Raw genomic sequence first — 144,179 nt, 5'->3', positions numbered from 1 at the left:
CAGACTGGCCATCTGGCAAGTCTGGCAAATGCCAGAAGGGCCTGTCTGGTTGTGGGCTGCCTTGTTTGCAACGTTGTTAATAGAATCGGTGTTCTCAAGACACCCATACTGAAGAGAGATGTGACTGAGCACAAAGTCGCTGACTCAGTCACATACCTCACCAGGCCACCGGTATCATTAAAAATATTGGTCTTGTAGTAAATCTTGCTTTCCTATATCCAGGGTACTATTAATAATCTCATCTAGTGATTGGGGACAGGGACAGAATGGGCCTGTGTGATTTCAAATGCCAGTGCTGAATTTCAGCCCCAGTCTGTACCTGAGTACATGAATACATCAACAGATCCACCACGTCATCAGAACCACCATTAGTAAATTAACACAGCACAAGAACCTCCATCAGTAAATGAATGCTTCACAAGAACCACCAAAAGTACACGAATCCATGACGAGAACCAAGAGAACTTGAATACAATAACCAAGCTTAGTAAAACAATCAATTGTAATATCAAGTCAGCCCCATAATCAATTGTGTTACATGAACCTACAACTCCCAGTATGTCCTTAACAATGGTAAGGAGATACTGGGATATGTTATTAACAGCCATCATCAGACTGTGGACCCTACTGGAACCACAGTACTGATGAGCCTTAGTATCACAAGTAAACATTTACATCCAGGTACCTTATAGATTACATCTCCTCTGGAGTTGTCTCATTCTTTTCATCTCCATATTGTCTAGAAGCCATGATGACTTTTCATATCCACAGTAGTTCTTCTCCGGTCTTTTGCAGCACATTCCAACACAATGCCCTTTAAAATAACAGTGTCATTAAAATGCCATCTGCATAAAAATATATTTTCATATTATTATAACCTAAATAAGTCTCCTTTGGTATTTGGCCTCCACAGTGTGTACCATTAACACCTATAACTGCCACACCATCTGCCCTTATGAACCACTGCCTATACTTTGGCTGTCCCCTCTCTAATCATCCATTACACTTTCTATATCTTCACACTATTCCCCCCCACCATGCTAACCCCTCTCCATTTTGTGCCTCCATTTCACGCTGCCCCCTCTCCATATCAATTCTGTGCCCCCTCTTCACACTATACCCTCATATTGCCCACCACGTTTGTCTCTTCAAACTGTAACCACTCCTCAAACTGTCCCACTATACAGTATGATGGTCACCACAGCCGCCCATATGTTATGATTTCCACAACAATCCCCCAATATATAGCATGGTCACCACCAGAGCCCCCATATATAGTATGATGTCCACCACAGACCCCATAAATAGTATGATGTCCAAAACAGCCCCCAGGTATACTATAATGGCCCCCACAGCACCCCATACAGTGTTATGGCCGACAAACAACACCCCAAACAGTAAAACAGTATGATATTTACAACAGGCCCTATCCAGTATGGTCACCACAGCCCCCAGTATAGTGACCTCCATAGCCCTACATCCACTATGGTCGCCACAGCTCCTCATATACTTTGCTGTCCTACCTTCATGCATGGAGAGCCCAACAAACAGGCTCTCCGTGTATGGGTCGTGACTGTAACACAGCAGCAACACAAACAGCTGCGTAGCCGAACAGCTGATCAGCCGATGCGATCCAGGAAGCCGGGTTCCCTCTGCAGCTTATTCGGCAAGCACTATAGCTTGCTGTATAAGCCCTGACCCAATCAAATTCGCTCAACTCTATTTATGAAGCGTACTTGGGTTATGCAGCAGGACAATGATCCAAAATACACAGCAAGTCAACCTTTGAATTACTTAAAAAACAAAATTAGGACTTTGGAGTGGCCTAACCAACGTGAACCTAGCCTAAAATCAATATGTAATTTATTGCATGCTGCCTGGGAAAAGTATAAGAGGAATTATTATCTAGAGCAGTGGTCCCCAACTCCAGGCCTCGAGGGCCGCCAACAGTGCAGGTTTTCAGGATTTCCTTAGTATTGCACAGGGGTTGGAATCATCACCTGTGCAGATGATCACATTATCACTTATGCAATACTAAAGAAATCCTGAAAACCTGCACTGTTGGCGGCCCTCGAGGCCTGGAGTTGGGGACCCCTGATCTAGAGTCAGGTATCAAAGTAGATAGATAGATGCATGAGGAGAAAAAAAGCCTGCAGCATGAAATAGGTAGAAGCGGAGAGTGAACAACAACAGAAAGGTCAATATTAATGATATTGGAAAAGCCATAAAACAATGGTAAGGCGAAACATAAATAGCCCTGGTAGTATGATGGCGTGCTATCACATTGTCATGAGTACAGCGAGAAATGTAACGTGTAAAGGGTGGATGGGTCGGCTTATACTTGGGTCGGCTTATACTCGAGTATATACGGTATGTTCTTTATCTGTGGTTTCTGTCTTCCCTAATAGACTTTGTAATTTTGCTATTTAATTATAGTTTGGGAGTGCGTTCTATATTTATGCATATCCTTTTTTTCTTGTTTGTTTTACTTAAAGGGAACTTGTAAACCCATTTTTTCAGTACGAGATAAAAATACTGTTAAATAGGGCCTGAGCTGTGCGTTACTATAGTGTATTTTGTGTACCCTGATTCCCCACCTCGTATGCTGCCGAAATACCTTACCAAAGTCGCCGTTTTCGCCTGTCAATCAGGCTGGTCAGGTCATATGGGCACGGCGACATCGCTGTTTCTTCCCCCAGATCTTGCATATATTTCCGTTGGTGACGTGGTGGTTTGCGCATGCCCATCTTCTGAATCCACTGGGCAGGAGAAGAAAAAACGCGCGACCGGCACTATTTCCCTGGTGATCTGTGGGGGCGGCCATCTTCCTGAGGCCGCGCGTGCGCATATGGAGTCCTCTGCAGCCCGGGGCTTCAGTAAAATGGCCGCGGGATGCTGTGCGTGCGCAGATGGAGATCGCGGTGGCTATTTTCCTGATACCGAGTTCGCATCTCGGCTTCAGGAAAATGGGCGCCGCGATCTCCATCTGCGCACGCGCGGCATCCCGCGGCCATTTTCCTGAAGCCCCGGGCAGCAGAGGACTCCATATGCGCACACGCGGCTTCAGGAAGATGGCCGCCCCCACAGATTACCAGGGAAATAGCGCCGATCGCGCGTTTTTTCTTCTCCTGCCCAGTGGATTCAGAAGATGGGCATGCGCAAACCACCACGTCACCAACGGAAATATATGCAAGATCTGGGGGAAGAAACAGCGATGTCGCCACGCCCATATGACCTGACCAGCCTGATTGACAGGCGAAAACGGCGACTTTGGTAAGGTATTTCGGCAGCATAGGTGGGGAATCAGGGTACACAAAATACACTATAGTAACGCGCAGCTCGGGCCCTATTTAACAGTATTTTTATCTCGTACTGAAAAAACAGGGTGACAGGTTCCCTTTAAGACATGAAAGAGGCTGAAGTCATACGTGAAAGTCAAAGCCCTTGGCGTGCACCGTAGGTCCTTGTGAAAAAGGTCTAGTGTGAAGTATCCACAATCAGTGATGGTTTGGGGAGCCATGCCATCTGCTGATGTATGTCTACTGTGTTTTATCCAGACCAAAGTCAGTGCTGCCATCTAGCAGGAAATTTTAGAGCACTTCATGCCTCCCTCTGCCGACAAGCTTTTTGGAGATGGAAATGTCATTCTCCAGCAGGAATTTGCACCTGTCCACACTGCCAAAAGTTTCAATTCCTGGTTTAAAACCAACAGTATCACTGTGCTTGATTGGCAGCAAACTCGCCTGACCTTAACCCCATAGAGAATCTATGGGGAATTGTCAAGAAGATGAGAGACACCAGACCCAACGATACAGACAAGCTGAAGGCTGCTATCAAAGCAACCTGGGCTTCCAAAACACCTCAGCAGTGCCACAGTCTGATCGCCTCCATGCCATGCCACATTAATGCAGTAATTGATGCCAAAGAAGCCCCGACCAAGTATTTAGTGTGTTTACTTAACATACATTTCCGTACACCAACATTTCAGATTTTAAAATAATTTTTTCAAGCTAGTGTTATAAAGTATTCCAATTTATTGAGATAATGACTTTTGGGTTTTCATTGGCTGTAAACATTGCTTCTTATAAAACAAATAGTGCTTTATTGGATTATCTCCCAAAAAGAATCATTGCATCAAAACATAAAATGGGTGAAATAGCTGCAAAGAGATTGTCCATATCAAAGTTTGTTCCCCATCTTTCCTGGGATCCTGAATGGTAGGTTGCTTCTGCCTGTGGGTGGAGTGAATGAAGAAGCACGTGTTTAACTTACATATCAGCCGTTCAGCGTCGAAAACCTCTGCCTGATGTCAGTATAAAGTAAAAAGCCCCCTTCATCTGGTGTCATGTGGTTATATACGGGCACCTGTTCTCTATATATGATTTTAACATCTACCCTGAGCTAAATGTACAGAAATAACATATGTAATGTCAGCTAAACCTTCCATGAAGTTGAAGCAATATACTTAGTACAGAATTAAGAATGAATACCCAAAATTAATATTTAACACCAATCATGTGTATCATCACACCAAGTTTCAGTGATGCCAATGACTGTTATGGACCTGGTGGTTAGGAGCACCCGGAACGACCTGATGGTTAAACTAACACGGGACAAGCTCTGGGAAGTGGGAGCTCTGCTGACCGCAACCCCTAATCCTATCACACACACTAGAAATAGCCGTGGAGCGTACCTAACTCTGCCTAGACGCCTCTTCACAGCCTAAGAGCTAACTAGCCCTAGAGACAGAAAATAAAGCTTACCTTGCCTCAGAGAAATTCCCCAAAGGAAAAGGCAGCCCCCCACATATATTGACTGTGAGTTAAGATGAAAGTCACAAACACAGAAATGAAACAAGTTTCAGCAAAGGAGGCCAGACTAACTAAACAGACTGAGGATAGGAAAGGTATCTTTGCGGTCAGCACAAAAAACTACAAAAAGACCACGCAGAGTGTGCAAAAAGACCTCCGCACCGACTCACGGTGCGGAGGTGCCACTCTGCATCCCAGAGCTTCCAGCTAGCAAGGCAAAATCATGATAGCAAGCTGGACAAGAAAACAATGAACAAATAATTAACTAGCAGGGACTTAGCTTCTGCTGGAGTAGACAGGTCACCAGAAAGATCCAAGAGCGAACTGAACCAGTACAAGAACATTGACAGCTGGCATGGAGTAACGATCTGAGTGGAGTTAAATAGAGCAGCCAGCCAAAGAATAAACTAAGTCACCTGTGGAAGGAACCTCAGAAGCAGCAGCTCCACTGACAGCCACCAGAGGGAATCCATGGACAGAACTCGCCGAAGTACCATTCATGACCACAGGAGGGAGTTCGATAACAGAATTCACAACAGTACCCCCCCTTGAGGAGGGATCACCAAACCCTCACCAGAGCCCCCAGGCCGATTAGGACGAGCCAAATGAAAGGCACGAACTAGATCGGCAGCATGAACATCAGAGGCAAAAACCCAGGAATTATCTTCCTGAGGAAAGGGGACAATACAAATATCTCGCTGAGGATCTGTTTATACCAAGGAAGGTGACGGGCATAAGGGGGCATTCTTTGCGTCTGGAGGAGAGAAGGTTTTTCCACCAACATAGAAGAGGATTCTTTACTGTTAGGGCAGTGAGAATCTGGAATTGCTTGCCTGAGGAGGTGGTGATGGCGAACTCAGTCGAGGGGTTCAAGAGAGGCCTGGATGTCTTCCTGGAGCAGAACAATATTGTATCATACAATTATTAGGTTCTGTAGAAGGACGTAGATCTGGGGATTTATTATGATGGAATATAGGCTGAACTGGATGGACAAATGTCTTTTTTCGGCCTTACTAACTATGCTACTATGTTACTATGACCATAACCCTTCCACTTGACCAGGTACTGGAGTTTCCGTCTCGAAATACGAGAATCCAAAATCTCCTCCACCACATACTCCAACTCCCCCTCGACCAACACCGGGGCAGGAGGATCAACGGAGGGAACCATAGGCGCCATGTATCTCCGCAATAACGACCTATGGAACACATTATGGATGGCAAAAGAAGCTGGAAGGGCCAAACGAAATGACACAGGATTGAGAACTTCAGAAATCTTATACGGACCAATGAAACGAGGCTTAAACTTAGGAGAGGAAACCTTCATAGGAACATAACAAGACGACAACCAAACCAAATCCCCAACACGAAGTCGGGGACCAACACAGCGCCGGCGGTTAGCGAAACGTTGAGCCTTCTCCTGGGACAATGTCAAATTGTCCACCACATGAGTCCAAATCTGCTGCAACCTGTCCACCACAGTATCCACACCAGGACAGTCCGAAGGCTCAACCTGCCCTGAAGAGAAATGAGGATGAAAACCAGAATTACAGAAAAAAGGCGAAACCAAAGTAGCCGAGCTGGCCCGATTATTAAGGGCGAACTCAGCCAAAGGCAAGAAGGACACCCAATCATCCTGATCAGCAGAAACAAAGCATCTCAGATATGTTTCCAAAGTCTGATTAGTTCGTTCGGTTTGGCCATTTGTCTGAGGATGGAAAGCCGAAGAAAAAGACAAATCAATGCCCATCTTAGCACAAAAGGGCCGCCAAAACCTCGAAACAAACTGGGAACCTCTGTCCGAGACAATGTTCTCCGGAATGCCATGCAAACGAACCACATGCTGGAAAAACAATGGCACCAAATCAGAGGAGGAAGGCAATTTAGACAAGGGTACCAAATGGACCATCTTAGAGAAGCGATCACAAACCACCCAAATGACCGACATCCTTTGAGAGACAGGGAGATCTGAAATAAAATCCATGGAAATATGCGTCCAGGGCCTCTTCGGGACCGGCAAGGGCAAAAGCAACCCACTGGCACGAGAACAGCAGGGCTTAGCCCGAGCACAAGTCCCACAGGACTGCACAAAAGAACGCACATCCCGTGACAAAGAAGGCCACCAAAAGGATCTAGCCACCAAATCTCTGGTACCAAAGATTCCAGGATGACCAACTGTGACAATCTGACTGCACTCTGATGTAATTTTAGCGCAGTCCTATAGTGACCGTGAGGACGGAAGACTGTGACAATCTGACTGCACTCTGATGAAATCTGAGCGCAGTCCTATAGCGACCGTGAGGACGGAAGAACCGGACAGAGAGTGGACCCTCTGGGTCACGGTACTGATACACCCAGGGGCGAGCGAACCCGAGATGACAACCCCTATACAGGGATAGTTGGGGAGCAGGCCCGAGGGGAACAATACCGCAACAGCTGGCACCAAGAGGGACGGCTCTGGAAAGGACAGAAGGGAAGGACGGAAGTGGAGGAGAAATCCTGGGAATGAAAGTAAAAGGGAAAGGAGAGGAAGGGACGAACCAAGGGAGACAGGCTGGGAAAACTGAGGGAAGACAGGAGGAGAATGAGCCTGAGAAAACGGACCAGACCGGAGCAGAAAAGGATCTGAACCAGACAGGGCAAAACGAAGGTACAAACTGCACACAACAATCAGGCACCTCCATTATGAAGGCGAGGCCTGATATAGCCCAAAGAAGTACCTGATTGGAGGAGACAGGAGCAGGGAGGGTCCGAAATGGTTAACTGGAGGAAGAAGTGCACGCCCGCGTCCTAAGGCGCATGTGTGGAGCAGGTACAGGACGGGAGGGAAGAGGAGCGCGCACCCCACGCCAAAATCCCCGAGCAGCAGGAAGAGGACGCGGGGAACCGGTGCGACACTGAGAGCGGCGAGGAGAAATGGAGAGAGCGGGACTGATAGGAGAAGCGGCCGCAGCGTCAGAGGAGGCCGGTATGACAGTACCCCCCCTCCTAAGACTCCCCCCTCCGAGACTGGCTGTGAATCTTCTCAGAATCCGTGGAGCATTAACGTTCTCCCTAGGCTCCCACGACCTCTCCTCAGGACCAAACCCCTTCCAATCAATAAGATAGAAGACCCTTCCTCTAACCCTCTTCATGGCCAGAATATCCTTTACTTCAAAATCATTGTCAATGCTAAAGGGCTGAGGGGAGTCCATGGGTGCAGGAGAGAATCGATTAAGAATGAGAGGTTTCAAGAGCGAGACATGGAAGACGTTAGGGACTCGGAGAGAAGTCGGCAATCTCAATCTATAGGCCACCTTGTTAATACGTCCCAAAATCTCGAAGGGACCGATGTATCGAGGACCCAACTTGTAGGAAGGAATCTTCAAGCGAATGTGTTTAGTCGAAAGCCAGACCTTGTCACCAGGATGATACGGTGGAAGATCCCTCCTCCTTTTGTCGGCGTGTCTCTTCATCTGGGCTGCAGTCCGAACGAGAGCTTCCTTGGTCTCTCTCCAAATTTGGGAAAATTCAGAAGAAAAAGCGTCTGCTGCAGGCACTCCAGAAGGGGAAGACATAGGAAGAGGTATTCCCGGGTTCAGACCAGAAACCACAAAGAATGGAGATTTAGAAGTTGCCCCACTAGGATGATTATTATGGGCAAACTCAGCCCAAGGAAGAAGAGTTACCCAGTCATCATGATGAGCGTTGGTAAAATTGCGGAGGTAGGAGGTCAAGATATGATTTATCCGTTCCACTTGCCCGTTGGTCTGAGGATGATAGGCGGAGGAGAAATCCAGCGAAATGCCCAAGAGCTTACAAAGTGCTCTCCAGAACTTGGAGGTAAATTGGACCCCTCGATCCGACACAATTCGCTGAGGAAGTCCATGTAATCTGAAGATCTGATGGATGAAAATTCTTGCCAATTCTGGAGCCGAGGGTAATCCAGGCAATGGAACAAAATGGGCCATCTTGGAGAACCGATCCACCACCACCAGGATGGTTGTGCATCCAGAGGAACGAGGCAAATCTGTAACGAAATCCATAGCTATTTGTTGCCAAGGGGCCTCGGGAACGGGTAACGGATGCAGGAGACCAGAAGGTAGCTCTCTAGGTAACATAGTAACATAGTAACATAGTTAGTAAGGCCGAAAAAAGACATTTGTCCATCCAGTTCAGCCTATATTCCATTATAATAAATACCCAGATCTACGTCCTTCTACAGAACCTAATAATTGTATGATACAATATTGTTCTGCTCCAGGAAGACATCCAGGCCTCTCTTGAACCCCTCGACTGAGTTCGCCATCACCACCTCCTCAGGCAAGCAATTCCAGATTCTCACTGCCCTAACAGTAAAGAATCCTCTTCTATGTTGGTGGAAAAACCTTCTCTCCTCCAGACGCAAAGAATGCCCCCTTGTGCCCGTCACCTTCCTTGGTATAAACAGATCCTCAGCGAGATATTTGTATTGTCCCCTTATATACTTATACATGGTTATTAGATCGCCCCTCAGTCGTCTTTTTTCTAGACTAAATAATCCTAATTTCGCTAATCTATCTGGGTATTGTAGTTCTCCCATCCCCTTTATTAATTTTGTTGCCCTCCTTTGTACTCTCTCTAGTTCCATTATATCCTTCCTGAGCACCGGTGCCCAAAACTGGACACAGTACTCCATGTGCGGTCTAACTAGGGATTTGTACAGAGGCAGTATAATGCTCTCATCATGTGTATCCAGACCTCTTTTAATGCACCCCATGATCCTGTTTGCCTTGGCAGCTGCTGCCTGGCACTGGCTGCTCCAGGTAAGTTTATCATTAACTAGGATCCCCAAGTCCTTCTCCCTGTCAGATTTACCCAGTGGTTTCCCGTTCAGTGTGTAATGGTGATATTGATTCCCTCTTCCCATGTGTATAACCTTACATTTATCATTGTTAAACCTCATCTGCCACCTTTCAGCCCAAGTTTCCAACTTATCCAGATCCATCTGTAGCAGAATACTATCTTCTCTTGTATTAACTGCTTTACATAGTTTTGTATCATCTGCAAATATCGATATTTTACTGTGTAAACCTTCTACCAGATCATTAATGAATATGTTGAAGAGAACAGGTCCCAATACTGACCCCTGCGGTACCCCACTGGTCACAGCGACCCAGTTAGAGACTATACCATTTATAACCACCCTCTGCTTTCTATCACTAAGCCAGTTACTAACCCATTTACACACATTTTCCCCCAGACCAAGCATTCTCATTTTGTGTACCAACCTCTTGTGCGGCACGGTATCAAACGCTTTGGAAAAATCGAGATATACCACGTCCAATGACTCACCGTGGTCCAGCCTATAGCTTACCTCTTCATAAAAACTGATTAGATTGGTTTGACAGGAGCGATTTATCATAAACCCATGCTGATATGGAGTTAAACAGTTATTCTCATTGAGATAATCCAGAATAACATCCCTCAGAAACCCTTCAAATATTTTACCAACAATAGAGGTTAGACTTACTGGCCTATAATTTCCATGTTCACTTTTAGAGCCCTTTTTGAATATTGTCACCACATTTGCTATGCGCCAGTCCAGCGGAACAGACCCTGTCGCTATAGAGTCCCTAAAAATAAGAAATAATGGTTTATCTATTACATTACTTAGTTCTCTTAGTACTCGTGAGTGTATGCCATCCGGACCCGGAGATTTATCTATTTTAATCTTATTTAGCCGGTTTCGCACCTCTTCTTGGGTTAGATTGGTGACCCTTAATATAGGGTTTTCATTGTTTCTTGGGATTTCACCTAGCATTTCATTTTCCACCGTGAATACGTACTTTGCTTTTAGCACAAGTCGTGCAGGAGGCCACAAAATCCGAAGTATCTTGTCGGAGAGACGGCCACCAATAGTACCGGGAGAGAAGAGCGAGAGTCTTCTTGGTGCCGACATGTCCAGCAACTTTGGAAGAATGTCCCCAATGCAATACCTCTGTTCTCTTGTCACACGGGACAAAAGTTCTGCCAGGGGGAACAGAGAGGAGGTTAGAGGGAGCCACCATGATGATTTTGGCAGGATCAATAATATGTGAAGGACCTTCTTCTGTCTCGGGAGATTGCAAGGATCGGGAAAGTGCATCCGCTTTAGAATTCTTGTCTCCGGGTCGAAAATGAAGCTTAAAATCAAAACGAGAAAAGAACAAAGACCATCTGGCCTGTCTGGAATTAAGTCTTTGGGCGGATTGAATGTAAGCCAAGTTTTTGTGGTCTGTGAAAATTTTAAAGGGATGAATGGCCCCTTCCAAGAGATAACGCCACTCCTGTAGAGCCATCTTTATAGCTAGTAATTCTCGATCTCCAATTGAATGATTGCATTCCGCGGGCGAAAATGACTTCGAGAAGAACCCACAAGGAACCAGACGACTGGAGAGAGATCTTTGGGAGAGAGTTGCCCCAGCACCCGAAGAGGAGGCATCCACTTCAAGGATGAAAGGCCTGCTGGCCACAGACCGATGAAGAACAGGAGGAGATGTGAAGGCCCTTTTTAGGGAGAGAAAGGCGTCTTCTGCCTCCGGAGGCCAAACATTGTGAACCGCTCCTTTCCGGGTAAGAGCGGCGAGAGGCTTGGTCACAGAAGAGAAATGCGGAATGAATTGTCTATAGTAGTTAGCGAAGCCCAAAAATCGTTGGATGGCCTTCACACCAATAGGACGAGGCCACTTAAGTACAGCAGATAGTTTCTCAGGATCCATCTCCAACCCCATGTCAGAAATAATATATCCCAAGAAAGGCAAAGAAGTCTGTTCAAACAAACACTTCTCGATCTTTGCGTAGAGGCGATTCTCCCGAAGACGCTGTAGAACCAGACGAACACTTCTTCTGTGAGAGGACAAGTCGGGTGGAAAAAATAAGGATGTCGTCAAGATACACCACCACACAAGAATACAGTAGATCACGGAAGATCTCATTCACAAATTCCTGGAAGACCGCTGGAGCGTTACAGAGACCAAAGGGCATGACCAGGTATTCATAGTGGCCATCCCGGGTGTTGAAGGCAGTCTTCCACTCGTCTCCAGCGCGAATTCGGATCAAATTATAGGCTCCGCGTAAATCTAGTTTGGAGAAAATTCGGGCTCCTCTCAGTCGGTCGAAGAGTTCAGGAATCAGCGGTAGGGGATACCTATTCTTGACTGTGATGGCATTCAGACCTCGGTAGTCTATACATGGCCGAAGGGATCCATCTTTCTTCCGAATGAAGAAAAAACCGGCTCCAGCTGGAGAAGAGGACTTCCGGATGAAACCCTTCGCTAAATTCTCTCGGATGTATTCTGACATGGCTAAGGTCTCTGCCGGAGATAACGGATAGGTTCTTCCCTTGGGAAGGGTAGATCCAGGAATTAACTTGATAGGGCAGTCATAGGCTCGGTGTGGAGGAAGAGACTCCGCCTCCTTTTTATCAAAGACATCGGCAAACGAGAGATAGGCAGAGGGAAGACTAGGAAGATTGACGGGTGCTTGGAAAAGACCTGGACGGGAGACGGACAGCAGACAACGTTCATGACAACCATGACCCCAGCAGAGTATCTCTCCAGAGCGCCAATCAAGAACTGGCTCGTGCGACCTGAGCCAGGGTAGACCCAAGAGCAGAGCGTGAGAAAGATTAGGCAGAACATAAAATGCTATCCTCTCCTGGTGTAGAGCTCCAATCTGCATGTCCAACTCGAGAGTGACCATCTTGATGGAAACAGGTAGGGGTCTGCCATCCACTGCAGAAATAAAACGCGGAGTCTCAAGAGTAACCACAGGTATCCGAAAATTTGTTCACCTCCTCCTGCCGAATGAAATTACCAGCGGCACCCGAGTCCACATACGCCTCCACAGACCTACGCTCAAGACCTACAGAAATCAAAGCTGAAATAGTTAGGGGTAGAGAGGAATTTGAATCACCTAGGAAGGCCTCTCTTACCTGGCCTAGGTGGAGGAGTTTCCCGGCCTCTCTGGACAGGAACGCAGGAAATGATTTACCCCTCCGCAATAAAGACACAAGCCCTGCGCCAACCTCTCCCTGCGACGCTGCTCCGACAACCTAACTCGATCCACCTGCATAGGTTCAGGAGCGGAAGAAGCAGAGGACTTGACCGAGGAGGAACCAGGCACCCAATTAGTCCTAAAGGATCTCCTCTCCCTGACTAATTCTCGAGAGCGCTCCTGGAAACGTAAATCAATACGTGTGGCCAGGGATATAAGGTCCTCCAGGATAGTAGGGGTATCCCGACCTGCGAGCTCATCCTTAATCTTGGACGAGAGCCCTCTCCAAAAAGCCCCTACCAGTGCCTCGTTATTCCACCCAAGCTCAGAAGAAAGTGTCCGGAAGCGGATGGCGTATTGTCCAACAGTAAGGTTCCCCTGTTGAAAATTAAAGAGGGATTCAGTGGTAGATGCCACCCGACCTGGCTCATCAAAGACCTTACGAAATGTGTCCAGAAAAATCTGTATACTGGCAACTACCGGGTCATCCCGCTCCCATAAGGGGTTAACCCAGGACAGAGCTTCTCCCTCGAGATGGGACACAATAAAGGCCACCTTAGCACGATCAGAGGGATATTGCTGGGGTAGGAGCTCGAAGTGTAGACGGCACTGGTTCAAAAAACCCCGACACAATTTGGGATCGCCGCTGTATCGAGGGGGCTTTCCCAAACGAGGAGGAGGAAGGGGTACAGGATCTCGATGAGAGGCAGAAGCAGCGGCGGCAGACTGAAGAGAGTGAAGGCGGTCGTCGACCAATGCCATGTAAGTAAGAATATGGGACTGGGTATCTCGCTGCTGTGCAAGCTCCTGCTGGAGTCCCACCAGCAGAGGGGCGTTACCAGGATCCGAAGTCTGTAGGGCGGTTAAACGAGAGTCCATAGACTTCATAACAGACATAATACGAGTCTGATTCTCCCGTAAGAACAACAACTCCTTCTGGGTTGCTGCGGAGGCACCAGCGGGGTCCATGGCCTGATTGTACTGTGACAATCTGACTGCACTCTGATGTAATCTGAGCGCAGTCCTATAGTGACCGTGAGGACGGAAGACTGAGACAATCTGACTGCACTCTGATGAAATCTGAGCGCAGTCCTATAGTGACCGTGAGGACGGAAGACTGTGACAATCTGACTGCACTCTGATGAAATCTGAGCGCAGTCCTATAGTGACCGTGAGGACGGAAGAACCGGACAGAGAGTGGACCCTCTGGGTCACGGTACTGATACACCCAGGGGCGAGCGAACCCGAGATGATAACCCCTATACAGGGATAGTTGGGGAGCAGGCCCGAGGGGAACAATACCGCAACAGCTGGCACCAAGAGGGACGGCTCTGGAAAGGACAGAAGGGAAGGACGGAAGTGGAGGAGAAATCCTGGGAATGAAAGTAAAAGGGAAAGGGGAGGAAGGGACGAACCAAGGGAGACAGGCTGGGAAAACTGAGGGAAGACAGGAGGAGAATCAGCCTGAGAAAACGGACCAGACCGGAGCAGAAAAGGATCTGAACCAGACAGGGCCAATCGAAGGTACAAACTGTACACAACAATCAGGCACCTCCATTATGAAGGCGAGGCCTGATATAGCCCAAAGAAGTACCTGATTGGAGGAGACAGGAGCAGGGAGGGTCTGAAATGGTTAACTGGAGGAAGAAGTGCACGCCCGCGTCCTAAGGCGCATGTGTGGAGCAGGTACAGGACGGGAGGGAAGAGGAGCGCGCACCCCACGCCGAAATCCCCGAGCAGCAGGAAGAGGACGCGGGGAACCGGCGCGACACTGAGAGCGGCGAGGAGAAATAGAGAGAGCGGGACTGATAGGAGAAGCGGCCGCAGCGTCAGAGGAGGCTGGTATGACACCAGTCAACACCGAACAATGAACCTCAGAGATAACTCTACTAGTCCATCTATCAGGGACAAACAGTTTCTCTGCTGGACAACGGTCAGGTCTATCAGCCTGAAACTTCTGCAGCACCCGCCACAAACCAGGGGAGATGGCAGACAAAATTACCCCCTCTTTGAGAATACCCGCCGGCTCAGGAACACCCGGATAGTCAGGCACAAAACTCCTTGACAGGGCATCAGCCTTCACATTCTTAGAGCCCGGAAGGTACGAAACCACAAAATCAAAACGGGAGAAAAACAGTGACCATCGAGCCTGTCTAGGATTCAACCGTTTGGCAGACTCGAGATAAGTCAAATTCTTGTGATCCGTCAAAACCACCACGCGATGCTTGGCTCCTTCGAGCCAATGTCGCCACTCCTCGAATGCCCACTTCATGGCCAACAACTCTCGATTGCCAACATCATAATTGCACTCAGCAGGCGAGAACTTTCTAGAAAAGAAGGCACATGGTTTCATCACCGAGCCATCAGAACTTCTTTGCGACAAAACAGCCCCTGCTCCAATCTCAGAAGCATCAACCTCGACCTGAAACGGGAGCGAAACATCTGGCTGGCACAACACAGGGGCAGAAGAAAAACGATCCTTTAACTCCTGAAAAGCCTCTACAGCCGCAGAGGACCAATTAACCACATCAGCACCTTTCTTGGTCAAATCAGTCAACGGTTTAGCAACACTAGAAAAATTAGCGATGAAGCGACGGTAAAAATTAGCAAAGCCCAGGAACTACTGCAGGCTCTTCACAGATGTCGGCTGAGTCCAATCATAAATGGCCTGAACTTTAACAGGGTCCATCTCGATAGTAGAAGGGGAAAAAATGAAACCCAAAAATGAAACCTTCTGAACTCCAAAGAGACATTTTGACCCCTTCACAAACAAGGAATTCGCACGAAGGACCTGGAACACCATTCTGACTTGCTTCACATGAGACTCCCAATCATCCGAAAAGACCAAAATATCATCCAAATATACAATCATGAATCTATCCAGGTACTTTCGGAAGATGTGATGCATAAAGGACTGAAATACAGATGGAGCATTAGAAAGCCCGAATGGCATAACCAGGTACTCAAAATGGCCCTCGGGCGTATTAAATGCTGTTTTCCATTCATCGCCCTGTTTAATACGCACAAGATTATACGCCCCTCGAAGATCTATCTTGGTGAACCAACTAGCCCCCTTAATCCGAGCAAACAAATCAGACAGCAGCGGCAAAGGGTACTGAAATTGGACTGTGATCTTATTAAGAAGGCGGTAATCAATACAAGGTCTCACAGAACCATCCTTCTTGGCCACAAAAAAGAACCCTGCTCCCAACGATGATGACGACGGGCGAATATGACCTTTCTCCAAGGATTCCTTTATATAACTCCGCATAGCGGCGTGCTCTGGCACAGATAAATTGAACAGTCGGCCTTTAGGAAACTTACTACCAGGAATCAAATTAATAGCACAATCGCAATCCCTATGAGGAGGCAGGGCACTGGATTTGGTCTTATCAAATACATCCCGGTAATCCGACAAAAATTCAGGGACTTCAGAAGGAGTGGAAGGCGAAATTGACAGCAATGGAACATCACCATGTACCCCTTGACAACCCCAGCTGGACACAGACATAGATTTCCAATCCAATACTGGATTATGGACCTGTAGTCATGGCAACCCCAAAACGACCACATCATGCAGATTATGCAACACCAAAAAGCGAATATCCTCCTGATGTGCAGGAGCCATGCACATGGTCAATTGAGTCCAGTACTGAGGCTTATTCTTGGCCAAAGGCGTAGCATCAATTCCTCTCAATGGAATAGGATACTGCAAGGGCTCCAAGAAAAAACCACAGCGCCTGGCAAACTCCAAGTCCATCAAATTCAGGGCAGCGCCTGAATCCACAAATGCCATAACAGAATAGGACGACAAAGAGCAAATCAGAATAACGGACAAAAGAAATTTAGACTGTACCGTATTAATGGTGGCAGACCTAGCGAACCGCTTAGTGCGCTTAGGACAATCGGAGATAGCATAAGTGGAATCACCACAGTAAAAACACAGCCCATTCCGACGTCTGTGTTCTTGCCGTTCAGCTCTGGTCAACGTCCTATCACATTGCATAGGCTCAGGCCCATGCTCAGAGAATACCGCCAAATGGTGCACAGCTTTGCGCTCACGCAAGCGCCGAGCGATCTGAATGGCCAAGGACATAGACTCATTCAGACCAGCAGGCGTGGGAAATCCCACCATGACATTCTTAAGGGTTTCAGAAAGACCCTTTCTGAAAATTGCCACCAGGGCACACTCATTCCACTGAGTAAGCACAGACCACTTTCTAAACTTCTGACAATATACCTCCGCTTCATCCTGACCCTGACACAAAGCCAGCAAGATTTTCTCTGCCTGATCCACTGAATTTGGTTCATCATAAAGCAATCCAAGCACCAGAAAAAACGCATCTACATCACGCAATGCAGGATCTCCTGGCGCAAGGGAAAATGCCCAGTCTTGAGGGTCACCACGCAACAAAGAAATAACGATTTTGACTTGTTGAACGGGGTCACCAGAGGAGCGGGGTTTCAAAGCAAGAAACACTTTACAATTATTTTTGAAATTCAGGAACTTAGATCTATCCCCAGAAAACAAATCAGGAATTGGAATTCTAGGCTCTAACATCGGATTCTGAACCACAAAATCTTGAATGTTTTGTACCCTTGCAGTGAGATGATCCACACAAGAGGACAGACCTTGAATGTCCATATCTACACCTGTGTCCTGAACCACCCAGAGGTTAAGGGGAAAAGAAAGACAAAACACAGTGGAAAGAAAAAAAAATGGTCTCAGAACTTCTCTTATCCCTCTATTGAGATGCATTAACACTTTGGGCCAGCTGTACTGTTATGGACCTGGTGGTTAGGAGCACCCGGAACGACCTGATGGTTAAACTAACACAGGACAAGCTCTGGGAAGTGGGAGCTCTGCTGACCGCAACCCCTAATCCTATCACACACACTAGAAATAGCCGTGGAGCGTACCTAACTCTGCCTATACGCCTCTTCACAGCCTAAGAGCTAACTAGTCCTAGAGACAGAAAATAAAGCCTACCTTGCCTCAGAGAAATTCCCCAAAGGAAAAGGCAGCCCCCCACATATATTGACTGTGAGTTAAGATGAAAGTCACAAACACAGAAATGAAACAAGTTTCAGCAAAGGAGGTCAGACTAACTAAACAGACTGAGGATAGGAAAGGTATCTTTGCGGTCAGCACAAAAAACTACAAAAAGACCACGCAGAGTGTGCAAAAAGACCTCCGCACCGACTCACGGTGCGGAGGTGCCACTCTGCATCCCAGAGCTTCCAGCTAGCAAGGCAAAATCATGATAGCAAGCTGGACAAGAAAACAATGAACAAATAATTAACTAGCAGGGACTTAGCTTCTGCTGGAGTAGACAGGTCACCAGAAAGATCCAAGAGCGAACTGAACCAGTACAAGAACATTGACAGCTGGCATGGAGTAACGATCTGAGTGGAGTTAAATAGAGCAGCCAGCCAAAGAATAAACTAAGTCACCTGTGGAAGGAACCTCAGAAGCAGCAGCTCCACTGACAGCCACCAGAGGGAGTCCATGGACAGAACTCGCCGAAGTACCATTCATGACCACAGGAGGGAGTTCGATAACAGAATTCACAACAGTACCCCCCCTTGAAGAGGGATCACCAAACCCTCACCAGAGCCCCCAGGCCGATTAGGACGAGCCAAATGAAAGGCACGAACTAGATCGGCAGCATGAACATCAGAGGCAAAAACCCAGGAATTATCTTCCTGAGGAAAGGGGACAATACAAATATCTCGCTGAGGGTCACCTGTGGAAGGAACTTCAGAAGCAGCAGCTCCACTCACAGCCACCAGAGGGAGTCCATGGACAGAACTGACCGAAGTACCATTCATGACCACAGGAGGGAGTTCGATAACAGAATTCACAACAAATGACATCATATCTCTCTTTGTGTTAGCAGCTCCTATTTTCTTTGTCTCCCATGCTCTCTGCATTTGTACAGACACATTTTAGTTTGCAGTTCGCTTCTCTTTCTCCTCTGTTTTCATTCAGAATTTGTTGTTTGTGTTCTTTATTTTCACTTCTAATAGCAGGGTTCTCAAAACAACTCATTAGCTGTATATATTTTTTTGGACGAATATTTCCCATATACATACACATTCGTATATATTCTATGGTACAAAAATAAACTAGCTGTAAAATAATGAAATGATGTACAAGATGTAATTTAATTATGAATAATCTAATTTATACATCAACCTATGCTAAGCACCTAACCTATCCAATCCTATATAACTAATAAACGGATGGGACTAACTGGGAAAGCGGGGATGGGGGTGGGGTTGAGTTGTGTGTGTTTTACAATATGACAAGATTGCTCACTCACAAACCTATTGTCAGAAGTGCTTGTCACAAGGTCTATAATCGGATCCCTCACTGACTGTTATATATGAAGCAAATCAGCCGGGAAAAGTTAATACAATAAACTTTCTCAGCGATTGCGTCTGTAACGGGGGCCAGGGTGGTAGCCGTACCGAGGGATTGTTGCTGCTTCCTCATCACACCCAGAAATATCATGTCCATCTTGTGTTATACTGTGTGTCATGCAGTGCACCCACCTGTGGGTCAGAATCTTTCACAGCATACTGGGCTCCAGTCACAGACCCACAAATGTTCTCAAAGTCCAGATTCATTTTCAACAAACCTTTACTCAGTTTGTGCATCTTCATAACAGACAATCCAGCAATCTTCAAAAGAGAAAAGGACTTCTCCTCTTGAGTTCTCCTTGGCCTTTCCTGTCAGCATGACCTCTGGCAAGGTGGTATCCGGTCCCGCAGTTGCTTGGGCGATCAAGCTAGCTGATTCTAGGTGCTTCCCGTCCCCTTTCCCCATCATGGGCGAAAATTCAGGCTGCCACTGCAAATCCTGGTAGGACCGTAAGTCCCAGAAGTTACTCCACAGCCTAGCCACTGATCCTTTCAGGTTGCCTATTTCCACCTAGATCAGGGTGAGTGAGAAATCATCATCTGTCATGGAAGTGGAAATACCTGCTGTTTTTGTTTCACCGAGAACACCACAGAAATAGTACCTTTAAGCCTGGTGGATACAGAGGGGTTTCCGAAAACTGATGGCCGTCGCAGTCCCCCAGTATGAGTTGCCCGGTTTCCATTAATTCTCTAAGAAAGCACACCAGCATGTTGCAGACATCACCCGTTCCTTGAAAAAATCTGCCAGGGTGCATTTCACCACTGACACATGGACAAGTAAACATGGCCACGGGAGTTACATCATGCTGACTGGGTGACTCTGGTGATTGTGGGTGGAGGCAGGCAGGTGCTGCTCCACAAGTGTTGGAATCCCCAAGGCTTGCGGGAAAAAACCTCTCTATCCAACACTTCCTTCACTGCTTCTGCCTCCTCCACTTCCTCAAGGGCCTCCCCCTGTGCCCTCAACTTCTCCATTAGGCCGATTTCACATGTCAGTGGCTCCGGTATGTGAGGTGAGTTTTCTCACGTACCGGAGACACTGACTCACGTAGACACATTAAAATCAATGTGTCTCTGCACATGTCAGCGTGTTTTCACGGACCGTGTGTCCGTTCTGAAAACACGGAGACATGTCAGTGTTCGTGGGAGCGCACGTATTACATGGACCCATTAAAGTCAATGGTTCAGTGTAAAACACATACCGCACACGGATGTTGTCCGTGTGCCGTGCTGGAGACAGCGCTACTGTAAGCGCTGTCCCCCCCGCGTGGTGCTGAAGCCGCCATTCATTTCTTCTCTCCAGCAGCATTCGCTGGAGAGAAGATATGAAAAATCTTTTTTTTTTTGGGAGGTGGAGCCGCATATTCATCACTGTAATAGGCGGCACCACGTGACCGCTCATACAGGAGAAGCTGCAGCGAGGACAGAAAGCAGCGCCAGCGAGAGAGCCGGGTAAGTATTTTATTAACAGCGGGGGGCGCACAGGGGGTGGGAGGGGGTTGGGGACAGGGATTTTTTTTAAACACCCCCCAAAAAAAAAATTTCATATCTTCTCTCCAGCGAACGATGCTGGAGAGAAGAAATGAATGGCGGCTTCAGCACCAGATGCAGGGGACAGCGCTTAACTGTAGCTCTGTCTCCTGCACGGTGCGTGTGGTACCCAGTCGGCACATGGGCGGCACACTGATGTACCACGTGAGCACACGGACACGGATAATTCCGGTACCGATTTTTCTGGTACCGGAATTATCTGGACGTGTGAGACTGGCCTTAGACACGTATTCCAACAGTGCAGAACTCAAGAGTTGTGGACAGCTATCCAGGCCGAATTTGAGCAATGGCTGTCTCGACTATACCAGGGAAGGTCGTGTGCGATAATGGTGCAAAACAGATACAGCAGTATCTCCAGTATCCCAGCCTGGATGCGCTGCTGCAGAAAGCAAGGTCGGTATGTGTTCATTTTCTCTATTCGCACCCAGCAGGTAGACTTGCATCGCTACAGAGGTCTTTCGGCTTAACGGGTAACCGTTGAATTGCGATGTACCGACACAGTAGAATTCCACTCTGCACATGTTGCAGCGACTGTGGCAACAACACCAACCTCTGGTGCAGTATGTTCTTTTGCATTGCTTGGGCCAACGCAGTACAGACATGGTGCTAATCATGCTTGTGGAGTGGACACAGATGAACAACCTCTGCATTTTTCTGCAGTTTCGAAATGGCTAAGTTGGGTAGCAATGACACCATCATGAGCATCACTATTCCGGTCAGCTACATGCTTGCATGCACACTTTGAATAGTCTATGGGAGGAGGTGGTGGACCTAGAGAAAGAGGTGGAAGCAGAGGATGCAGAAGAGATAATATCTTTAAGTTTTGGACTGTTTTTGCACAGGCAGGTGCCATGGGAGGGTGAATTACAGCAATTGAGAGGCCCATGGTACCAAACTGTTACTGAAGGTGCAGAAGCCAAGGAACAAATGGAGGAGGAAGAGGTGATGGGCATGTAACAGTTATGAAATGAGGATAATGATGCCCTCTGTTGTCTGTGGTTAGTGGGAGGGGATGGAGGCAGCAAGCTTGAGTGTTGATCAACACACCAGGGACTTAAACCTAATGGAAGTGCTCGCTGTATGAGCGCCTTCTAGCTGCACTATCTGCAACATAATGCCCGTATTTTAGGATGAGAAATAGTGCTCACTACTGGGTTGCCACTCTAGTTAGATCGACGGTACAAGAGTAAATTTTTCCAGATGCTTCTTACCGTGGAAAGGGACGTGCGCATGCTGAAGTAGCGAAACACATTTGTAGACAAACTTAAGAGTGGTTTTCCCCTAGACAGCAGTAAGACACACAGTGTGTATCATGGTTATAGACTTCCCACCCCGAGAACGTTAAGTCAACTTAAAAACATTAGCAGCAGCAGTATAATTACTTTTGCGCCCCAGTAGCAGACACGACAGACAAGGCGTTAGTGTCCTTTTAAGTGTGATACATTGATCCCACATTTTTGCAGTCTGTGACACCTTTGTCATGGCTTTGAAATGTGGAGATTCAAAGTTGGGTCTCCATCTGGTGTGTTGCCTATAGTGGAAGGGGTGTCAGAGGCCCATTATACTATTTCTACTCTGGGAAAATTGATGCCACTTTAGTGGTGTGACAATTTTTTGAGATGTTTGCACTCAAAGTAGGGTCTCCTTCATGTGTTGCCTATCGGAGAAGGACTCCAAGGCCGGCAGGCTTGCACTTACCTTCAGTCAACTACTTATGTTACTATCCTTACATTTTTATAACATTAGTGGTCTACCAAGCTGATATTTGTACCACCTGAGTATGGCTGTGCAGAAAGGCAGTTTGAGCTGCTGCATGAGGTATCGGGGTTCCCAGCAAAGCAGGCCTACATGAATTTGGCAGGGCTCTCAAAGCACCAGTCCTACACGTTATTATTTATTTATATAGCACCATTGATTCCATGGTGCTGTACATGAGAAGGTTACATACAAATTACAGATATCACTTACAAAAGCAAACTAACAATTATAGACTGATACAGAAGGGTGACAACCCTGCCCTTGCGGGCTTACATTCTACAGGATGGTGACAATAGGTTGAGGGTTGGAGGAGCTCCGGTGTTGGTGAGGCGGTAGCTTCAGTAGTGGTGAGGAGGCAGCAGGGTCAGTGCAGGCTGTAGGCTTTCCTGAAGAGGTGGGTTTTCATGTTCCGTCTGGAGGATCCGAATGTGGTTGATAGTCCAATGTGTTGGGGCAAAGAATTCCAGAGGATGGGGGATATTCTGGAGAAGTCTTGGAGGCGGTTGGGTGAGGAGCGGATAAGTGTGGAGGAGAGGTCTTGGGAGGCCCGGAGATTACGTAAGGGAAGATATTGGGAGATTAGTTCAGAGATATATGGAGGAGACAGGTTATAGATGGCTTTGTAGGACAGTATTAGTAATTTGAACTGGATACACTAAGGGAATGAAAGCCAGTGAAGAGATTTGCGGAGGAGTAGCGAGGAGAGATGAATTAGTCGGGCAGTAGAGTTAAGGATGGACTGAAGGTGCAAAGGGTGTTAGCAGGGGGGCCACAGAAAATAGAATTATTCTTACCGTTAATTCGGTTTCTAGGAACCTTCCACGACGGCATATGGAGGTTGTCTCTTTGCCCTAATGGGGAACAGGAAACACAGAGAGGTTTAAAAGGACCTCCCACCTCCCACCTGCCAGTGACTTACAACTGAAACCATAGCACCGGTTTACCTTCTGAATCCCAGAACTAGTCCAGGAATATGTATCGGGTGGGAAATTAGTGCCGTCGTGGAAGGTTCCTAGAAACCGAATTAACGGTAAGAATAATTCTATTTTCTCTAGTCACCTTCCACGACGGCATATGGAGGAATACCAACTAATTTGGAACTAGGGAGGGACAACGGCCTGCAGAACTTTACGGCCGAAGACCAAGTCCTTATTGGACAATACATCTAATCTGTAATGTTTAGAGAAAGTATGAAGTGAAGACCACGTTGCTGCCCTGCAGATCTGCTCTGGGGATGCACCTGCTCTTTCTGCCCAGGAGACTGACGTAGATCTTGTTGAATGGGCCTTGATCCCTACTGGAGGTATTTTGTTTTGAGCAAGGTAGGCTTCCGTTATAGCCTTTTTGATCCATGTAGCAATGGTACTTTTAGCTACTTTTTTACCCTTATTTTGCCCAGAGGGATGGACAAAGAGGTTATGATTGATTCTGAAAACACGGGTCTGATCTAAGTATTGCAGCACAATACGTCGGACGTCCAGAGTGTTGAATCTTCTTTCTTCCGAATTTGCAGGAATATGGCAAAAGGTTGGTAGAACAATCTCTTGGGAACGATGAAAATCAGAGACTACCTTCGGAAGAAAAGAAGGATCTAGACGAAGTACTATTGAGTCATCTCTCACTAGAAGATACGGCTCTCTTATAGATAAGGCTTGTAGTTCACCCACTCTTCTAGCCGAAGTTATGGCTACCAAAAACACAGTTTTATAGGCAAGATTTTGAAGAGAGCAGGAGGACAAAGGTTCAAAAGGCGGGCCTGCAAGACCTTGAAGCACCACATTAAGATCCCATGGGGGAACTATTATCTGTTTTCTAGGATTCATCCTAGTTGCTTATGTTAAGAATCTTTTGATCCAGCGATGACCTGCTAGATCTTGATCAAAAAAGGAGCTAAGTGCCGAGACCTGGACTTTGAGAGTACTGGGCCTAAGACCCATTTCTAAGCCTTTTTGTAAAAAATCTAAGATGTTAGGTATATTAGGCTTGAGAGGGTCTGGAAGGTTAGGTAAACAAAAAGACGAAAACTTTTTCCATATTTTGTTGTATATGGCGTTGGTTACTGGCTTTCTCGACTTTTGGAGAGTAGCTATGACGGGGTCCGATAGACCTTTTGCTTTCAACACGTGGGCTTCAGTAACCACGCTGCTAAGTTCTATTTCTGAGGGTCTGCGTGGAGAATAGGACCCTGAGAGAGGAGATTGTTCTTTTGAGGTAATATTACCGGTCCATCCACTTGTAGTTGGATGACCAAGTTGAACCAACTTCTCTTGGGCCAAAAAGGAGCTATCAAGATAGTCGGAGTCCCTTCTGATCGTATCTTCCTTAGAACCTTTGCCAGGATTGGGATTGGCGGAAATGCGTAGGCAAGCTGGAAGTGCCAATCTTGGACTAGGGCATCCAGACCTCTGGGATTGCCTCTTGGGTTCAAGGAAAAGAAGGTTTTGACTTTTGCGTTCTGGTGAGAGGCAAAGAGGTCGACCTCTGGAACACCCCACTTTTGAACTAGCATATTGAACGTCTGAAGATCCAGGCTCCATTCGCCAGGATGAATGTCCTGGCGACTCAGGTAATCTGCTTGAATATTTGCAGTCCCTTTTAGGTGAATTGCCGTCAGGGACAGCAAGTGTTTTTCAGCCCAATAAAAAATTCGAGCGGAGATCTTTTTCAGACTGAGGATTTTTGTACTGCCCTGGTGCTTGATATGAGCCACCGTGGTCATATTGTCTGAATAGATCTGGACATGTTGACCAGAAATCTGACGGCTTGCTGCCAACAGGGCCTCTTCCACAGCTTTGAGTTCTCTGAAATTTGATGATTTGTTGCTGATTCCAAAGACCTTGGTAAGGAACATGATTTATTATGGCTCCCCAGCCCCTCCTGCTGGCATCTGTCTTGATTGTGACTAGCGGAAGCTGAATCCAACTTACACCTTTCAGGAGGTTTGTGGAATTCATCCACCATGTTAAGGATGCTTTCACTCGACCGGGTGTGTGAATCCTTTTTATTAGAGTGCCAGGACGACCATCCCATCTGTCTAGAATGTGGGTTTGAAGAATTCTCGAGTGAGCTTGAGCCCAAGCCACTGATTGTATGCAGGCTGTCATGGAGCCTAAGAGAGACATTCCCTCCCGAAGAGTAGGAAATCTCGTCTCCTTGAATCTTCTGACTTTTGCTACTAATGGTAGCCTGTGATCGTCTGGGAGAAAGGACATCTGTTTTGCTGAGTCCAGAACCACACCCAAGAACTTTCTGGTTTTTGAGGGTTGAAGCTGTGATTTCTTCATATTTGGAATCCAACCCAGAGACTTCAATATCTCCAAGGTGGTTGACACATGGGACATCAGGGTCATCTCGGTGGGGGCTACTATCAGGAGATCGTCCAGGTAGGGCACTATGCAGACACCTTGACTCCGGATAAATGACACTGCTTCTGCCATGATTTTGGAGAATACTCTTGGTGCTGAGGAAATGCCGAAGGGAAGGACTCCAAACTGATAGTGCTCCACACGATGACTCCCCTGTATCGCAAACCTGAGGTATTTTCTGTGTCTCGGGTGGATAGGGATGTGAAAATATGCATCCTTTAGGTCGATGGTTGCCATAAAGGAGTGATGTCCTATCAGAGGAATTGCAGATCTTACAGACTCCATCTTGAACTTGCGATATTTCACATGTTGGTTTAGACCTTTTAGGTTTATAATAATTCTTACATCCCCTGAGGGTTTGGGTACTAAGAACAGCCGGGAATAATGTCCTTTTCCCTGTTCCAAAAGTGGAACTGGGGAGATCACATTTGATTTCATAAGATCCCTGAGACCTAACGTCAATAAACTGTGATCTCTTGAAGTCGGAAGGGTAGTAATTTTTAGACCCTGAGGGGGGGAAGAAATTAACTCTATTAATAGGCCCTCCTTGATGACATTGAGGACCCAGTGGGAACTGGTGATATTTTCCCACTGACCCACATATTTCGAGAGTCTCCCCCCTACCGGGTCGGAGTCATTGCTTGTCCTGTTGGGACTGTTGCTGCTGCTGCTGGGGGACAAAAATATTTTTCCCTCTACCTTTTGCGTAACTCCACCTGCCGGTTTTGCCTTTCCCTCTTTGAGGGGGCTGAGACTGTGGGGCACGAAAAAACCGTTTTCTCGGTTGTTTTTGCTCCGGGAGTGCCTTTTTCTTGTCAGTAGCCTTGTCAAGAATATCGTCTAAGGCCGGACCGAAAACATAATCTCCCTTAAAGGGTATAGCACACAACTTGGCCTTTGAGGTGATATCACCGCTCCATATTTTAAGCCAGAGGGCTCTTCTAGCAGAGTTGGAGAGTACGAGAGATCTGGCAGCCACTCTAACAGATTCTAGAGAAGCGTCAGCCAGAAACCCAGAGGCTCTATGCAGGATGGGAAGTGAATCTAATAACTCACCTCTCGGGGTACCCTGAGATATATGAGACTCTAATTTCTCCAACCAGCAGGAGAGGGCCCTGGCAACACAAGTGGAAGCGACATTGGCCTTAAGGATAGACGTAGAAGTTTCCCAAGATTTCTTTAGGAGACTTTCAATCTTTCTGTCCATAGGATCCTTTAATTGTGAAGAATCCTCAAAAGGGAGTGCTGTTCTTTTGGCGACTCTAGCCACCTGCACATCAACCTTTGGAATGTCCAATTTGATTACTTCACCCTCTAGAGGAAATCTATGCTTCATTTCTGCAGGGGTAGTGAGGCGTTTCTCAGGCTGTTCCCATTCCTGATTAATCTTACTAACGATGTTAGCGTGCACCGGGAACCCCACTCTCTTCTCCGATCTGAGTCCACCAAACATCTGATCCTGTACGGACTGTGGTTCATATTCCTCTTCTAGGCCCATAGTATTACGGACAGCAGATACTAGATCCTCAATGTAATCTGAGGAAAAGAGGTATTTCCTGACCTCAGCTTTAGGTGATACAGGATCTTCCCAGCCCACAGATGAAGTATGGGAGAGGTCTGAATCAGAGTCCGATTCGACCACCTGAATTTTTCTCTTTTTAGCTGGGGAATGTGGTGGCGGAGGTGGAGGAGTAGTAAAAGCTGCTAACGAAGATTGCACCTCCTGTTTTACTAAGGAGCGAATTTCATCCAGCAGAGATGGTTGCTCAGCTTTTACAATCTTGTCAGTACATGGCTGGCAGAGTCTTTTGTCCCAGTTAAGAGGGAATTTAGTAGAACAGACTGGGCACTTCTTTTTAATAGCGGCTTTAGGGGCAGACTTCTCTCCCTGAAATGACAAGGGAGAGGGGAGTGAGGACATTAAACCCCCTATAGGTACTACCTCCCGGATCCTATCCCTGCAAAACACTTACTGTAGCAGGGGTAGCGCTGGGCTCCGCAGATGCAGGGCACAAGGAACCATCCATACTGGGAAAAATAGTCTTACCTCAGTGGTGGTTCAGCAGGGTTTAAGAACGCTGTCCGCACCTGCCTCCAGCAATCAACAGTTCCCCCTCCCCCTCCGGGATCCATGTGAGGGGATGCCATCAGTCCGACACGCCGGCCGGCGAACCCGGAAGAAGCGGCTTCCAGGAGAACGAAGGACCGGAAGTGACGCGCGAGACCGCCGACGTCACATCCGGAACGCCGAGCCGGCAATGGAGGGGGAGAACGCCGAGCAGCTCATGGAGGAGCCCGGCGAGGGATCCCAGGCCTGCTTTGCCCTCGTGGGGGCGCGGGAAGGCCGGGAGGGGGTCCCTGAGGCACCTGCATAGCAGGACGACGGGAGCAGCAGGGGAGGAGGCGGAGCGCGACCATCAGCTGCCCGGCTACAACAGGCAGAGCCTGCACAAAGGTACCGCAGTCGCCGGCCACAACAGCACCTGGAGACCTCTCCCTGTCCCATGGGGAACAGGAAAGACACTGGCAGGTGGGAGGTCCTTTTAAACCTCTCTGTGTTTCCTGTTCCCCATTAGGGCAAAGAGACAACCTCCATATGCCGTCGTGGAAGGTGACTAGAGAAAAGGATGTTGTAGTAGGCAAGGCGGGAGATGACGAGGGCATGCACAAGCATTATAGTAGATTGACGGTTGAGGAAAGGACGTATTCTGGAGATATTTTTGAGCTGGAGGCGACAGGAGGTGGAGGTCATCAGCATAAAGGTGGTACTGGAATCCATGGGGCTTTATGAGCTGTCCCAGGCCAAGTGTATACATTGAGAAGAGTAGGGGTCCTAGAACAAAGCCTTGGGGGACTCCAACAGAGAGGGTGGGATGAGGAGGTAGTGTGGGAGATGCTGAATGTGCGGTTGGAAAGGTATGAGGAGATCCAGGATAGGGCGAGGTCTTTGATACCAAAGGAGAGGATCCGTAGTAGGATGCAGTGGTCAACTACACATCACTAATCCACCTATTACTGATCAATGTTTCAGCTAGAAATTCTGGTCCAACCCCTGTCCCATGCTTTCATGCTGTACAATTATACTATTTGTACTGTAGTCAGTTGATGCCAGTGTTCCTAGTATCTGCCCCTAATTTGAGAAGTTTGTGAAGCTTTTTGGCCCACATTAAGATGTTGTCTATGAGTTTGGTTTTGCATCCCATTTAATTCAATGGGGTGCCGGTATGTTTGACGAACCAAACCTTGAAAGGTTCACACCTCTCTAATCATTGGCTTGCATGACAATAACGTCATTGGGACTTGAACCAATTAGGTCAATACATTAATGGGAACCTGTCACCCCCAAAATCGAAGGTGAGCTAAGAATGTTGTAGATAAGCCCCTGATGTATCCTGAAAGAGGTTAGATTATACTTACCCAGGGGCGTTCCTGCTGCAGTCCGGTGGGTGTCACGGTCCGGTCCAGCGCCTCCCATCTTCTTACGATGACGTCCTCTTCTTGTCGCGGCTTCTGCGCAGGCGTACTTTGTCTGCCCTGTTGAGGGCAAAGTATACCTGTGCCGGAGCCGCAGCGTGAAGACAAGAGGACGTCATCGTAAGAAGATGGGAGGCACTGGACCTTCCCCAAGTTCAGCACCGGTTCCCTGTCACTGTTCTTGTCCTGCTGTTTTGACTACAGTAAGGAAGTCATGCCAACAGAGTTCATCATAGCTAGCCAATCACTGAGCTCAGTGCTTGTGCACTGACTTTGTAGGCACCTGACGCTGAGCTCAGAAACTGGCTATAACTGTGACTTGAGTAGTTGACATGATGTCACCGCTAGTCAATACACAGAGTCCCGAGCAGCGGTGGGGAGCTAGTGCTGCACTTGGGGATGGCAAGTATTGGATGAGTTTGTTATTTAAGATACCATACATTCCTTGGGGAGCACTTTCCTGAAAGCTTAAAACACCTTTATTCCTTCCATTACGGGCTATTTTCCATTTTTTTCCCTCTACTTCATCCAAGAGCAATGACTTTTTTTAATTTTTCTGTCTACATAGCCGTATCAGGCTTTAGTTTGTGGGACAAACGTACACCATTCATTTTATCATGTGATGCACTGGAAAATGAGGCAAAGAATTCCAAGTGCGCTAAAATTGTGCGTAAAACTGACCGGACAATATGATTCCCCAGGTCAGTACAATTACGCAGATACTAAAAAACCTGATACATGTTTGGAAAGAGGCAAAAAAAATTTGTAAATTTGGAAAAAAGAATTTTTTTTTTTTTTTAAGCTTGCGTTGCCCTTTTCCAGGACCCATAAAGTTTTTAATTTTTAGGATATAGGGCTGTGTGATGGCTTATTATTTGTGCCAACTGGTGTTTTTACTGATATGATTTTGGGGTAGATATGTTTTGATCGCCTCATATTGCATTTCATTTGCAATGTTGTGACGTCTAAAAAAAAAATCGTAATTTTGCCATTTTGATTTTTTTTCTCAGTGCAACATTTACCTATTGGATTATATCTAATAGACCTGACAGAATAACAAATCTGCAGGTGGTCGGGCATCTAGGAAATAGCGACCACAATATTGTACAGTTTCACCTGTCTTTCACTAGGGGGACTTGTCAGGGAGTCACAAAAACACTGAACTTTAGGAAGGCAAAGTTTGACCAGCTTAGAGATGCCCTTAATCTGGTAGACTGGGACAATATCCTCAGAAATAAGAATACAGATAATAAATGGGAAATGTTTAAGAACATCCTAAATAGGCAGTGTAAGCGGTTTATACCTTGTGGGAATAAAAGGACTAGAAATAGGAAAAACCCAATGTGGCTAAACAAAGAAGTAAGACAGGCAATTAACAGTAAAAAGAAAGCATTTGCACTACTAAAGCAGGATGGCACCATTGAAGCTCTAAAAAACTATAGGGAGAAAAATACGTTATCTAAAAAACGAATTAAAGCTGCCAAAAAGGAAACAGAGAAGCACATTGCTAAGGAGAGTAAAACTAATCCCAAACTGTTCTTCAACTATATCAATAGTAAAAGAATAAAAACTGAAAATGTAGGCCCCTTAAAAAATAGTGAGGAAAGAATGGTTGTAGATGACGAGGAAAAAGCTAACATATTAAACACCTTCTTCTCCACGGTATTCACAGTGGAAAATGAAATGCTAGGTGAAATCCCAAGAAACAATGAAAACCCTATATTAAGGGTCACCAATCTAACCCAAGAAGAGGTGCGAAACCGGCTAAATAAGATTAAAATAGATGAATCTCCGGGTCCAGATGGCATACACCCACGAGTACTAAGAGAACTAAGTAATGTAATAGATAAACCATTATTTCTTATTTTTAGGGACTCTATAGCGACAGGGTCTGTTCCGCAGGATTGGCGCATAGCAAATGTGGTGCCAATATTCAAAAAGGGCTCTAAAAGTGAACCTGGAAATTATAGGCCAGTAAGTCTAACCTCTATTGTTGGTAAAATATTTGAAGGGTTTCTGAGGGATGTTATTCTGGATTATCTCAATGAGAATAACTGTTTTACTCCATATCAGCATGGGTTTATGAGAAATCGCTCCTGTCAAACCAATCTAATCAGTTTTTATGAAGAGGTAAGCTATAGGCTGGACCACGGTGAGTCATTGGACGTGGTATATCTCGATTTTTCCAAAGCGTTTGATACCGTGCCGCACAAGAGGTTGGTACACAAAATGAGAATGCTTGGTCTGGGGGAAATTGTGTGTAAATGGGTTAGTAACTGGCTTAGTGATAGAAAGCAGAGGGTGGTTATAAATGGTATAGTCTCTAACTGGGTCGCTGTGACCAGTGGGGTACCGCAGGGGTCAGTATTGGGACCTGTTCTCTTCAACATATTCATTAATGATCTGGTAGAAGGTTTACACAGTAAAATATCGATATTTGCAGATGATACAAAACTATGTAAAGCAGTTAATACAAGAGAAGATAGTATTCTGCTACAGATGGATCTGGATAAGTTGGAAACTTGGGCTGAAAGGTGGCAGATGAGGTTTAACAATGATAAATGTAAGGTTATACACATGGGAAGAGGGAATCAATATCACCATTACACACTGAACGGGAAACCACTGGGTAAATCTGACAGGGAGAAGGACTTGGGGATCCTAGTTAATGATAAACTTACCTGGAGCAGCCAGTGCCAGGCAGCAGCTGCCAAGGCAAACAGGATCATGGGGTGCATTAACCCCTTCATGACCCAGCCTATTTTGACCTTAAAGACCTTGCCGTTTTTTGCAATTCTGACCAGTGTCCCTTTATGAGGTAATAACTCAGGAACGCTTCAACGGATCCTAGCGGTTCTGAGATTGTTTTTTCGTGACATATTGGGCTTCATGTTAGTGGTAAATTTAGGTCAATAAATTCTACGTTTATTTGTGATAACGGAAATTTGGCGACAATTTTGAAAATTTCGCAATTTTCACATTTTGAATTTTTATTCTGTTAAACTAGAGAGTTATGTGACACAAAATAGTTAATAAGTAACATTTCCCACATGTATACTTTACATCAGCACAATTTTGGAAACAAAATTTTTTTTTGCTAGGAAGTTATAAGGGTTAAAATTTGACCAGCGATTTCTCATTTTTACAACGAAATTTACAAAACCATTTTTTTAGGGACCACCTCACATTTGAAGTCAGTTTGAGGGGTCTATATGGCTGAAAATACCCAAAAGTGACACCATTCTAAAAACTGCACCCCTCAAGGTACTCAAAACCACATTCAAGAAGTTTATTAACCCTTCAGGTGCTTCACAGCAGCAGAAGCAACATGGAAGGAAAAAATGAACATTTAACTTTTTAGTCACAAAAATTATATTTTAGCAACAATTTTATTATTTTCCCAATGGTAAAAGGAGAAACTGAACCACGAAAGTTGTTGTCCAATTTGTCCTGAGTACGCTGATACCTCATATGTGGGGGTAAACCACTGTTTGGGCGCACGGCATGGCCTGGAAGGGAAGGAGCGCCATTTGACTTTTTGAATAAAAAATTATCTCCATCGTTAGCGGACACCATGTCGCGTTTGGAGAGACCCTGTGTGCCTAAACATTGGAGCTCCCCCACAAGTGACCCCATTTTGGAAACTAGACCCCCAAGGAACTTATCTAGATGCCTAGTGAGCACTTTAAACTCTCAGGTGCTTCACAAATTGATCTGTAAAAATGAAAAAGTACTTTTTTTTCACACAAAAAATTCTTTTTGCCTCAATTTTTTCATTTTCACATGGGCAATAGGATAAAATGGATCATAAAATTTGTTGGGCAATTTCTCCCGAGTACGCCGATACCTCATATGTGGGGGTAAACCACTGTTTGGGCACACGGCAGGGCTCGGAAGGGAAGGCGCACCATTTGACTGTTTGAATGGAAAATTAGCTCCAATTGTTAGCGGACACCATGTCGCGTTTGGAGAGCCCCTGTGTGCCTAAACATTGGAGCTCCCCCACACGTGACCCAATTTTGGAAACTAGACCCCCCAAGGAACTTATCTAGATGCATATTGAGCACTTTAAACCCCCCAGGTGCTTCACAGAAGTTTATAATGCAGAGCCATGAAAATAAAAAATAATTTTTCTTTCCTCAAAAATGATTTTTTAGCCTGGAATTTCCTATTTTGCCAAGGGTAATAGGAGAAATTGGACCACAAATGTTGTTGTCCAGTTTGTCCTGAGTACGCTGATACCCCATATGTGGGGGTAAACCACTGTTTAGGCGCACGGTAGGACTCGGAAGGGAAGGCACGCCATTTGGCTTTTTAAATGGAAAATTAGCTCCAATTATTAGCGGACACCATGTCACGTTTGGAGAGCCCCTGTGTGCCTAAACATTGGAGATCCCCCAGAAATGACCCCATTTTGGAAACTAGACCCCCAAAGGAACTAATCTAGATGTGTGGTGAGGACTTTGAACCCCCAAGTGCTTCACAGAAGTTTATAACGCAGAGTCATGAAAATATAAAAAAAAAATTATTTTCTCAAAAATGATCTTTTAGCCTGCAATTTTTTATTTTCCCAAGGGTAACAGGAGAAATCTGACCCCAAAAGTTGTTGTCCAGTTTCTCCTGAGTATGCTGATACCCCATATGTGGGGGTAAACCACTTTTTGGGCACATGCCGGGGCTCGCAAGTGAAGTAGTGACGTTTTCAAATGCAGACTTTGATGGAATGCTCTGTGGGCGTCACGTTGCGTTTGCAGAGCCCCTGATGTGGCTTAACAGTAGAAACCCCCCACAATTGACCCCATTTTGGAAACTACACCCCGAAAGGAACTTATCTAGATGTGTGGTGAGCACTTTGAACCCCCAAGTGCTTCACAGAAGTTTATAATGCAGAGCCGTGAAAATAATAAATACGTTTTCTTTCCTCAAAAATAATTATTTAACCCAGAATTTTTTAATTTTCCCAAGGGTAAGAGGAGAAATTTGACCCCAATATTTGTTGTCCAGTTTCTCCTGAGTACGGTGATACCCCATATGTGGGGGTAAACTACTGTTTGGGCACATGCCGGGGCTCGGAATTGAAGTAGTGACGTTTTGAAATGCAGACTTTGATGGAATGCTCTGCGGGCGTCACGTTGCATTTGCAGAGCCCCTGATGTGGCTTAACAGTAGAAACCCCCCACAAGTGACCCCATTTTAGAAACTAGACCCCGAAAGGAACTTATCTAGATGTGTGGTGAGCACTTTGAACCCCCAAGTGCTTCATAGAAGTTTATAATGCAGAACTGTGAAAATAATAAATACGTTTTCTTTCCTCAAAAATAATTATTTAGCCCAGAATTTTTTATTTTCCCAAGGGTTACAGGAGAAATTGGACCCCAAAAGTTGTTGTCCAGTTTCTCCTGAGTACGCTGATACCCCATGTGTGGAGGTAAACCACTGTTTGGGCACACGGCGGGGCTCAGAAGGGAAGTAGTGACTTTTGAAATGCAGAATTTGATGGAATGGTCTGCGGGCGTCACGTTGCGTTTGCAGAGCCCCTGGTGTTCCTAAACAGTAGAAACCCCCCACAAGTGACCCCATTTTAGAAACTAGACCCCCCAAGGAACTTATCTAGATATGTGAGGAGCACTTTGAACCCCCAAGTGCTTCATAGACGTTTACAACGCAGAGCCGTGAAAATAAAAAATCATTTTTCTTTCCTCAAAAATGATGTTTTAGCAAGCATTTTTTTTATTTTCACAAGGGTAACAGGATAAATTGGACCCCAGTAATTGTTGCGCAGTTTATCCTGAGTATGCTGGTACCCCATATGTGGGGGTAAACCACTGTTTGGGCACACGTCGGGGCTCGGAATTGAGGGAGCACCATTTGACTTTTTGAATACGAGATTGGCTGGAATCAATGGTGGCGCCATGTTGCGTTTGGAGACCCCTGATGTGCCTAAACAGTGGAAACCCCTCAATTCTACCTCCAACACTAACCCCAACACACCCCTAACCCTAATCCCAACTGTAGCCATAACCCTAATCACAACCCTAATTCCAACCCTAACCCTAAGGCTGTGCCCACGTTGCGGATTCGTGTGAGATTTTTCAGCATCATTTTTTAAAAATCCGCAGGTAAAAGGCACTGCGTTTTACCTGCGGATTTCCAGTGTTTTTTGTGCGGATTTCACCTGCGGATTCCTATTGAGGAACAGGTGTAAAACGCTGCGGAATCCGCACAAAGAATTGACATGCTGCGGAAAATACAACGCAGCGTTTCCGCGTGGTATTTTCTGCACCATGGGCACAGCGGATTTGGTTTTCCATAGGTTTACATGGTACTGTAAACCTGATGGAACACTGCTGCGAATCCGCAGCGGCCAATCCGCAGTGTGGGCACATAGCCTAATTCTAAAGGTATGTGCACACGCTGCGGAAAACGCTGCGGATCCGCAGCAGTTTCCCATGAGTTTACAGTTCAATGTAAACCTATGGGAAACAAAAATCGCTGTACACATGCTGCAGAAAAACTGCACGGAAACGCAGCGGTTTACATTCCGCAGCATGTCACTTCTTTGTGCGGATTCCGCAGCGGTTTTACAACTGCTCCAATAGAAAATCGCAGTTGTAAAACTGCAGTGAAATGCGCAGAAAAAACGCGGTAAATCCGCCATAAATCCGCAGCGGTTTAGCACTGCGGATTTATCAAATCCGCAGCGGAAAAATCCGCAGAGGACCAGAATACGTGTGCACATACCGAAACCCTAACCCTAGCCCTACCCTTAACCCTACCCCTAGCCCTAACCCTACCCCTAACCCTAGCCCTAACCCTATCCCTAACCCTACCCCTACCCCTACCCCTAGCCCTAACCCTACCCCTATTCTAACATTAGTGGAAAAAAAAAATCTTTATTTTTTTATTGTCCCTACCTATGGGGGTGACAAAGGGGGGGGGTCATTTATTATTTTTTTATTTTGATCACTGAGATAGATTATATCTCAGTGATCAAAATGCACTTTGGAACGAATCTGCCGGCCGGCAGATTCGGCGGGCGCACTGCGCATGCGCCCGCCATTTTGGAAGATGGCGGCGCCCGGGGAGAAGACGGACAGACCCCGGCAGGATCGTTAAGTATGATGGGGTGGGGGGGAGCACGGGGGGGGGGGGGGATCGGAGCATGGGGGATGAATTGGAGCGCGGGAGGGGTGGAACGGAGCACGGGGAGGGTGGAACGGAGCACGGGGGGGTGGAACGGAGCACGGGGGGGTGGAACGGAGCACGGGGGGGTGGAACGGAGTGCAGGGGGGGTGATTGGAGCAAGGGGGGGTGATTGGAGCACGGGGGTGAGCGGACAAGAGCACGGGGGGGAGCGGAGCACAGGACGGAGGGGAGCGGGGCAGTGTACCGGGCAGATCGGAGGGCTGGGGGGGCGATCGGTGGGGTGGGGGCACATTAGTATTTCCAGCCATGGCCGATGATATTTCAGCATCGGCCATGGCTGGATTGTAATATTTCACCCGTTATAATAGGTGAAATATTACAAATCGCTCTGATTGGCAGTTTCACTTTCAACAGCCAATCAGAGAGATCGTAGCCACGGGGGGGTGAAGCCACCCCCCCTGGGCTAAACTATCACTCCCCCTGTCCCTGCAGATCGGGTGAAATGGGAGTTAACCCTTTCACCCGATCTGCAGGGACGCGATCTTTCCATGACGCCACATAGGCGTCATGGGTCGGATTGGCACCGACTTTCATGACGCCTACGTGGCGTCATGGGTCGGGAAGGGGTTAAAAGAGGTCTGGATACACATGATGAGAGCATTATGCTGCCTCTGTACAAATCCCTAGTTAGACCGCACATGGAGTACTGTGTCCAGTTTTGGGCACCGGTGCTCAGGAAGGATATAATGAAACTAGAGAGAGTACAAAGGAGGGCAACAAAATTAATAAAGGGGATGGGAGAACTACAATACCCAGATAGATTAGCGAAATTAGGATTATTTAGTCTAGAAAAAAGACGACTGAGGGGCGATCTAATAACCATGTATAAGTATATAAGGGGACAATACAAATATCTCGCTGAGGATCTGTTTATACCAAGGAAGGTGACGGGCACAAGGGGGCATTCTTTGCGTCTGGAGGAGAGAAGGTTTTTCCACCAACATAGAAGAGGATTCTTTACTGTTAGGGCAGTGAGAATCTGGAATTGCTTGCCTGAGGAGGTGGTGATGGCGAACTCAGTCGAGGGGTTCGAGAGGCCTGGATGTCTTCCTGGAGCAGAACAATATTGTATCATACAATTAGGTTCTGTAGAAGGACGTAGATCTGGGGATTTATTATGATGGAATATAGGCTGAACTGGATGGACAAATGTCTTTTTTCGGCCTTACTATGTTACTATATTGAATATATTTTGATAGATTGGACTTTTACGAATGCAATACCAAATAGGTGTATTTTTTAATTGCTTTAGTTTTAATGGGGCAAAAGGGTGGGGGGTTGGAATGTTTGTATTTCTCAAAACATTTTACACTTTTGCTTATATTTGATAGTCTACTTGGGGACTCGAACCTGTGATCATCCAATTGCTTGTACTTTAGCAGTGCTGATGCATTATTTATGTATAGCGAAAATTATGGTCTCCTATGACCGCCAGCTACAGGCTGGCCTGTCACAGAATTGTCATCACTAGGATTGTGATCTTTAGCAGACCCCCAGCTGGAATGATAACCCATCAGTGCCCCGCGATCATGTCACAGGTGCTCCAATGGGCCCATGGAATTATGCATCCCCCCTACCGGTGTGTGCTAAATACTGCTATCAGAGATTGACTGAAATATTTAACATGTTAACAGCTGGGGGTAGAGCTCTGCTCCATCTGTGGCTCTTAGAAGCAGATGATGGCTAAATAATTCAGCCATCAGCTGCCGGAAAAACTCAAAGTCAGGGACCCAACAAGACATAATTATGGAAAGGGGTTAACCACTTCAGTTTAGGCATTTTTATTTTCTTCAGAGAGATGTTATATAATGGTAAAATTTGTAGCTGCTTTTTTCAACCTGTTTTATAGTCAGATTATACATATTGCACATTATATATCCTGCAATAATACCATAATAAAAGGTTTCCCTTTGTAAGCATGTGCAAGACAATATGCCATTAAATGTGGTCAATGTGGATGTAACTTCTGGTCAAACTTAGTCTAATATAGGTATGTAGCCAAGAAGGTTGAAAAATACATATTTTTTTCTTCAGTTAATCTCAAGAGACTAAGTATAGCTGTATAATGGCCAGTATCCTCATCAAGAACTGTTACTTATTCTAAATTGTTGATTTCATGACCTTCCTATCAACATATTAGAAATCTCAATTACAGGCGACCGTCGAAGTTTCTTTGCAAGGTCATTTTAGTATTTCACTGCTGCCTGTAAAACTTAAAAAAAAACATAAAACAAACAAGGAATGGAAAACAAGATTTTTGCAGTATCTTAATATCTTTTTATTATTATTAAAGACAAACCATAGGGAACATGCTTTCCCACTGCAATGATACTGTATATAAATGGAAGATAAAAAAAATAAGGGAAGTCAGTTCCCCCCCCCCAAAAAAAAAACTAAAATATAAATGCCACAAACTCTGACCCAAAGTGAAATGTTTTTAACGAAACACTGAAAAGTTGGATAAGAAAATTGAGCTTCATGGTCTTATCCAATAAAATCGATAGGTAGCTTTTGTTTCCGTAAGGAATGAACATAAATCGTTCATTCATATAAAAGAAAAAAACAAAACTAAAACAATAGAATATTGCAAAGATGAATACTTTATACTATTCAGTATTCTGTAATAATCCAATCCAAGCAGGGAGTAAATGGCAAATTTTGCTGTTGGAAGTTTTTGCAGAAAATGGGGATACTGTGAAAGCTTACACAGACAAAATGTAAATGATTTTAAACTTGACAAGTTAGAAAGAAAATAAATCAAAGAAGCAATGAAAAAAAAAACATCTTGATCGATAGAATATAACTTTCTTCACGCCTAGTTATGCTTACTTACGATTAGGACTAACTAACATAGTACATGGATCCACATTAAATGTTGACTGCTCTTGCTGGAATTGGTACAAGCCATCGCTTTTTAGTCTACACATTTTGTCCTTGCTATATTATTGCAAAATACAAATAATATTCCCTTGTTTAATAGTGTACAGTACAGGTTTCTAGAAAATAATAACTGCTACTACTATTAAACATCTTTTCTTAATAATATAAAAAAAATCTATGAAATGTCAATTAAGTTTGCCTTCAGCAGGAAGTATCTAAACAAAGAAATAGAAAAAGCTTCTTGCAGTTTTAGAAGCAGTATTTAACTAAAATATAAAATAATTAATTAAATTCAACTTGAATTGTTTGTCCTTTTCTCCTGTAGGAAGTCTCAAAAGTGGAATCTTGCTAGCATTTTCTTTTTTGGTTAAAATTGTTACAAAAAAGAAATGATAGTAGTTATGTTCCCAAGGATGCGGCGAGTACAGTTATAACAACTCTTTCATACAAAAAACAGAACATTTATACTAAACAAAAAAAAAACTAGCTTTCCTTACTAATTGCATAGCAGTTAGAAAAATAATGCCTAAAAAACTGGAAATGCAAGTGTCATTTGACATAACATTGAAAAAGTACTGTTGTAATAGCATAAGATAACACAGCATTACTCATGACCCTTGTACGGATTGCCTCACACCCGATGCCCCAACCTAGGATGCAGTCTCTTTAACTTCAATGAACTGCAATGGACTAGATATAGGCAACTCTTCCCAAGTTTAATTATCCATGGGAATCCTCACCCCCCCCCCCCCCCCCTCCCACAAAAAAAACTTCTTTATATTTGTATGTAAATGGGCGCTAAAGATCATTTTCTATGCTACTGGAATCCAAAATGCCAAATTACCAACCTTCCTTGCACACTGGTATGTAACCTCAGAATCCCTGATACTGGTGAAGTGTGCTTATGAAAGTACTTTTATACCTATGTTCAACACTGACCGAATCAGAATGTTCTAGAAGACTACTGTACTCTGGTAAGCTTTCAGCAGAGTCTCCAAATCCATGGTAGTAGCCATACTGTAAGATATCAGCAGCCCCATCACCCAATGAAGGCCTAGACGCAAACCAGCTACTAGGGCTCCCATTAACATGCAGAGAGCCACAGCTTTGAGAATTTACAGCATTAATGTTGGTTTCAGTAAAAGTCCCATGTTCGCCAGGGCTCTCCTTCTCGCCATTTGTGACTGTGACATTGTTGATATCTTGGGACAATTGAAGGCACTTTGCAGGACTTGTATCCATGTCTCCAAGTGGCGCAATAAATCCATTACTTGCTTGTCCATTTGTTAACGCAGCAAAGCTACCATTCATATCTGTATCAAGAAACAAACCTGTCAAAACCTTTGAAGCTCAAAATGTAATTGTGTAAAAAGAAAAGCTTAAATCACTACGGTAAATGTCCTCCTCTATGCATATATGGAGACTAGCTATGCTAAATAGTAGATATACGAGGGGCGATCCAAAAGTAATGATAATCGGTTATTTCTATTGCACACAGAAATTAAAATAAAATGTTTTCTTCTCTCTTAGGTACCCACTAGTCCAGGAAAAAAAAAATCACTTAAATAGACCATGATTCCCGGGAGCTACATTCATTTGAATATGAACTGCCGAGGAGTGAACATCAAAATGGAAAAAAACGAGCTCAGAGCTGTCATCAAATACCTCTGCTTGAAAAAAATGACTACCAAAGACATACACAGCGACTTGGTGGAAACATTGGGGGACTCTTCTCCTCCATATTCCACAGTTGCATGCTGGGCCAAGGAATTTAAGCTGGGAAGAACATCGACGGAAGATGAACATCGTCAAGGACGCCCATCCACGTCCCTCAATGAAGAAAACGTGAAAAAAGTTGAAGAAGTTGTATTGGCAGATCGAAGAGTGACTATCAGGCATGTAGCTGAGGTCCCAGGGATCTCATATGGCAGTATTCAAAGAATCCTTGCAAAAGAATTGCATATGAGAAAGGTCTCCGCGCGTTGGGTGCCAAAAATGTTAACCGACGAGCAAAAGAAACGAGTTGACATTTCAATAGCAAATCTCGAAAAGTTCCAAGCAGACAAGGAAAATTTTTTGTCACGTTTTTTGACCATGGACAAGACCTGGATCCACCACTTTGATCCCGAAACTAAACAACAATCGATGACGTGGAAACGAGCCGACGAACCGACGCCGAAGAAATTCAAAGTGTCAAGCTCAGCAGGGAAGGTTATGGCGTCCGTTTTTTGGGACAATGAAGGAATTATTATGGTGGACTATTTGGAGAAGGGAGCCACTATTACGGGCTCCTACTACGCAGAACAAATAAGAAGATTGTGGCAGGCTATCAAGGAGAAAAGGCGCGGCAAACTGCGGGCTGGAGTGCTGTTTCACCAAGATAACGCGCCGGCTCACAAAGCTGCAGTTGCCATGGCTACCATTCAAGAAGCGGGCTTTGAACTGGTGGAACACCCCCCCCCCATTGGCCAGATCTAGCCCCCAGTGACTTCTTTCTCTTTCCTCGACTCAAGGAACACCTCCGGGGCAAGAAATTTGATGACAATAGCGACGTGATAACCGCTGTTGGGGATTATTTTGAGGGTCAAGATCAAGAATTTTTTTCTAAGGGAATTCTAAGTTTAGAAAAGAGATAGACTAAATGTATAGACTTGATAGGAGACTATGTAAAAAAATAAATTTTTTTTGACTATATTCATTGTGTTTAGTATTGATTATCATTACTTTTGGATCGCCCCTCGTATACCTATAAAACAAGGAGTAAATATTTCACTGTTTTACATGTGCTTTACACCTATGGAAGCATCAGTTTACAAAACGTCCAGAAACATTAATTACAATATTAAAAGGGGTGGTCCGGACTTGTAGTAAAATTAAGACTTCTGAATACTTACAGTGTGAACGCCGGTGAGAGGGTGCAGTCAAGTTACTGTAGGTGTGTGATTTTCATACTTCCTGCCAAATATTGGCTAGACATGCTTCGTCTTATTCGATCCACTTATATTGAACAAAATTGGGCATGTCCAAATGTAACGTGACCACGTGTGAAAAAATCACATACTTGCAGTCCTATAACCGCCGCTCTTACCGGCAAAAATCAATCTTGACAGCGTGCGGGGCACACGCTGTAAGAATGAAGAAGGCTGCAGTTACAAAATGTTAACAAGACTGGGCAACCCCTTTTAATTGTCAACAATCTTTATACTGTTGCTTTTTCTCCTCCTTTTAGGCCCAAATCTTTATAATCTATATTTAAAGGGAACCTGTCATCCCAAAATCACATGTGAGGTAAGCCCACCGGCATCAGGGGCTTATCTACAGCATTCTGGAATGCTGTAGATAAGCCCCCGATGTATCCTAAAAGATGAGAAAAAGACGTTAGATTATACTCACCCAGGGGCTTTCCCGCTGTTGGTCCAGCGCCTCCCATCTTCATCAGATGACATCCTCTTCTGGTCTTCATGCTGCGGCTCCGGCGCAGGCGTACTTTGTCTGCCTGTTGAGGGCAGAGCAAAGTACTGCAGTGCGCAGGGCCTCTCTGATCTTTCCTGGAACCTGCACACTGCAGTACTTTGCTCTGCCCTCAACAGGGCAGACAAAGTACGCCTGCGCTGGAGCCGTAGCGTGAAGACCAGAAGAGGGCGTCATCTGATGAAGATGGGAGGTGCCGGACCCGGACCAACAGCGGGAACGCCCCTGGGCGAGTATAATCTAACCTCTTTTTCTCATCTTTTAGGATACATCGGGGGCTTATCTACAGTATTCCAGAATGCTGTAGATAAGCCCCTGATGCCGGTTGGCTTACCTCACCCGCGATTTTGGGGGTGACAGGTTCCCTTTAATAATTTGTTGATGAAGCACTCACATTCCTTTTTTCCACCTAAACCTGTGTGAATGTTAGTGTAGTGTTCAAGTGTTAATATAACTACCGGTCATGGTCTTGCACCATGACTCTCCATATAACACTGTGCTCAGAGTGAGCTGGAAGAGTCAGAACAACGCTCCATAAATGTATATTGTAAAAGCCACTTCTGTCTTACAGACACCAGCATGATCTGGAGAATTTTAATTGCGCTCATGTGACTCAGAAGTGGAACGGAATGGCGCTAGCTATCAGATTAGAAGTCGATCGGTGAGTATATTACTAAATGGACACTACAACACAAGGCTATGGGGGTGGAAAGTTAATGGGAGTGCTTCTTTAATTAGTTGACAATGTCTTGATATAATATTGTGTTGGTTATTTTCAAACAGATGTTACATATGGTTTCAAGAGAATGTTAATCACCTACCCAAGATAGGGCTACATGACCTTCAGCAACTTGTCTTTAAAAGGCAAGTATCACATACAGTTAGGTCCTGAAATATTTGGACAGTGACAAGTTTGGGCATTTTAGCGGTTTATCAGCATATTCAAAATAGTTATATAATTAATATTGGCTTAAAGTGCAGACTCTCAGGTTTAATTTGAGGGTATTCACATCCTAATTGGAGGCAGGGTTTAGGAATTAAAGCCATTTAAAACATAGTTTCAATTTAAGAAGGAACCAAAAGTAATTTGACAGTAATCTCAAAAGCATGTTCATGGGTTATTCATATGTTAATCCACCATTAGTTAAGCAAGCAAAAGTTCTGGAGCTGATTTCAGGTGTGGCATTTGCATGCTGATGCTGTAAACTCACAACATAGAGTCAAGGAGCTCACAATGGAAGAGAAACAGACCATTAGTTTCGGGGAAAAAAGAAAAGAAAAAATCCATCAGAGCGATAGCAGACATTAGGAATAGCCAAATGAACAGTTTGGAACATTGTACAAAAACAAAAAAAAGCACTCGTTAGCTTTAGAACTCAAAAACGCCTGAAAATCCACAGAAAACAGTGGTGGATGATCTCAAAATCCTTTCCATGGTGTAGAAAAACCTCTACAATGCCCACCCAAGTGAAGCACACTCTCCAGGAAGCAGGTGTTTCACCATCTAAGTCTATCATAAAAAGAAGACTTAATGAGACAAATACAGAGGATTTACCACAAGGTGCAAACCATTAATCAACATTAACTCCCGTCACAACCAATGACATATGCAGTGGGGAAAAAAAGTGTTTAGTCAGCCACCAATTGTGCAAATTCTCCCACTTAAAAAGATGAGAGAGGCCTGTAATTGACATCATAGACAACAACTATTAGAGTCAAAATGAGAAAACAAATCCAGAAAATCACCTTGTCACCTAAAAACATGCAAGATTTCTGGCTCTCACAGACCTGTAACTTCTTCTTTAAGAGGCTCCTCTGTCCTCCACTCATTGCCTGTAGTAATGGCACCTGTTTGAACTTGTTATCAGTATAAAAAACACCTGGTCATAACCTCAATCAATCACACTCCAAACTCCACTATGGTGAAGACCAAAGAGCTGTCAAGGGACACCGGAAACAATATTGTAGCCCTGCACCAGGCTGGGAAGACAGAATCTGCAATAGGCAATCAGCTTGGTGTGATGAAATCAACTGTGGGAGCAATAATAAGAAAATGGAAGACATACAAGACCACTGATATCTCCCTTGATCTGGGGCTCCACGCAAGATCTCACCCTGCGGTTTCAAAATGATCACAAGAACGGTGAGCAAAAATCCCAGAAACACACGGGGGGACCTAGTGAATGACCCACGTAGAGCTGGAACCACGGTAACAAAGGCTACCATCAGTAACACTACACTGCCAGGGACTCAGATCCTGCAGTGCCAGTCCCCCTGGTTAAGCCAGTACATGTCCGGGCCCGTCTGAAGTTTGCTAGAGAGCATTTGGATTATCCAGAAGAGTATTGGGAGAATGTCATATGGTCTGATGAAACCAAAGTAGAACTGTTTGGTAGAAACAAAACTGATCATGTTTGGAGGAGACAGAATGCCGAGTTGCATCCAAAGAACACCATATCTACTGTGAAGTATGGGGGTGGCAACATCATGCTTTGGGGCTGTTTCTCTGCAAAGGGACCTGGACAACTGATCCGTGTACATGAAAGAATAGGGCCATGTATCGTGAGATTTTGAGTGCAAACTGTTAAATATTAATAACTGAATTATTCTTATTCTCAATTTTGTACTGAGCACATTGCCTTTCGCTGACATTACAAAAGCTATTCCTGTATACATAGCTCAGAGTAAGTTAACCCATTATCTACCAATGTCCTTTTTTTGGGATGCCTAATTTTTAGCTTCTAGCAGCAATTTTATAATTTGGTCCAATTTTTGTGTTGTTTGTAAAATGAATGTTTTCAAAATAGGAAATCATGTCATTGTCATTTTTAATTGAATATCGGGACGCCCTTTTCTGAAAAATCCGTACTTGTAAAAATTTAGCAAATTATGTTTCTGATTCATTAGGACCCAAATCATTAAAAAAAGGAAAATTGCTAATTTGGCAAGTAATGGGTTAACACCATATAGAGAGAACATGTGCTCTATGGGACATAAATGATCATGTCTCTTAGGAGGTGGAGGGGGCTGTCACCTTCTGCCTTCTCTCCTTCATTCTCCATGGACTTCAGACTACTCACAGAAGGAATGAACAGCTGGTAGCCATGATGACTTCTACTCCATTGACAGACAGACACCTTTTACCATCTCAGGAACGATGAGGAACAAATGAACAATCTGTTCGTAACTATTTCACCTATTTTATGTTTTGCTGCAATGTGTTTTTTTGTGGACAATCCAATAAACTACTACAATTTTTATGAAAATATCTGACATTTTTCTTTAAGAGTATCGCATCTAGTAAAGAGTGCTGATTAAATAAATAAGCATATTTAACACAAACCTCCTTCCATCAGCAAGGGCATTGAAGATGAAACGTGGATGGGTCTTTCAGCATGATGATCCCAAGCACACCGCCAGGTCAACGAAGGAGTGGCTTCATAAAAAGCATATGAAGGTCCTAGAGTGGCCTAGCCAGTCTCCACATCTCAACCCCATAAAAATCCTTTGGAGGGAGTTGAAAGTCTGGGTTGCCCAGCGACAGGCCCAAAATATCACTGCTCTAGAGATCTGTGTGGAGTAATGGGCCAACATACCACCAACAGTGTGCCAACCTTGTGAAGACTTACAGGAAACGTTTGACCTCTGTCATTGTCAACAAAGGATATATAACAAAATATTGAGATGAACTTTTGTTAATGACCAAATACCTATTTTCCACCATAATTAGCAAAATAAATCTTGCCAAATCAGACAAGGTGATTTTCTGCATTTGGTTTCTCATTTTGACTCTCATAGCTGTGGTCTACCTATGATGTTAATTACAGGCCTCTCTCATCTTTTTAAGTGGGAGAACTTGCACAATTGGTGGTTGACTAAATACTTTTTTCCCCCACTGTACGTCATCAGTAGTGTCCCTGCCTGTGAAGCGAGCTCCGGCGCTGAGCCATCAAGTGCCTCTAACAGCTGTGGTGGATCAGAGATCCACACGCAGCTATTAAGCTAAATACCACTGTAAATGACAGCGGCATTTAACGTGATCCGGCCGGAAGCGCATCAAGACCCGCCTATCCACGCCTCATGTGATCACAGGGTGCCAATGGGTTATAACAGCTGGGGGACTGCAGAAAAACCCTGTGCCTGTCGTCGCGACTCTCCTGTGGATGCCGCCAATAGGAGATCATGATTTTTGCCATACATAGCAGGGCTTAAAGGGACTCTGTCACCTGAATTTGGAGGGAACAATTTTCAGCCATAGGAGCGGGGTTTTCGGGTGTTTGATTCACCCTTTCCTTACCCGCTGGCTGCAATATTGGATTGAAGTTCATTCTCTGTCCTCCGTAGTACATGCCTGCACAAGGCAATCCAGCATGCAGCCAGCGGGTAAGGAAAGGGTGAATCAAACACCCAAAAACCCCACCCCTGAAAATTGTTCCCTCCAAATTCAGGTGACAGAGTCCCTTTAAGCCCTGTTATGTATAGCACAGGTAACCAAACGATCGCTCATTGAAGTCTCCTAAGGGGACTTTTAAATAATGTAAAAAGCTGAGAAAAAAAACGAAAAAAAAAAAAAACCACAAGTGCAAATAACTTCACTTTTTGCCCCATTAAAAAGAAAACAATTAATAAAAAAGATACACATTTTGTATCGCTGCGTTCAGAAATCTCCGATCAATATAAAATAATCAGATTGATACACAGCGTAATGAGAAAAAAATCAAAACGCCAGGATTACATTTTTTGGTTGTCACAGCATTCCAATAAAATACAATTACATATTGCCATGTCAATTTTACCATACAGTGAACATGGTAAAAAAAATTGTGGAATTTCATTTTTTTTGCAATATGACAGCACTTGCATTTTTTTCTTCAATTTTCCAGTACACTATATAGTAAAATCAATGGCATCAGTCAAAAGTACAACTCGTCCCGCACAAAAACAAGCCCTCATATGGCCATACTGACTGAAAAAAAAAAAAAGAAAAAGTGATGGCTCAGGGAAGTAAAGGAAAAAATTAAAAAGAAAAACATAAAATGGCTCTGGGGTGATGGGGTCAACAAATGGAAGTGCCAGATTATACTTTGCTAAAGAACATCTAAAGAAGCCAGCCCCGTTCTGGAAAAGCATTCTTTGGACAGCTGAAACCAAGATCAATCTGTACCAGAACGATGGGAAGAAAAAAATATGGACCAGGATTAGTAAGGTTCATGATCTAAGGCACACCACATCCTCTATAAAATATGGTGTAGGCTGTGATGGCATGCATGGCTTCTAATGGCGACGGGTCGCTAGTGTTTATAAGGCTACGTTCAGACTAGCGTTGTGCTAGTGTGCGTCGGGCGACGCAGCGGCGACGCACGCGTCATGCGCCCCTATGTTTAACATGGGGGACGTATGCGTTTTTGTTTGTTGCGTTTTGCGACAAATGCGTCTTTTTTGCCGCAAGCGTCGGACCAAGAAAACGCAACAAGTTGCATTTTTCCTGCGTCCGATTTTCGTCAAAAAACGATGCACGCGTCGCAAAACGCAGCGTTTTTGCGTGCGTTGCGTCGCCGACGCAGCGGCGCACAACGCTAGTCTGAACGTAGCCTTAATGATGTGACTGAAGACAGAAGCAGCTGGATGAATTCTGAAGTATACAAGACTATACTTTCTGCTCCGATTCAAGCAAATGTAGTAAGGTTCATTGGACAGTGCTTCATAGTTAGATGGACAATGATCCAAAACATAATGTGAAAGTAACCCAGGAGTTTATAAAGGCAAAGGAGTAGAATATTCTCATCCCCACCGAGCACGCACGCCACATATTAGATAAAACTTAAGGTAGAGAGACCCACAAACAAGCAACAACTGAAGTCTGTAATGCCTTGCCAGGCCTTTACTGCAGCAAAGGAGGAAACCCACTTCAGGTAGTCATTGCCTGCAAAGGATTCTCTACAAAGTATGAAAAATGAACATGTGAACATTTAATTACAGTAAAGTTAAAATTTGTCCAATTACATTTGAGCTCCTGAAATAAGGATGTTTTATTAAAAAAAAAAATTAAAAAATAAAAATGGTTGCAATTCCTAAACGTTTCACATGATATTTTTGTTCAACCCCTTTAATTTAAAATGAAGATCTACACTAAAACTGCATCTGTTATTTTATTTTAAATAATAGTGACATGCAGAGCCCAAATCACAAAGATACGGTCACTGTACAAATATTTCAGTACCTAACTCTATATTCCTTTGCATTTATAAATCAGATAAACAGATAATGTTTGAAGTGTTTCTGATTGCAGATTCTAATTTTAATTGTGATCATTTTATTCTATTCTCTATACATGATAGGGGCTGTCTTGCCGGAGCTGCTGTTTAAATGTACCGTATTTACTTTTAAAAACAGGTTTAAACATATGAAAAATGCAAACCTATTACTTACCCTGCACCAAGTTATTTGCCAGCATTATACTACCACGCTGCATTCACAATCCTTCTAGACAAAAAAAAAAAGATCTCCAATAATGTATTGGAACAGCTTTGTTTCATCATATTAGATTCCTGATACACTGATTAGAGACTTTCCAAAAAATAACTGGATAGATGCTAAGCAAGCAATGCATGTTGGTGGATTAATATTCTGAAGCTTTCGGAATTGTGAATGCAGCATCCAACTACAGCAAACAGTAACTTTGTATTACTACAAGGTTAATATTGCACTATATTACTTCGCTTTTTATCTAACAAAAATATGTCCAGAGATGATTTTTCTACCTATACATAGTTTGCTTGAAATGTAGCAAAGATTGCTTCTGAAATATAAAATAGCATTGTGTGTGCAGACAATGAATAGCAGAAGTTTGTCATTTAGTGTCATTCAGCTTTGCTACAATATATATTACAATGTGCACAATAATGACAGTATAAAAAGATAGACAAGCTTGAATAATATTCTTAAATTTAATGCCTTTTAAAAGATAGCCTGGTTGTGATTGGCTTCAAGGTGATTTTCCAACCTTGAGGTGGGATGAACAACTGTTAAGAACCTGTATTTTTTACTGACGGGTATCTTTTAAATAGGGGAAAATATATTAACAGAATAAGTCGTCATTTATCAATGACCCTCAACTCTAAGAGACCTCCAATGCTATATTTATATACATTAACCCTTGCCCCGTACTATTACTGCGCATGCCATGTCACCCCTTTTGATGTGGGCTCCGGCGGTGAGCCCACAGCAAAGTCGCAACATGTCAGCTGTTTTGTACAGCTAACATGTGCGCGCAATAGCGGCGGGTGAAATCGCTATTCACCCGCCGCTATTAACCTGTTAAATGCCGCTGTCAAACGCAGACAGCGGCATTTAACCGTCGCTTCCGGCCGGGCGGCCGGAAATGATGTCATCGCCGACCCCCGTCACATGATCGGGGTCGGCGATGCATCAGGAAGGTAACCATAGAGGTCCTTGAGACCTCTATGGTTACTGATACAGGCCTGCTGTGAGCGCCCCCCTGTGGTCGGCGCTCACAGCACACCTGCATTTCAGCTACATAGCAGCGATCTGATGATCGCTGCTATGTAGTAGAGCCGATCAGGCTATGCCAGCTTCTATCCTCCCATGGAGGCTATTGAAGCATGGCACAAGTAAAAAAAAATGTTTTTAAAAATATGAAAAAATATAAAAAATATAAAAGTTTAAATCACCCCCCTTTCACCCCATCCTAAATAAAACAAAAAAAAACCCAAACCTACACGTATTTGGTATGGCCGCGTTCAGAATCGCCCGATTTATCAATAAAAAAAAGCATTAACCTGATCGCTAAACAGCGTAGCGAGAAAAAAATCCGAAACGCCAGAATTACGTTTTTTTGGTCGCCGCGACATTGCATTAAAATGCAATAACGGGCGATCAAAAGAACGCAATGGTATCATTAAAAACGTCATCTCGGCGCGCAAAAAACAAGCCCTCAACCGACCCCAGATCACGAAAAATGGAGACGCTTCGAATATCGGAAAATGGCACTTTTTTTTTTTTTAAGCAAAGTTTTGAATTTTTTTTCACCACTTGGATAAAAAATAACCTAGACATGTTAGATGTCTATGAACTCATAATGACCTAGAGAATCAAAATGGCAGGTCAGTTTTAGCATTTAATGAACCTAGCAAAAAAGCCAAGCAAAAAACAAGTGTGGGATTGCACTTTTTTTGCAGTTTCACCGCACTTGGAATTTTTTTCCCGTTTTCTAGTAAAAGACATGGTAAAACCAATGGTGTTGTTCAAAAGTACAACTCGTCCCGCAAAAAATAAGCCCTCACATGACCATATTGACGGAAAAATAAAAAAGTTATGGCTCTGGGAAGGAGGGAAGTGAAAAACGAAAACGCAAAAACGAAAAAGGGCTGCGACTTGAAGGGGTTAAAGGGGTGGTCTCAAGGGACAGCATTATTCCCTATTTAGTCCCATAATCAAAGCTATTTTCTAATATACCGTATATACTCGAGTATAAGCCGACCCCCTAATTTTGCCACAAAAAATTGGGAAAACTTAATGACTCGAGTATAAGCCTAGGGTGGAAAATGCAGCAGCTACTGGTAAATTTCAAAAATAAAAATAGATACCAATAAAAGTAAAATTATTTGAGACATCAGTAGGTTAAGTGGTTTTGAAACTCCATATTGAATCAGGAGCCCCATATAATGCTCCATACAGCTCATGATGGGCCCCATAAGATGCTCCATATTAAAATATGCCCCATATAATGCTGAATAAATGCTGATTATGGCCCCATAAGATGCTCCAGAAATATTTGCCCCATATAATGCTGCACATGGCCCCATAAGATGCTCCATACAGATATTTGCCCCATATAATGCTGATTATGGCCCCATAAGATGCTCCATACAGATAATTGCCCCATATAATGCTGCACAAATGTTGATTATGGCCCCATACGATGGTCCATGCAGATATTTGCCCCATATAATGCTGCACATGGCCCCATAAGATGCTCCATACAGATAACTGCCCCATATAATGCTGCACAAATGCTGATTATGGCCCCATAAAATGGTGCATACAGATATTTGCCCCATATAACGCTGCACATGGTCCCATAAGATGCTCCATACAGATATTTGCCCCATATAATGCTGCACATGGCCCCATAAGATGCTCCATACAGATAACTGCCCCATATAATGCTGCACAAATGCGGATTATGGCCCCACAAAATGGTGCATAGATATTTGCCCCATACAACGCTGCACATGGTCCCATAAGATGCTCCATACAGATAATTGCCCCATATAATGCTGCACATGGCCCCATAAGATGCTCCATACAGATATTTGCCCCATATGCTGTTGCTGCGATAAAAAAAAAAAAAAAAAAAAAAAAAAGAAATCACATACCTCTCAGGCCCCCGCCACTTGCTATATTCACCTGCTCCCCGTTCCACCGCCGCTTTGTCTTCTCCGTCCTGTGCAATGACGCTCAGGCAGAGGGCGGCATGCACATTAATTGCGTCACCACGCCCTCTGACCTGAGCGTCACTGCAGAGGACGCGGAAGACACAGAGGCGCCGACAGTGGAACGGAGAGCAGGTGAATATATCGCACTGCGTTATACTCACCTGCTCCTGGCGCGGTCCCTGGACATCTGTTCCCTGGCGCCGGCAGCTTCTTCCTTTAGTGAGCGGTCACATGGTACCGCTCATTACAGTAATGAATATGCGGCTCCACCCCTATGGGAGTGGAGTGGGGTCTTTATTCATTACTGTAATGAGCGGTACCATGTGACCGCTCACTACAGGAACAAGCTGCCAGCACTGGGGAAAAGACGTGCAGGGACTGCTCGAGGAGCAGGTGAGTATTATTTCACAGCTCCGCTCCCCTCCCCTGTGTATGACTCAAGTATAAGCCGAGAGGTTACTTTCAGCCCAAAAAAGTGGGCTGAAAATCTCGGCTTATACTCAAGTATATACGGTACTTGTTTTAAAAATTCACTACTGTTCAATCACTAAACTACCTACTTTTGTATTTTTTGCCTCGTACTTCCTGTTTGATGACGATTCGTTCGAGTATCCCCACTGCATGCTAGGAAACTCACGAAGCATCATCAGGGGGCTCCAGTCATTGTCACAGCCCCTCCCTGAAACAAAGTGTCATCAAGATATGCTCATTTTAGGGGCTGGTCCCTACGTGTCTCCCTTGTGCAGTGTCTTCCCCCAGCATGCACTGGTGATACTCAAACGAATTGTCATCAGACAGGAAGTAGAGAAAAAAAAATAGAAAAATAGTTTGTGCAGTTAGGAAATGGTATGGAATTTTTAAAGCAAGTACATTAGAAAATAGCTAAGATTATTGGACTAAACAGATCGGGGAAAAATTGATTTCACTTCAGTTTTTGAAATTGCACTATATATTAATTTTAATATTAACACATTTATATTATACCCAGTCACCATAGCAGTGTTCTTCTATCATACATAAACAGACTGTGGCTTCTCTGGTATTATACCTCAAAACATGTGAAGTGTTCGTAACAGCTATGGGAACATCTGCTCAACCTGTCACGGTAAAACAAAGACCAAGCCCAGCATTAAAAGAATAATGTGGGCTGAACACTAAAGAGGGCCCATCAATCAATCTATGGCTGCCCTTTTTATTTCAGAAAACAAACAATGCGCAATTACAGATCGAGGTTACTTGCTAAAATCACCAATTAGATTGAAAAAAAAAAAAAAACACAAGAACTGTGAAGTGTCCCTAATGGCCCCATAAAGAACCCGAGGTTGGGATGTGCGACCCTTCTAGCAGTGAAAACATGTGAGATATTGGGATTTGAAATAAACAAGTTGGGCAAGTTCCTTTACGGAGCTGTTTCCAAAAGGTGACAACACTGGAGAAGTTACTGGTGACCGCTCATTGAAGGACAAAACAGAGCTTGTTTCATTCAATTCGCAGGATCTCACATGTTATTGTGATCTCGCACTTTCACTGCAAGTAGCAAGTGAAAAGTAGGTTTGCGGGATCAAACAATCTGAAAGTCCAGACTAGTCTTTTACTAGAAAGTCAGGTTCTTTAAAGGGAATCTGTCACCCCAAAATTCGCCTATAAGCTCAGGCCACCGGCATCAGGGGCTTATCTACAGCATTCTGTAATGCTAAAAATAAGCCCCCGATGTATCCTGAAAGATAAGAAAAACAAGTTAGATTATACTCACCCAGGGGCGGTCCCGATGCAGTCCGGTTAGATGGGTGTCGCAGGTCAGGGTCCGGCGCCTCCCATCTTCGTACGATAACATCTTCTTTGCTTCCTGCCGTGGCTCCGGCGCAGGCATATTTTGTCTGCCCTGTTGAGGGCAGAGCAAAGTACTGCAGTGCGCAGGACCTCTCTGACCTTTCCCGGCGTTTGTGCACTGCGGTACTTTGCACTGCCCTCAACAGGGCAGACAAAGTACGCCTGCGCAGGGGCCGCGGCAGGAAGCAAAGAAGAGGACGTGATCATATGAAGATGGGAGACGCTGGACCCGGACTGCAACGCCCATTTGACCAGATTGCACTGGGACCGACCCTGGTAAGTATAATCTAACTCGTTTTTCGTATCTTTTAGGTTACATCGGGGGCTTATCTACAGCATTGCAGAATGCTGTAGATAAGCCCGATGGCGGTGGCCTTAGCTTATAGGCGAATTTTGGGGTGACATTCCCTTTAAAGGGAACCTGTCACCCCCAAAATCGAAGGTGAGCTAAGCCCACCGGCATCAGCATTCTGTAATGCTGTAGATAAGCCCCCGATGTATCCTGAAATACGGGAAAAAGAGGTTAGATTATACTCACCTGGGCGGGCGGGCGGTCCGATGGGCATAGCGGTCCAGAGCCTCCCATCTTCTTACGATGACATCCTCTTCTTGTCTTCACGCTAATGCTCTGGCGCAGGGATACTTTGCCTGCCCTGTTGAGGGAAGAGCAAAGTGCTGCAGTGTGCAGGCGAGGGGAAAGGTCAGAGAGGCCTGGCGCCTGCGCACTGCAGTACTTTGCTCTGCCCTTAACAGGGCAGACAAAAGTACCCCTGCACCGGAGCCACAGCGTGAAGACAAGAAGAGGACGTCATCGTAAGAAGATGGGAGGCCCCGGACCGCGACACCCATCGGATTGGACTGCCCGCCCAGGTGAGTATAATCTAACCTCTTTTTCTTATCTTTCAGGATACATCGGGGGCTTATCTACAGCATTACAGAATGCTGTAAATAAGCCCCTTATGCCGGTAGGCTTAGCTCAACTTCCATTTTGGGGGTGACAGGTTCCCTTTAAGAGGGCATTAGGGACACTTCTCAGCATTTCATTTAAATAGATTTTAATGACTAAAATCACCCAACTGCAACTGCCAACAGGGTTGCCAACTTTATATTTTCTGGACAGATTCTAAAAAAATAAACAACCTTTTTTTTTTTAACTGACATTAGATGATCATAATAAATCCTTAACATTATAAGTGATATCTACAGACCATAAATCCTATATGAAGACAGAAGCTGCATTCGCTATGAACTGTAAAAGGGTGATGAATACAGCAATATAAATCTGTATATGTCTCTACAGCTTCAAAAAAATTACAATCACTTTTTTTTTTACTAACAGTGAAAAATATGGCTCAATTTATGATGGACTTTCCTGTCATTTCTGGACAGTTGGCAACCATGGCTGCTCATTGTACACTTAAAGTGGACCCTTTTTATAATGATAAAGGAGATGAAGATCTGACGAAAACTCTCTTTTTAGTATGGCTATTGAGGAGAGAATAGCTTTTACAATTTATGTTTCAATATGAAGTAGGTGTTAAGAGATTCTTCTCTGGGCAAAGTCATGAAGGAGGAATACATCCCTCCTCAAATAGGCAAACACATACAGAGGAAGGGGGAGAAACCGAGAGAAGCTTAGAAAAAGCTCTACCAGTGTAATATGGCAAGACTTACCAAGTTCTCACTTCCGGCATTTACTGACAGTACAAGTGCAGTGGGAGGAGGACCACTGCGCTGTGGGTCATTACTTATACTGTTGTGCATCTACCTTAGTAACACACAGCAGCAGTACTCCTCTGCCTGCAAAAGTAACAGCAGTAAGATCTGTATGACCTGCCTAGACAACAGTGTTAGGCTACTTTCACATTTGCGTTGCGTCGGGCGTAACCGCGGCGACGCATGCGTCATGCACCCCTATATTTCACATGGGGGAGCATGGACATGCGTTGTCTTGCGTTTTGTGACGCATGCGTCATTTTTGTCGCAAGCGTCAGGGCGCAGAGGACGCTGCATGTTGCATTTTTTTTGCGTCCAAAATCAAGCCAAAAATGGATGCATGCATCACAAAACAATGCGTTTTTGCATGCGTTTTGCGTTGCGTCGCCGACGCAACGCTCAACAACGCAAATGTGAACGTAGCCTTACCGTGTTACACTGACAAAGCTGGTTCCAAGATTTTCTGGGGGCATTTGATTTTTTTTGCTCCCCATATATTGCTGCCTGTTTATGATTGACCAAAGTCATAATGGGGGAAAAAGCAAATTCCTCTAAAAGGGGAAAACTGCATACAAATTAATAAAACAACATTTTATTTATATCTTCAGCCGCTTTAAGATCATGTAGCCGGTATGGCATTTAGCAGTGAAAGATTCTCTTAAATGGGCAGTGTTCAGATTTTGTCTTATCCTTTCCTAATATCTGCATTAAACTATTACACTAGAAGTTTTAGCATATTAAACCAATACAAGTGCAATCCAATTTTGTACCGATTTTAATAACTACAACATTCACGCTATTAGAAGCGAATGTCAACATATATGCTCAAATTTACAATTAAGAAACTTCAAAAGAAACAGAATTAAAAAAAAAAAAAAAAGCAACAATAGTAGTTGAAGCCTGGACAGATCAATTACTTTTACACAAGTACTACATGGATTACTCCTTGATTACCAGCTTATACAGATCCCTCCCAAAAGTCTTTATTGTTTTTTATAAAAATATGAAGTTATGATACAAATCAGGAAGGATGATGGAGATACCATTACTTCATACATGAGAACATTCAAAAATAAGCATATTGGCTTATGCAACGAAATGGCGATTGCATCGGAGACACTGTGCAAATATTATTTGCTGGTCTAACAAAGGTGTTCTCTTGTGGTTTCAGATCTTCAACCAGTTGTGCGTTGTAGCATCTGTCAGAAATTTGCCCAACCCCACCTGATATCTCCGAGTGACTCTCTACATGCATACTTTCGTCTTCTATCCCCACAGCCAAATCAGCCCGGAGATGAATGCTGCCTCCTGAAAGAAACAATAGATGCAAATATACTGAAGACTAGGAAAGATTTATCAAACATGAGAAAAAATGGTTTCAAACAAAAAGCAGAAACAACTGGTCTCATTACAACCACTCACACAAAGTACAAATCTATTATATTGAACATAGATAAAAAGAGGGGCTAACGGTATACAAGGATTCCGTGAAATTCAAGTAAATAGGAATGGTGGACCTAATATATATATATATATATATATATATATATATATATATATATATATATATATATATATATATATATATATATATATATATATATATATATATATATATATATATATATATATATAGCGCAGTGGTTAGCACAGCAGCCTTGCAGCGCTGGGGTCCTGGGTTCTAATCCCACCCAGGACAACATCTGCAAAGAGTTTGTATGTTCTCTCCGTGTTTGCGTGGGTTTCCTCCGGGCACTCCGGTTTCCTCCCACATTCCAAAGACATACTGATAGGAATTCTAGATTGTGAGCCCAATCGGGGACAGTGATGATAATGTGATGTAAAGCGCTGCGGAATATGTTAGCGCTATATAAAAATAAAGATTATTATTATTATTATTATTATATATATATATATACACACACGCATACACAGTACAGACCAAACGGTTGGACACACCTCATTTAAAGATTTTTCTGTATTTTCGTGACTATGAAAATTGTACATTCACACTGAAGGCATCAAAACTCTGAATTAACACGTGTGGAATTATATGCTTAACAAAAAAGTGTGAAACAACTGAAATTATGTCTTATATTCTAGGTTCTTCATAGTAGCCACCTTTTGCTTTGATGACTGCTTTGCACACTCTTGGCATTCTCTTGATGAGCTTCAAGAGGTAGTCACCGGGAATGGTCTTCCAACAATCTTGAAGGATGTCCCAGAGGTGCTTAGCACTTGTTGGCCCTTTGCCTTCGCTGTGGTCCAGCTTACCCCAAACCATCTCAATTGGGTTCAGGTCTGGTGACTGTGGAGGCCAGGTCATCTGGCGTAGCACCCCATCACTCTCCTTCTTGGTCAAATAGCCCTTACACAGCCTGGAGATGTATGGTGTCATTGTCCTGTTGGAAAATAAATGATGGTCCAACTAAATGCAAACCGGATGGATTAGCATGCCGCTGCAAGATGCTGTGGTAGCCATGCTGGATCAGTATGCCTTCAATTTTGAATAAATCCCCAGTAGTGTCACCAGCAAAGCACGCCCACATCTCCTCCTCCATGCTTCACGATGGGAACCAGGCATGTAGAGTCCATTCGTTCACCTTTTCTGCGTCGCACAAAGACATAGTGGTTGGAACCAAAGATCTCAAATTTGGACTCATCAGACCAAAGCACAGATTTCCACTGGTCTAATGTCCATTCCTTGTGTTCTTTAGCCCAAACAAGTCTCTTCTGCTTGTTGCCTGTCCTTAGCAGTTGTTTCCTAGCAGCTATTTTACCATGAAGGCCTGCTGCACAAATTCTCCCCTTAACAGTTGTGGTAGAGATGTGTCTGCTGCTAGAACTCTGTGGCATTGACCTGCTCTCTAATCTGAGCTGCTGTTAACCTGCGATTTCTGAGGCTGGTGACGCGGATAAACTTATCCTCAGAAGCAGAGGTGGCTCTTGGTCTTCCTTTCCTGTGGCAGTCCTCATGTGAGCCAGTTTCTTTGTAGCGCTTGATGGTTTTTACCACTGCACTTGGGGACACTTTCAAAGTTTTCCCAATTTTTCGGACTGACCTTCATTTCTTAAAGTAATGACGGACACTTTTTTTCTTTACTTAGAGTTTGTATTATGGCAAGAAAAAAGCAGCTATTCAGTAGGACTATCAGCTGTGTATCTACCAGACTTCTGCACAACACAACTGATGGTCCCAACCCCATTTAGAAGGCAAGAAATCCAACTTATAAAACCTGACAGGGCACACCTGTGAAGTGAAAACCATTCCCAGCAACTACCTCTTGAAGCTCACCAAGAGAATGCCAGGAGTGTGCAAAGCAGTCATCAAAGCAAAAGGTGGCTACTTTAAAGAACCTAGAATATAAGACATAATTTCAGTTGTTTCACACTTTTTTGTTAAGTATATAATTCCACATGTGTTAATTCATAGTTTTGATGCCATCAGTGTGAATGTACAATATTCATAGTCATGAAAATATAGAAAAATCTTTGAATGAGGTGTGTCCAAACTTTTGGTCTTTTCTGATATATATATATATATATATATATATATATAAAATTCACAGATTAACACATGATAAATTAGATATATAACCAGTCTAAAACTGCTGTAAGTCACAAACGGGCATATTCTGCAATATTATTCTACATCGGCAGAGGAGCAATGAAACTACTGCCCATAGAAGGGCGGATAAGGTACATATAATGGCGCTATTGCTGGGCGCAGGATTCTAGGGCCAGCAATACAGGTCACTGTAACGCTAATTGGGGGGGGGGGGGGGATGGGGTTTGGAACACAACTGAAAACTGGAGGCAAAGTTTTCTTACAGTCTCTGCACGCCCCAGAGTCTGGAAGAAATCCTTAGCATAAAGAAACAAAACACAATTTCTTAACAGCAAGACCAAAAATATGGGCATACAGGTATGACTGGTTTAACCACTTTATCACCTGTATGCCCATATTAATAAATAAAAAAAATCCAAGGGTTGACAGATTCTCTTTTAAGCCCCCATACTCATTACACAGTCAAACGATTAACCATACAACAGACACCTTCCCTTACTCTCGCATACACAGAAATGGTTCTTTATGAGCCACTGTAAAACACCTCTGGCAGTAGCTCATTTCCTGGAGAGAAAAAAAACACGTATATTACTTACCGGTAATGTGTTTTTATGAAGCCCATGACAGCACCAACGAGAGAGGGGATCGACCCCACAAGGACAGGCAACGCATCAGTGGTTTACAGAGCTTGAGGACCTTCTGCTTAGTGTACACACACACACATATATACATTTATACAATTTCTTTGAGTACATCAACTATTTTTAATTTCACCTTAAGTTGTAACTATATACAACAACCCACCAACCAAAGGGTGAATATACGGGTGCTGTCATGGGCTTCGTAAAAACACATTACCGGTAAGTAATATATGTGTTTTCCTACCATCTATGACAGCACCGAGAGAATTACTCTATCAGGGAGTGACCACAGCTTGTAGAACCCTCTTCCCAAAAGTGAAATCAGAAGAAGCGTAAAGATCCAGTCTATAGTGACTATGGAAAGTGGAGGGTAATGACCAAGTAGCTGCCTTACAGATTTGTTCGATAGGCACATCTGCCCAAGAAGTTGCCATCGCCCTTGTGGAGTGGGCCCTCAGATCGTCCAGGACCGCTTTTCCCCACACACATATGGGCCAACTTGATCGCTTCCCTTATCCATCTGGACAAGGAACCCTTCGAGACTTTGATCCCCTTCCTAGAACCCTGGAAGGAAATAAACAAAGCCCTATCCTTCCTACAAGACTTTGTTGCCTGCACATAGTGAAGGCACCTCCTGACATCTAGGGTATGACATTTCTTTTCTCTATAATTTTTGGGGTCAGGACAAAAGGAAGATAAAGATATCTCTTGCGTTCTATGGAACCTCAACACTACTTTGGGCAAATAGGCTGGATCAGGCTTCAGGACTACTCTATCATTCATTACCACCGTGAAGGGAGGATCTGCTGAAAGGGTCTGTAGGTCTCCAATTCTGCGTGCTGACGTAAGGGCTACTAGGAGAATCGTTTTAACAGTAACCAATTTTATGGACGCATCTGCTAAAGGTTCAAATGGGGGTTCAGTCAAGGCATTTACAACCAAATTTAAGTCCCATGGAGGGACCCTGGCTATTGGGGCTGGTCTGGATCTAGTGCAGGCCTTAATGAATCTAACCACCCACCGATTGCCCGCTAGTTGTAATTATAAATTGCACCTAACGCCGACACCTGAACCTTTAGCGTGCTTAGCGACATTGATCTCACCCTCTCTGCAGGAATTCGATAATCTCTCATGGGCACTTTCCCTTCCGGAGAACACTCCGTAGATTACAAAAATCTTTTCCACATCCTACCATAAATTTTTGTAGTGATCGGTTTCATACAAGCAGGCAAGGTGGAAATCAAGACAGTCCGAGAATCCCTTACCCTCTAGCACCGACCTCTTAAGTTTCAGGCTGTTGAATGTAGCCCAGTCACCTGAGGATGAAGCACGGGCCCTTGAGCTAGAAGGTCCGGGATCTCTGGAAGGATCCAGGGATCCGAGATTGACATACTCCTCGGCCAGAAGAACCAGGGTCTCTTGGGCCAAAAGGGGACTACGAGTATTACCCTCGCCCTGTCCGGTCTGATATTTCTGAGGACCGCTGGTATCAGACAGACTTGGGGGAAAGGCATATGCCAGGGAAAACCTCCATCTTATCCGGAAGGCATCTACTACATGGGGGTTTTCGCTCGGATTCAAGGAGAAGAATTTCTCTGCCTTGGTGTTTTGTCCGGTGGTGAAAAGGTCGATCTTCGGTCCCCCCATCTCTACCAGATGCCTGAATACTGCAATCTTGAGGGACCATTCGCCCTGCAGAAGTGGCCTGTGACTCAAAGTTTGCTGTTACATTGTCCTTCCCTTTGATATGGAGGGCTAATAGTGAAAGGATGTTGCTTTCTGCTAGATCTAAAATTCGTCTGGATACCTGCATTAGGGTCTGGGACCGCGTACACCCCTGATTTAAATATGCCACCGTGACTTGGTTGTCCGACAGTATTCTTACATGACGGCCTTGAAGGAACGGCAGAAGGCTCTGCAATGCATTCTCGACTGCCCAAAGTTTTAGCATATTCGAGGTTTCCTTCTCTAAGTGACCATGTTCCCTGAACGAGGTGGCTGTCCAGATGTGCCCCCCACCCCCTGGGGCTGGCATCTGTGGTGATTATCCTGGAGATGTGGGGAAACCACGGAACCCCCTCCTGAAGGGATTTCATCCCTACCCACCAGTGAAGAGAATCCACAACCTCTTGTGGTAGAGTTAGCATACTGTCTAGATGCCACTGCAACACGCGCTGGGTTTTGAGAATGAATCCCTGTAAGTCTCTTGAATGGATCTGGGCCCACCTCACTGCTGGGAAACACGAAGTTAAGGAACCCAGGAGTGACATCACACTCCTGAGAGTCATTACCGGATTTTTTATTGCCCTGGAGATTGGAGACTAGATTGAACAACTTTTCCTTCTTTTGCTCCGGCAGCCGACACTCCTGCTGGTGGGAGTCGAGCAAAAGTCCTAAAAAGAACTATATCCTCTGCGGCCGCAACCTTGATTTTTCCAGGTTTAAACACCAACCTAAGTTTCTCAAGATGACGACTATATCCTCCACTTGACTGTGACAGTGAGTAAAGGAACGGCCTTCTATTAGGAAATCGTCCAAGTATGGGATGACTAACCTGTCCCTCTCCCTCAGGTGGGCCGTAACATCTGCTATTAATTTTGTAAAAACCCGAGGAGCCACTGCCAGACCAAATGGAAGTGACCTGTACTGGAGGTGCTTTACAATGCTTTCCATCGATACCGCCACCCTATGGAATTTTCTGAACACTGCATGAATTGGCACGTGATAAATCGCATCCTTTAAGTCCAGGACGGCCATATAGCAATGCGGGAAGAGCAGCTGAATCGCTGACCTTAAAGATTCTATTTTGAATTTTGGGATTCTTAAATATTTGTTCAGGCCTCTTAAGTTGAAGATGGTTCTGTAAGAACCGTCCGGCTTTTTTATTAGGAACAGCGGAGAATAGAACCCTTCCTCTTCCTCCGCTGGTACAGTCTGCAGGACATTCTTTTCTAAGAGGCATAGAACTTCCGTCTCTAGAGCTTTTAGTTCTAAAATAGACGCCCACGGGGCTGTAACAATAAACCTGTCCGGGGGATAGCTCCCAAACTCTAACTTCAACCCTGTCCCCACCAGGTTGAGGATCCAGGGACTGGACAATATTCTTTCCCAGGCTGGAAGTGGGAGAGCCTTCCTCCCACCTGGGAAAAAGTCATTTGGAGGGCTTCCAATCGTTTTGGGAGGAGGTACCGAACAGGAACCCTCTGGATCTTTTATGACCATCATCTTGTTTCCTTTGATTCGTGGACCCTCTCCGTTTATACCTCTTCCTCATTAAGGGCTGTTTAAAGGAAAAGGGAGGCTTAGGGAAACCCTTGTCGGACGCTCTGGCTGCTCCTTTGTTGATCCTCAATGCTTCTGCTGTGGAGAGGGCTGCTGTGCATCCATTTTGCACTGGAGCCCCTGCCTGGCCTGGGCCAGCAGTCCTACCTTAAGAAGCAACACTCACAGGGGATCCACCGGCTGGCATGTCCTGCAGCTTCCGGTACTACCCCACGGCTTCCTCTGCGTGCAAAGGTCCCGGCTGCGTCATCAGAGCGCGACATCCTGTTTCCGGCCGCGCTACGATCACGAGCCGGAACGCAGGGCTGCCAGACACCATGCGGTGCTGGCGCCGCAGACTCCTGCTCACTCGTGGCCAAGACCCCATCTGGCCCCCCCACCCCATCGCGGCCGAAGCAGAGTCGGTGCCCTATCGCCGCCGACCAGCCCGGGCTTCATCTTCATTCTTTGTGCTGCTGCCATCAGGTAAAGGCTCCGCCCAACAAGGACAGGAAACCACTGATGCAGAGAGAGGAGCCGCCTTTTTATCTTAAAGGTTCCCTGTCCTTGAGGGGCGGATCCCCTCTCTCTTTGGTGCGGTCATGGGTGCTGAAAAAAAAACCACCCTTTGAATATCCTACAAGGGCCAAATCCTTCTCATCCTCGACCATCTGTCCAGGTATAGATAGGAGGCCCCCAAACACTAATCTGTTGGCTGCTCCAGGTGAAATTAAAATCTGCTGGACCAGACAATGGGCCTGAGGCACAAAGCTTTCATGCTAGAATTCTTTGAAAAGTTGCAAAATTTAGTTGCAACTCAGAGCTGTAACAAAATTTAGCAACTTTTGGTTTCTCCCAGCTCCGGCCTAATGGGCAGGGGAGTGGCAATCATGACTCATCAAATTGATGAGCAGCGGTGTTTGCTATGCCACAAATATTTCTTCAGCAGGCGGTAGAATAGGACTTGTGGCGAGGCACACGCGTGGAGGTGTACATCACTTGTCCGATACTCCCCTTCATGAATCAAAAGCGTATGACTCCAGCCCATCTCCCCATCAAGACCAGCATGAACAACGCCGGTCTTGATGCATCGTGCCCAGTGTATATTGGGGGCCTAACTCCTATTTCCCAGATTTTGTTTGGTTAAAAGGTGCTTGAATGAAATGCTGCAGTACTGCATTAGTCACAATACATTATACAAAATTGTGGACACAAAATGTAAATTTCTCACCTTCAGTTCGAAGCTTTTTGAAGGTATAAGCCTCTAAATCATTGAAGGATCGTTTGCGATTTATAGAACCTCCATTAAAATGATTAGAGGTGTTGACTTTGTGGACTCCATTTAAGGAGCTGCTGTAATAAAAACCGTTCAGCTGACTGTTCTGGAGGTTAAGGAGAAATTGAGCACACTCTTGGAAGCCCTGGGAGTGTGCGAGGTCAGCCGCTGTCAAGCCATTGGCATTCCTAAAGCTGCACAACAAAGAACTGAATTAGATGCTACATTTTGCATTGGGTGCGCCCTCAGTTACTAACTATCTGAAGGCTGAACAATCATAAAACCATACAAACTGTAGTTGCTCTAAATTCATCTAGATAGGACTTTTCTTTTCCTAAAGTCTTCGCCATTTCTAAACAAACATTTCTAATTCTAAAATATATAAATGCTTTATTAAAACTTCCTAAAACTCCTTTCAATGCTACACAATATCCTATTATCTCACAGTACTTAGAATGACAACAACTAAATAACAAGAGTTTATTATGCCTATGCTACAAACTAAAGAAGAAAACTACACTGAATATAACCAAATATAGATTGTCTGTGGCATTTCCCATGTCTTGGCTGAGAATAGTTGTTTATATAAAATGTTGGGGTATATCATCATTATATGACAACCTGTAGCTCCTACTGGATGAAAGCTATGCAGCACAGACGGGACATGGCCAAGCCTTTATTCCATCTTAAATGTTTAGCATCTGCGCATTGGTTTGCTATACAAATGTTAACGTGTAAGGTGATGTGATATGAAAGATTTCGATGGACTTATTACTTAAGTTTTTGTTGCTGAGCAAGATGCAAAAAGAGCATTTCCATCTATGTTAAATGCAGTAACCCCCACAAAATAGACCCGGGTCTAGTGCAATTTATTATCGGCTATTGATTGGAGCCACTTCCACATCCTGTCACGCTGGTAAAGTGAACAAATCAAATAAAAAGGATTTTTGCAAGTACCCGAAAACATGCATTAAACTGCAAAAGTGTAAACTACTATATATAAATGTGTTTAAGAAAATGGTGCCAAAATGCCTAAAGCCTTCTTCATATAGAAGCTAGGTAATCCAAAGTCCTTTTACATGTATTAGTTAGAGGGGTTCTCCAGCACCATTTTTCAGATGTGAATTGGTGTCGATGGCATTGCATCAGCATATACTAGCCAGGACGCTTGCACAATCACCAGGTCTCATTTTATTCTACACACGACGTCATCAGATCCACTGATGTGGCAGTGAGTTGTGCCAGAAAACCCCTTTAACTTCTATGCACATTTCTCTGGAAGGACTTTCAGATCAGAATTGTAAAAAGTGATCAAGTCTATGGGGCAGTAAACTAACATTTAAGGGGTATAATGTAACTGCCTGAACTAATTTTGAAGTACAACTTAACATCTGAGTATAGCATTTAAGACATGACAATGTACAAACACATTTTAAATGGTAACTAGACATATATACACAGTTGAAACCAGAAGTTTACATACACTATATAAAAAGACACATCTGCATGTTTTTATCAATATCACGAAATCAAAATAAACCTTTCCCGTTTTAGATCAATTAGAATTACCATAATTATTAATATTTGACAAATGCTAGAATAATGAAAGAGAATGTTTTAAGATATTTTTATTACTTGCTGCAAAGTCAAAAGTTTACATACATTTCATTAGTATTTGGTACCATTGCCCTTAAACTGAATGACTTGTCAAATGTTTGGTATATTCTTCCACAATCTCCTCACAATAGTTGGTCAGAATTTGGGCCTATTCCTCCTGACAAAACTGGTGTAACTGATCCAGATTTGTAGGTCGCCTTGCTTGATCCTGCCTTTTCAGCTTTGCCCATAAATTTTCAATAGGATTGAGATCAGGGCTTGGTGATGGTTGCTCCAAAACGTTGACTGGGTTATCCTTAAGCCACTTTGTTACCATTTTGGCATTATGCTTCGGATCATTGTCAATTTGGAAGACCCATTTCCGCCCAAGCTTTAACTTACTTTTTGATGTTTTGAGATGTTGCTTCAGTATTGCCACATAATCTTCTTTTCTCATTGTAACGGGGTCTACCAAGCTGGGGTACCTCTTTCAGTACCACCCCGTGTTTCAGGAGGTCCACTCTGCTTTGGCTGGAGTCTGAATGAAGGACGCTGGCTGGAATTGCTTGGTTACATGGGCGCATATAAAAGATCACTGCTTCTCCACGTATTTCCAGTCTGACAACACTTTACTCACAGGACACAGAATATATCACACAGATAGAGGGCAGGCCAATAGAAAAGCGGCAGGCTAGACATACATTACAATAGCCGCAGGTGGCCAGTGCCTGCCGATATTTACTGTGGGAATTACAAAGGTGGGGGCGGACAAAAGGGGAATATTGTGTCCCCTCTGCCCAGGGGCGCAACCTGTGGGCTGATGCATTAGGGACATGCATCTCACATGGAACCTATTATACATACATATAACTGCACAACATATTCTGGGTGCTGAGTGGTTCCGTAACACGGCTCCCCATTTTAGAGACGCGATCAGCATACAGTCTGATCCTTAACGGATCGGTTTGGGGATGACCAAAGTCTATGAGGTTCGTACAAGTTCCGCTTGTCGACTTAGTCCATCGGTGTTACCGTTTTGTTTACCGGGTCTGTAGTGGATGGTGAAGTCCAGAGGTAGTAGGGCTAAACACCACCGCAGCAATCTGGCGTTGTCCCCAGAGACCCGATTAAGCCAGACTAGATTATGGACCGTTAGGAGGGAAAACTGTCGTCCATACAAATATGGTTGCAACCTTTTGAGTGCTCATACTAACGCCAAGCACTCCTTCTCGATGGCCGCATAGCTTACTTCACGGGACACTAGTTTCTGACTCAGGTAAGTTACCGGGTGTTCTTGTCTGTCCGGCCCGACTTGGCTCAGTATTGCCCCCAATCCAAACAGAAGTGTCTGTGTGAACAAGGAATCGTTTAGTTGGATCGGGTGTGGCCAATACAGGAGAAATTGGTGAGGGCGTCCTTTAGTTGGCAGGCTTCCTCACACTCTGGGGTCCAGGTTACCTGGCGGGGTTGGTTCTTACGGGTCAGATCAGTGAGGGGCTTGGCTACGCTGCTGTAATTGGGAACGAATTTCCTGTAATACCCCGCTGTCCCTAAAAACGCCATGACCTGGGTTTTAGTGCGTGGGGTGGGCCTTTTAGCTATGGCCTCAATCTTTGCTGGTTCTGGTTGCCGTTTCCTACCCAATGCCCTAAATACTGAACCTCTGCTTTGCCCACGTGACACTTATTTGGGTTCAGGGTGATTCCGGCCTTGTGGATCCTGTCCAATACTGTCTCTAGGTGATTTAGATGCTCTTCCCATGTCGCACTGTAGATGGCGATGTCATCCAGGTAGGCACAAGCATAGTCCTGGAGACCATCCAGAAGCCGGTCAGCCAGCCTCTGGAAGGTCGCCGGGGCATTCTTCATTCCGAATGGCATAACTCGAAACTGGAATAAGCCGAACGGGGTGACAAATGCCGACTTGGGAATAGCGTCAGGACTAAGGGGAATCCGCCAGTAGCCTTTGCATAGATTGATGGTTGTCAAATACTTTGCCCCCGCCAGCCGGTCTAACAACTCATCCACACGCGGCATGGGATATGCATCTGTCACTGTTTTCTCATTGAGCTTACGATAGTCTACACAAAACCATGTAGTCCCATGCTTCTTGGGCAATAACTACGCGGGATGCCCAGGGACTGACTCTTCAATGACCCCTAAACGCAACATCTCTTGTCGCATCCCCTCTCGTACAGACTCAGGGACGCGTAAGGGGTTTTGTCGCAGAGGGGTCTGATCCTGGGTCTCAACCTTGTGTTGTGCCAGGCAAGTGTACCCTGGTCTCCCCAAAAACATCCTTTCGCTGCCTCAACAACTCCTCCGCCTGCTGTCTCTCCTGGGGGCCTAGATCTTCACCCAAGTGTACCTGGTCCCATGTTTTAGACTGAGTCCTTTGCCCTAAGACATCCAGCAAGGGAAGTCCGGCTAAATCCTCTGCTTCAGGTGCACAGATAGCCACTACCTCTTCAGGGCGCTCCCGGTAGGGCTTCAGCATATTCACGTGGAACATGCGGATAACCCTGGGGTCATCACAATCAGCGACATTATAGGTTGTGTCAGCTATTTTCCCCACTACCTGATAGAGCCCACTAGGCAGAACAAGTTTCAAGCTGCATGGCAGGGGCCCTAACACCAGGACCTTCTGTCCTATTTCCAAGGTGCGCTCTCTGGCCCTCCGATCGTAACATACACGCTGGCGCCGCTGGGTCACCTGCATGTTCTCATGTACAGCCTGGGTCAGCTCCTGTAGGCGGTCCCGGAATTCCAGCACATAGGGTACAATAGGTACCCCTTCTATGAGGCCCTCCCCTTCCCAGTGTTCTAGCACTAAGTCTAGGTGTCCCCTTACCCGTATACCAGCTCGAATGGGGAGAACCCCATGGATTCTTGGGGCACCTCCCGATAGGCAAACAGGAGGTGGCAAGAATTTATCCCAGTCCCTGTAGGTCCTGGTAAAAGTCCCAATGAGCTGTTTTAATGTCCCGTTAAAGCGTTCACACAACCCTTCATTTGCGGGTGGCACGGGGCGCTTCTAACGGACTTTACACCGCACAGCTTCCACAGTTGGTTGGTCACCTCTGCTGTAAACTGGGTACCCTGGTCCGAGATAATCTCCCAGGGAAATCCAACCCGTGAGAAAACCTGGAGCAGGGCGGCCGCCACCGTCTCTGCCAGTATGTTAGGTAACGCAACCGCCTCTGGATACCGTGTGGCATAATCTACCACTGTCAATATATACCTTTTCCCTGACGGACTGAGTTTGACTAACGGCCCTATCGGATCGACCGCTACTAGGCTAATTGGTTCCTCCACAATGGGGAGGGGGCGTAATTTGGCCTTGCATCGATCTCCCCTCTTGCCAATGCGCTGGCAACTGTCACAGGTCTGGCAGTACTGACGAACATCATAGGTTACCGCCGGCCAAAGGAAGTTGTGTCAGACGATGACTGGTGCGACTGACGCCGATGTGCCCGGCCAAGGGTATGTCATGAGAGATTCGCAGTAACTCCAGCCTATACTTCTTGGGAATTACCAGCTGTCATTTTATAGTGGGGCTCGTCCCTGTGTGGTGCTGCTCTGATCCGGTAGAGGAGTCCCTGCTTCCATACAAACTGTTCCCCTTCCAGTACCCCTCCTGTGCCTTCCCACGATATCCCTCCAATGAAGGATCCTCAAGTAACTCCCTCTTAAATTCATCTGGGATGGCCCAAGAAATGTGCCTGGCTATAGGAATACGTGTAGGGCTGGGATGTCTTACCTGGGCCTCCTCTGAGTGTGATTCCGCCTCCGCAGCTCGAGCTGGTCTCCGGGTGGTCACAGGATATGTCTCAGCCGGAGGGTCAACTGAGAAGGCAGACAACATGGGTCCCAAGTCATATCCCAGCAAGACGTCTGCAGACAAATCCTCCATCAAGCCGACCTCAACAAGGCCATCCCCGACTCCCCAGTTCAGGTGAATCCTGGCAATGGGCAGTCGATGTATAGCTCCCCCAGCTACACGGACTGCCACTGTCTGGTCCGTCTTCTCTTGGTCCCGGACGAGATGAGGCTTCACAAGGGTCAAAGTTGCCCCGGAATCTTAGTCCCTGCATACGTTTCCCATTAACCCACACGACCTGTCGATGCTGTTGTCGATTATCTGCCCAGGGTGCCTGCACGGGGTCTACTTCATGCAGCACTTCCTCCATCTCTTCCACCCCTTGGTTACTCGTAGCCCCCAATGCTGGGTCAGCTTCGCCTTGGTAGCAGTGTACAGCAGCCCGGCTGAAGGTAGCTGTTCCCGCCTTTGGCCACTGGGTATGCCGAGTCCGGTTGGAACATTGTCTTTGCAGGTGGCCCAGCTGACGGCAGGTGTGGCATCACGCCCCTGGGGGACTGTGGTAGGCCGGGTTTCTAGCTGGTCCCCCTACAATCTTCGGTGGTTTGGGGCCCTCCAGGTCCATGGGCAGACACCTAGTGACCATCTTTGACCTGGACAACTGAGGCCTCCTGGCATCATGATGTTCATCGGCCAGACTAGTGGCTTCAAGAGTCGTTGGCCGCCTGTCCCAAAGCCATTCCTGTGTCTCAGGTGTTAGTCCATTAAAGAATCGTTCTAACAAGAGCTGGAGGACGTCCTCCTTAGTGGTTGCTTGGCTCCCTTATACCCACTGTAGCAGTGACCGCCGTAATTTACAGGCCCATTCAGCGTGGGTATCGGTTACGCGTTTTATAAGTCCGCGGAACTTTTGGTGGTATGCCTCTGGTGTCAGCGCATACCGGGCCAAGATCACTTCTTTGATCCGCTCATAGTCCATACAGTCCTCATCAGGTACCGTGCGATAGGCGTCCGCTGCCTGGCCTGTCAGCTTGCTGGCCAGAATCTGAACCCGTTCCTCCAGCTTCACTTGATGAAGGGCACCACTGCCGCTCAAAGTCCTGAAGAAAGCCATCAATGTCTTCTTCTGCCTCCCCCAACTGTCGGAAGGCATTATACTGGATCTTTTTGTGGCTTACTGTTGAAGGTACCTGGTCGAAGGCCAGAGCTCCCCCTGCTCGCTGACTCTCCTCTCTGCCATTTCCATCTTGGCCAGCTCCACTTTGGTCCACTCTGCCATCTCCATCTTGGCTAGCTCTATCCTGGTCCGCTCGGCCATTTTTCCTTCAGATCAGTACGCACATCAGCCATCACCTCTCGTATGATCTCTACTGCAGGGTTTGGGCCATAGAACGCCAGTCAGTTCTTTACCTCCCTCTGGAATTCAGTCTCCTCCACGTTCACATTGGGAGGCGCTGCAGTCTCGTGTTCCATGATGGCTGCCATCAAATCAGTTTTTGTTTTATCGCTGGCGATCAACCCTCGGGCTTCCACCAGATCTTTTAATGTAGTCCTTTTTAACTTCTGGTAGTTGTTTTCCATTCATTCCTTTCATCCTGTAGAAGGGGTATCATATCTCGCTGTCTGCCACTAGTGTAACGGGGTCTACCAAGCTGGGGTACCTCTTTCAGTACCACCCAGTGTTTCAGGAGGTCCGCTCTGCTTTGGCTGGAGTCTGAATGAAGGACGCTGACTGGAATTGCTTGGTTACATAGGCGCATATAAAAGATCATTGCTTCTCCACGTATTTCCAGTCTGACAACACTTTACTCACAGGACACAGAATATATCACAGATACAGAGGGCAGGCCAATAGAAAAGCGGCAGGCCAGACATACATTACAATAGCCACAGGTGGCCGGCGCCTGCCGATATTTACTGTGGGAATTACAAAGGTGGGGGCCGACAAAAGGGGAATATCGTGTCCCCTCTGCCCAGGGGCGCAGCCTGTGGGCTGATACATTAGGGACAGGCATCTCAAATGGAACCTATTATACATACATATAACTGCACAACATATTCTGGGTGCTGAGTGGTTCCGTAACACTCATGATGCCATATATTTACTGAGTGCCACGAGTCTGTTCTGCATCAAAACAACCCCACAACATGATGCTGCCAGCCCCGTGTTTCACAGTTGGGATGGTGTTCTTAGGCTTCCAAGTGTCTCCCTTTTTACTCCAAACGCAACGATGGTCATTATGGCAACATAGTTCAATTTTAGTTTCATCAGAACACAGGACATGTCTCCAAAAATTAGGGTCTTTGTTCCCGTGTGCATTTGCAAATATTAATCTGGCCTTTTTGTTTATTTTTGAGTAATGGCTTCTTCCTGTCAGAGTGGCCTTTCAACCCATGTTGATACAGTACTTGTTTCACTGTGGATATTGGCACAATTTTACCAGTTCCCACCATCTTCACAAGGTCTTGTTTGTACTTGGGTATAATTGTTTGTACAGATGTACGAGGCACCTTCAGGTATCTTGAAATTGTACCCAAGGATGAGCCAGACTTGTGCAAGTCCAAAATTCTCTTCCTAATATCTTGGCTGATTTATTGAGACTTTCCCATGATGCTACACAAAGAAACAGTGTGTTTCAGGTGTGCATTAAAATACATCCACAGGTATGTCTCTAACTCAGATGTTGCCAAAAAAACAGAAGCTTCCAAACACATGACATCATATGGGCAGTCCAGAATTGCTTAAAGGCATAGTAGTCTTAGTGTACGTAAACTTTTGACCGTGCAGTAAGTAATTAAAATGCCTTAAAACATTCTCTCTCTCAATATTCTGGCATTTGGCAAAAAATAATTGTATTTCTAATTTACCTAAATCAGTAAAGGTTTATTCCGATTTAATTTCAGATGTTGAGAAAAACACAAGTGTTTTTTTATATCGTGTATGTAAACTAATAGTTTCAAATATAATGTATTTGAGGGCCCTTTAAATGCAAACCATAAGTGGGAGTTCAGAGAGAACCCCACCAATCACTAAAAACCACGTAACTGTGATAGGTGCACAGCTCAGGTGACAGGAGAGCACAGCTCTTTCCAGAGTATGGCAGGACCAGTACCTCCACTCATCTTCTTGCAATTAAAAGGGTACTTAAATATTAAACAAGAGTTATAAAGGCTTAGTTACTCGTCAAGCAACATGTCACTAGAATTACTAAGAAAAAAAATGTAATTCTGGAATTGAAATGACTTGTAGATATTATGGGAAACCTCAAATTAAAGACAACTCTGTAGTTAATATCAGATGGAAGACAACATAAACGACAAACATGCAAACAAAAATGGCAAAGCTGCTGGAAAGCTATAAATGAGACGTGAAAGTCATGAGTAGAGGCTTGCAAAATGTATATACAGTAGAAATTGACCGATTGTGTTCTACTCAGTTCCATACTTAAAGGGGTTGTCCTGTCCAAAGCAATAAATCTGCAGTCACTCTGTGCTACTGCAAACTTATGAATTCCTCTTTCACACACAACGTGCGCTGCAGGGATTCATTGGGACCAGAGGGTATGTATGCGTTATACATACTACCGGCCAGAGACCGTCTAGTGGGCGTGTCCTCACACCACACTTGTATTGAGCAAGGCCATGCCACGGCATCACTCAATACAACTGTATGAAAGGGAGACAGCGCCCACTGGCATTGAGTTTCTAAACACATACATACTCTTTGGTCCCAAGTCAGAAACCGGCAAATTCCGCAGAACACTGTACATACTTTGGGGGTATTCATAGGTCTGCACTCACACAGAGTGACTAAAGACTTATCGATTTGGACCGAACAACCCCTTTAAAAGGTTTTGGCATGTTTGGCACAAAAGTCTGCAGTAACTATGTGACTCTTCACAGAGCATGTAGTCGTATTTTGGCACCAGCGGCAAGACCAGGCAGTCATGTCCAAAGATATGTACTATACATACTCCCAGCCAAATTCAGACTAGATGTGTGCGGCCTCACTCAATTCACTTGTATAGAGTGATGCCCGCAGGTCTAGTCAAAGTGCAACCGGGAGTATGCCAAGCCATACTTTTGCTCATGACTGCCCGCTCCCAGGGAATCCTGATAGCGTGAGCCATCATACAGGGACTGCAAGACTTTTGTATCAAACTTGGGACATCTTTAAAAAGTAAAGAAGCACTCAAAGTCATACAGTGTGTCATGTATTAACATGTTTACTGTAGTATTTCACCTATCTAAAAGTTTGTGCTGTAAAACTGCTTATTCTACTCATTCTCAAAGAATGAAATGCGACAAAAGCCCACAAGCTTGCTCTGGTAAAAAGAAATGTGCATGAATGTATGGAGCACATGCTCCAATTGTGATAACACATACTGGCAGTCTACAGCTAGACCAAACATGCTGAGCATTCAGAAAGAATTATGGAGTCAATTTGTAATTGATCATCAGGGTCAATTGGTCAACTTTATAATGTATACACAATTTTAGAGCTGGTGACAGATTAGCTTTAATTTGCAAGGCAATAGCTATAAAAAAAAAACATTACACGACATGGAAACAGCGATAAAAATACAAGCAGCTGTGCAATGGTATAGACAAATAGCAATACGGTAAACAGAAAAAAAAGGTAAACTGAAAAACAATGCATGAGAGGTTCTCATGACACAGAGCATATACAATGTGTGGTACATGACAGATTCATAGGTTGTTTGGGGTTCTGGAGAAATATGGAGGATTCTGTTGAATGTAACACTAGTAAGCCAAAGTTTTTTTAAGTTCCCCAAATCAAGGTGTAAGATACGTTCTGGTGTTAATCATCTCATGTACAGTACAATTCTGCATATGACTGCAGAGAGAATGCTGGTTTGCCACTTATTGGCAATATGTATTTTGTCACTTTTGTGAAGAGTACATATTGTGAAGGAAACTTGAAGTTTAAAGACGTGTGTCAGGGAACTCATTTGGAAAGGAAGGTGTTAAAACAAGTGTCCATTAACCTTCGTCCAGCTGAGTAGGTACAATTGTAACTATTCTGTTTTAAAATTGCAATAACTTTTTTTCGAAAAGCCGTAGAGGGCTGAAATTTCATGACATCTCTGCAGTTTTGGTCCAGAATATACTGGCCAAATTTCAATAAAATATATATAGTGGATGCTTTCCTGAAACGGAAAGTACTTGCAAGCAGCATAATACAAAGAATAGCAGGTTTACCCAGAATCCTTTGCAGTAGGCGGAGCTATGCAAATCATCTCTTTCCACCCCTGTCTAATCCACAGCGCTTGGAACCGCCAAGCGTGCAATGCTGCGGATTAGTTTCTAAATTTACACAGCCAACCAATTCCTACCTGTGGACACGTGTTTCGGGCTTTAGGCCCTCATCAGCACAGGGCTGGAATTGGTTGGCTGTATGGAGTGGGGCTCGGTGAGCAAGCGATACATACATGCTAGCCACCTTAGGGAGAGACCCAAGTTGGGCTAATTGTAGCGGGACGAAAGAGACCGAAAAGCCCTCTACTTAAAGGAAATACATAGTGGATGCTTTCCTGAAACGGAAAGTACTTGCAAGCAGCATAATACAAAGAATAGCAGGTTTACCCAGAATCCTTTGCAGTAGGCGGAGCTATGCAAATCATCTCTTTCCACCCCTGTCTAATCCACAGCGCTTGGAACCGCCAAGCGTGCAATGCTGCGGATTAGTTTCTAAATTTACACAGCCAACCAATTCCTACCTGTGGACACGTGTTTCGGGCTTTAGGCCCTCATCAGCACAGGGCTGGAATTGGTTGGCTGTATGGAGTGGGGCTCGGTGAGCAAGCGATATTTGCATAGCTCCGCCTACTGCAAAGGATTCTGGGTAAACCTGCTATTCTTTGTATTATGCTGCTTGCAAGTACTTTCCGTTTCAGGAAAGCATCCACTATGTATTTCCTTTAAGTAGAGGGCTTTTCGGTCTCTTTCGTCCCGCTACAATTAGCCCAACTTGGGTCTCTCCCTAAGGTGGCTAGCATGTATGTATCGCTTGCTCACCGAGCCCCACTCCATACAGCCAACCAATTCCAGCCCTGTGCTGATGAGGGCCTAAAGCCCGAAACACGTGTCCACAGGTAGGAATTGGTTGGCTGTGTAAATTTAGAAACTAATCCGCAGCATTGCACGCTTGGCGGTTCCAAGCGCTGTGGATTAGACAGGGGTGGAAAGAGATGATTTGCATAGCTCCGCCTACTGCAAAGGATTCTGGGTAAACCTGCTATTCTTTGTATTATGCTGCTTGCAAGTACTTTCCGTTTCAGGAAAGCATCCACTATGTATTTCCTTTAAGTAGAGGGCTTTTCGGTCTCTTTCGTCCCGCTACAATTAGCCCAACTTGGGTCTCTCCCTAAGGTGGCTAGCATGTATGTAATAAAATATATATGAAGGTACAATTGTACCTCTGCAGCCTGTTAACGTTGTAAAATTATGCAGCCTGACGAAGGTTAAAAGGGGTGGTACCAAGTTTGGAATTTATCACCCTCCACCAAGATAGGGGATAACTTCCAATTGCTGAGGGTCAGTCCCTCACTAATCTTAAGAACAGGGCTCCAGCAATGGATTCTGTAGGAAACCATTTTCCAGCAAGAAATCAATTGAAGAGAATATATGAAGTTGAATACATGAAGATATTTCTTATAGCCTGACAATATATAGTGGTGCTTGAAAGATTGTGAACCCTTCAGAATTTTCCATACTGCTCTATAAATTTGACCCACAGTACATATGATTATCAACCAAGTCCTAAAAATAAACAAGAGTCTAGATAACTTTTTAAAAATGGAGGAAAATTATCCAATTTCACATACTTGAGGCAAAAGAACATAAATCTTTCCTAAGAACGTACTGTAAAACCACCTTCTGAAACCATAGCTAACTACACATCTAAAACATTTCAAAAACTTTAACTCTTATATTCGCAATTATCTCTGATGAACTGCTGCTCACTTCAGCACCTTCTCCAAGATTAAGGTCAGGATTTTGTCTTGTCTATTGCAAAACTATTTAGCCATTCTTTTTTAGTACGACTTGTGTGCTTTGGGTGTTACGTCTTGCTACATAATCCTTGTTCTCAAGATTCAGCTCATGAACAGATGTCTTGACATTTCCCTTTAGAACTTGTCGAAAGAATTCAGAATTCATTGTTACATCAATGATGGCAAGTCATCCTAGCCCAGATACAGCAAAAGAGGCCTAAACCATGATATAACATCTGCGGAACACTATGGTGGTTATAACGTTTTTTTCTGTAATGCAGCGATTCTCTTTCCCCAAAAATATATCGCTTCTCATTTAAACCAAAAAGCTCTATTTTGGTCTCCTCTATTCACAAAACATTTTTCCAATAGCCTTCTGGCTTGTCCAAATAATATTTAGTGAACCGCAGACAGGGAGCAGTGTCTTCTTTTGCATTCCTGCCAGGCAAGCCATTATTTTAAGAGTCCTCCTGATGGTGGACTCAGACATTAGTGAGGCCTTGAATTGCTTAGAGGTTATCTTGGGTTACTTTGTGATATCACAGACTATCCTATATGTCTTGCTCATAGAGTGATCTTTGTTAGTCGACCACTACTGGGTAGGATAATTTGGTCTTGGTTTTTCTCCATTTGTATGTTGGTGGAGTCCAAACCCATAACAGATGGTTTGGTTAACTTTTCCAGCCTGAAGCATTCACAGCTCTTCTAAGGTCCTCAAAAATCTAATTTGCTTCTGCCGTGATACACTTCCACAAACATGTGTTGTGAAGATCAGACTCTGATAGATCCCTGTTCTTTAAATAAAACAGGTCTTGCACTCACATCTTATTGTCTCGTTGATTGAAAACATCATCCTAGAATCCTAGAGGTTGACGCTATTATTGACAGTAAGACATGTAACATTCGATCATATTTTTTTTCCAAAGTCTAATATTCTGGAAACTTTTGATTTGGTTCTCCCTCTACTTTCAGAACTTGTGTAAAAATGCAATTCTTGGTCAAATTTATGAAGAAATCGGAATTACTGAATGGTTGTCAAACTTTGAAGCACCATTGTAGTGTTGTCTAAGCGTTAAATTAGGTTTTAACACTTTGAATTATCAGACTTTGACAATCAATAAGTTAGCATTAGTGATGTGAGATAAAATGGAAGAAAGTGCAAAAACCATAAAATTAAGTAAAAAGGGCATACTATCATATTGTTTATGTTAAGAAGGGCATATTACCAGAAATTTGTAACACTAAGAAGCTCCATAACAGAGCTTTGTGAGTTGATGACGTTAACCTACCCACCCAATCATGAAGAGTTCCTGGACACCTTAAAACAGTATGGCAATTACATTTGTTTCAACTTGTGGGGTATTATGACAACAACACTATGCTTTGGGTGAAAAGAGCAGGAACAGTTTGAATGGTATATTTTTTGCACATTGAAAGAAAAAGAAATGTTGAATTTATTGACCAATTGACAAAACAAAAACAAACAAACAAACAAACATGGCAAAAGTGCTGTGAACTAAACAAAAGAAATACAAGTAATGAGAAAGACAATTTGAAGATGAAGCCAGTAGGATTACAGCATTGTGTTAATATTCACTACTTAGAGAAATAACCCCAGTAAATCAGTTTCAGAAGGGCATTGTACCCTGGATAAAGAATCCAGAAGCACTTGAGAGACAAACAACATTACCTTCTTACATATTTGAACATTTTATAAAATAGAAACATTAATATTTTAGCACCATTTTTATGTAAATGCCAGCAGACAATTTAGGTGAACCCTCACATCTTATTTCCTTTACAATAGTAAAATATCTAGCCTCCACATGTCTATTGTTAGTTAATAGGTAAGGGCTTACTCTGTATATTAGGGTAATATATGCATGCAAGTCTAAAATGTCTATAACTGAATTCCTAAATTAGCATTAAAACCAATCACCGCAACAAATACCTCAACAGTATGCCTTGTGTGCAGAAAGGAAGCGATACTGAACACTCATTGCCACAACTGTAAGGTTTTCGGAGAAGCACCTGTGGCAGTTTCAGCAGTTTCTATTTGGGATGCTCCCCTTTCTAGGATTACTTGAAAAAATCAAGTCAATTCGAATTACGTAGCTGTAAAACATTGACATGTGTAGTTTTCACAGTTTTTTTTTTCAAAAACGTCTAATTTAAAGTAGGGAAATGGCAAATTACAGAAAAATAAACAGGAAACTGATCAGTTAAGTGATCACATATCTATATCCAACATTTAAAAGACATTGACATAAACCCCAAAAAGTGAATAGAGCCCAAGTTATCATAAAAAGTTTGTAAATTATAGACTATCTTAAAAATATATTTACTACAACTTGCTATTTGGGCTCCTCAACCAAGATAAAAAGGTTTACCACCTAAGTTGATATATTCATTGTAAAAAGGGAATATAGTTAAATGTGTTAATAACCATTTAGTTGCAACTGCTGCTTAAATAAATGAATTTTAAAGGGACACTGTCACCTGAATTTGGAGGGAACAATCTTCAGCCATAGAGGCGGGGTTTTCGGGTGTTTGATTCACCCTTTCCTTACCCGCTGGCTGCATGCTGGCTGCAATATTGGATTGAAGTTCATTCTCTGTCCTCCATAGTACACGCCTGCGTAAGGTAAGATTGCCTTGTGCAGGCATGTACTACGGAGGACAGAGAATGAACTTCAATCCAATATTGCAGCCAGCGGGTAAAGAAAGGGTGAATCAAACACCCGAAAACCCCGCCCCTATGGCTGAAGATTGTTCCCTCCAAATTCAGGTGACAGTGTCCCTTTAAAAAGTGACCGATATTTTGGTGCAATTTGACAAAGCAAGGTTGATTTTCACCAAGATGCTGCAAAATAATGTCAATTGATTTCCAAGAAGCAATATGCTGTTTGCAGTTTGTTGTCTAAACATCGTACAGGAGTTGTTCATATGACATACCCAAGAACATAGGAGAATGATAGAGGAGAGGGATGAATGGGGTAAAAAAAAAATGCCAAAAAGGCTAGTGTGATGCATTCCAAGAGGAGTGAAAAAAAAAAAAGTAAGATACAGGAATTTACCGTATTTTCCGGCGTATAAGACGACTGGGCGTATAAGACGACCCCCCAACTTTTCCAGTTAAAATATAAAATCTTCTTAAAAGTCGGGGTCTTCTTATACGCCGTATGTCGTCTTATAGGGCCGGTGACTAATGTGCCTTTTGAGGGGGGGGGGAGGGGAGTGGTCCCGATGACGAAGAGGGGGCGTCTCACAGGAACGTGTGAGTGGAGTATCCCCCATTACCTCATTGTAGCTGCAGTGTGGGGTCTTTATGCTGGGGAGCGGCGGCGACTGCTCCTCTTTGTGCCGCGTGGGTGCTGTGGGGCGGCGGCTCCTCTTCGTGCAGCGTCGGGGCTCTGTGCTGTGGGGCGGCGGATCTTAGTGCAGAGTCAGTCGAGGCTCCTCCGGCATTTCCTCAAAGCCCGGAGGCCCCGGCAGCTGGGGGCAGCGATCTCGGGACGAGATCTGAATCTGAGCATGCGCCGCCCCCAGGGGCCATTTTCCCGGGGGCCACCGCATCGCAGCAATGGAGCTGCCGAGGCCTCCATGTTTTTAGCAAATGCTTGATGAGCCCCGACTGACTCTGCACTAAGACACGCCGCCCCACAGCACAGAGCCCCGATGCTGCACGTAGAGGAGCCGCCTCCCCACAGCACCCACGCGGCACAAAGAGCAGCCGCCGCTTTCGAGACGCCCCTTCTTCGTCATCGGGACCACCCACCCACCATATACACATTGGTGTCTGCACCCGGCGTACAAGACGACACCTGGCGTATAAGACGACCCCCGACTTTTAAGATTTTCAGGGGTTAAAAAGTAGTCTTATACGCCGGAAAATACGGTACATATTAAATTATTATATGAATGGGGGATAATTGAAATCATTAATACAATATAAAAAAATAAATAAATGAAGGAAGGTGTTCATTTTTCCTCATCAGGAAATGAAAAACATTTGAGCATAATTTGCATATAAAAGCCAGAATAAAACAAAAGATTACAGGGAGCTTACCGGATCTTCCAGTAAATGTTGAAAAACTGGAATAGGTGAATAAGTAAAAAAAAAAAAGTACAGATTCAAAAGATTAACACCTTCAGCCAAAAAGTTAAGGCACTTTACATAAAATGTGTTATCTAAAATGAACAGTTGCACTTAACGTAAAAAAAGTGTTTTTAATTTTCAGTGAAATTTCTCAGTCAGGGAAACGATGATCTAAGGTTTCCTTCTGGCATTTTTAAGAATCAACACTGTATGAAAAAAATGTCCACCACTAATTAAAGTTTTCTCCGCTGTCACCATGCTAGAGGATACTTTGATGCAGTAACTTAATCTCACAGTCATTCTTTACAATTCAGTATACACATCTTGGTACCATTTGTGGCACTGAAATTTTTCTTAAAATGGTCTAAAACTAGAGTGGGGAAAGAAGAATTTGATATACTGCTAATTTTGCAAGTTTTCCCACCTACAAAGAATGGACAGGTATGCTTCAACTGTGAGACAGAATCTAAAAATGAAAAAAAAAAAAAACCCCACAGAAAATCACATTGTATGATTTTTAAATAATTACATTGCATAAAATAAGTATTTGATACAATAGAAAAATAGAAATATTTGGTACAGAACCCTTGTTTGCAATTACAGAGGTCTTAGTTTCCTGTAGTTCTTGACTAAGTTTGCACAAACTGCAGCAGGGATTTTGGTCCACTCCTCCATACAGAACTTCTCAGGATCTTTCAGGTTTCGGGGCTGTCCCTGGGCAACATTGAGTTTCTGTTCCCTTTAAAGATTTTCTATTGGGTTCAGGTCTAGAGACTGGCTAGGCCACTCCAGGATTTTTAAATGCTTCTTATGGAACCACTCCTTCGTTGCCCTGGCTGTGTGTTTGAGGTCATTGTCATGCTGGAAGTCACAGCAGCGGACCATCTTCAATGTGCTTACTGAGAGAAGCAGGTTGTTAGCCAAAATCTCGTGATATATGACCCCATCTAGCCCTCCCTTCAAGTAGTCTTGTCCCCTTTGCAAAAAAAGCACCCTTAGGGTATGTGCACACGTCAGGTTTTTTTCCTGACAAAATCCGGAGAAATATGCCAGAAAATCGCGTTTTTTTCCGCGCGTTTTTCTCGCGTTTTTTGCGCAGATTTTTTGCGGATTTTTTGTTTTTTTTTCCTGAATGCATGAAATCCGCAGAAAATCCGCAAAAAGAATGAGCATGGCCATTCTTTTTGCGGATTGCGTTTTTTTTGCGGAAAAAAACGCATACATCTGCACAAAAAATGCGGAATGCATTCTAAATGATAGGATGCATAATTTGAGCGTTTTTTATGCGGATTTATAGCGTTTTTATCGGGAAAATCCGCAAAAAAAACGCGAAAAATCCGGACGTGTGCACATACCCTTAAAGTATGTTTTCCCCCACCATGCTTCATGGGACGGTGTTCTTGGGATTGTACTCATCCTACTTCCTCCAAACATGGCGAGTGGAGTTGATACCAATGAGTTCTATTTTGGTGTCATCTGACCACATGACCTTCTCCCATGCCTTTTCTTGATCATCCAGATGGTCTTTGGCGAACTCCAAATGGGCCTGGACATGTCCTGGCATGAGCAGGGGGACCTTGTGTGCCCTGCAGGATTTTAATTAATGACGGCGTAGCATGTTACCAAAGGTAATGTTTGAGACTGTGGTCCCGCCTCTCTTCAGGTCATTGATCAGGTCCTCCCATGTAGTTCTGAGATGATTCCTGACCATTCTCAGAATCAAGAAAAACCAAAAACAGGCAGAGATGCTTACCTGCCTAACTGGGCCTCAATATAAATGCACTTACAAATGCACCAACATAAGATTATGTTTTTTGCCCTGGTGCCAAACGCCCAATCCCCGATTGAAGGCTGGCTGTCTCATTTGGTATTATTGAATCTGTGCAGTTGCCATTTTACTTGGGTTCGCTGCACCATGTTAGTGCATTTGTATTGAGGCCCAGTTAGACAGGCAAGCATCTCCGCCAGTGTTTTTTCTTGAATTTTTTCCTCTTTTTGTGGTTTTTATGTTCGAGTAGGACTGGCAAGTGTAAGGACCCTTGACGCGCGTTGCCAAGCTTACATATTATGGCCAGAATATCAACCAATACCTTACATATATTGATGTTTTTGTGAACTTTATATATATTTTTTTGGGGTGCAGTTGGGCCCAAATTGTTCTGTAAACTGTGGCCTCTGTTCACATGGGATGCATTATAGTTAGCACTGGGCAGCCCGCCATAGGGCATCATTAATAGGCTGAGAACCAGATGCTCTGCATTCCCTGTGTGAGCATTGCCACATACAGATTAGATATGTTTTGCTCTGGTGTGCCACACGGCCAATTCCTGATTGAAGGCTGGCTGTCTCATTTGGTATTATTGCACCTGTGCAGTTGCCATTTTACTTGGGTCCGCTGCACCCTGTTAATGCATTTGTATTGAGGCCCAGTTAGACAGGTACGCATCTCTGCCTGCTTTTGGTTTTTCTTGAATTTTTTCCTCTTTTTGTCAGTCTCAGAATCACTCTTACCCCACGTGACGAGAACTTGCATATAGCCCCAGACTGAGGAAGACTGATCGTAATCTTGTTTCTTCCATTTTCTAATAATTTTATGTACAGTTGTGGCCTTCTCACCAAGCCGCTTGCCTATTGTTCTGTAGCACGTACCAGCCTTGCGCAGTTCTACAATTTTGTCCCTGGTGTCCTTAGACAGCGCTTTGGTCTTGGTCATGCTGGAGAGGTTGGGGTGTGATTGATTGTGTGGACAGGTGTCTTACCCAGATAATGAGTTCAAACAGGTGCAATTAAAACAAGTAATGAGTACACACTAGGAGGGTTTCTTAAAGAAAAATTAAAAAAGTCTGAGAGCCAGAATTCTTGCTGGTTGGTAGGTGATCAAATACATATTTAATGCAATAAAATGCAATTTAATTCTTTATATAATATCGGTCAGTGTGATTTTCAGGTTTTTTGTATTTATAGATTATGTCTCACAGTTGAAGTGAACCTACAATAAAGATTACAGACCTCTCCATTTTTTTGTAGGTGGGAAAACTTGTAAAATAGACATTGTATCAAATACTTATTTTCCCTACGGTATGTTAAACTGTTTTAGAAACAGACAAAAGCACATAATCTTCATATACCAGGAAAAAAGCTTTACCAAGTAAACCCATGCTTATTTCATGTGAAAAATACTGATGCAAACAATAAGTAGGAAAATTGATTTAATCTTTAATGCAAAGTCAAAGGTGATACAGAATGGGCAAGATTTTGTGAATTTGGTATAGGTGGGGTGAAAAGACTAATATTTATAAATACATAAGTCTCACCTGGCTTCTACTAAAAATGAATTCAGATAAGACAGTGTAAACATAGGGGTTGCAAGAGTAAAGACAGAAAAATATTTTGTCAGGGCAGGGAAGCATTACCAAGATTCATGGCAAACACGATTGAACAAAACTGCACACACAACAAATAAACAAATTGAAGACTCTTGCTTTTGGAAATCAATTATTTTCATGGATTCTGTACTTGTCTTGCACGGAGTTGAATAGTTTAGTCACATCTACACTGAGTAACTATCCTGAAAGTAACAACAGACTTGCTCCATTCTAAGAGCTATGTGATTAGTGGTGTATCAATACATCATACCAGTCTTCTGTCAAAAAGTAAAGTGCCTTGAAAATGTATCCATACCCTGTAAACTTTTCCACATTATACCCTAAGCTTAAATGTAGTTTTTTGGGGTTTGATGTGATATTCCAACACAAAGTAGCAAGCATTTGTGAACTGTGAAAGGAAATTATTCATGGCTTTCTAAATATTTAAAAAATTGAAATATGAAAATTGTGATGTGTATTTGTAGGACCACTTTTTACTGCAATTACTGCTGTTAAGTCTTTTAGGATATTAAAGCTTGAACAGTAATTTTCAAGTCTTGCCACAGATTTTCAATGGGATGTAGGTCTTTACTGTGACTGGGCCATACACATGAATATGTTTTGAGCTACACCATTCCATTGTCGCCCTGGCAGTATGAAAGGTGAACCTACACTTCAGTCTGAAGTCTTTTGCAGCCTGTAACAGATTATCTTCCACGATTGCCATCCATTTTCCAATCAACTGTGACCAGCTTTCCCAGTTTCTGCTGAAGCAATGCACCCCGACAGCACCACAATGTTTGACGGTGGGGATGGTATTTTAAGGGTGATGTACAGTGTTAAGTTTTCTGCCACACAGCATATAGCCCAAGAAACTTCTAATTTGTGCTCATCTACTCAGAGCCCCTGCTTCGCCATGCTGTGTCCCCTACATGGCTTTTTGCAAACTGAAAACTTTACGTCTAATGGCTAGCATTTAAAAATTACTTTCTTCTTGCAACTCTTCCATAAAGGTCAGATTTGTGGTGTATACAATAGTTGTCCTGGGTAGATTATCCCACCTCAGCTGTGAATCTCTGCAGCTCCTCCAAAGTGATTAATGTGCCTCTTGGCAACTTCTCCATTTAGTGCTCTCCTTGCTTGGGATGTCCGTTTAGGTAGGCAGCCATGTCTCGTACGCTTGCAATTGTGCCACACTCATTTTTGGATGATGGATTGAACAGTGCTGTGTGAGATGTTAAGAGCTTGGGATAACATATAAAAAGTTTTGACACAAGGTCAAAATTACTGTTATTGTGAACAGCTAAGCAAGTTGAAGATTAAATTATCTGTAAAAAAAGGCCCAAAGTTAAAAATGCCTTTTTTGCATAAAAAAAACAAAGGAAATGTCATCTTTAACTTTTGGCCTTTTAAAGATAATTTAATCTTCAACTTTATCATGAAAGTAGGGCATTTAAGTAAATGAATGTAATGGTGATTTCCTCATCTCAAACAATTTATTGAAACAAAAGCCAACAGTGGTGGGTATATCCCCCCCCCCTCCCAAAAAAAAAAATATATATATAAAGATCTCATTAAGTTATGTGGCCTGAGCATCAATTACAGCTTGACAATGACGTTTTGTGCTGTACATAAGTTATTGTCTGCTGAGACATGGCATTCACTCTTCTTGAAAAGGTGGCCCTCAGGTCATTGCGCTTCTGAGGTACAGGAGTTACAAGCCTCTACGCAGCAACTCAGCTGATCCCATAGACATAGATTTTCTATGGGATTCAGGTCTGGAGAAAGTGCAAGCCACCCCATTAGAGGTACCCAGTCTCCAACAGGTGTTTCCTAATGATGTAACCTTGATGAGCTGGAGTATTGTGGTCTATGAAAATGAAATTAGGCCTGTGTTGTTCATTCAGAGGCACGACTGGATTAATGTTATTCAAATAGTAAACGCTGGTCACTGTACCATTCACAAAGAGTAGGGCAGCTCTGTATTAATTGAACACACCTGCCCACACTAACATCAAAAGGTTCATCTAGTGACAACAGTTGATGTATAGCGCTCTCCTTGACGTCTGAAACATTGTTTACGGCAATAATTTCTGCTCAGCATCACTAGACTCAACAGTGATCAGCATTGAGGCCCACTGGTCCCTCGTCCAGTGTAGAAGTTCCCTGGCTCATGGTGTCGCAGGTCGTCTAGCATGTAGACCACACTGATGTAAATGGTTTTGAATGGTCTGATGTGACACTACAGTGCCACACAACTCCAGGCACATTTAAGGGAGGTGAGAGGCACCCATCATTGGTTCTGAAGGGTATTGTTCACAATGAAGCAGTTATTGGTGTGGGATGTGGCCAAATGACGTCCACTTCTATGCCTTTATGTGACTCTTCCAGTCTCTGTTGTACCCTGCTGATGACACTGAGCTCAGTGGACACTTCCGTCTGAGAACATCCTGCTTGAAGCCTCGCAATGGGGAGGTACTGTTGATCAATTGTAAGGTTTCGTCTTGGTCTCATGATGTCAAAATGTGAACAGCATAATGTGGAGGACTCTTTAAATACCAAATTGAATCCCAAATGTATAGGACTATTCTAGGATCAAACATCTGTTGTGAGAAGCAGTGGGTGTTCATAGAAGAACATCTGATCCAGTGTTCTTTGACTTCTCTTCCATGGATTATTAAAAACAAACGACCAAATAATTTAGCTTTTTCTGTATTGACACGAGCCCTCTTGGTGATCTGGGACGGACTGAATCGAAACTTTAAACTTTCAAGGCCTTGGGGCCCTTTGACTCCAATTTTTGACAATCCAGATTTCCCGCCGGTGGTCAGGACACAAATTTCTGATCTGGTCTTCAGCCAGTAGGCTGAGAGTTCTACAGGCTCTATTGGGGGCACCTTCTCTCCCAGCTACATCAGAATTTCGCTCGCTTTTCCCTAATATATCTTGTCCTCTCCATCTCCTGCAGCTCTCGCAAGCGACTGTTTTCCCTTTGAGATATTTCAACAAGAACCAACTCCGACTCATTTGATCTCGCATCTATATTCCATTTTAACATCTAGCGATGACATACGTTCCCTATGGTATGTGAGAGAATGGAAAAGAGAGCTGGACACAGTTCTCTGTGGGTACAAAGGAACGATTTGTTCCACTCCTGCTCAAATTGCCACTGGCTTGCAAAACACAGGAAACCAATTTCAAAATGGTCTCTAGGTGGTATAAATGTCCGCGGGAGTTGCATAGGATATATCAGATCATATCAAGACCATTGCTGGAGATGCAACAATGAAGCAGATTCTATGGTTCATCTGTGGTGGTCTTGTCCACCGATTCTAGATCTGTGGAAAAAAGTTTTTCAAAAACATCAACATGTCACAGGTGAAGAGACAGTGTTCCCCTTGGACTGGTTTACTGTCCATGATCCCGAGTACATTCAAGACCGTTAAAACGGGGCTACTTAGACATTGTATCTCTTCACTTTGAATAATTATTCCAAGAAAGTGGAAACTACCATTGGCACCTAGTGTGCTTGATTGGGCCTGGGAGATGGACTTCATCTGTGGGATAGAAAGACTCTCAGCCCACTAAGCTCCGTAAATACACTTGCACATGGCAGAAATGGATTATGTTTCGTAAAATTCCTGAAGACTTCAGTCTATTAACCACTTAAATGGATGATCGGAACTAGCTCCTACCTGAACTTAGTGGTCCTCAGGCAAGAGATGTGTTCCGGTAGGCCCCTTTATTGTATACCACCCCTACCCCACCCACTTCCCTCCCTTTTTCTCCATCTTTTCTTCTTTCTCATAACATCTTTTAGGCTGTTTCTTTGTTCTGTTTTTATTAGATACCTATGGAATTTTGATAGGCAGTTATCTGCATTAGCTGGAGAGGCATATACTCAGAAGAAGAGTTTGTTGTTAGGATACTTGATCACTTTTACTCAAACTCTGCCTTGTTATATTATGAGTCAGCAATGCTATTTTGGCATCTTAGAGAATATATATATATATATATATATATATATATATATATATATATATATATATATATATATATATATATATATATAATGGTGGCCCGATTCTAACGCATCGGGTATTTTAGGATGTGTATGTATACAGCAGCCACATAGTATATAGCACAGGCCACGACATATTCTTGAATACCCGATGCGTTAATACAGGCCACGCAGTATATAAATGTGGCCACGCAGTATATAACACAGCCCACGCAGTATATAACATTGCCCACATAGTATGTAACACTGGCCACGTAGCATATAGCAGCCATGCAGTATATAAAGCAGCCCACACAGTATATAACACTACCCACGTAGTATATAGCAGCCATGTAGTATATAACGCAGCCCATGCAGTATGTAACACAGCCCACGTAGTATATAGCAATCTGGGCACTATATGCGTGGTTAAAAAAGACTTAAAATAAAAAATTAACATATACCTCACCTTCCGAAGGCCCCTTGTAGTCCTGGCGCCTGCGTGCGGTGCACGGGGCAGCTTCCGGTCCCAGGGTTGGTATGAGCACAGGACCTGTGATGACGTCATGGCAGGTCCTTCTCGCATAGCATCCTTGGCACCAGAACCTGCCGCTTGCACTGTCAAGGACAGCGTGCACGTCGGAGGGTGAGAATAACCTTTTTTATTATTATTATTATTATTAGTAACATTAGATCTTTTTACTATTGATGCTGCATACACAGCATCAATAGTAAAAAGTTGGTCACACAGGGTTAATAGCTGCGGTAATGGAGTGCGTTACACCGCGGCATAACGCGTTACATTAACGCTGCCATTACCCTGTGTGAGGGCTGATTGGAGGGGAGTATGGGGCGGGCACTGACTGCGGGGAGGAAGGAGCGGCCATTTTGCCGCCGGACTGTGCACGTCGCTGATTGGTCGTGGCAATGGTCGTGGGCGTTTTGCCACGACCAATCAGCGACTTGGATTTCCATGACAGACAGAGGCCGTGACCAATGAATATCCGTGACAGACAGACAGGACAGAAAGACGGAATTGACCCTTAGACAATTATATAGTAGATACACATATATACACACTTTTTTTTGTTCTTTGAGGCCAAAGAACAAGTGTAGTTATACTGAGAATAACTTACATATAGGTTGATTCAATTTAATTATGTGAATTCTGGGGGCAATTAACTACTCAATTTTACTTAGGTGTTATCAGTCCAACATGTATACAGATGCCTCTCACAAAATTAGAATATCAAAAAGTTAATTTATTTCAGTAATGCATTTCAAGTGTTTATTTCTGTTAATGTTGATGATTACAGCTTATAGCCAATGAAAACCCGAGTTATTATCTCATTAAATTAGAATACTTTATAACACCAGCTTGAAAAATGATTTTAAAATCAGAAATGCAGGCCTACTGAAATGTATGTTCAGTAAATGCACTCAATACTTGGTCAGGGCCCCTTTTGCATCAATGTGGCCTGGCATGGAGGCGATCAGCCTGTGGCACTGCTGAGGCATTATGGAAGCCCATGATGCTTTGATAGCAGCCTTCAGTTTGTCTGCATTGTTGGGTCTGGTGTCTCATCATCCTCTTGACAATACCCCAGATTCTACATGGGGTTAAGGTCAGACAAGTTTGCTGGCCAATCAAGCACAGTGAAACTGTCATTTTTTAAACTAGGTATTGGTACCTTTGGCAATGTGGACAGGTGCCAAGTCCTGCTGGAGAAAGAAATTTCCATCTCCAAAAAGCTTGTTGGCAGAGGGAAGCATGAAGTGCTCTGCAACTTCCTGGTAGACTGCTGCAATGACCGATCTTGATAAAACACAGTGGACCTACACCAGCAGACGACATGTCTCCACAAACCATCACTGATTGTGGAAACTTCACACTAGACCTCAAGCAGCTTGGATCGTGTGTCTCTCCACTCTTCCTCCAGACTTTGGGACCTTGATTTCCAAATTAAATGCAAAGTGTACTTTCATCTGAAAACAATACCGCAGACCACGGAGCAACAGTCCAGTTCTTTTACTCCTTGGCCCAGGTAAGATGCTTCTGGCGTTGTCTATTGGTCATGAGTGGCTTGACACACGGAATACAACACTTGCAGCCCATGTCCTGGATACGTCTGTGTGTTGGCTCTTTAAGCAATAACTCCAGCAGCAGTCCACTCCTTGTGAATCTCCCAGAAATTTTTGAATGGCCTTTTCTTAATTCTTTCAAGGCTGCCGGTTATCTTTGTTGCTTGTGCACCTTTTTATACCACATTTCCTTCCACTCAATTTTCCATTAATATTCTTGGATACAGCACTCTTAACAGCCATCTTCTTCAGAACTGACCTTTTGTAGCTTACCCGCCTTGTGGAGTGTGTCATTGACTGCCTTCTGGACATTTTCGAGTAGTCTTTCCCATGATTGTGGAGCCTACTGAAAGACTAAATTACCTTTTTAAAACGATTAGGAAGCCTTTGCAGGTGATCTCAGGAAGATTCAGGCACTGGCCACACAATAAACAGGGGAGGTTCAGGCACTTGCCGCAGAAGGACCAGGGGTTTGGGCACTAACTTTAGAATATTAGGACAAGGGATGACCTGGCAACATACAGCTGCATACACTAGCAGCTACTAGGAAACTATAGGTGTTGACCAGGCACCTCCCTAAAGAGGTGCCTTTTATACTCAGATGCCTCCCAACTATTGCCGATGTTCGTTCATGGACGGGGAACCATGCAGGTGCGTCAGCATTAGAGTTACAACTTTAATAACTGCCTGCAGTTTGAAAGCCATAGACATCACCAAAGGCTGGGTTTCCTCCTTCGTGATGCTTTGCCATGTTTTTACTGAAGTTAACTTCAGTTGTTGCTTGTTTGTGGGTTTTTCTGACTTAAGTTTTGTCTAAATGTATGCAGTATAAATGTGAAATGCTTGCAGTATAGGGTTGAGATCTAGTGATTGATTCGAGTATTGCAGAATATTCCACTTTGCTTTAAAATACTCCTGTGTTGCTTTCGCAGTATGTTTTGGGTTATTGTCCATCTGTACAGTGAAACACCGTCTTATCAACCTTGCAGCATTTGGTAGAGTCTGAGCCGAAAGTATAGCCTTGTACACTTCAGAATTCATCCGGCTTCTTCTGTCACATACCACACATGAACACCAATGACCTAATGCCATTGAAAGCCATGCATGCCAGCACACTGCCTCCAACATATGTTATAGATTATGTGGTGTGCTTTGGATCATGAGCCATTCAAAGCCTTCTCCATACTTTCTTCTTCCCATCATTCTGGTACAGGTTGATCTTGGTTTCATCTGTCCAAATAATGCTTTTCCAGAATTGGACTGGTTTCTTTAGATGTTTCTCAGTAAAGTCGAATCTGACCTAAATTTTTAAGGTCGATAATGGTTTGCATCTTGCACTGAACCCTTTATTTGCTCTCATGAAGTACTTCCCCGAGAATGTTCTTCACTTGGGTGTATGTTTTAAATTAAGTTTACTACACCATGTAAAGGATGCTGCGATCATTTACCATTGTTGCCTTACGTGGATGCCTTGAGTTTCCAAAGGTGACCAGTGTGCCCTTTTGGTTTTCTTGCAGAATGCACCAAACTGTCAATTTGGCCATTTCTAAGATTTCTGCTATTTCTTCTTTTTCAACCTAATGATGGTCTGCTTCTCTTCCATATAGTGGATTCACAGTAACCGATTCCAAATGCAATTGCCACACCCAAAAATCAGCTCCAGACCTTTTACCTGCTTAATGAAGTATTAATGAGGGAATAGCCCATGCAGCACATTAAAGAGCTTTTAAGAAAATGTAACATTTACTTTTGGTCTCTTTAATATGTAGATGCCTCTATTTAAAAGAGCTGAAATTCTTAAACCCTTAATGTAATTAGGATGTGATTACCTTCAAATTAAAGCTGCGAATCTGCACTTTAAGCCCATATTGATTATATAACCATCTTGAATATATGTTTCGATAAATCGCTAAAACGCCAAAACTTGTGTCACTTTTTAAATATTTCTGGATTTAAATGTAAAATTTTAAAAATTTTGCAAAATTTCCTTAACACTTCACAAATACATGCTACTTTGTGATGGTGTATCACATACAATCCCAATAAAATACATTTAAGTTTGTGGATGTATCATGGACAAATGTGGGAAAGTTCACAGGCATGAATCCTTTTTCAAGTCACTGTAGTCCATCACAGGCACCTCTGCAGCGAAGATGAGCAGGGTAGCTATTACAAAGTGGACACTACATATACACAAACTACTGAACTAAGTGCAAGACTGGTGTAAAATCTGCCATCAATAATTTACAGATAACATTTCATGCTAAACCTACGCTCTATATGGTCAAGGTTTTTTTCTGGACTAGCCAAGATGTGCTCTATATTGTTCCTGTAAACATACATAAATTCAATTGACAACCTGAATTTCTAGAAGATGATCGAATATTTTAATTAATTTGACTAAAGTAGGGAGTCAGTAATGGCCGAATAAAGCTATACGAATGACCTACAGCATCCAATAAGCAGCCCCACAAGACTTCAAAGCTGCTGATTGGCTGAGAGGTCACATGTGATGCACCACACAACCAGGAAGAACCATCTAACAAGCTACATCTGAGACTATTAGAATAAATAATCAGTAGGACTATGTTACATAGTAAGTTTTCCTTAAAAGGGATTGACTAAATACTTTCCACATTGGGAGGCGAGCAGAGCTGATGACATTGCATCAGCAGATACACATGTGGACATGTGTTCGACAGGAATGTGACAGTGTAACAATCAGTGCTGCTCAAGGTTGTTCATGCCCAAATTTATACTACTCCACTGTGTTTCCACCATGAAAAACACTCATTTTCATTTACTTCCGCTGAGTATAGGCAGTATCTGACAGCTAACAGCCTTGTAATTTACTTTCTCTGCATGAGTATTCCCAGCTATACTGTTAAAACTACTGCAAAGCCTCTGATAAGTAGGGACGCTTTCTGTATTGGCTGCTCTCTAGTGATCACTATACAGGTCACTGGCGGTGGGGACGGTGTTACGAGCGTGCATGTCATCTAGCAGCACATAGTTCTTTATAGTGTATAACAATGGACACATTTATCTAAACAGTAGGTGGCTCCATATTTATGTAGGTTGGTAGATTTAATAACTTTACTGGATTGCTTTTTTAAGAGCTTGTAAAATGGCAGATTGACCTAGACAAAAGTAATTAAAGAAACCTCCACTTTTTTTTTTAGTTTGCTTTTCCTGTGTGATTGTTAGTATGGTGTATCTTAATATACTGATAGCAGCCTTCCCCAATTTCTAGCACTGTTCTGGTACTCCGAGTCATGTGACTGCTATTCTGACTTGCCAGCTCACACTGCACTCTAGAGCCGAAAATGTTTTTTGTTTTTTTTTACAATATAAGCATATGGAGTGTCAGAATAAGGTTCCATAGACTTCCAGCTCAACTATAGCACACTGTGATCAAGAGTCAGAATAGCCATCTTGCGATGAATTAGAGGACTGGAGCCAGGCACCAGAGATAGCGATCGGCGAGTGTATCACACACACACACACACACTATATTTGCACGTGTTAAGCCAATAAAACTAAAGGGAGTGTTTCTTTAAAGTAAACTGGAGATCAAGTAGAACAGAATTTCTAAGCCCACTGAATGGTCTATATCTATGTGAAACAGTCTTACAGTAAATAGTCTCCAGTCTGTTATACACCAGAGAAAGAACTTTTGCATACCTATATAACATGTGAAGCTTGTTTGCACTTCCCTATGCACTGACTGGTGTGAAGTGTCTAAAACCAGACAGATTTGAGAAATATAGCACATATATTAAAGGGGTATCCCAATGTTATTACAGCAAGTTTGCAATTGACTTGCCTTTTCTATCTGCTGTCCTTTTCCTGCAAAGACGGCTTTTATCTTACATACTGTACAGATGGTTTCCATTAATCTCAGCCGCTATAAACTTTTCAGACTCTGGCCAAGTGGTTACATTCCAATAAAAGGGTCAACTCCAAACAAACATGTGAGCTCTCCTCAGACCATTAATTGCTATACAGCAAATACCTGTTAACTTCTCACCCTCTCAGCTCCTTATCTTGCAAAATCACCAGCCCCCACAGTCAGCAACTTTCAGAGCAGTTGTCCTAATTACAGTTAAGCTGTGTGCTTGTTCAAATGCCCTGTTGTCCCTACTGTAAATACAGTGAGTAGCCCAAAGGACAACTGAATATACTACAGCAAAACTTGTGCTGAGTTTTAAAGTACTACAGTTCTGCTACTCACCAGAACTGTCACTCAAGTAGAGGTACCCGCCCACCAGGAACTAAGCAAACTGCAAGGCTGTGAGCTACTTAAGTGACAACTTGAGGATAACCCTTTCAGGCTGTGAAACAGTTTCTTAGGGGGAAAAGTACTGTTAAGTAAACCAGTTTTATCAAGTATCTAACTTCAAACAAGATATAGGCAAAGTATCAGTGTGATCCATAGTGGTAAATGTGGTGCATCCTTAAAATTGACGGAATAATTTTCTAAATATTTGATATTTTTTCTAAATGTAGGCCATTATACACAAAATAGAACATTTGTGGGTTTCCTTTTTCTCTTGCTTATAAAGACACTTTCTAGTCAATTAAGATGGAAAGGTGTTACTACATGGCACAAATAGCTCATCTAGCAATCATATTGACATAAAGCAAAAAATACAAAGAAACGCTGATTTTTTAAACAATTTGCAGCATAAAGATGAAAAGAAAAAGAAAAACCTGCTTAGCCACATGACTGAAAATATATACCGGCCATTGTTGGGGTTTGCATGAGAAAATACTTCAGTTGGTGGAAGAACTTTAGAAGGAAACCTATAAACCTTCAAGACAAAAACGGTTAAACAAAGTACAAAAAAAACAGCACAACAATGTATCCAAGATAATTATGGAATTTGCTTATAAATGTTGCGTGTGAGATAATATAAAATAACATGCACTATGTTTTCAGTAATGTATGGAACCAATAGATCATAAAAGTCCAGACTGCGACCCCACAAATGAGCCTACTCATTTGTTATAGATAATGTATGTGTAGTATTTGATTGTTCATAAAATATGCAACATAAGAAATAGAAACAAAAGAGGCACATACTCTATTTGTGCGCCATTTGATACAAGGGCCTTTAGGCAGTCCATACTACCAGCCCTTGCCGCTTTATGGACAGGGGTCTCACCCACATAGTCCTAAAAAGAAGAAAAACAGAAAAGGAAAAAAGTGAGAAAAGCACCGTATATAAATAAAGTTATAAAATCCAATTTTACAACAAATGCAAAGTTAAAATACCTGGCACTCTGGAGGCTCAAGTTAAACACTACGCAAATCTAAAGGTACTGTCACACTAGACGATATCGCTAGCGATCCGTGACGTTGCAGCGTCCTCGCTAGCGATATCGTCCAGTGTGACAGGCAGCAGCGATCAGGCCCCTGCTGTGCTGTCGCTGGTCGGGGAAGAAAGTCCAGAACTTTATTTCGTCGCTGGACTCCCCGTAGACATCGCTGAATCGGCGTGTGTGACACCGATTCAGCGATGTCTTCGCTGGTAACCAGGGTAAACATCGGGTAACTAAGCGCAGGGCCGCGCTTAGTAACCCGATGTTTACCCTGGTTACCATCCTAAAAGTAAAAAAACAAACACTACATACTTACCTACAGCCGTCTGTCCTCCAGCGCTGTGCTCTGCACTCCTCCTGCTCTGGCTGTGAGCGTCGGTCAGCCGGAAAGCAGAGCGGTGACGTCACCGCTCTGCTTTCTGGCTGCCCGGCGCTCACAGCCAGACCAGAGAAGCAGAGCGCCGAGGACAGACGGCTGTAGGTAAGTATGTAGCGTTTGTTTTTTTACTTTTTAGGATGGTAACCAGGGTAAACATCGGGTTACTAAGCGCGGCCCTGCGCTTAGTTACCCGATGTTTACCCTGGTTACCGGGGACCTCGGGATCGTTGGTCGCTGGAGAGCGGTCTGTGTGACAGCTCTCCAGCGACCAAACAGCGACGCTGCAGCGATCCGGATCGTTGTCGGTATCGCTGCAGCGTCGCTATGTGTGACGGTACCTTAACACTATACCAAAGCAATTCTTTATCAACAGTTAAACACATACACTTGATAAAAATAAAAACTTGCAGACTGTTTAACCCCTTAATGACTGCCGATACGTCTTTTGACTGATCTGAGATAAGAGAATAGCATCCCCATACAGGTGACCATCCAGCAGCTGTCGGCTGTCCACTGTAGCTGACAACTTGATGCATTAGCCACGATCAGTGTTGTCACCGTCCATATCTGTTTAACCCCTTAGATGCTGCTGTCAATAAGGACTATATTATATAAATGTTAAACAGAGTGTGGGGGCTTCCTCTTTATGCCAATCAGCACATAGAGATCATGATTGTGTGGTCCTGATGCTTCCCATGGCAATTCACAACCAAATAGCGGCCTTTGAATCTGCCGGCTACAGTAGCCTGCTCAGAAGTCAAAAGGCGGTAAAAATACATTTTTTTCACTCCATTCATGTCATTTTGCATTAAAGGGAACCTGTCACCCCTCTGAGGCGTTTGTAACTAAAAGTGCCAGCTTGTGCAGCACTATTGCTGTATTCTGACAAGGTGGCTCTTTTAGTTATGCTCCCTGCACACGCTGCAATAAACACTTATAAAATGTGCCCCCTCAAACCGTGAAATCGTCACGGGGGCGGGTCTTTCCCCCCTAATCAGACGCAGCACAGCCGTCACTCCGGGCCTGTGCGCGCCGCCTCCTCATGCTTCATTAACGTTACCGGCGCCTGCGCTGTATTTTTTTCCAGGCATGCGCAGTTGCGCTGCCCTTTGAACTTACAGCGCAGATGCCAGGGACGCCAATGAAGCAAGAGGAGGCGGCGCACAGGCCAGGAGTGACGGCTGTGCTGCGTCTGATTAGAGGGGTATATATATATGGGTCTAAGGGGTATCGTTTCTCCTTATGGAGAGTGACATACTGTATATACTCGAGTATAAGCCGAGATTTTCAGCCCAAATTTTTGGGCTGAAAGTGCCCCTCTCGGCTTATACTCGAGTCAAGGTGGGTGGCAGGGTCGGCGGGTGAGGGCGCTGAGGTATACTTACCTAGTCCCAGCGATCCTGGCGCTGTCCCTGCCATCCCACGGTCTTCTGTGCTGCAGCTTCTTCCCCTCTTCAGCGGTCACGTGGGACCGCTCATTAGAGAAATGAATAGGCGGCTCCACCTCCCATAGGGGTGGAGCCGCCTATTCATTTCTCTAATCAGCGGTAACTGTGAACGCTGATAGAGAAAGAAGCTGCGGCACCGAAGACCGTGGGACAGGCAGAGGGAGCCGGACGTCGGGACCAGGTAAGTATCGCATATTTACCTATCCCCGTTCCAGCCGCCGGGCGTCGCTCCATCTTCCCGGCGCCGCTCCGTCTTCCCGGCGTCTATCTGCGCTCTGTCTGTTCAGGTCAGAGGGCGCGAAGACGCACATAGTGTGCGCGGCGTCCTCTGCCTGATCAGTCAGCGCAGAGAGACACCGGGACCGGACGCCGGAACGAGACGCCGGGAGCTGCAATCAAGAGGTGAGTATGGCTTTTTTTTTTTTTATTGCAGCAGCGGCACAGATTTATGTGGAGCATCTATGGGGCAGTATGAACGGTGCAGAGCACTATATGGGGCACAGATATGGGGGCAGTATGAACGGTGCAGAGCACTATATGGGGCACAGATATGGGGGCAGTATGAACGGTGCAGAGCATATATGGGGCACAGATATGGGGGCAGTATGAACGGTGCAGAGCACTATATGGGGCACAGATATGGGGGCAGTATGAACGGTGCAGAGCACTATATGGGGGCAATATGAACGGTGCAGAGCATACAGGGCACAGATATGGGGCAATATGAACGGTGCAGAGCACTATATGGCAGAGCTATGGGGAAATATGAACGGTGCAGAGCACTATATGGCACAGCTATGGGGCAATAATGAACGGTGCAGAGCACTATATGGCACAGCTATGGGGAAATAATGAACGGTGCAGAGCACTATATGGCACAGCTATGGGGAAATAATGAACGGTGCAGAGCACTATATGGCACAACTATGGGGCAATAATGAACGGTGCAGAGCACTATATGGCACAGCTATGGGGAAATAATCAACGGTGCAGAGCACTATATGGCACAGCTATGGGGAAATAATGAACGGTGCAGAGCACTATATGGCACAGCTATGGGGAAATAATGATCCATTTTTATTTTTGAAATTCACCGGTAAATGCTGCATTTCCACCCTAGGCTTATACTCGAGTCAATAGGTTTTCCCAGTTTTTTGTGGCCAAATTAGGGGGGTCGGCTTATACTCAAGTATATACGGTACCATCTCTGGCTTGTCAAGGTAAGGAGGCTTATTCGCCGTGCAATGCTCCTTTGGGAAATATAATATGCAAATTGCCTCTTCTGAGAAAATAGGACTTGAACTCTATAGCGCCACCTGTTGGAAGTAGCGATCCTACAAGTCACAATCAACTCTAAAGAGTCGTGCAATATGACTTAGGATAAAAGCCAAATTGGTATCTCAATTCGCAGACAAGGTGTATGTATGTATGTATGTATGTATGTATGTATGTATGTATGTATATATATATATATATATATACATACATACACACACGTTTGTGTGTGTTTACTTACCGACTTAGTAATGAGGATATCTGGTATCTTTTCATTGCTAAACCAACGGCTTGTTGTTAGGGACAGCTGCTGACACCAAGTCCTAACCCCATTACCCTGATGCAACTACATCAGAATGAAAAAGGTGAACCAAGAAATTGTGCGTGTGTGTATCTACGTATGTACGTACCTACATACATACATACACACACACACACGGTACGGAAAGTATTCAAACCCCTTTACATTTTTCACTGATTCATTACAGCCATTGTGTAAATTCAAAAAAATTTCATTGTTTTCTTATTAATGTACACTCTGCACGCCATCTTGACAGAAAAAAAAAAAAAGAAATGTAGTAATTTTTGCAAATTTATTAAAAAAGAAAAAAACTGAAATATCACATGGTCATAAGAATTCAGACCCTTTGCTCAGTATTGAGTAGAAGCACCTATTGAGCTAGTACAGCCATGAGTCTTCTTAGGAATGATGCAACAAGTTTTTCACACCTGGAGTTGGGGATCCTCTGCCATTCTTCCTTGCATATCCTCTCCAGTTCCATCAGGTTGGACGGTGAACGTTGGTGGACAGCGATGTTCAGGTCTCTCCAGAGATGCTCAATTGGATTTAGGTCAGGGCTCTCGCTGGGCCAGTCAAGAATGATCACAGAGTTGTTCTGAAGCCACTCATTTGTTATTCCAGCTGTGTGCTTAGGGTCATTGTGTTGTTGGAAGGTGAAACCTCAACCAAGACTTAGGTCCACAGCACTCTGGAAGGTTTTCTTCCAGGATATCTCTATACTTGGCCACATTCATGTTTCCTTCTATAGCAACCAGTCATCCTGTCCCTGCAGCTGAAAAACACCCCCACAGTATGATGCTGCCACCACTATGTTTCACTGTTGGGATTGTATTGGGCAGGTGATGAGCAGTGCCTGGTTTTCTCCACACATACCGCTTAGAATTGTCACGAAAAAGGTCTATCTTCATCTCAACAGACCAGAGAATCTTATTTCTCATAGTCTGGGAGTCCTTCATGTGTATTTTAGCAAACTATGCGGGCTTTCATATGTCTTGCAGAGGAGGCTTCTGTCAGGCCACTCTGCCATAAAGACAGGGCTGCAATGATAGTTGACTTTGTGGAACTTTCTCTCATCTCCCTACTACATCTCAGGAGCTCAGCCACAGTGATATTGGGGTTCTTCTCCCACGATTGCTCAGTTTGGCTGGACGGCCATGTCTAGAAAGACTTCTGATGGTCGCAAACTTCTTCCATTTAAGGATTATGGAGGCCACTGTGCTGTTAGGAACCTTGACTACTGCAGAAATTCTATTATCTTGGTCAGATCTGTGCCTTGCCACAATTGTGTTTCAGCTCCTTGGACAGTTCATTTGACCTCATGATTCTCATTTGGTCTGACATGCACTGTGAGTTGTGAGGTCTTATATAGACAGGTGTGTGCCTTCCAAATCAAGTCCTATCAGTTTAATTAAACACAGCTGGACTCCAATGAAGGAGTAGGACCATCTCAAGGAGGATCACAAGCAAAATGGACAGCATGTGAATTAAATATGAGTGTCTGAGCAAAGGGTCTGAATACTTATAAGCATGTGATATTTCAGTTTTCCTTTAATAAATTTGCAAAAATTACTACATTTTTGTTTTTTTTCAGTCAAGATGGGGTGCAGTGTACATTAATGAGAAAAAAAAATTAACTTTTTTGAATTTACCAAATGGCTGCAATGAATGTGTATGTGCGCATTTTCTTACCGGCTTAGTAATGAGGGTGTCTGGCTGAACCCTTTTCACTGCTAAACCTAGGGCTTGGTGTCAGGGACAGCTGCTGACACCAAACCCGAATCCAATTACCCTGAAGCAACTACATCAGAATGAAAAAGGTAGTGTTGAACAAAGAAATAACATCACAAAACTTTTTACAAAAAATATCTTTAGCTCAAAAAAGCCTTCATTGCTGTACAAAAATGCATGCAAAAAAAAAAAAACACATACAAAACCACAGCAAAAAAAACACCAAAAAGAGGCAAAAACACACATTTTTGCTGCCAAGAGATGCAGAAACCATGCAGAAATTTCTGCAAGCAATTACTCAACATGCACACATACCCTAACACTTCCGTATTTTAACTTGCATTTTTTTATACTTTTGGATAATTTTTAAGCCAAAATCAGCAGTTGGTCCAGAATGCAAAACGGCACAAATCTTTACATTATAGTTTTCCACTCCTAGTTTTGAATTATCTGAAATACTGGACACCAAACTGCTGTGTTATCTCTATGGATCAATATACAGCTATATTAACCCATGTCCTAATAGTTATTTAATCCCATTAGTTTTCCTACCAAATAATAAGTAAAAATTACAGATGAGTGATAAGGCAAAAAAATAAAATTTGCTCAGTAGAGCAGATTCACAGGAAATTTGATTTGGTGAAGTTATGTAATGTCCATTATGAGTTAAGGTCTCTTCAGACTCCAGAGCATAAATTTAATAATTAGTGATGAGCATACTCGTTGCTCGGGTTTTCCAGAGCACGCTCGGGTGACCTCTGAGTATTTATGACTGCTCGGAGATTTAGTTTTCATCGAGGCAGCTGAATGAATTTACAGCTATTAGCCAGGCTGAGTACATGTGGGGGTTGCCTGGTTGCTAGGGAATCCCCACATGTAATCAAGCAGGTTAGTAGCTGTAAGGCTGTGTGCACACGTAGATTTTTCACTGTTTTTTTCGCTATAAAAAACGCTATAAAACCGCATACATTATGCATCCCATAATTTAGAATGAATTCCACAATTTGTGCACATGATGCGTTTTTTTACGCGAAAAAAACGCATCGTGGTAAAAAAAACGCAGCATGTTCATTAATTTTGCGGATTTCCAACTATATAATGCATTGGGAAATGTCCGGAAAAATCCGCCAAAAAAAAAAAAAAAGCACCAAAAACGACAACAAAATGCATGCAGATTTCTTGCAGAAAATGTCAGGTTTTTCTCGGGAATTTTCTGCAAGAAATCCTGAACTTGTGAACATAGCCTAAATCATTCAGCTGCCGTGATGAAAACTAAATCTCCGAGAAGTCAAATACTCGGATGTCACCCAAGTGTGCTCTGGAAAACCCGAGCAACGAGTACACTCGCTCATCACTAGTAATAATGTTTAAAAAAAAAAAAAATATGTTACTTTAACCCTCCGCTCACCTCTCTGGCCCCTCTCCCCAATGTCACTCATCAGGTCCTTGTCACATCTTCTGATCCCTAGGTCTCTCACACTGAGCCGGGACTTCCGGCCCTTACGAGTTACAGGATTGATTTCACTCACTTACATAGAGCCATTCATTCCATAGTGCTTTACAGATATTTTAAGCACTGTTCTCATTGATGCTCACAATCTAAATTCCCCATCAGTAAGTCTTTGGTGTGTGGGAGGAAACCAGAATTTTCGGAGGAAACCCATGCACACACAACAGGGAGAACATACAAAATCTTTGCAAATGTTTTCCTTGGTGGGATTTGAACCCAGGACTCCAGCACTTCAAGGAAGCAGTGGTAACCACTGAGCAGTCTGCTCAAATGTGTTTTTAAAGTCCCGAAGTATGTAGAGACTTTGCTTACGAATGAACAAACCAGTCTAGGACGTCATCAAAGCCTGAAGTCCCAGTTCAGTGTGCGAGGCCCAGGGATTTCAGTGCGAGCAACAGGAATCAGAAGATGTGACAAGAACTAGACTGGTGACAATGAGAACAGAAACAAGAACGAGAATGGTTGGTTTTATTTTTAACCTTTAGATAGAACTTTATTTTTAAGAGAGCTGCTTTTTGGCAAATAAGCATTTAGATAAGGTGGTATAATAATTCAATTCCACTTCAGTTTATTTTCTAATCTCTAGTGATAATTATTTAAGGAGTATACATTCATAATTGTAAAATTTGGCAAATCACCTTAAAGGGACATCGTGTCATCCATCATGCTCCTGAACGGCATTCTTCTCTTTGTCCTGCATGCACCAGCCCTCTTTTGATCTTTTCCCCCGCTTGTGCATTACAGTACTTTCTCTGCTCTCGTATAAACCGGGGAAAATTTTGTGGATATCCTCCGCGCTACTGTGCAATTAAACATCCAGGCAGGTAAAACTTGATGATTTATTCAGATTCTCAACGTGTTTTTAAGTCCAAAGACTTCTTCCTCAGGAGATGACATAGATCATAGTCTGACCCTTGACTAGATACATCAGGTGAGTGCAAACTGATCCGTGTGTCTTGACATCTCCCTCGGATAAGACCCTATGCGAGCTTTATTTTCTCCTACAGTATTGGTACTTTTCTCTGCTCTTGGCAGGGCACAAAAAAAGTACTCTTGCGCAGAAGACACTGTGTGGATGACATAGGATGGGTCATGCACACAAAGCAGGGAAGGATGGCGATTCCAAGAAGCGAAGAGGTGCAGGATCAAGACCAGTGCCTCCCATCGGACCACGCCGTCTGAGTATAATGACATCCGTTTTTTCCAGCTTGCAGAGAGGATTAGGGACATATATACAGCATTCTAGAATGCCATAACAGAGGGTTTACAGGTGCTAGCCGTACTTTATATGGGGAAAACCTAGCCACAAATTCCTGTAAAAATCTTTGAAAAGTTGCATGGGTGATACCAAAATATGTGTAGGTTTGATTTTTTTTTAATGGTTTTATTTTGAATGGGGCGAAAGGGGGTGGATATAAACTTTTTTATTTTGGCATGCTTCAATAGCCTCCATGGGAGGCTAGAATCTGCAAACAACTCGATCACCTCTGCTACACAGAGGCAATGCTCAGATCGCCACTATGTAGCAGAATTACAGCATTCCTATGCAAATTGCCTCTTCTGAGAAAAAGAGGACAAACTCTATAGCGCCACCTGTTGGAAGTAGCGATCCCACAAGTCACAATCAACCCTTTAACGAGTCGTGTAATAGGACTTAGGATAAAAGCCAAATCAGTTTCTCATTTCGCAGACAGTGTGTTTCGGGCTGTTGGCCCTCGTCAGTGCAAAGCATGAGAACTGATTTGGCTAGGTGAGAGGCTCTGGACTGGGGTCTAAGGGGTATTGTATCTCCTTATGGAGAGTGACATACCATCTCTGGCTTGTCAAGGTAAGGAGGCTTATTCGCTGTGCAATGCATTCCTATGGGTGGCGCTCATAGCAATCTTGCATTAACAACCATAGAGGTCTCAAGGAGACCTCTGGTTGTAATGCCAATACACCGATGACCCCCGATCATGTGATGCATGAATGCATCAACTAATTGGAGTAAAACTGAATATTTTGTAATGAAACGTAACCTTACTTTCACATATGGGTTGTTGATTTATGCTGAATACTGAATATAAAGTGAGACCTCCGGGTTAAGGAGTGTGGGATTGAGAGAAGCTGCCAGGGATTGGTCCCTTGTACAAGTCAGTCTAGATGCACTGACAACAGCTGCAGTTTTAAAACATGGACAGTATTAATCAGCTGATAAAGATTCACTTTAAAAGTAACCTATTTATAGTTATCCAATTACACAAGACTTGAGTTATAACCGACCAGCTATTCGTTAGTACAGTCCTGAAGTCATCAGGATCTTGATACATAGGACATTTACACATTGTAATTAGTGATGAGCGAGTGTACTCGTTGCTCGGGTTTTCCAGAGCAAGCTCGGGTGACCTCCGAGTATTTATGACTGCTCGGAGATTTAGTTTTCATCACGGCAGCTGAATGATTTACAGCTACTAGCCAGGCGGAGTACATGTGGGGATTCCCTAGCAACTAGGCAACCCTCACATGTACTCAGCCTGGCTAGTAGCTGTAAATTATTCAGCTGCCGTGATGAAAACTAAATCTCCGAGCAGTCATAGATACTCGGGAGGTCACCCGAGCACTGAGTACACGCGCTCATCACTAATTGTAATATATTAATCGATACTGTGCAATAGTTTTAGGCAGGTGTTGAAAATCCTGCAAAGCAAAAATGCTTAAAAAAAAAAATAGAACAATTCTATCAATTAAAATGGAAAGTAATTGAACAAAAGAGAAATATCAATCATTTTGTCACTACCCTTAGCTGCCAATAGAGCAAAGCATCAATTCTTCTAGGTACACTTGCACATAAGTTCATTCAAAACTAACAGCAGGGTTGTGGATTTGGAGCCCATTTTGGTGGAGTCGGAGTCATGGAAATTGAGGGGTCGGGAGTCAGAGGTTTCGCTTACCAACTCCACAGCCCTGCTTATCAGGGAGATTGGCTGTTTGCTTGTGATCATTGTCCTGCTGCAGAATAAATTTGGAGCCAAATGCCTACCTGGTTAAATTGCATGATGGATAAAAATTGCAATCCCTGCATGTGTTGGGGCTGTCAAACAGCCAAAAACATGCAGCCACTGCGACTCAAACATAGCATTCAAGCACGCCGAAGATCGTCTAAATTGGCGCGGGATTTGAACCCCGCTTTGCGGATTGGTCTCGCCCAGCCGCAGCCAATCAACGATATTGGCGCGGAATTTAACCCCTACTCACTGCGTGAAGTAATTCACTCACGTTTACTGAACAAGTTCTGTCAGTTACAGTGTGATGTAGTTCAGTCACTACATACATATTCTAGAATACCCGATGCGTTAGAATCGGGCCACAACCTAGTCACTAATATGTATCTATATGTATTTCTCGGTATTGAGGACATCAAGTAATGGGCAACAGAGAACAATAGATGGCCAAGACACTTTGTGCAACAGATGAAAGACATCATGATTACATCTCTTCAGAGTTCCAAAGATGTCATCAGTGCCATCAGCTCAGAACTGGCAGCAACCAATTTTGGTAGCAAATTGATGTCAAAGCTCATACCTGCGACATGGAAAATAGGTCAATCGACTTAAAAGGGTTTTCCTACGAAGAAAAGTTAATTTAATCAATAGATCTTGGCATAATGACAACTTACACAATTGGATATGTTTAAATAAAATGCTGCTGTGCGAAGATAATCTTATAAATGTGCCTGCTATGTACTGTGTAATGGCTGTGTCTGACCGTACAGGAACATGGTCTGATCATACCACAGCTCCTGGACAGGGAAGGGGTCAAGCAAAATATTATACTGACTTAACAGTATGGCAGCCGATTCTTTTTGTGAGCTAACATTTCACTGCCTGTTTTTAAAGGGACTGTCACCTGAATTTGGAGGGAACAATCTTCAGCCATAGGGGCGGGGTTTTCGGGTGTTTGATTCATCCTTTCCTTACCAGCTGGCTGCAATATTGGATTGAAGTTCATTCTCTGTCCTCCAGAGTATATGCCTGCACAAGGCATCTGGTAAGGAAAGGGTGAATCAAACACCCGAAAACCCCGCCCCTATGGCTGAAGATTGTTCCATCCAAATTCAGGTGACAGAGTCCCTTTAAACAATATTTTACCTCAAAGAAAGAATCCGCTGTGATCATGTGCTGTAATGTTTGTATACTCTCTTTTGCTTCCCCACTGCCCAGGAGCTGTGGTGTGATAAGACCATGTCCCTGTACGGTCAGACACAGCCATTACACAGTACATAACTGGGGCACATTTATAAGATTATCTCAACACAGCAATATTTTTATTAAACCACATCCAATTGTGGAAAACATTCCGAGATCTATTGATTAAAATGAACTGTTTGTTCATGGGAAAACTCCTTTAACTATGTGCAAAAACATAGGAACTGGGGTGCAGACAAAGCATGAGAAGGTGATATCGACTAATGTATGAAAACAAAAAATATTTTGCTGTAAGACAAGGTAGTTTCTTCACCAAAGGACTGTAGAGTAGTACAATAATGACTGTCTGCCGACAATAGTGAAGCATTGCGGAGTTTCCTTGCAAGTTTGGGCCTACATCTCAGATAACGGAAGCTGATAATTTGGTCAGGATTTATGATGTCCTCAATGCTGAGAAAAACAGGCAAACACTTATCACCATCATGCAGTACCATGAGGAAGACGTCCAATTGGCTTCAAACTTATTCTGAAGGAAAATTAACCCATACAGCCAATGTCATTAAGAAGTCAGCGTTAAGAACAATAAGAAGTTGTGGAAGTGATCACGAGGCCCCCAATGAGCCCTGATCTGAAAGTCTGTGTGGGATTAGAAGAGATAGAAGGATTTGCACAAACTAAATCCACAGAAGAGCTGTAATTATTTCTAAAAGAGGTTTGTGACAACCTACCTGTCAAGTTCCTTCATAAACTCTGCAAGTGTGCCTAAGAGAATTAATGCTGTTTTGAAGATAAGGAGTGGTCACATCAAACATTAATTTGCTTTTGATTCCTTGTCTATTCCCTTTGTATTTTGATAATTGATATAAAAGATAGAAGTGTGAATAGTAAGGTTTTCTTACTGTACTGCATTTTTCTACCTAAAACATTTGCACAGTACAGTATATTTACATAAAAAAAGCAAAAGCATAGCACACTAGAGGAAAATCATTTTATTCAGTACATTGCGGATTAGTTACCTGCTTATTTACATGGGCACCTGCTTGAATTAGCCATACCAAGCAGTGTGGATGTCCTCCAAATGCAGCAATGTGAGATGGGGTTTGAGCAAACCGGGTTGTGCTGGCATTAACAGAACAACCTGCTGCTACCAACTGTACCAAGCACTCCAACTGTGAAAATACATCAGAAAGTTCAGCAGTTAATATATAGAAGAAGCAGATAAAAATACAAAAATAGTCATAAAACACAGAATTGCAAATGTAATCTGTAACAGAACAAAACAAATAGTAAGACTAAAATATAAAAATCAAAGAAAGGTTCTCCATTTGCAAAACGAGGTGTGTTCACCAGTTTACGACATGACGTAAACATTTATCATATGTCGTGCCCTTGGTCTTACGTTGAGGCCTGTAGCATTCACGACAGATGATGGGGTATTGCGCCCCTAGGCTTTCCATCTATGTGTACGGGGTATGGTGTCCCGGGGCTTTCCGTCTCTGTGTACGGCAGGGGTGTCAAATTGCATTCCTCGAGGGCCTCAGACCATGCGTGTTTTCAAGATTTCCTTTGCATTACACAAGGTGCTGGAATCAGTCTGTGCAGGTGATTAAATTATCACCTGTCCAATACAAGGAAATCCTGAAAACATGACCTGTTGGCGGCCCTCGAGGAATGCAGTTTGACACCCCTGGTGTACGGGGTATCGCACCCCTAAGCTTTCCGTCTCTGTGTACGGGGTACCGCATCCCGGGGCTTTCCGTCTCTGTGTACGGGGTACCGCGTCCCGGGGCTTTCCGTCTCTGTGTACGGGGTACCGCGTCCCGGGGCTTTCCGTCTCTGTGTACGGGGTACCGCGTCCCGGGGCTTTCCGTCTCTGTGTACGGGGTACCGTGTCCCGGGGCCTTCCGTCTCTGTGTACGGGGTACCGTGTCCCGGGGCTTTCCGTCTCTGTGTACGGGGTACCGTGTCCCGGGGCTTTCCGTCTCTGTGTACGGCAGGGGTGTCAAACTGCATTCCTCGAGGGCCTCAGACCATGCGTGTTTTCAAGATTTCCTTTGCACTACACAAGGTGCTGGAATCATTCTGTGCAGGCGATTAAATTATCACCTGTGCAATACAAGGAAATCTTGAAAACATGACCGGTTTGCGGCCCTCGAGGAATGCAGTTTGACACCCCTGGTGTACGGGGTATCGCACATCTAGGCTTTCCGTCTCTGTGTACGGGGTATGGTGTCCCGGGGCTTTCCGTCTCTGTGTACGGGGTATGGTGTCCCGGGGCTTTCCGTCTCTGTGTACGGGGTATGGTGTCCCGGGGCTTTCCGTCTCTGTGTACGGGGTATGGTGTCCCGGGGCTTTCCGTCTCTGTGTACGGGGTATGGTGTCCCGGGGCTTTCCGTCTCTGTGTACGGGGTATGGTGTCCCGGGGCTTTCAGTCTCTGTGTACGGGGTATGGTGTCCCGGGGCTTTCAGTCTCTGTGTACGGGGTATGGTGTCCCGGGGCTTTCAGTCTCTGTGTACGGGGTATGGTGTCCCGGGGCTTTCAGTCTCTGTGTACGGGGTATGGTGTCCCGGGGCTTTCAGTCTCTGTGTACGGGGTATGGTGTCCCGGGGCTTTCAGTCTCTGTGTACGGGGTATGGTGTCCCGGGGCTTTCAGTCTCTGTGTACGGGGTATGGTGTCCCGGGGCTTTCAGTCTCTGTGTACGGGGTATGGTGTCCCGGGGCTTTCAGTCTCTGTGTACGGGGTATGGTGTCCCGGGGCTTTCAGTCTCTGTGTACGGGGTATGGTGTCCCGGGGCTTTCAGTCTCTGTGTACGGGGTATGGTGTCCCGGGGCTTTCAGTCTCTGTGTACGGGGTATGGTGTCCCGGGGCTTTCAGTCTCTGTGTACGGGGTATGGTGTCCCGGGGCTTTCAGTCTCTGTGTACGGGGTATGGTGTCCCGGGGCTTTCAGTCTCTGTGTACGGGGTATGGTGTCCCGGGGCTTTCAGTCTCTGTGTACGGGGTATGGTGTCCCGGGGCTTTCAGTCTCTGTGTACGGGGTATGGTGTCCCGGGGCTTTCAGTCTCTGTGTACGGGGTATGGTGTCCCGGGGCTTTCAGTCTCTGTGTACGGGGTATGGTGTCCCGGGGCTTTCAGTCTCTGTGTACGGGGTATGGTGTCCCGGGGCTTTCAGTCTCTGTGTACGGGGTATGGTGTCCCGGGGCTTTCAGTCTCTGTGTACGGGGTATGGTGTCCCGGGGCTTTCAGTCTCTGTGTACGGGGTATGGTGTCCCGGGGCTTTCAGTCTCTGTGTACGGGGTATGGTGTCCCGGGGCTTTCAGTCTCTGTGTACGGGGTATGGTGTCCCGGGGCTTTCAGTCTCTGTGTACGGGGTATGGTGTCCCGGGGCTTTCAGTCTCTGTGTACGGGGTATGGTGTCCCGGGGCTTTCAGTCTCTGTGTACGGGGTATGGTGTCCCGGGGCTTTCAGTCTCTGTGTACGGGGTATGGTGTCCCGGGGCTTTCAGTCTCTGTGTACGGGGTATGGTGTCCCGGGGCTTTCAGTCTCTGTGTACGGGGTATGGTGTCCCGGGGCTTTCAGTCTCTGTGTACGGGGTATGGTGTCCCGGGGCTTTCAGTCTCTGTGTACGGGGTATGGTGTCCCGGGGCTTTCAGTCTCTGTGTACGGGGTATGGTGTCCCGGGGCTTTCAGTCTCTGTGTACGGGGTATGGTGTCCCGGGGCTTTCAGTCTCTGTGTACGGGGTATGGTGTCCCGGGGCTTTCAGTCTCTGTGTACGGGGTATGGTGTCCCGGGGCTTTCAGTCTCTGTGTACGGGGTATGGTGTCCCGGGGCTTTCAGTCTCTGTGTACGGGGTATGGTGTCCCGGGGCTTTCAGTCTCTGTGTACGGGGTATGGTGTCCCGGGGCTTTCAGTCTCTGTGTACGGGGTATGGTGTCCCGGGGCTTTCAGTCTCTGTGTACGGGGTATGGTGTCCCGGGGCTTTCAGTCTCTGTGTACGGGGTATGGTGTCCCGGGGCTTTCAGTCTCTGTGTACGGGGTATGGTGTCCCGGGGCTTTCAGTCTCTGTGTACGGGGTATGGTGTCCCGGGGCTTTCAGTCTCTGTGTACGGGGTATGGTGTCCCGGGGCTTTCAGTCTCTGTGTACGGGGTATGGTGTCCCGGGGCTTTCAGTCTCTGTGTACGGGGTATGGTGTCCCGGGGCTTTCAGTCTCTGTGTACGGGGTATGGTGTCCCGGGGCTTTCAGTCTCTGTGTACGGGGTATGGTGTCCCGGGGCTTTCAGTCTCTGTGTACGGGGTATGGTGTCCCGGGGCTTTCAGTCTCTGTGTACGGGGTATGGTGTCCCGGGGCTTTCAGTCTCTGTGTACGGGGTATGGTGTCCCGGGGCTTTCAGTCTCTGTGTACGGGGTATGGTGTCCCGGGGCTTTCAGTCTCTGTGTACGGGGTATGGTGTCCCGGGGCTTTCAGTCTCTGTGTACGGGGTATGGTGTCCCGGGGCTTTCAGTCTCTGTGTACGGGGTATGGTGTCCCGGGGCTTTCAGTCTCTGTGTACGGGGTATGGTGTCCCGGGGCTTTCAGTCTCTGTGTACGGGGTATGGTGTCCCGGGGCTTTCAGTCTCTGTGTACGGGGTATGGTGTCCCGGGGCTTTCAGTCTCTGTGTACGGGGTATGGTGTCCCGGGGCTTTCAGTCTCTGTGTACGGGGTATGGTGTCCCGGGGCTTTCAGTCTCTGTGTACGGGGTATGGTGTCCCGGGGCTTTCAGTCTCTGTGTACGGGGTATGGTGTCCCGGGGCTTTCAGTCTCTGTGTACGGGGTATGGTGTCCCGGGGCTTTCAGTCTCTGTGTACGGGGTATGGTGTCCCGGGGCTTTCAGTCTCTGTGTACGGGGTATGGTGTCCCGGGGCTTTCAGTCTCTGTGTACGGGGTATGGTGTCCCGGGGCTTTCAGTCTCTGTGTACGGGGTATGGTGTCCCGGGGCTTTCAGTCTCTGTGTACGGGGTATGGTGTCCCGGGGCTTTCAGTCTCTGTGTACGGGGTATGGTGTCCCGGGGCTTTCAGTCTCTGTGTACGGGGTATGGTGTCCCGGGGCTTTCAGTCTCTGTGTACGGGGTATGGTGTCCCGGGGCTTTCAGTCTCTGTGTACGGGGTATGGTGTCCCGGGGCTTTCAGTCTCTGTGTACGGGGTATGGTGTCCCGGGGCTTTCAGTCTCTGTGTACGGGGTATGGTGTCCCGGGGCTTTCAGTCTCTGTGTACGGGGTATGGTGTCCCGGGGCTTTCAGTCTCTGTGTACGGGGTATGGTGTCCCGGGGCTTTCAGTCTCTGTGTACGGGGTATGGTGTCCCGGGGCTTTCAGTCTCTGTGTACGGGGTATGGTGTCCCGGGGCTTTCAGTCTCTGTGTACGGGGTATGGTGTCCCGGGGCTTTCAGTCTCTGTGTACGGGGTATGGTGTCCCGGGGCTTTCAGTCTCTGTGTACGGGGTATGGTGTCCCGGGGCTTTCAGTCTCTGTGTACGGGGTATGGTGTCCCGGGGCTTTCAGTCTCTGTGTACGGGGTATGGTGTCCCGGGGCTTTCAGTCTCTGTGTACGGGGTATGGTGTCCCGGGGCTTTCAGTCTCTGTGTACGGGGTATGGTGTCCCGGGGCTTTCAGTCTCTGTGTACGGGGTATGGTGTCCCGGGGCTTTCAGTCTCTGTGTACGGGGTATGGTGTCCCGGGGCTTTCAGTCTCTGTGTACGGGGTATGGTGTCCCGGGGCTTTCAGTCTCTGTGTACAGGGTATGGTGTCCCGGGGCCAGGGTGGGTAAAAATCAATGTTAAAAAAAAAAAAAAAAATAATCGGATTTTTTTCAATAAACTGCTTTTTGAGGAAATTATTTTACCATCCAAAGGTTCTTCCATCATGAGATAAAGCTGAGTTGTTTAACTCAGTAGAATAAAGGCTGTATATGTGTAACATTCACAATGCCATGCTCTTCCAGAGGTTTCTGTAGGATTAGTGGGCAGTTTCTCTCCTACATTATCACAGACGCTCGCTTTACTTACGCAGTTCTCAAAACTGAATTTGACTCCGCAGAGGTCCCAGCCTCATCTTCATCACCGCACTTCTCATGATGTTGCCTCATTCGCACCACCAGGCCTTGCATCTCTTTGTTGCATCGTTTGCATTTTGCACGCATGACTGCCTTACCAATAGGCGAAGGAGCTTCATTAAAATATTCCCAAACTGGGTCTCTTTTACGGCCTGCTGCCATTATAAGGAAAGAATGTAATAAACCTCAGCTCGTACACACAAACAGATCCAGACTTGTCTGTCTGTGGCTATGCTGCAGTATTGTGCTCAAAGTTTCACTTTCATTTTCTTGTCTGCTTGCCCTTCCTCCTCCTCACACTTAGATTCACATTCTTCTTGTGTTGTGCAGATCTATTCCACTCCAAACAATCAGAAACATATTGTCTAACTTCTTGGACTTGGCAATGAAGGGGTTGATTCTGTATTCATAGGTTTGTAGAACAATAGGATTAAGGTCTTTTTCTCAACTCTGTTCATGTTGTAACATTTTTGCCGTGAAGAAGAGGCTGGGACCTCTGCGGAGTCAATTTCAGTTAGGTAGAAACTTTGATTTAAATCAAATCCACCCTGCCCGGGGCTTTCAGTCTCTGTGTACGGGGTATGGTGTCCCGGGGCTTTCAGTCTCTGTGTACGGGGTATGGTGTCCCGGGGCTTTCCGTCCCTGTGTACGGGGTATGGTGTCCCGGGGCTTTCCGTCCCTGTGTACGGGGTATCGTGTCTCTCCGTCCCTGTGTACGGGGTATCGTGTCTCTCCGTCCCTGTGTACGGGGTATCGTGTCTCGGGGCTTTCCGTCCCTGTGTACGGGGTATCGTGTCTCGGGGCTTTCCGTCCCTGTGTACGGGGTATCGTGTCTCGGGGCTTTCCGTCCCTGTGTACGGGGTATCGTGTCTCGGGGCTTTCCGTCCCTGTGTACGGGGTATCGTGTCTCGGGGCTTTCCGTCCCTGTGTACGGGGTATCGTGTCTCGGGGCTTTCCGTCCCTGTGTACGGGGTATCGTGTCTCGGGGCTTTCCGTCCCTGTGTACGGGGTATCGTGTCTCGGGGCTTTCCGTCCCTGTGTACGGGGTATCGTGTCTCGGGGCTTTCCGTCCCTGTGTACGGGGTATCGTGTCTCGGGGCTTTCCGTCCCTGTGTACGGGGTATCGTGTCTCGGGGCTTTCCGTCCCTGTGTACGGGGTATCGTGTCTCGGGGCTTTCCGTCCCTGTGTACGGGGTATCGTGTCTCGGGGCTTTCCGTCCCTGTGTACGGGGTATCGTGTCTCGGGGCTTTCCGTCCCTGTGTACGGGGTATCGTGTCTCGGGGCTTTCCGTCCCTGTGTACGGGGTATCGTGTCTCGGGGCTTTCCGTCCCTGTGTACGGGGTATCGTGTCTCGGGGCTTTCCGTCCCTGTGTACGGGGTATCGTGTCTCGGGGCTTTCCGTCCCTGTGTACGGGGTATCGTGTCTCGGGGCTTTCCGTCCCTGTGTACGGGGTATCGTGTCTCGGGGCTTTCCGTCCCTGTGTACGGGGTATCGTGTCTCGGGGCTTTCCGTCCCTGTGTACGGGGTATCGTGTCTCGGGGCTTTCCGTCCCTGTGTACGGGGTATCGTGTCTCGGGGCTTTCCGTCCCTGTGTACGGGGTATCGTGTCTCGGGGCTTTCCGTCCCTGTGTACGGGGTATCGTGTCTCGGGGCTTTCCGTCCCTGTGTACGGGGTATCGTGTCTCGGGGCTTTCCGTCCCTGTGTACGGGGTATCGTGTCTCGGGGCTTTCCGTCCCTGTGTACGGGGTATCGTGTCTCGGGGCTTTCCGTCCCTGTGTACGGGGTATCGTGTCTCGGGGCTTTCCGTCCCTGTGTACGGGGTATCGTGTCTCGGGGCTTTCCGTCCCTGTGTACGGGGTATCGTGTCTCGGGGCTTTCCGTCCCTGTGTACGGGGTATCGTGTCTCGGGGCTTTCCGTCCCTGTGTACGGGGTATCGTGTCTCGGGGCTTTCCGTCCCTGTGTACGGGGTATCGTGTCTCGGGGCTTTCCGTCCCTGTGTACGGGGTATCGAGTCTCGGGGCTTTCCGTCCCTGTGTACGGGGTATCGTGTCTCGGGGCTTTCCGTCCCTGTGTACGGGGTATCGTGTCTCGGGGCTTTCCGTCCCTGTGTACGGGGTATCGTGTCTCGGGGCTTTCCGTCCCTGTGTACGGGGTATCGTGTCTTGGGGCTTTCCGTCCCTGTGTACGGGGTATCGAGTCTTGGGGCTTTCCGTCCCTGTGTACGGGGTATCGTGTCTTGGGGCTTCCCGTCCCTGTGTACGGGGTATCGTGTCCCGGGGCTTTCCATCTCTGTGTACGGGGTATCGTGTCTTGGGGCCTTCCGTCCCTGTGTACTGGGTACCATGTCCCGGAGCTTTCCATCTGTGTAGGCGATATTTCCCGCCTTTGTGCACAGCTAGCTCCTCCCACCTTTGTTCTCAAGCACTACAAGCCCCTCCCCCACCAGCGCAGACGCCCGCACATTAGCTGGACCCCGCCCGCTTCCCCTCCCCTTTTTCTTTGTCTCTGGTCCCTCACTCGTCTTCCTACCTCAGGGAAGGAGCCGAGGAAAATGGCGCCATCTCCTCCACCCTACATCTCCTCAGTGATGTTCCCGCACTACCCACACACGAACTGTCCCCGTAACGTCACCTTCCCAAAGTGCGCGGCCCAATGTATGGGAGTCCAGCCGTAGCACGAGTCTTCCTTCCCGAGCTGCTGCGCGGTGTTTCCTGCTGGGCCCTGGAGCAGCGACTGGAGGCAGCCGAGGTCGCCATCCCTGCAGGCTCGGTGCAGAGGGAAGCGCAGGTTCAGCAGCTCCTCACTGGAGAAGCCGGGCTCTGAGCACACAGACATCATGGTTCTGAGAGCCGCCACTAGACCACGCAGCACGGACCGGGACCGGGGAGGAGCTATGCTTAGCCCCGCCTCCCGATACTCACTGCCGGGGCGGCTCCCAGAGGCGTGGCTGTGTACACGCGCACACGGACACGCCCAGCTGGATCATGTGACCTGAGCGGCGCGACAGTTGGGCGGTACCGGCGGAGGATTACTGCTGCTCATCTAAGAAGAGGTGATGATGATACCCGCGCTGCTGCGCTCAGGGCAGAGCAATGTGAGGGAAGGACGCGCGGGATTAGCAGGTGCTCACAGTCCGTTATAAGCGGGCACACACCGCATAGCAATGCCCTAAGCCAGAGGTCCCCAACTCCAGTCCTCAAGGCCCACCAACAGGTCATGTTTTCAGGATTTCCTTTGCATTGCACAGGTGATGCAATTATTACCTGGGCAAAACTAAGGAAATCCTGAAAACATGACATGTTGGTGGGCCTTGAGGACTGGAGTTGGGGACCTCTGCCCTAAGCTGCCCCAGTACTGCCTATGTGCCTAATCCAAGTCGGCTAAAGGTCCAGGTCCTTCTGTGCTCTGGGATTTCGCTTTATACTGAGCCGCTATTTCCTAGTTGGCAGAGGAACAGGTTCCTTAGCTGACTTGGATTTTGCCTGCTCTATATAAGAATGCTAAATCCCAGTAGACAGAAGGACACTTACTGTATATAGTAGATGGTGGCCCGATTCTAACGCATCGGGCATTCTAGAATCTGTATATAGTTTATGTACAAAGTTTTCAGAATAATGCAAATTACACACAGGATTCGGCCGGGCGCGACCAATTAGCGAAGCGTGGTTCAAATTGCCACGTAGTGTATTGCCCAGCCACGTATTATATAGCACAGAGATGTAGTATATAACACTGCCCATGCAGTATATAACAGGCCACATAATATATAGCACAGCCACGTAATATATTGCACAGTCACGTAGTATATAACCCAACCCATGCAGTATATAACACAGGCCACGTAGTATATAGCACAGACACGTAGTATATAGCACAAACACGTAGTATACAGTACAGACACGTATATTGCCCAGCCACGTAGTATATTGCCCAGCCACGTAGTATATTGCCCAGTCACGTAGTATATTGCCCAGCCACGTAGAATATTGCCCAGCCACGTAAAATATAGCACAGCCACGTAGTATATAGCACAGAGACGTAGTATATAACAGTGCCCATGCAGTATATAACAGGCCATGTAGTATATAGCACAGCCATGTAATATATTGCACAGTCACGTAGTATGTAGTATATAACCCAACCCATGCAGTATATAACACAGGCCACGTAGTATATAGCACAGCCCACATAGTATACAGCACAGAGATGTAGTATATAGTACAGCCCACGCAGTATCTATTCTAACACATCCCGCGTAGTATATAGCAATGTGGGCACCATATCCCTGTTAAAAAAAAGAATTAAAATAAAAAATAGTTATATGCTCACCCTCCGTCGGCCCCCTGGATCCAGCCGAGGCGTTTACCGATGCTTCTCGTGACGCTCCGGTCCCAAGAGTGCATTGCGGTCTCGCGAGATGATGACGTAACGGTCTTGCGAGACCGCTACGTCATCATCTCGCGAGACCGCAATGCATGGACCAGTCACTGGAGCGTCGCGAGGAGCGGGAAAGGCGCCTGAAGGAGAGTTTATGAGGATTTTTTTTATTTTTCACATTAGATCTTTTTACTATTGATGCTGCATAGGCAGCATCAATAGTAAAAAGTTGGTCACACAGGGTTAATAGCAGCGTTAACGGAGTGCGTTACACCGCGGCATAACGCGGTCCGTTAACCAACTTGGATTTAGCCTGCTCTCTGTGAGAAAGCTAAATCTCAGTTTGCTAAAGGACCAGGTCCCTGTGAGTGTTTTAATACTAGATCTAGCAGGCTAAAGGACCAGGTCCTTCTGCCAACTTGGATTTAGCCTGCTCTCTGGGATTTAGCTTTCTCACAGTGACTAGGCTTAATCCAAGTTGGCAGAAGGACCTGGTCCTTTAGGTGACTGTGAGAATGCTAAATCCCAGTCACCTAAAGCAGGGGTCCCCAACTCCAGTCCTCAAGGCCCACCAACATGTCATGTTTTCAGGATTTCCTTAGTTTTGCCCAGGTAATAATTGCATCACCTGTGCAATGCAAAGGAAATCCTGAAAACATGACCTGTTGGTGGGCCTTGAGGACTGGAGTTGGGGACCCCTGCTTTAGGTGACTGGGATTTAGCATTCTCACAGTCACCTAAAGGACCAGGTCCTTCTGCCAACTTGGATTAAGCCTAGTCACTGTGAGAAAGCTAAATCCAAGTGGTCTAAAGGACCAGGTCCCTTGGAGTTGTTTAATACCAAACTTAGTAAGCTAAAAGACCAGGTGAATATTGCCTAACATTACAGAGATACATTTTTCCTCTGGAAATTACACCATAGCCTGTCCCATTTGTGGTGGCAGCAGCAGTCAAACCCTCAGCGAAAAGTACCGTATATACTCGAATATAAGCCGACCCCCCTTAATTTTGCCACAAAAAACTGGGAAAACTTAATGACTTGAGTATAAGCCTAGGGTGGGAAATGCAGCAGCTACCGGTAAATGCCATAAGTAAAAATAGATACCAATAAAAGTAAAATTAATTGAGACATCAGTAAGTTAAGTGTTTTTGAATATCCATATTGATTCAGGAGCCCAATATAATGCTCCATAAAGTTTATGATGGGCCCCATAAGATGTTTCATATTAAAATATGCCCCGTATAATCCTGCATAAAGGTTAATAATGGCCCCATAAGATGCTCCATAGACACATTTGCCCAATATAATGCACAAATGCTGATTATGTCCCCATAAGATGCTCCATAAAGATATTTGCCCCTTATAGTGCTGCACAAACGTTATGGCCCCATACAGACACTTGCCCCATACAGTGCTGCACAAACGTTATGGCCCCATACAGATACTGGCCCCATACAGACACTTGCCCCATATAGTGCTGCACAAACGTTATGGCCCCATACAGACACTTGCCCCATATAGTGCTGCAGAAACGTTGATTATGGCCCCATAGATGCCCCATACAGACACTTGCCCCATTGCTGTTGCTGCGATAAAAAAAAAAATCACATACTCACCTCTCATCACTCAGGCCCCCGGCACTTTCAATATTCACCTGACTTCGTTCCGGCGCCGCTCCATCTTCAGCACGGACATTCAGGTAGAGGGTGCGCACTAGCCACGTCACCGCGTCCTCTGACCTGAGCGTCACTGCAGAAAACGCTGAAGACGGAGCGGCGCCGGAACGAGAAGCAGGTGAATATCACGCAGCGCTCCCCCTCCCCATTATACTCACCTACTCCTGGCGCAGTGCAGTCCCTGCTTCCCCAGCGCTGCAGCTTCTTCCTGTACTGAGCAGTCAGTGTTACCGCTCATTACAGTAATGAATATGCGGCTCCTCCCCTATGGGAGGTGGAGCCGCATATTCATTACTGTAATGAGCGGTACCATGTGACCGCTCAGTACAGGAAGAAGCTGAGGCGTTGGGAGAACCAGGGACCTGCAGGGTTCACGCCAGGAGCAGGTGAGTATTATTAGACAGCCCCCGCTCCCCCTCCCCTGCCGACCCCTGGGAATGACTCAAGTATAAGCCGAGAGGGGGACTTTCAGCCCAAAAAAATGGGCTGAAAATCTCGGCTTATACTCTAGTATATACAGTAGCTTATGTCTTTTTAAGAAAAAACAATTATGGATTTAAAAAAAATGAAAAACATACAGCTAGTCCGGCTGTATGGGCTACATGGAAGTGCAGGTCTGGTCTACTGGTGAGGACTTCCCTGCAGATAGTTTCCCTAATAAACCACAATGTGTAAACTCTCCACTAATGTCACCCCGAGTTTTCTAATTATAGAAATGAAAATTCAACTCAGCTGTCAAACAATTTTACTACAAGTCAAATAGTTTGAACTAAAAAAGAGAAATATATAAATATATGCCTACAAACAAATGAATAATAAAGAAGGGGGACAGAGGGACTGGGAAAAAGAGATGGGGGGGAAGAGGGATGGGAGGCGGGATAAAAAGGCACGGGGGAAAGAGGGATGCGAGGGGGAATGAGGGACGGGAAAGGGAAAAAGGGATGGGGGAAAGAGGAACGGGGGAAAAAGAGGGAGGGGGAAAGAGTTAGAAATGAAAATTCAACTCATAGCTGTCAAACAATTTTATTACAAGTCAAATAGTTTGAACTAAAAAAGAGAAATATATAAATAATAATCTTTATTAATAATAATCTTTATTTTTATATAGCGCTAACATATTCCGCAGCGCTTTACATTTTGCACACAATCTAAATTCCCTATCAGTATGTCTTTTTGAATGTGGGAGGAAACCGGAGTACCCGGAGGAAACCCACGCAAACACGGAGAGAACATACAAACTCTTTGCAGATGTTGTCCTTGGTGGGGTTTGAACCCAGGACTCCAGCGCTGCAAGGCTGCAGTGCTAACCACTGCGCCACCGTGCCGCCCTATAAAAATATATGCCTACATACAAATGAATAATAAAGACGGGAGGAAAGGGGGAGAGGGACGGGGAAAATGGATGGGGGAAACAGGGACATGGGGTAAGAGGGACGGAGGGACAGAGGGAGGGGGAAGGAGGGACGGAATGGGGAAAGAGTTACGGGGGAAGAAAGAGGGACGGGAAAAGAGGGATGGGGAAAGAGTTAGGGAGAGGAAAAAGGGACGAGGGAAAGAGGGACAGGAGGGGGGAGAGAGACTGGGAGAAGAGGGATGGGGAAAGAGGGACGGGAGGGGGGAAAGAGGGATGGGAGGGAGGAACAGGGGAAAGAGGGATGGGCTAGAGAGGGACAAGAGGGATGGGGAAAGAGGGACGGGAGAAAGGGGGCGGGACAAGGGAAAGAGGGACGGGAGAAGAGGGAAGGGGGGGAAAGGGACTGGAGGGACAGGGAAAAAAGGGAAGGGGGAAAGAGGGAGGAAAAAGGGACGGAGAAAGAGGGACGGGAGGGGAGAAAGAGGGACGGGGAGGGAAAGGGGAAAAGAGGGACGGGAAAAGAGTTACGGGAGAGGAAAAAGGGACGAGGGAAAGAGGGACGGGAGGGGGAGAGGGACTGGGAGAAGAGGGATGGGAGGGGTAAAGAGGGAGGGGGGAAGAGGAACTGAGAAAAAAGGGATGGGAGGAGGGAAAGACTGGAGGTGGAAATTGGGACGGGGGTAAAGAGGGACGAGGTAAGAGGGACTGAGAAGAGGGTTGGGGAAAGAGGAACAAGGAAAAAGGGACATGGGGGAAGAGGGAAAGGGAAGGGGGAAAGAGGGACGGAAGGGAGGAAAGAGGGACGGGGAAAGAGTTACGGAAGAGGGGAAAACGGGAAAGGGACAGGAGGGAGGGAAGAGGGGGAAAGAAACGGGAGGGGGAAAGAGGGACGGGGAAAGAGTTACGGGGTAAAGGGGGACGAGGGATGGGGGAAAGAGGGATGGGGAAAAGAGGGACAGGGAAAAAGGAACGGAGGAAGGAGGGACGGGGAAAGAGTTACGTGGTAAAGAGGGACGGGGAAAGAGATGGGGAAAGACAGGAGGGGAAAGAGGGGAGGGGGAGAAGAGGGACGGGAGGGGGGAAAGAGGAACGGGGGAAAGAGTTATGGGGAAAGTAACAGGGAAAGAAGGACGGGAGGAAAAAAGGGAGGGGGAAAGTTACAGGAGAAAGAGGGAAGGGAGAAAGGGATGGGAGGGTGAAAGAGGAACAGGGGGGGAAGGGACTGGGGTGGGAAAGAGGAAGAGGGACGGGGAAAAGAGGGACGTGAGAGGGGAAAGAGGGAAGGAGGGACAGGGAAAGAGTTACGGGAAAGTAACAGGGAAAGAAGGACGGGAGGAAAGAGGGAGGGGGAAAGAGTTACAGGGGAAAGAGGGGAGGGAGGGAAGGGACAGGTTAAAAAAGGAACGAGGGAAAAGAGGGACAGGAGGGGGAAAGAGGGATTGGAGGGGGAAATGGACTGGGGAAAGAGGGACTGGAGGGTGGAAGAGGAACGGGAGTGGGAAAGATGGACAGGAGGGGAAAGAGGGAGAGGGGGAATGAGGGACGGGGAAAAGAGGGAGGGGAAAAAGGGACGGTAGAGGGGAAAGAGGGACGGGGGAAATAAGAATGGGAGGGGGAAGAGGGAGGGGGGAAAGAAGGACGGGGAAAAGGGATGGGAGGGGGACAGAGGGACGGGGGGAAAGACTCCCAGCACGCAGTCCCATGCAACATCACCCAATTCCCCATGCAGACTCCCAGCACGCAGTCCCATGCAAGCAACATCACCCCCTCCAACATGCCCAGGCAGACCCCCCTCCAGCATGTACATGCAGCCCCATGCCAGCGACATCACCCCTTCTCCCCAGGCAGACCCCCCCCCCCCCCCCACTCCATCATGCCCAGGCAGACTCCCAGCGCGTGCATGAACATCCATTTGCCTGATCTGTGACCCCAAAACACTCCAAATCCCGTCATGACACGGGCTCTATGGAGAATGACCTCAAATCCTGCACAAAATACTCCAAATCCCGCCATAACATCCACAGCTTCCTGTGTCTGCTCTGCTCTATGGAGGCAGAGGCGCCGCCCCTTCTGGTCACATGGGCATGATGTAATCAGAGGTCCTTAACCCCTTCATGACCCAGCCTATTTTGACCTTAAAGACCTTGCCGTTTTTTGCAATTCTGACCAGTGTCCCTTTATGAGGTAATAACTCAGGAACGCTTCAACGGATCCTAGCGGTTCTGAGATTGTTTTTTCGTGACATATTGGGCTTCATGTTAGTGGTAAATTTAGGTCAATAAATTCTGCGTTTGTGATAAAAACGGAAATTTGGCGAAAATTTTGATAATTTTGCAATTTTCACATTTTGAATTTTTATTCTGTTAAACCAGAGAGTTATGTGACACAAAATAGTTAATAAATGACATTTCCCACATGTATACTTTACATCAGCACAATTTTGGAAACAAATTTTTTTTTTGCTAGGAAGTTATAAGGGTTAAAATTTGACCAGCGATTTCTCATTTTTACAACGAAATTTACAAAACCATTTTTTTTAGGGACCACCTCACATTTGAAGTCAGTTTGAGGGGTCTATATGGCTGAAAATACCCAAAAGTGACACCATTCTAAAAAATGCACCCCTCAAGGTACTCAAAACCACATTCAAGAAGTTTATTAACCCTTCAGGTACTTCACAGCAGCAGAAGCAACATGGAAGGAAAAAATGAACATTTAACTTTTTAGTCACAAAAATTATCTTTTAGCAACAATTTTTTTATTTTCCCAATGGTAAAAGGAGAAACTGAACCACGAAAGTTGTCCAATTTGTCCTGAGTACGCTGATACCTCATATGTGGGGGTAAACCACTGTTTGGGCGCACGGCAGGGCTTGGAAGGGAAGGAGCGCCATTTGACTTTTTGAATGAAAAATTGGCTCCACTCTTTAGCGGACACCATGTCACGTTTGGAGAGCCCCCGCGTGCCTAAAAATTGGAGCTCCCCCACAAGTGACCCCATTTTGGAAACTAGACCCCCCAAGGAACTTATCTAGATGCCTAGTGAGCACTTTAAACCCTCAGGTGCTTCACAAATTGATCTGTAAAAATGAAAAAGTACTTTTTTTTCACAAAAAAATTATTTTTGCCTCAATTTTTTCATTTTCACATGGACAATAGGATAAAATGGATCATAAAATTTGTTGGGCAATTTCTGCCGAGTACGCCGATACCTCATATGTGGGGGTAAACCACTGTTTGGGCACACGGCAGGGCTCGGAAGGGAAGGCGCGCCATTTGACTTTTTGAATGGAAAATTAGCTCCAATTGTTAGCGAACACCATGTCGCGTTTGGAGAGCCCCTGTGTGCCTAAACATTGGAGCTCCCCCACAAGTGACCCCATTTTGGAAACTAGACCCCCCAAGGAACTTATCTAGATGCATATTGATCACTTTAAACCCCCCAGGTGCTTCACAGAAGTTTATAACGCAGAGCCATGAAAATAAAAAATAATTTTTCTTAACTCAAAAATGATTTTTTAGCCTGGAATTTCCTATTTTGCCAAGGGTAATATGAGAAATTGGACCCCAAATGTTGTTGTCCTGAGTACGCTGATACCCCATATGTGGGGGTAAACCACTGTTTGGGCGCACGGCAGGGCTCGGAAGGGAAGGCACGCCATTTGGCTTTTTAAATGGAAAATTAGCTCCAATCATTAGCGGACACCATGTCACGTTTGGAGAGCCCCTGTGTGCCTAAACATTGGAGATCCCCCACAAATGACCCCATTTTGGAAACTAGACCCCCAAAGGAACTAATCTAGATGTGTGGTGAGGACTTTGAACCCCCAAGTGCTTCACAGAAGTTTATAACGCAGAGCCATGAAAATAAAAAAAAAAATTATTTTCTCAAAAATGATCTTTTAGCCTGCAATTTTTTATTTTCCCAAGGGTAACAGGAGAAATTTGACCCCAAAAGTTGTTGTCCAGTTTCTCCTGAGTACGCTGATACCCCATATGTGGGGGTAAACCACTGTTTGGGTACATGCCGGGGCTCGGAAGTGAAGTAGTGATGTTTTGAAATGCAGACTTTGATGGAATGCTCTGTGGGCGTCACGTTGCGTTTGCAGAGCCCCTGATGTGGCTAAACAGTAGAAACCCCCCACAAGTGACCCCATTTTGGAAACTAGACCCCGAAAGGAACTTATCTAGATGTGTGGTGAGCACTTTGAACCCCCAAGTGCTTCACAGAAGTTTATAACGCAGAGCTGTGAAAATAATAAATACGTTTTCTTTCCTCAAAAATAATTATTTAGCCAGGAATTTTTTATTTTCCCAAGGGTTACAGGAGAAATTGGACCCCAAAAGTTGTTGTCCAGTTTCTCCTGAGTACGCTGATACCCCATGTGTGGGGGTAAACCACTGTTTGGGCACACGTCGGGGCTCAGAAGGGAAGTAGTGACTTTTGAAATGCAGACTTTGATGGAATGGTCTGCGGGCGTCACGTTGCGTTTGCAGAGCCCCTGGTGTGCCTAAACAGTAGAAACCCCCCACAAGTGACCCCATTTTAGAAACCAGACCCTCCAAGGAATTTATCTAGATATGTGGTGAGCATTTTGAACCCCCAAGTGCTTCACAGACGTTTACAACGCAGAGCCGTGAAAATAAAAAATCATTTTTCTTTCCTCAAAAATGATGTTTTAGCAAGCATTTTTTTACTTTCACAAGGGTAACAGGAGAAATTGGACCCCAGTAATTGTTGCGCAGTTTGTCCTGAGTATGCTGGTACCCCATATGTGGGGGTAAACCACTGTTTGGGCACACGTCGGGGCTCGGAATTGAGGGAGCACCATTTGACTTTTTGAATACAAGATTGGCTGGAATCAATGGTGGCGCCATGTTGCGTTTGGAGACCCCTGATGTGCCTAAACAGTGGTAACCCCTCAATTCTACCTCCAACACTAACCCCCCCACACCCCTAACCCTAATCCCAACTGTAGCCACAACCCTAATTCCAACCCTAACTCTAAGGCTATGTGCCCACGTTGCGGATTCGTGTGAGATTTTTTAGCATCATTTTTGAAAAATCCGCGGGTAAAAGGCACTGTGTTTTACCTGCGGATTTTCCGCGGATTTCCAGTGTTTTTTGTGCGGATTTCACCTGTGGATTCCTATTGAGGAACAGGTGTAAAACGCTGCGGAATCCGCACAAAGAATTGACATGCTGCGGAAAATACAACGCAGCGTTTCCGCGCGGTATTTTCCGCACCATGGGCACAGTGGATTTGGTTTTCCATAGGTTTACATGGAACTGTAAATCTGATGGAACACTGCTGCGAATCCGCAGCGGCCAATCCGCATCGTGTGCACATAGCCTAATTCTAAAGGTATGTGCACACGCTGCGGAAAACGCTGCGGATCCGCAGCAGTTTCCCATGAGTTTACAGTTCAATGTAAACCTATGGGAAACAAAAATCGCTGTACACATGCTGCAGAAAAACTGCACGGAAACACAGCGGTTTACATTCCGCAGCATGTCACTTCTTTCTGCGGATTCCGCAGCGGTTTTACAACTGCTCCAATAGAAAATCGCAGTTGTAAAACCGCAGTGAAATGCGCAGAAAAAACGCGGTAAATCCGCCATAAATCCGCAGCGGTTTAGCACTGCGGATTTATCAAATCCGCAGCGGGAAAAATACGCAGAGGACCAGAATACGTGTGCACATACCGAAGCCCTAGCCCTAACCCTAACCCTAGCCCTAACCCTAACCCTAACCCTATTCTAACATTAGTGGAAAAAAAAAAATTCTTTATTTTTTTATTGTCCCTACCTATGGGGGTGACAAAGGGGGGGGTCATTTATTATTTTTTTTATTTTGATCACTGTGATAGAATATATCTCAGTGATCAAAATGCACTTTGGAACGAATCTGCCGGCCGGCAGATTCGGCGGGCGCACTACGCATGCGCCTGCCATTTTGGAAGATGGCGGCGCCCAGGGAGAACACGGACGGACCCCAGCAGGATCGGTAAGTATGATGGGGGGGATCGGAGCATGGGGGGGTGGAACGGAGCACGGGGGGTTGAACGGAGCACGGTGGGGTGGAACGGAGCACGGGGGGTGGATCGGAGTGCAGGGGGGGTGATTGGAGCACAGGGGGTGATTGGAGCACGGGGGGAGCGGACAAGAGCACGGGGGGAGCGGAGCACAGGACGGAGGGGAGCCGGAGCAGTGAACCGGACAGATCGGGGGGCTGGGGGTGCGATCGGTGGGGTGGGATGGGGGCACATTAGTGTTTCCAGCCATGGCCGATGATATTGCAGCATCGGCCATGGCTGGATTGTAATATTTCACCAGTTTTAATAGGTGAAATATTACAAATCGCTCTGATTTGCAGTTTCACTTTCAACAGCCAATCAGAGCGATCGTAGCCACGGGGGGGTGAAGCCACCCCCCCTGGGCTAAACTACCACTCCCCCTGTCCCTAAAGATCGGGTGAAATGGGAGTTAACCCTTTCACCCGATCTGCAGGGACGCGATCTTTCCATGACGCCACATAGGCGTCATGGGTCGGATTGGCACCGACTTTCATGACGCCTACGTGGCGTCATGGGTCGGGAAGGGGTTAAAGGGAACCTGTCACCCCCAAAATTGAAGATGAGCTAAGCCCACCAGCATTCTGGAATGCTGTAGGTAAGCCCCCAATGTATCCTGAAAGATGAGAAAAAGGTTAGATTATACTCACCTGGGTGGGCGGTCCGATCAGATGGGTGTCGCGGTCCGGTCCGGGGCCTCCTATCTTCTTACGATGACGTCCTCTTCTTGTCTTCACGCTGTTGCTCCGGCGCCTGCGCACGCACTACTTTGCTCTGTCCTCAACAGGGATGCCTTGTGCAGGCATATACTACGGAGGACAGAGAATGAACTTCAATCCAATATTGCAGCCAGAGGGTAAGGAAAGGGTGAATCAAAAACCCCGCCTCCATGGCTGAAGATTGTTCCCTCCAAATTCAGGTGACAGTGTCCCTTTAAGGCTACAGTTGGGGTTTGGATTACATGTACGGTTGGGAATAGGGTTGGGATTAGGGTTTCAGTTATAATTGGGGGGTTTCCACTGTTTAGGCACATCAGGGGCTCTCCAAACGCGACATGGTGTCCGATCTCAATGCCAGCCAATTCTGCGTTGAAAAAGTAAAACAGTGCTCCTTCCCTTTCCCAGCTCTCCCGTGTGCCCAAACAGGGGTTTACCCAGGACAAATTGGACAACAACTTTTGGGGTCCAATTTCTCCTCTTACCCTTGGGAAAATAACTGGGGGCTAAAAAATAATTTTTGTGGGGGAAAAAAAGATTTTTTATTTTCACGGCTCTGCGTTATAAACTGTACTGAAACACTTGGGCTCAAAGTTCTCACAACACATCTAGATAAGTTCCTTGGGGTGTCTAGTTTCCAATATGGGGTCACTTGTGGGGGGTTTCTACTGTTTAGGTACATTAGGGGCTCTGCAAACGCAATGTGACGCCTGCAGACCAATCCATCTAAGTCTGCATTCCAAATGATGCTCCTTCCCTTCTGAGCTCTGCCATGTGCTCAAACGGTGGTTCCCCCCCACATATGGGGTATCAGCGTACTCAGGACAAATTGTACAACAACTTTTGGGGTCCATTTTCTCATGTTACCCTTGGTAAAATAAAACAAATTGGAGCTGAAGTAAATTTTTTGTGAAAAAAAAGTTAAATGTTCATTTTTGTTTAAACATTCCAAAAATTCCTGTGAAACACCTGAAGGGTTAATAAACTTCTTGAATGTGGTTTTGAGTACCTTGAGGGGTGCAGTTTTTATAATGGTGTCACACTTGGGTATTGTCTATCATATAGACCCCTCAAAATGACTTCAAATGAGATGTGGTCCCTAAAAAAAAATGGTGTTGTAAAAATGAGAAATTGCTGGTCAAGTTTTAACCCTTATAACTCCATAACGAAAAAAAAATTTTGGTTCCAAAATTGTGCTGATGTAAAGTAGACATGTGGGAAATGTTACTTATTAAGTATTTTGTGTGACATATCTCTGTGATTTAATTGCATAAAAATTCAATTTTGGAAAATTGCAAAATTTTCGCCAAATTTCCATTTTTTTCACAAATAAACGCAGGTAATATCAAAGAAATTTTACCACTATCCTGAAGTACAATATGTCACAAGAAAACAATGTCAGAGTCACTGGGATCCGTTGAAGCGTTCCAGAGTTATAACCTCATAAAGGGACAGTGGTCAGAATTGTAAAAATTGGCCTGGTCATTAATGTGCAAACCACCCTTGGGGGTAAAGGGGTTAAGGCTACTTTCACACATCAGGTTTTTTCATTGCGGCCCATTCCGGCTCTTTTTTGAAAAACCGGAGAAATAAAAAAACGGATCCGGTTTTTCCCCATTGACTTGTATTAGGGCCGGATTGTGCCGCATGGCCCACCGTTCCTTCCGTTTCTTTCCGGATACGGTGAAAATTTCCATTCCAGCATCTGGAAAAAACGTCGACAGTAAAGTTTTTTTATCTGCGGCGAAAAACCGGAAAACACCGGAACCGGCACTTCCGGCTTTTTGCTGCAATGCAAGTCTATAGGTGCCGGAATGCGCCAGACCCGGAAAAAGACAGATCAGGCGCCGCATTTTTTTTTAAATCTGACCATGCTCAGAACCAATTGGCCTGCCCCAGGACACATATATAAACAATGCGGCTGGCGTCACACTAGGGAGTTTTACGGAAGTATGAGAGGCGGAAAAACAACGCATTGCACACGGACCAATGATTCTCTATGGGGCAGTTCCTATCTACCGTATATTTCGCAGACGTATTTTACGGGCTGAGAAAATCGCAGCATGCTGCATTTGTCAGCATATTGCGCAAAAATCCGCCAATGAAAGTCTATGGGGGTGAGAAAAATACGGATTGCATACGGATCATCAGTGTGACTTGGGAGATATACGCAGCGGTGTTCTATAGAAAAGCCGGCAATTCAGCGTGGTGTACAGTAAAATCACACTGACAGGTTAGAATAGAATAAATGTCTACACATAGTATAGGTAACTTAAATACAGAGTCACAAAGAGCTAAAAATACCACGGCCGAGGAGAACAAAAATCTCGCTCCCGTAATAGATGCATTAATGCAGTATGTTATATAGGCAGTTGGAATACTCTCATAGATATAGACACACCCAAAAGAAGTAGAGTACATAAACCACCGCAAAAATGACTAAAATATGAACAAACTTTATTAAATCAATACAACCAATACAAGCCATCAAAAATTGGCTAAGAGGAGGGATAAGTACAGAGAGACAATGGTGCAGCAAAGGGACATAAAAAGTGACTCATAAAATAACCAGGGGTATAGCAAGACAGAACAATTACATCCCTATAATCAGTAAACTCAAAGGGTAAAAGCACCCATATCAAATGTACATATTTGGTCAATTAATCTTGCTCACCCATGTTCACTGGCAGAGTCACCACGTCTCCTTCGCTGACCCCTTGACGTGAATTTTTCTGAATATTTTCCCACGCTAGAGTTCATATGAGTTTATGCCAGCAGGGGGCGCAGCACCGCAAGTCTAAGATGCTGCATTCTATTCATTCCCCAGTTTTTAGAACCAGGAGCAACAGCTGCATTAGCAGGCTCCTGGTTATAAAATTTAACCCCTTCAGATGGATTTACAGCGTGGGACATGATTGTACAACGGACAGGTATGGGATATTGTTGTTTTTTTATTTATTTATTTTTCACTGAACGAGGGTCTTCAGGTGGATTAAGCGTACAATAAAGATTTTAAAACCCCACCTGCAGGGCTGGACTGGGACTAAAATTCAGCCATGGCATTTGAAGTTACACAGGCCCACTTGTCACATGGTGACTGTATGTTATCTTTGTACACTTGTAGGCAGGGCCGGTTTTAGGCAAAGTGGGGCCCTAGGCAAAGTTTAAAATGGGGCCCCAAATGCTAACATATTGCACATCACACAAAAGCATTTCGGTTGTATTTACAAGCGCTGAGTTCAGGCCGCTAAATGAGTTTGATCGACAATACTGAAGTTGTTCAACGCTTGTATCCCGGCCTCTTTCTACCAGCTGAGAAAGAATGATGGGACAGAACCATCACTAATAGATCACTAACAGATCACCATACAGTATCATGTTATCAGCAGCACATCTACAGTTTACACCGGCAATGTGCTGCTGAGAACAAGGATTTTTGTTCCGGCAAAAACAATCTGAATATGCAGCATTTTACTTGTTTAGTATAATACACCCCATAGTCCTCCATATATTATAATGTGCACCACAGTCCTCCATATAGTATAATACACTCCCTATAGTCCTCCATATATTAAAATACACTGCTCAGTCCTCCACATAGTATAATACACTCCTCATAGTCCTCCATATAGCATAATACACTTCTCATAGTCCTCCATATAGCATAATACACTCCTCATAGTGCTCCATATAGTATAATGCACCACCATAGTCATCCATGTAGTACAGTTCACTTCCCATAGTATAATGCACCCCATAGTCCTTCATATAGTATAACGTATTCCCCATAGTCCTCGATACAGTATAATGCAGCCCACATACAGTATAATGCAGCCACCACCCTTCAGAGTATAATGCAGCCACCCCAGATTATACTGTAACCCCCCATAGAATATAATGCAGCCTCCCTCATCATAGTTTAATGCAGCCCCCTCATAGAGTATGATGCAATCACCCCTCATAGAATATAAATATAAAACAGCCCCCCATTGAACATAATGTAGCCCCGAATAGAATAGAATGCAGCCCACCTCCCCATAGAATATAATGCAGCCCCTTCAAAGAGTATAATGCAATCATCCCTCATAAAATCTAATACTGCCCCCCATAGAATATAATACAGCCCACCTCCCCATAATATATAATGTAGCCCCCCATAGAATATAATGCAGCCCCCCATAGTATATAAGACAGCCTCCCCCATAGAATATAATATAACACAGCCACATAGTATATAACACGGCCTCCCCCATAGAATATAATATACCCCCATAGTATATATCACAGCCCGCATAATATAGACAGCCCGCGTAGTAGTATACACAGCACAGCCCGCATAGTAGTATACACAGCACAGCCCACACAGTATACACAGCACAACCCACACAGTACTATATACAGCACAGCCCACACAGTACTATATACAGCACTTCCCTGTACAGTAGTATACACAGCACAGCCCACACAGTAGTATACACAGCACAGCCCACACAGTAGTATACACAGCACAGTCCACACAGTAGTATACACAGCACAGCCCACACAACTGTAACATGCAATGACAGACTAGCACAGCCCACATCTTATCTCTCCTCTTCCCCCCCCCCCCCCGATAATGGCCCCACAGTCCAGTAAAAAAAAAAAAACACTCCTCACCTCTCCTCTTGCCCGCGCTGCTCCCTGCTCCTGTCTCGGCGGCTGCAGTCTGCCCGGGACACAGCAGTTGCGCGATGATATGAAGTCACCGCGCACCCGCAGTGTCAGAGGCAGAGCAGGGAATGATGGGAGAGGGAGCGTCAGCAGACGCTCCTCCATCATTGCATTCAACTGTACCGGCGTCATAGATGCCGGTACAGTTGAATGCGGCGGCGGCACTGGCGGGGGGAGGGGGAGAGTGCAGCGGCCCACTACTGGCACCGGCCCTTTTGGCATTTGCCAGAAGTGCCCGATGGCCAGTCGGCCCCTGCCCACGTGTGTATTTATTTCCTTAAAATACTTTATTCATAATTTGCGTCTCTATTATTAACCCTTTACTACTATTGGATTAATAATGGATAGGTGTCTTATTGACATCTCTCCAATATTAACCTGGCTTAATGTCACTTTACAATAGCAAGGTGACATTAGCCCTTTATTACCCCATATCCCACTGCTAGAGGGGAGTGGGAAGAGAGTGACTAAGAGCCAGTGCTCTTTATGGGGTGGCTGGGGGCAGATGGTTTTAGCCAGGGGGGCCAATAACCATGGTCCCTCTCTAGGCTATTAATATCTGCCCTCAGTCACTGGCTTCCCACTCTGGGGAGAAAATTGCGTGGGAGCCCACGCCAGTTTTTTCCGTGATTTAACCCTTTATTTTTATTTTAACACCTAGAGCCATCAAATTGTGCACACAGACACTTCTAACATTAGTAGTGAGGAATATGTAAAAAACAATAAGGGATATGAAACGGCTTACGTCATGTAAACCATGTGCCACATCCTGTCGGGTTTGATCCTATCACTGACTATATATATGTATACATATATATATATACATATATATAGTCAGTGATAGGATCAAACCCGACAGGATGTGGCACATGGTTTACATGACGTAAGCCGTTTCATATCCCTTATTGTTTTTTACATATTCCTCACTACTAATGTTAGAAGTGTCTGTGTGCACAATTTGATGGCTCTAGGTGTTAAAATAAAAATAAAGGGTTAAATCATATATATATATATATATATATATATATATATATATATATATACACTAGATGGTGGCCCGATTCTAACGCATCGGGTATTCTAGAATATGCATGTCCACGTAGTATATTGGTCAGGCACATAGTATATTACGTAGTATATTGCCCAGTGACGTAGTATATTGCCCAGTGACGTAGTATATTGCTCAGCCACGTAGTATATTGCCCAGTCACGTAGTATATTGCCCAGTCACGTAGTATATTGCCCAGTCACGTAGTATATTGCCCAGTCACGTAGTGTATTCCCCAGCGACGTAGTGTGTTGCCCAGCCATGTAGTATATTGCCCAGCGACGTAGTATATTGCCCAGCCACGTAGTATATTGCCCAGCGACGTAGTATATTACTCAGCCATGTAGTATATTGCCCAGCGACGTAGTATATTGCCCAGCCACGTAGTATATTGCCCAGCCACGTAGTATATTGCCCAGCCACGTAGTATATTGCCCAGCCACGTAGTATATTGCCCAGCCACGTAGTATATTGCCCAGCCATGTAGTATATTGCCCAGTGACGTAGTATATTGCCCAGCCACGTAGTATATTGCCCAGCCACGTAGTATATTGCCCAGCTATGTAGTATATTGCCCAGCCACGTAGTATATTGCCCAGCCACGTAGTATATAGCCCAGCCACGTAGCATACAGCACAGAGCCACGTAGTATATTGCCCAGCCACGTAGCATACAGCACAGAGCCACGTAGTATATTGCCTAGCCACGTATGTCACAGGTTAAAAAATAAACATACTCACCTTCCGATCTGAGGGCCCCTTGTAGTTCTAACATACTCACCATACTTGTAGTTCTGTCGCCTGTGCGAGGTACAGGCGGTAGCTTCCGGTCCCAGCCTGCTCGCGCAGGGCCTATGATGACTTCGCGGTCACGAGACCGTAACATCATGGCAGGGCCTGTGATGATGTCGCGGTCACATGACGTCACGGCAGGTCCTTCTGCCAGACGATCTGTGCCAACGGAACGTGGCAAGTGTATCGCGAGGAGTGGGAAAGGCGGCGTAGGGTGAGTATATAATCGTTTTTTATTTTTTTAACATTAGATGTTTTTACTATTGGCGCTGCATAGGCCGCGTCAATAGTGAAAGGTCACACAGGGTTAATAGCAGCGGTATCGAAGTGCGTTACCCGCGGCATAACGCGGTCCGTTACCGCCGGCATTAACCCTGTGTGAGCGGAGGGGTGTATGCGGGCACTGGGAAGTCAGTGCGGGGAGTAAGGAGCGGCCATTTTCTTCCGGACTGTGCGCGTCGCTGATTGGTCGAGGCAGCCATGACAGGCAGCTGCCGAGACCAATCAGCGAACGAATAACCGTGACAGAAGGACAGACAGACAGACAGACGGAAGTACCCCTTAGACAATAATATATATAGATATATATGTATGTATATATATATATATATATATATATATATATATATATATATATGTTTTCACAAATATTTGAGCCCATGGATCCATTCTATGTCCATTTTGCAAGCCGTTGAGAAAATCTCACCGTACGTATGCCATACGGATGACACACGGATAATTTTTAGAGAAAAAAAAATATATATTGCATCTTCGCGTTGAATACGGATCACTGTTCAGGAACTTTTCTGCTTATTACGCCTGTAAAAAACGGACCGCATTTCCCTACGCTAAGTGTGACGCCGGCCTGCCAGTGAGACCCTCACTCATTACCAGCCAGCAAGAGAGCCTGCCAGCAAACAGCCTGGCAGCAAACAGAGGTTGCCAGCAAGCCACAGAGCCTGCCTGCCAGCCACAGAGCCTATCAGCCATGTCTTCTTCTGGGAGCCCTCCCCCGCGTCGGCAGCACATTGAGTTAAATAAATGTTTTGTTTTTAGTGAATTTTTTTCCCCTGTCTAACTATCTATCTATCCCATATCTATCTATCCCATATCTACTCTATCTATCCCATATCTATCTGTCCCATATCTATCCCATATCTATCTAATTATACAGATATTTTATTAATGTATTTATCAATCTATCATTTTTGTGTAACAGGAAGCTGCAGCAGAAGAGGGGCTTCCAGAAGACCGAAGGGGTGGAGAGAGACCTGGAGTGGGATCGCAACTGGTAAGTTTCTTGCATGCATCGCAGAACCACAACCTCACACTACCCCAACACATAAAAACCAAAGATCATTACAGAAATAACACTGCACACAACACATACAAACTGAACATTATAGACATCACAGTGCATGCAACACATAAAAAGCCAACATACAAGCACATAATTTTTTTTTTTGTTCTTATAGTCTTCTGATTCTGGTGCTCGAGCCAGAGGTCCTCGGAGCGGCTCCCAGGGTCGTCGGCATGAGTCAGGACGGTTGTCATCATGTAAGCATCTTTTTTTTTTTTAATTTTTAACTTTATGTTTTTTTGAATCTAATCGTTTTTTTTTTTGTCTTTTTTAACAGGCTTCACAGCGTGCTCCTGAGGAGGCGGGCTAAATATCGACCTCCTCATCGATCTGATCCGAGAGAGGGAGCCGCTGTGGAACATGAGTGACCGCCGCCACGCTGATGTAATTGTGACCCTGTCGGCTCTGGGAGCAAGTCTGCCAACAGCTTGTAGTCAACTGGGAGGATGTTCGGGCCCAGAATCAAGCACGTAAGTGTACACAGTTCAGTTATGTTGGTGGATTTAAAGTGTTGTATACTAACCAATTTGTGCTTTCACTTTTCAGGGGATTGTCAAGCGGTGGCGGTCGATCAGGAATCGCTTCAAGAAGGAGTTCAACAAAGAGATGCGGGCCTCGAGTGGATCTGGAGGGCGCAGGAGCACGTATAAATATGCCCAAGTCCTGTCGTTCCTCTGGTCAACGATGGTGAGCCGAAGGTAAATATTACCCGCCCCAATTAATAACAAATGTTTACATGTCTAACCTTTTTTGGTGTTTCAGCCAAGGCCATGCAATATCAATATATTAATTATATATTTTTTTCTCTTTATTCCACAGCACCGTCGGCAGCACTTGGGAGCCTGCAGCAGAGTTGAACCTTTCTGGGGCGATCCCTCAGGAGGCCGCCACAGTGGGATACGTCGACAGTCCCAGCCCCTCTGCACCTTCCCTCACATCTGATCCCTCTGTCCCATCCACCAGCGCTGGAGCATCCTGGCCGCCTGCGTTGCATGAATCTGCTGGTGAGGATATAGCTTTTCCTTTTCCCCACCCCTCTGATGCTGGCACCTCTAGTACACCTGTGGCTTCGGGGCAGCAGCTCCAGAGGGGTCAGGAAAAGAGCTATGCGCCCGAGTTCTTGCACCTAAATGCAGGCTTCCAGAACTATTAACACTCAGAAAACTCCCAGAATAACATATAGGAATTATAACTCATAGCAAACTGAATAACACAACCTAACTGGTGCAAAAAGACCAAAAATCAGAGTTTAATCCAATTAATAAATATCTATATTGTATATTACACAATCAATAATAAAATCTAGAAATGACTGGACACCAAGTCAAGAGGACCAGGCCCACACATACACAATACTAGCCATAAATAGAAATGGTATAACCTCCCATAGCATCCTGCCACACAAGGTATTAGGTATAGATCCTTATAGTAATCAGGGCATATGGATACAGAGATCCATAGATGGAATGAACTGCTATATTGCTAAATTAAGCCATATCAAGGTGCGAGTGCATAAGTTAGATTTGGTACATCACCGTAAAGCGGTATGGCAACTAATTATAAGGAGGAATAGGATATACCTTACCAGTATAGAAGGCTGATGTGCAGGTGAAGCCCGGTCCCCGCCGCCCCAACGCACGTTTCGTTTTGACTTCCTCAGGAGGCGTGCGTTAGGGAGGAGGTCCCTGCTATTTAAATGTGGCCAGACCAATCAGAGCACGCTGTACAATCAGGTGTCCATGCTAACACACAGGAGGCCGGCACCTTGGCTAATGAAAGCGGATGTAAGTCCCGTGTTTGCGGCGCATGCTAATTTATTTTTGGGCGCCTGGGAGAGGGACATTTTTCTTAGCAATCCAGTGGTACACATTGACAAGGTGCACCACTGGATTCGCTATATTGATGACGTATTTTTTGTTTGGGAAGGTACAGTGGAACAACTACATCAGTTTATTTCCACATTGAATGGGAATGAACTCAACATCAAATTGACATTTACATATGGTGGAAAGATCAATTTCCTAGACTTAGATATTTGTGTTTCTTCCCAGGGGTTGATAGAAACAGATGTTTACCGGAAACCAACAGCGACAAACACACTACTGCACACAAGCTCTTCTCACCGGCAGTCCACCATTGATGGGATTCCTATTGGCCAACATCTAAGGGTCAAAAGAATTTGTTCAACTCAGGAAAAATATGATCACCAAGCAAGTGATTTATATCATCGCTTTAGAGATTGGGGCTATAGCCACAGTCAAATCCGACGCGGCTATAAAAGAGCGTGTCAAAAATCCCGTAACAAACGTTTATATCAAACAACATCTAAGAAAAAAGATACACAGGTGAGATTTATTACTCCTTTTAATTGTCAGTGGAAGGCTTTCACTGACATTATTTCTAAGCATTGGGCTATTTTAAGATCTGATGTGATTTTGAAGAATATATTGTCAGAAAAACCATTGATTACAGCAAAGAGATCGGACAATCTGCGGGATCTATTGGTAAGAAGTCACTACTCCCCAACTGATAGGGATAATAGTATCGCGAGGAAACTCACTGTTGGATTTTTCCCTGTACTTTTTGTAAGGGATGCCAAAATCCTGTCAAATGCAAGGAATTTGTTAATTCCCAAGGCAATAGAAAGTTTAAGATTCGGCATCATCTCACTTGTGCCTCTAAAGGGGTTGTGTATTATGCCCAATGTCCATGTAACAAAATCTACATTGGGATGACCACCCGCGAATTAAAAATAAGAACTAGGGAACACGTTCGAGATATTGAGAAAGCGAAGACCACAAAAGATGTAGATTCATTAAAAACGTTACCCCGCCACTTTCTTCAATATCACCAATGCAATGCCCGAAAATTGGTTATCAAGGCCATTGACCAAGTGTCTTTGGGTCCACGGGGCGGTGATCTATTCAAAGCTTTAGCCAGGGTAGAGAGTTGGTGGATTTACCGTCTCAATACTGTCACCCCGGTTGGATTAAATGAGAACTTTGGGTTTGGTTCATTCTTATAGGTATCCTGTAAAGAACACGTTTTTTAGGGGGTGGGTTTCTGTTTCTCTTTTAATTTTTTTTAATTTATGTTTTATGTGATTTTCAGTTTCTCTTCATCCACACATATATGGATTTGAGCTTGAATTATGTGACCGACCACTATGCATTCCTTTGTGAAAATTGCTTGGAGGATAATTTTTTGAACTTATGGACAAGTCTGGCATATGCTTCCTTGCGGCGGATTTTTATATTTTATATATCAAATAATATTGTCACTAGTCACTAATATGTAATTTATATGTAATTTTGACAGTTGTGTGATATATTTGCACTTATATTTGTTTGCTGTTATAATTGAATTTTGACAGTATTAGCACCTTATATATCGTAATATTGCTCCACATTTGCACATATGTATGTATTTGCTATAATTAATGTGTGCATTTTGTGCATCTCCGGTAGCATTAGCACTTTATATATGTTATTATCGCTGTATATTTATATATATATATATATATGGTGTTATAAATGATGTTATATTTTGTGTATTTTTCACAGTATCTAGCACCCTATGTCCTTTATTATTGTTCTATGTTTGCACGTACATAGGCTTTAATCTAGTATTTATATTTACACTAGTGTATTTACTCGTCAGATTTCTGACAGCATGCACGCTATTTCCTGTCTTGTACCATCCACCGCTTGTTCTCTGGGATTCCCATGGGTTTTCTTTAATGTATCCGGTCCTTTGGTGCGGCACTGGATATCCCGGTGCGCATGCGTCGTCTCCCTGGCTCCGGATCTTCATGTGGGCGGCAACAGTGACGTGTCACACGCGCGCCATCTCCATGACGGCGGCTGGTGTTCACGTCTCCCTGCCGCCCTAGTGATGATCCCTAAGGACGCCATCGAGATGGCGCATGCGCCGCAAACACGGAACTTACATCTGCTTTCATTAACCAAGGTGCCGGCCTCCTGTGTGTGAGCACGGACACCTGATTGTACAGCATGCTCTGATTGGTCTGGCCACATTTAAATAGCAGGGACCTCCTCCCTAACGCACGCCTCCTGAGGAAGTCAAAACGAAACGTGCGTTGGGGCGGCGGGGACTGGGCTTCACCTGCACATCAGCCTTCTATACTGGTAAGGTATATCCTAATCCTCCTTATAATTAGTTGCCATACCGCTTTACGGTGATGTACCAAATCTAACTTATGCACTCGCACCTTGATATGGCTTAACTTAGCAATATAGCAGTTCATTCCATCTATGGATCTCTGTATCCATATGCCCTGATTACTATAAGGATCTATACCTAATACCTTGTGTGGCAGGATGCTATGGGAGGTTATACCATTTCTATTTATGGCTAGTATTGTGTATGTGTAGGCCTGGTCCTCTTGACTTGGTGTCCAGTCATTTCTAGATTTTATTATTGATTGTGTAATATACAATAAAGATATTTATTAATTGGATTAAACTCAGATTTTTGGTCTTTTTGCACCAGTTAGGTTGTGTTATTCAGCCTTCCAGAACTGTCTGAAACTTTTGTTGGAGCAAATGGCCGCAAGTTTTAAATTTGATAAATAAAAGTATTCTTGAGTTGCTTACACTTCTGCAACGGATGCATTCAGATGCAAGTCAGTCACCGAACCACACTTTTTTCTGGTTGGTACTCGAGCGCATGGATAAGCTATCTCCTGATCAGCAGATGCAAGTAATGCAATTGTGCCAGTCTGCTCTAGCACTTGTTACCTCCCAAGCCACCACATCTGGCCCCCCTCCTCCAGCCACTACCATCATCCTGCCCCGTATCAGCATCCCGCCCCATACCAGTTTCCACCAACCTCATCCGTGCCTCCTCTCCCTGCCCTGCTATCACAACCATCACCTCTTTTGCCTCCCAATCCATCCACTCCAACACTCCAAATACTACTCGCAGTTTCATGTCCACCTGTTCTTTTTCTTTCTCCATCCCTTCACCGCTACCTACTGATCCTTCACCACCAACACATTCCTCTCTCCACACTCCTAATGTCAAAGTGTCCCAATCTGACAGCCCCTCCAGCAGTATCTCCACCCCGAACTATGCAAACTTATAAAAGTTATTTTTTGTTTACAAATTTTGTTTAATAAAACGGTTTAAAAATATTTCTTTTATTTATAAGGTTAAATACGTTGGGTAAAACAAGGTTTAATAATGTGGTTAAAGGTTAAATACTTTGGGTACAAGCCAAACAGGTACATAACTTGGGTAAAAGAAGGTAAAATAATTTGGGTACAACCCAAACAGGTGCATAACTTGGGTAAAGAAGGTAAAATACTTTGGGTCTAACCCAAACAGGTACAGAACTTGGGTAAAATAAGGTTAAAGGTAAAATACTTTGGGGACAACCCAAACATATACACAAGTTTGGTAAAGAAAAAAGGAAAATCTCCGGATTCGGCTCTCCGGCGTGACGCCGGACTCGGCAAGGCGCCAAAAACCTGATTTGTGAAAGTAGCCTTAGCCGACTTGGATTTAGCCTCTACCCAGGGCAGAGCAATGTGAGGGAAGGATGCGCGGGATTAGCAGGTGCTCACAGTTCTAGCACCCAACCGTCCGTTATAAGTGGGCACACACCGCATAGCAATGCCCTAAGCTCCCCCAGTCCTTTCTATGTGCCCACACAAAATAGTCTACTTGGGACCATATTTACAGATTCCTCCGCCAAAGCATATAATTTCCCCTCTAAAAGTGATTAGACCTGTATTGATTGGAAATGGAATGTCGTCTCTCCAGCTCATCGCGCTCCGCCATCACCGGTCTCAAGAGACTGAAGCTTACTGAGGAGCAAATGCTTCTCCTCCGCTCATTTACCGGTACTTCTCACTAAATTAGAATCTCATCAAAAAGTGAATTTGTTTCACTTCTTCAATACAAAAAGTGATCCTCGTATATTATATAGAGTCATTACAAACAGTGATCTATATCAAGTGTTTATTTCTGTTAATGTTGATGATTATGGCTTACAGCCAATGAAAACCCAAAAGTCATTATCTCAGTAAATTAGAATACTTTATAAACACCAGCTTGAAAAATGATTTTAAAATCTGAAATGTATGTTCAGTAAATGCACTCAATACTTGTTCGGGGCAACTTTTGCATCAATTACTTCATCAATCTGGCATAGCATGGAGGCGATCAGCCTTGGGCGCTGCTGAGGTGTTATGGAAGCCCAGGTTGCTTTGATAGCAGCCTTCAGCATGTCTGCATTACTGGGCCTGGTGTCTCTCATCTTCCTCTTTACAACGTTAAGGTCAGGTGAGTTTGCTGGCAAATCAAATACAGTGATACTGTTGTTTTTAAACCAGGTTATTGATACTTTTGGCAGTGTGGACAGGCAGTATATAGTGTCAGTGTGCAGGTAATACAGTGATCACCAGTGCCATTATACAAAGGAGCTTTGTATATGATGTACAGGTTATACAGTGATCACCAGTGCCATTATACACAGGAGCTCTGTATATAGTGTACAGGTTATACAGTGATCACTAGTGACATTATACACAGGAGCTCTGTATACAGTATACAGTGTAGTGTGTCAGTATACAGGTAACACACTCACCAGTGATGTCTCCAGCTGAAGTCGTTCATCTTTGCTTTTCTTTTTCATGCAGCGCAGACTGCCATGACTTCTTCCAGCCAGGACTCGTCTCTGCATAAAATAACACATAGTTACCTAGAGCACATTCCCCACTTTTTCCCTTTCTTCTATACTACACATCTGAATACAGATATGCACCCACCATTAATATATAATTGGTTATTATGCAACCCACCATTCCAAATATAAATTATCCGCCACTGTGCCCCAACTAACTATATACAGCCACTTTCCCCACCTAAATAATATATAAATTAATTAGCACCTGTACTTTTTCCCCAATTCATTACCAGTCACTGCATACTCAATGTCCCCACTATGTACCTCCCGTTCCCCCGATTCATTATATTTACATGCCTCTTCCTCCCCAATTCATTGTCATGTCTTCTCTGTCTCCCACCCTCTATTCATTATGAACAACTTTCCCCCCACATTCAATACATCATTTACTCCCCATCCTCAAAATTCATAATTTGCTCTCCCCAGATCATCATTTGCTCGGCCAACCTTCAATTCAATTGCTGTCCCTCACTCTCAATTCATCATTCGCAGTCTCCTGTCCCCTTCCCCCACATCATGTGCAGTCCCCCCTCTCCACCACTTCATCATGTGGGGTCCCCTTTCTCCAATGGATCATCTGCAGTCCCATCCCCCCACTTCATCATGTGATGTCTCCCTTACCTTCCACTTCATCATTTACAGTCCCCCTTACCCCCACTTCATAATTTGCAAGTCCCCCTCACCCCCACTGCATCATGTGCAGTCCCCCTTACCCCCCACTGCATCATTTGCAGTCCCCCTTACCCCCCACTGCATCATGTGCAGTCCCCTGACTGACCAAGACGGCACAAGGTGTAGACGGGCAATCTAAATGTAATGCTCAATTTATTTAACTTATAAATTTGTAAATATTTGGTTATTCGGTAGATATACTCCCGCTGACCTCTGCGCCCTAAGCTACGGCCTGGGTTGGCCTTATGGGAAATCCCATTCTGAGTCTAGTGAAGACTATTAGTGTGCCCCCCACAGAGTCTCTCCACACCGTCTACTGCCCCCTCACTCCAATTTACTACATCAACATATAAGTGCTATGTCAAACATATACCATGCCTGTGTCCTGCTTCTTTTCCTCACTGCCTAGTCATGTGACCTGAGATTGCCACATGACCCAAATGTCCTTGCAGGTCTGTCAGACTGCATAGACTTAAATTGCTTGTCCCCAATAATATAAAAAGCTTGTACTCATCTCCCGAGCCGGCGCTGTTCCTGCGATGTCAGCATTCGTGGCTTCAGGGATCTCATGCGGTGTTGTGACACATGGTGCCTGGTGCCCAATCAGCGCTGGTGTCTCTCTCTGCGCCTTCTGTTGAATTGAACATGAAGAGGAAGTCAGGGATCAGCTGCAGACCGGACGTCCTCTACATGTTCAAACCGACAGAAGGCGGGGCCAGTGACGCCAGCGCTGATTGGGCGGCAGGCTCACATGTCACAGCCCATCCTGACATGGATTTTCAAAGTAAGAACACTAGTCTCATTAGGTCCACGGCTGGTTCACTCATAATGCTCAGTTCAAAATGATGCAAATGTTAAAGGGAAACAGGCATTAGATTCATAAATCCATGGTGCTGTGTGATTGCAGCCAGGTATGTCTTCCTTTGAAACGGGGCATCTCAGAGAAAACAGTTTGAAGAGCCGACTGAGGACTGTATGGAAAGATCTGAGTAGTCCAGCACTGCCCCTAGGCAGCTTCCTTCATCACCGCCTTAGTTGATTGACAGGCTTCTCACATGAGTGTACATGGGGAGAGAAGTGTCAACTGGAAAGAAGCTGGCACAAAAGCGCGTGATCAACTGAAAAAAGCGAATAAAACAACCGAAATTAAGGTCAGAAAGCACTAAGTCTAGGTTCACATTAGCGTTTCTGTGCGCAGCGTATCATCTGTATGCGCAAACGCATGCCAAAATGCATGCAAAAGCATGCTTACCCCTGTGAATCATCTTGCACATGACGCAAACAAAAATGCTGCTTGTGCATGCGTTTAAATGCGTTTTGGCATGCGTTTGCGTTTTTATGCGCATGGTGGAGGCTGTGACATCATTTTCTGGACATGTGCAGTCTAAAGTATGCATGCGTACGCATGTCCTTGCGTACCAATGTTCCCATAGACAATAATGCGTTTTATTGATGCAATCATCTGCAATCGTCTGCATGCAGGACAATTGCGCAATATTTGACGCCTCAAAAAATGCAACATGTTGCGTTCGCCAGACACCGCAAAACGATGCATGCGTACACATCCACATGCGAATGCATGCAAAAACATGTTCCTGTGTACACCATGTTAAAGATATGTACGCATTACACATGCGGATGTATGCGGATCAAACGCTGCACACACAAACACTAATGTGAACCCGCCCTAAGTGACTCAGTCTGCTTCACTGAAGACAGATACCCCTGAACCCCAATTTTCAGAGTTTAAGATGGAAGATCTAAGGAAGCTACTGACGTGG

At 44.9% G+C, this 144,179-nt stretch overlaps 1 protein-coding gene across 1 annotated transcript; it reads right to left on the bottom strand.

Annotated features, from left to right (window-relative positions):
- Positions 1–38,844: 38,844 nt before the first annotated feature.
- Positions 38,845–115,758, bottom strand: ANKRD10 (ankyrin repeat domain 10). The gene is made up of 6 exons (XM_069757918.1): positions 115,539–115,758; positions 107,830–107,982; positions 95,750–95,841; positions 64,642–64,880; positions 57,165–57,248; positions 38,845–40,778 (listed from the first exon to the last, which is right to left on the bottom strand). The coding sequence occupies exons 1-6, from the start codon at positions 115,743–115,745 to the stop codon at positions 40,339–40,341; spliced, it is 1,215 nt and encodes a 404-aa protein (XP_069614019.1). The 5' UTR covers positions 115,746–115,758; the 3' UTR covers positions 38,845–40,338.
- Between the last annotated feature and the right edge of the window lie 28,421 nt (positions 115,759–144,179).

Source organism: Ranitomeya imitator, chromosome 3 (assembly GCF_032444005.1).
Source record: "Ranitomeya imitator isolate aRanImi1 chromosome 3, aRanImi1.pri, whole genome shotgun sequence".
Lineage (NCBI taxonomy): Eukaryota > Metazoa > Chordata > Amphibia > Anura > Dendrobatidae > Ranitomeya > Ranitomeya imitator.
This window is presented reverse-complemented; position numbering and strand designations above follow the sequence as displayed.

Coding starts and splice junctions, on each gene's coding strand:
- ANKRD10 (XM_069757918.1), bottom strand. CDS start 115,745: ATGATGTCTGTGTGCTCAGAGCCCGGCTTCTCCAGTGAGGAGCTGCTG. Junction 107,983..115,538: donor GGGCCGCGCACTTTGGGAAG/GTGACGTTACGG, acceptor GTATTTTCACAG/TTGGAGTGCTTGGTACAGTT. Junction 95,842..107,829: donor GTGCCCATGTAAATAAGCAG/GTAACTAATCCG, acceptor TCTTCTTTTTAG/GACTATGTGGGTGAGACCCC.